Source organism: Aedes albopictus, chromosome 3 (genome assembly GCF_035046485.1).
Source record: "Aedes albopictus strain Foshan chromosome 3, AalbF5, whole genome shotgun sequence".
NCBI classification, from domain to species: Eukaryota; Metazoa; Arthropoda; class Insecta; order Diptera; family Culicidae; genus Aedes; species Aedes albopictus.
Genome location: NC_085138.1, coordinates 395,867,008 through 395,992,007, shown reverse-complemented (window position 1 = coordinate 395,992,007; position 125,000 = coordinate 395,867,008). Strand labels below are relative to the sequence as shown.

General features: G+C 40.1%; 1 protein-coding gene across 10 annotated transcripts; it reads left to right on the top strand.

Annotated features, from left to right (window-relative positions):
• Window positions 1–3,704: 3,704 nt before the first annotated feature.
• On the top strand, window positions 3,705–110,827 carry LOC109417172 (long-chain-fatty-acid--CoA ligase 6). 10 transcript variants are annotated; one of them, XM_029875432.2, is made up of 9 exons: window positions 3,705–3,824; window positions 22,687–23,284; window positions 49,280–49,434; window positions 97,142–97,315; window positions 97,380–97,666; window positions 107,438–108,334; window positions 108,463–108,691; window positions 108,757–108,930; window positions 108,996–110,827. In XM_029875432.2, the coding sequence occupies exons 2-9, from the start codon at window positions 23,203–23,205 to the stop codon at window positions 109,131–109,133; spliced, it is 2,136 nt and encodes a 711-aa protein (XP_029731292.1). In that variant the 5' UTR covers window positions 3,705–3,824; window positions 22,687–23,202; the 3' UTR covers window positions 109,134–110,827. The 10 variants fall into 10 exon arrangements, with proteins under 10 accessions (XP_029731292.1, XP_029731290.1, XP_062712023.1 ...); XM_029875430.2 differs by having other exon boundaries at window positions 3,713–3,851; XM_062856039.1 differs by lacking the exon at window positions 3,705–3,824 and adding an exon at window positions 16,052–16,068.
• Window positions 110,828–125,000: the final 14,173 nt, after the last annotated feature.

Below are 125,000 nucleotides of genomic sequence, written 5' to 3'. Positions count from 1 at the left end.
CCAAATAAATACGTTGATAAATCCGATTACCTATACTCAAGGAAGATCTTGGAGATCCTCAAACTGACAACGAACTTACTACTTGAAAACACATAGCAACATGAGGCTGTTAAAGCATGAATTTCATTCATAATGCTCCAATAGATCACTGATTGCGCTTGTTGATCAGATGGCCTAAACTCCAGGTAGTTCTCGGATACTCTTAAACTTTTAACCCTTGAACACTCCGTAAACGTTCAGTTTTTTTTTTTTTTTTCGTAAACCAACTTTATCTGTAATCTTGAGTACTCCAACTGCAAAATGGAATGTGTGTACTAAAGTTTAAATCTGGTAGAAAATGCCACAGTTGATGCTCCATAAAATTCCATAAAAGACACACAGAGAAAAATTTCTACCCAGTCACTGAGTTGGTATTTTATGTACTGAAAGTTCGTTAGCCCTTGCCTTGTGTTTTACTACTCAGTTTTATCTCAAAGTGGGACAACTCATTGCCAATGAGTTGTACCACTTTTATCGAATACAGAGTATGAAAACAAAAGATTTTTTGATTTCTGAGTAGGACCAACTCATGCCGTTTTTCTTTTTGAACCTGGGTTGGAACTGGATTGGCGGAAAATGTGTAAACAAACAAACGTCAACCAAACTCAAACAAACTTTAGTGCAAGCGAAACCGAAGTCGGGTTGGGGTTGAAACTGTGATCTCATCCAGTTTCAACCCAGGTTGGAACTGGATCAAAAAGAAAAACGGCATCAGTGGATTAGTAGAAAACCTATGTCGAATTCGTTTTTGAACCTGGGTTGGAACTGGATTGGCGGAAAATGTGTGAACAAACAAACGTCAAACAAACTCAAACAAACTTTAGTACAAGCGAAACCGAAGTCGGGTTGGGGTTGAAACTGTGATCTCATCCAGTTCCAACCCAGGTTGGAACTGAATCAAAAACGAATTCGACACTAGAAAACGTGGAGTGTGGGTTCATGTCTCAACTTAGTAACGACCGTGTGTTAGATCATATACACAGAGAAAATGTTCTACTAAGTACTAAGTTGGTCCTAACTCAGAAAACGTGAAATCTTTTCTTTCTTACTAAGTTTTCGTTAAAACTGGTACAACTTCTTGGTAATGAGTTGTCCCACTTCTATTCTCTTCATGAAAAAATAAATGATAATGAGTAGTAAAGGTAAGAGAATCAACGTGATTATATCAATGTAAGAATCCATTACACTCATATGGCACCCGTGCCCAAAGTATCTAAATACCAAGGTATTGCCCGTTGCGAAGATTTATAGATTCCGACGCAAATAAATGATTAGGCTCATTTTCAGCGTAGATGCATTATAAATGTTTGTTTACAATGCAAAACTATCACCAACTGTGTACTTCACAACGCAGCGTAAAATATTCACCAGGATGCGGTCTGTTTTTATATCTGTGGGCCCACGCAAGAAAAAAACACGCAATTAATTTTCGCGCAGGAGTCTAAACAGGTGGAATCTCCGCAATAAGAGATTCCCTCTAATATTCATGGATTTGTGAGAAAAGAAAAAAAGCAAAAAATAGTTATGAAGTTTGCGCTGATTTGTATGGGCACATCACTATTTAGCAAACTTTTTTTTAAGAAATTAAGCACTCCCATCTTAGAAGCAATTATTTAATTGCATCTCACTGGATTAAAAGTGACCTCCATGCAATAAAACAGGAAATATCGCCATTTGAAAATCGGTGACAAAATATTTTTTATTGGTTCTAAACATATTTTTTCAGCATTTAGAAACATCCAAACTAATAAAACTTCACAAACTTTGCTGAAATAATGACATTTTAGTGTAAAACACCAACTTTTCATAACTAACGCAGATGTGTTGGTGAGTCTCCATTTTGACATTTGCGGGAATCTCTTACCTTGGTATTTAGATACTTTGACCCGTGCCTACCAAATTAACGAATAAGTTAAGGACAAGGTTGCTAAAATCGAAAAACGGTGACGACGATTGCAATTCATCAATTTATCTACCCAGCCAAAAAGACTAAAAATGCTACTTGATGCTTGCTTACAGGCAATGCACATTCATTAATGTTTTCAGCAGACTTTGTTTGACGGATCTGCAAATTTGTGCTTACAAAAACGTAAGCCAAATGCATTAGAAAATGGACTCAAGACACGTTCTCCTCAATAAAAGAATCAAAGCGAGAAAAAAATCTGTGCGTAGAGCAACTCAGTTTGAATCTCTGAGTAGAAATCTTTGAGAGTGCACAATTTTTAGTACAAATGGGAGATTCTCTCCCAATTCCAGAGACTGCATTCACATCTCTCAGTAGGATTCCACCAACGGCGTCATGGTTGCGATTTTTTCCGCAGTCAAGTTCGCAGATTGTGAACAATCCTCGGGTACTCACTTTACGTAATTTATGTTTAGTCCCTTACTGTTAGAGCTGTCAGATCAGTGTAACACGCTAAATATAATTTACATAAAAGGCAATTTACACGGAAAAAAATTCACGGTTTTGCAATATTATTGGGTACCGGACTGGACACACAAAATTTGATCGTTTTCTTTGGTACATCGAGGTCTTGAAATTAGTCTATGATTCCACCCTCGTGCTCGAAATTATCTTGCTCTTCAAATCGGGGAAGTCCATAATGCACAGCACCATCATCTTGGGACCATCCTATACGATACAAATGCCAAACCGTTGCAGTTTAAAATGCAAAAAGAAAAACCCACGCTTGGGTGAATCACCGCATTAAATCCGCTTCAGGTTCAAGGCTATAAAAACAATAGGACGCCGTCCACAAATTACCCAACGAATCAAGGGAAAGGAGGGGATTAGGCCAGTGTTAATTTTCATCGAAAATGTTGAATATTTGATTAAAATTGCGTGATAGAAGACAGCTTTGAATACCCTTAAGCGACGCGTAATAAATGGACACCACCTGGTCCATGCTATTTCAGGCCAAACATTTCAATAGATCCTATCTGCATTTGAGAGACTCTCTTTGTTCACTTTCTCTTTCAATTATTGCAAAGTAATGGTACACTTTTCAACAATTTATGCAGTAAAAATCAAAAGACGATTGTTTTGACCATCGTTCAATGCAAGGAGACAATCATAATACATATAAGCAGCTGAGATATTAGCGAAAGAGAAGAAAACCAAAGAGAGCCTCTCTTCTGCAGATAGGACCTTTAGACATGTTTGGCCTGAATTTTTATCCCGTCGTTCGGTTGGGCTCTACCGAAAGCATGAATTAGCATCTAAAAGACTGGAATTATTCCTATTTCGAGTTCTTCCCAGTATCTTTTACCGCCAATTTCCCCTCAAAGTGGTACGTTCACGTCCAGCCAATTGTATTGAACTCAGAACCGAACATGCTCAGTGGAAGTACACCATATTCATATGTTTGGTGCTGCTTGGAACGTCACTCACCAAAACATGACCTGCCACGTGACGTCATACATCACCAGACCGCGGCAACTCTGTTATCCTTTGCTATTGCGCATGAGTCTGTGTGAGTGTGATGGAGGATAAGGACATACGCATACGTTGGCGTATGGCGTGAATGGTGATATGCTCCCGTTCCCATCAGCATGTTTTGCGTATAACAGTTTACGTTTCTCTTTTCGTACGGCGGCTCGATGTGTGTTTTCCGGCTTCCCTACGGCCACGGCAAAAGAACTGCGCTCGTTCGATGAAGATTTTCATTCGAGTCGTGAGGTAAACAGATGTCGGAACGGTTTCGCGAACACGCCACCGGAAAGTTTACGGTCAATTACAGTGAAAGTGCTTGAAGTTACTAATCTGAAGTTGTGAAAGTGTAAATGTAAGAGCTGACGGCAAGAAGTGCTTGGTAACCGATGTGATCACTTATTACTGCTTCTGAGAATGGTGACAAATCAATGCAACACTCAATGAATAATTCACGTAGGAAGTAACATCTGAATCATTAAGAGATTCTGACGTCACATGTGTCGTTTGTTCTGCATCACCTGCGTCAAGTGAAAAGAATGGTGTCAACCGCATAGAGTCGCAAAAATTTCGGTAGCATATTCCCAGCAGTGTTTACACCTTCCTACCGTACATCTCCGACAAGCACAGATCAACCGGCTGACGTAAAGAACAGGGGCAAAAAACTCTCAAATTGTTTACTTCTGCGTGCCGCCTCTAGAATGTATAGATGGCCCGCTGCTGGCGAACCAGCAGACTCGTCCGATTGTACCGTACGATATTCGCTCGTTGGCAAACATGCGCGGTTTGGTTCCATTTGAAAATTTCAAGCACGCTAAAGAGTTTTACCCGAATTGAATCATAGAAGTGATAGATTTTCTTGAAGGTAAAACGCACGGTAATGCCTGGTTTACATTGTTCAACTGAAACGAGCATTCCACTTGCTAACTTCTCAAAGATGTTCAATCCAATGGAATGATGTGTTTAGACTGAGCGAATGACTTGAGTGTTCACTTGAATGCTCTTGAAAGCATCTCAGTTTAAGCAAGGGTTTACATTGTTCAACTCGTGCGGAGCGTAAGCAAACTGAATTGAATTCATCTCACTGACAGATGACTTGAAATCAGCTCACATGAATCGCGAGTTTAGACGGGGCAAGTGAGACGGTTTCGTTTGACTTGAATGGAAAAGTTCAACATGTTCAACTTTCGTTCAAGTCAAGTGAGTTGCTCATGTGAGATGAATGGTGGTGTTTACACGTTCAATTCGCATTCAATTGGGCATTTTCCATTGACTTGAATCCAGTCACTTGCACTGTCTAAACCAGGCATAAGGTTCTGTTACAAGGCTTTCCTGTACAGGATGTACAGGATTATCCTGTACATTTCATATATGCAGCCTCAGAAACATACAGTTTGTAATTTACAGGATTAGGGGCGATACACAAATTATGTCACGCAAAAATCGACATTTTTCAACCCCCCCTCCTCCCTATGTCACACTTTTTGAATGGGACCTCAATATTTTTTGTATGGGTGGCTGGTCACGCTCTACAAAACCTCCCTTCCCCTGATAGCGTGACGTAATTTGTGTACCCCTTAGCTTCTATTTTAAGTTCAATTAAAGTGAGAAAATCAATCATATCATGTGTACAATTTGTTTAGTGTGCCCTCCTAATTAAAAGAGTAAATCTTGTGAGAGTGAGAGAACCTCCTGGTCATGTAAAATCAGATCAATGTAAGTGCTATTTGAAGAAGCACTACAACCAGCTCATTGATGGATCATCGACGGATTTGTGTGGGAGCAACCACGTTGGTGGTTATTATCAAACGTGAACTGTTTACACAATATAGGTCTAGTTTATTGTTTTATGATTGACCATGCGAGTAAGTGGATAATGACTGGTTTTGCTCAAAACAGTGCTAATCTGAGTGTTTTCTGGTTGGTTTGCTTGATTTTACAAGACGTAATCGTGCATGTAGGAGTTGAACGGACCAAAACAGGCACAGATAAATCTTTTAAAACTAATGGAACAAAAAAATTGGAGGTTAAAATGATACTTAGAAATGTTAAGTCAATTGGTGAAAGGTTTCCTTTTGCCTTTCTCGTACAGTCGGGTTTCCTATAAGACGCTGCCATCCATTTACGCTCACCACGCGAAGTTTTGAAAAAGATTTCAAAATAACTTGGAAATGTATCTTTCATCAAAACATTGTTTCATTCAAAAATTATATTTGTTTATGATTAGGTTAACCCGCTGTTTTATCTTACCTCATCTAGGGTTTTAGACCTCATTCCCAGCACTACAGGCAGACGCGCCAACTTGGTCAAATTATTGGGGGGGCAAGGCCTGTTTTTTCTGACTTTTTGTATGGGAAAATTAGAAAATCGTCAATTATTGGGGGGCAAACCTATGCTTGCCCCCCCTAAGTTGGCGCCTATGACTACAGGTAAACAAAATGAGCCATTTTACGAGACGTTTCGGATCAGCTGATCGCTCATTTCATGAATGAAAATTTGACAGGAGGTTGCGCCCAAGCCCGTGAGTGTTAATATCAATATCAACACTGTTGTCGTTTCGTAAAATAGACTATTGTCCTAAATTCACAACGAAACGACCGTTTTCGTCCACTTCCTCCATCTGATTCAGATATTGTGTGAAGTTGTTTTTTTTATTCTTCAATCACTTAACCCTCTAATACCCAAATTTTTGATTTTGATCTAAATATCATTTTTCGTCATCTAAAATCGATTTAAACATGTTTTGGAAGATGATTCTTTTTAATTCTCGATTTCGTGAATTTCAGTTTTTGATTTTTCTAATTTTTATTTTTGAACATCCCCACACTTTTATATTTTTCCTGGAAGCCAATTTGGGGAACGGATTTTTAGAGATGAAAACATTTTGAGATTTTATGATTATTGTTGAAATATTATTATTTTAAATTTTTTTCACAGAAAATTTTATTTTCCGTGTAATTTTAAGAAAAATAATTTTAGAGTGTATTCGATTCCCTTAAACTATTAAACAAGGATAGAATGATTTGGGAAAAATTTAAAATATGTTAATTGTAGCGATTCAATACAAAATAAACAATGATTTCTAAAAGGTGACTAAAACATCAATTTTTCAATGATTTTTAAAAAATGTAAATACGTTTCAAAATACACCAAAAATCATTTTGAGATATACCGAACAGTCCTAAATATCATCCAAAAATATAAAAAAAATGATTTTCCACGAAACAAAAATTACAAAAATGCTCAAACTATACCCCGTCTAAAGGCGGTATATTGGGTATTAGAGGGTTAACTTAATTTACAGCCCTTTTGTCCACTAGGGTACCGCGTGAGCGATTCCAATTAGCAGCTGTACATACACTTTGTACAGCGCCTAACTGTATTCTATTCTAATTCTACTATATCGAACTGGTGCCTTTGCGCTGCTGTCACTTTTCTTCCCTGTCGTCCATGGTAGAATGGTACACACTTAAAAATTCTGAAATTTGCACGAGACAGAAACATCAAAGAACGTAAACATTTTCAAGAATTAATCACAAATTGGACTCAATTTTACGTGCGTCATGTAAATCCTGGTTGGTTGCGTTAGATGTCAACAAATCTACTTCACCAGAAACGTAGAATCAGTATCATCTGCATCTGCCACCTTCTAACTCGGTGCAATAGTCGAGAGGTAAAAGATGTGGCTCACATTCAGCAGATTCTGAGTTCGAATCCAGGCATGTCAATATTTTACTTTTATATGTTTTATCTATCAGATCGGTTCTAGCGATTGCTAGATGCTAAGAAAGTATATGTCTTGGAAGACGTATATTTACATGTTTTGACCTGTAAAATTGGGTCTTTGAAGACGCTCGTATATGTCAGGTTCAGGACACCTAAAATTACATGATTATTTGTGTAGGCACGAAGATGTTGATGTGTGGCTCTTGTTTCTTTTCCAGTCCGATTGTGGGTCCATTATGAGTTGCCGTTAGCCGATATCCAAGTTTCTGGGTCCGTTAGAGCATATGCTCAGAAGAGGGTCAGGTGTTAGCCGCTCTCGAGGGGAAGAGCAACTGACGAAAAGTTGCAAGTGCCGGGGCTGGGATCGAACCCATGACCATCAATTTATGAAGATTGTTGTGAAGATTTTCTGCCGGAAAGTTGAATTTGAACGAGTTTTCTGCATCTAGTCCATCGCTGATTCTCGGCACCAGTGCCGAACTTCCAGCAAAATCAAATGAGAAATCACTTCGGCAACTATCTGTGTGCTGATGAAGTGCACTCATCTGCGTGTAATGTTTGGATTGAGTACTTATGTTGCTTCCGAGTGAACCTGTAGCTTGTATGTTGCGGGAGATGATAACCCACGGAAGTGCGTTTGGAAAATATCCATCAAGTGATATTTTAATTTGTTTTGCTATTATGTGCCGGGAATTAACACGAGTATGCAAATAGTTCGAAACCCTATTTCAACTTGTGCCGATATAGCTTTTCTTAGCTTTTACTTGGAAGTAATACTTTTCAGCATCAGTTGCGGTTCTGAAAAGAATGCTCAGGTCGTAGGGAACAGGGTTCTCCTCCCAAGATTTTTGGCAGAGATAGCTGTGCAACCATTATTATTTTCACCGTGATCTACTTTGAAAACAACTTCCACACAACCAAAATTCCTTTCAAAATTCACTTCCTTTCTTTACCGCTACATTTCCCCACAAACTACTATGACGTTTAGTTAATAACCTGAATATATGAAAATCTTGCATCATTCTACGTCAACGAAGGAGAAAAGACTACTTCAGACCTAACCCTATACCGTGCCCATTGCCGCAAAGCCTATCGTATCTCAGGGATCATCAGAAGTTATTGGAGATGAACCGGTGCAGTTCGCACCCTCGAGGTTAACTGTCCAGTCTTGCAGCTACGGACTTCGCGACTCACTCTTTTAGGAGGGCACCCGCTGAACACTGCACCGACAATACCGAGAACTGATACTCAGTGTACCGCAACTTGACCTTCTATAGCAAGGTTCTCATTACCAGATTAAACAGCAGAAGAATGTGCAATATGGTGCCTCTGTCTACCCCAGAACTTTCCAGAGATCCATGACAAGAGCTTTCAACCTATTAGGCCGTCGACACGACAGGGATACACGTGGTCAACTGTCCGATAGACATAGCAGATCTGGACATCTCGGAATCCTCTGCATAAGCTAATTTTAAGGGCAGGTTTGGAACTCCGTTTGGACCAGGTGCCTTACCAACGCAATCCCCGCAAGTTCCTCATCGGTGACTCTTCCCCCATCGCCTGCTAAAGTACGCTACACTCATGTGAGAGGAGGCCAATGGCTCGGGTCATGCCGCGAAAAGCACCACTTGATAGTCGTCTCCAGTATCTTTGGAGAGTACTCGGTAGGAGTCATTACCTCATGGCATAGCCATCATGACCCTACAGACATCACCCTTGACACTCTTATACAATCCCTCATAGCCGGTCTTTTTGCTTGTCTCGATCCTCCACTCAATTTTGCCAGCCGCAAATGCCACCTTTCAATCATCCAGTTTCTTATCAGCACGTGCTCGCTGCAACCATCATCTAGCAAGCCCATAGACAGATAAGGCACAGATTCCTAAGGTGGACTTTCCTAGCCATGGTGGCTTTGCATAAAACCGATGAGGTTCCTCCATGACGAATCGCCCCTATAAATACTTCTTCGATGAAGTATGTTGTCTTCCGAGGGATTGACGTGGTCGTCTCTTCCCCTTTAGTCGATACTCTGCTGAACCGCCAGATGGTTGCTGCGAGTGAGGGCATCATTTATCCTCCGGTTCGAACTACTTGTTAGGTCATTGACTTCACTCCGTTTCGATATTTTTTTTTGTATCGACATCAGCCAGATATATGTACATCTAGCATGGCCAGTGCCTCTGGTAGGATCTGTTATAGCCTTCCATATTCCACGGCCCAACCATTGAAGTTATCTGTTATTAGCACCGACCGTCATTCAGTCGAGCAGCTGCGACCACCGAGAAGACACAAAGGAGCTACAGAAGCAGAAGAAGACTTCGTTGACTTTGGCGACCACAAAGGCCTCGTCAGATGTTGACACCAATTCCTGGACCACTACCTGGTTGTCCATATCGCCGCTATTTTGGTTCCGTTGCTCATTACCGGCGGGTATTCTGTATGGGTCTGGTATGATGGTGATATCCGTCCCCCACTAAGCGACCGCCTGACAACATTTGCTGGGCAACGTCACAGTGGTTCAGGTTCAGCTGCATTACCTGCATTGTGACTTTGTTAGCTGTGACTCTCTGAAGACCGGGCAACTTGGGCCTCCTGTCGGGTGCTTGCTGTTTGCTGATTTACAGGAACAAATTAATTTGGGAGGATTCGTGCATATGGCCTTATGGCCTTTACCTCCACAACGCCTATAATTCGACTTGCTCCTGTCAAGGCCTTGCATTTCCATGTTTTGCTTCCTGGTTCCAGGCACCTGAAGCACGTCTCCGGTGGCTCGTGTATGGTCAGTGGACATACCGATTAGCCCTTCTTGAGGTTCCCTGTTTTAGCGTCCGCCACAGGTAGGTATACCAAAGCCACCTGTATCCCTGCCGAGCCTGCACCTCTCACTGTTGTCGCAGTGCCGTGACAAGCTGTTCCACGACAGTGATCTCGTCTAGGTTTGTCACCTTCAGAGTCGCCACCGCTGTAAGAGTCCTTACCTTGAAACCTGCGCCAAGGACCTCTTCATCGGCCGACTAGTATCTACTAGTCGGGCTAAACCCACGGATACGACGGCCCCAGTCTGGGTAGACTTCGGAACCTTTGACTTCACGAGTTCTGCCGCTGCCACAGTTTTCATGGGTTTCTCGTGGTTTTGTTTGGCCATCATTGACTGTCGAAGTATCAGCAGGGCTGGTGTTGGACTTCGAGGACGCAAAGTTAATGATGCAGTTAAGCTGCTGCGCAGCCACCTCCACCGCATAGAGTCCCTCTCTATTTTGTTGATGGGCCGCTCCATCCCTGCATTAACGCGGTAAGGGACAAATTACTATGGGCGGTCTCAGCCTGTTGAACAGGACACGCTAGATTATTTTGGACGCTGAATATGAAAGTATAATATCTCTGTAATTGGCACAATCTTGTGTGTGCTTACTTACCTTACCGATCAGGCTAAGGCCGGGGTGGCCTCTGCTGTACATAGTAGCCGCCTCCATGCCACTCGGTCCATGGCTGTTTGTCTCCAGTTCCGCACTCTGCGTAGGGTCCGCAGATCGTCCTCCACTTGGTCGACTCACCTAGCTCGCTGCGCTCCACGTCTTCTTGTACCGGTCGGATGACTCTCGAGAACCATTTTAGTCGGGTTGCTATCCGACATCCTGATGACGTGACCCGCCCACCGTAGCCTCCCGATTTTCGCGGTATGGACGATGGTTGGTTCTCTCAGCAGCTGATGCAGCTCGTGGTTCATTCGCCTTCTACAAGTCCCGTCTTCCATCTGCACTCCGCCGTAGATGGTACGCAACACCTTCCGTTCGAAAACTCCAAGGGCGCGTTGGTCCTCTGCACATAGGGTCCGTGTTTCGTGCCCATAGAGGACGACCGGTCTAATCAGCGTTTTGTAGATGGTTAACTTCGTGTTACGCGTTACGGCGAACTTTATTCGATCGTAGAGTTCTGCGGAGTCCAAAGTAAGAACGATTTCCTGCCACAATGCGCCTCTGAATTTCTCTGCTGGTGTCGTTGTCGGCGGTCACCAGTGAGCCCAAGTACACGAATTCTTTAACCGCCTCGATTTCATCACCGTCGATATGAATTCGGGGTTGTGGGCGCGGTGATTCCTCCCTGGAGCCCTTTGCCATCATATACTTTGTCTTCGACACATTAATGACTAATCCGATTCGCCTGGCTTCACTCTTTAGTCGGATGTACGTTTCCGCCATCGTCTCAAATTTACGAGCAATAATATCAATATCATCGGCGAAACCAAGCAGCTGAACGGACTGTGTGAAAATCGTCTCACTCGTGTTTATCCCCGCTCTCCTTATTACACCCTCTATCTAAAGCAATGTTGAACAGCAAGCACGAAATACCATCACCTTGCCATAACCCTCTGCGAGATTCGAAGGGACTCGAGAGTGTCCCTGATACTCGAACTACGCACATCACTCGATCCATCGTCGCCTTGATCAATCGTATCAGTTTATCCGGGAATCCGTATTCGTGCATAATCTGCCATAGCTGTTCTCGATCGATTGTATCATACGCCGATTTGAAATAGATGAACAAGTGATGTGTGGGCACGTTGTATTCGCGGCATTTCTGCAACACCTGGCGGATGGCGAACATATGGCCCGTTAAAGCGCGTTCATCCATAAATCCAGCCTGATATTGCCCCACGAACTTTCTTGCAATCGGTGATAGACGGCGGCATAAAATTTGAGAGAGTATCTTATAGGCAGCGCTGTGGCAGTACACTGAACGAAAACCCCATCCCGAAATCGACTGATTTGTCCGACCATCCAGTCCAAATTATCAAAATCGTGTTTTCGAATGACGAATCAGTCATACGGCAATCATCCCAAAAAGCGGATGACGATCATCCTATTCGCGTATGAGTCGACGCACGCTATGTGAATGAATATTAGTTGCAGAGCGAAGGCCACACAGATGCATCGAATTTATTCATCGATAGCGTAACAAGTTCCTTAATCGTGACACCCGGGACATTGACGATTTTGCTTCGCATGTCCTATCCTGGACATGTCATAATTTTTGAAGAGGGTGCCCGCAAGGGTACCCTGGCCACTAAGCACATATTTTTTGAAAACGATAGCGGTGACATTATTGTTATCAATCGCTAAAAAACAAAGTTGCTCGACCATATGGTCGACATTCTATTTCCATATCGTTGTCATCCGATTTTAAGATGACATCATTCGGTCGGTGGACCATACGGTTTCCGACCGAGTGTCGTTAAGGGGCGTGATCGTATCGCCTCTCAGTCGGTCTTGGGCGGGGGGTTTCGTTCAGTGTAGTGTGATCGCGCGGTAGTTCCCGCAATCAATGATGCAAATTATCACCTAACGAGTGCTCAAACAACATATCAACTGTACACGGAGAGATTGGAAAATACTAAAATGCATAAAATCTTTACTAAAACCATATTCGATCTGCCCACCCTTTGGAATGCATATTTTTTACTCTATTTAATCAGTGCATTTCAAGCGTTTATGTATTGGAATGCGTATGCCGATTATAACCTTCAAAATGCATATTTGGTTTTGTTTTTGTTTTTTTTTATTAATTTTCATCAATAATAGAAGCTAATAGAAACTTTGAATGATTAGAAACAGAAATTCGTCATTTTATTCCAATCTATTTGAAAACATAAGTACAGTTCACTTAACAATAAAACAATAAATCACTGATAAGCAGGATCCAACGCATATCGGTATACAGAACCCATCTATGTGATGCGATGTGATGCTCTGGAAGTTTCACTCAAAGCTCCTCCTTATAGGTAGTTGTTCTATCTTTTCCGCATCGATTGAGGAGCAGGAACAGGTATACTGGAACCAGAATTCAGGGAATGACTTCCGTCGTGCTTTCCGTTGATGACGAAAACTGTTGAATAATTATGAAAGTTTTCAATTCTAAACCTGTCAGAAAAGAACATGCAGCATACCTCGCAGCATACTTACTCAAGCTGGAATTGTCGAGGGAACAATCGCGGCCGGTGATCTCCATGACTTCTTGTAGGAATGAGGTAAAATATTCCACTAAAACTTCTACAAAATAATATAAATTCTACAGTTTGCAGTGGAACTCGCGAGCAATGGCGGTTGAGTGGCGGTTGGAAAGTCTTTAACATTTTGTTAAGTCCCAAGAGTAACATAAATGCCTAGATATCCACGGAAGCTAATAAATATCATGTATGCATTGGAGTGCATAATGAAAAATAACGTTATGCATACTTTTTATACACATCAAGGAGTAAAACTTTAAAATGAAAAAATATTATTAAGGAATATGCTAACAAGCATATCCATTTTTCTCCGTGTTTTTACTTATCGCGTGCGATTAAACTGTGCACTGATCAGTGATGAGCAGTGGCAAAGAGATGGCAAAACAAACATGATGTAACTCACAAACGATTTTGCACACATCTGATAGAACCGTCACACGCTCGCCCGAACAGCCGAACCATACCGAATGGGTTGGTTTTAGAACCTACGGCACGAACGCTCGACACACACACAGAAGCAACATTCGCATGTACCGATACCATACCAATAAAGTTTCCAGCCAACGATGCTTCGCGATAAGATATCGAAACGCATCGAATGCGATGAAAAGAAAGGCTTGGCTGGAACGCAACGGCTAAACGGCGAAAAGGTACAGTCAACAATGCTGATCAGCATCGAGTCTGCTCGTGTGCTATTCGTATAGGAGGTTAATTGGACAAAGCGAAGAAGGGTGATAACATATTCGTTGTCGAAAGCAGATCGCAGCATTTCGCGAATGTTTTCACCAAATAGAAAGCTTGCCCGCAATCCAACTTGTCGCCCTTTTTGTAGATGGGACACACGATACCTTCCATCCATTCCTCCGGTAATACTTCCTCCTCCCAAATCTTGGTAATGACCCAGTGTAGTGCTCTCACCAGTGCTTCCCCACCGTATTTTAGAAGCTCGCTTGGTAGTTGATCTGCTCCTGCGGCTTTGTTGTTTTTCAACCGGCCAACCTCCTCCTCAATCTCTTGGAACCTAACACCTTGTATAAGTCATAAATGGTCAAAATTTCATTGTATTCGAAATCTTGAATCCGAAGATATAACAGCGCAAATTTGACTATCGTATAATTACACTTTTTTCTAGAATCTTGATAATTTCGTGCAGAATAGCCAGATCTTTTTCAAATTTTGGCCACTGATACACAACTAGTTGATCGACTTACAGTGAAAATTTTATGCACTTTTCGAAAAGTTACAGCTAGTTGACCATTTTTTGGAAAGTGAAAATTTTGCCTGCCCCGATCATTTTGTCTATCCTCTATATCAGTTGGGCATACTTTTGGCTAAGTTTCCCCATACTAACTTCAAGCTCGATGAGCGGCCGCCTATGTTGCTTAAATTGGGGTGTGTCATTTCACCTCACCTGCAGAAATTAAAACGATTACCCCTACATTTTACACTACCTTCCCCTATGTAGAAGCATATTTTGCACTGTTCTTTTTATGTACATGTTCAGCAAGTCTTGTTCAGACAGACAGACGGTCGCACATTGCGCGGTGGTGTAAAGAGAAGTCAAAGAACTACTCACAACACAATGTGCGCCGTGGCACTGCTTGATCGTATCCGATGTTTTCTGTGTGCCTCTATCTAACGTGCAGTACCCGGCACTCCACAATTATCATCGGCTGGCTACCTTTACCTTACCACCACCCGAGCTTCGAGGTAGATGTGCTGCGCCAGCAGCATTGCTGTGGCAACTTTATGGTCGGTAGTTTTCAACTACATACTATTACCCAATCGTTCGCCGACTATGGGAGAAGTGCTTTTCCACCTTGTGAGAGTTCTTCTTCGTTCTTCGCTCCTCCGTTCAGTGTGTTGTGATCTTCAAGGTAGAGTGGTTGATCCGCGTGCGTAATCGATTCGGTGGCGTCTTCGAGTTATCCAACTGGATAACGGTGTTCGGATACGGACTGCGGTTTTAACCCTCTAATACCCAACCCCGCCTTGAGACGGGGTATAGTTTGAGCATTTTTGTAATTTTTGTTTCGTGGGAAATTAAAAATTTTATATTTTTGGCTGATATTTAGGACTGTTCTGTATATCTCAAAATGGTTTTTGGTGTATTTTAAAGCGTATTTACATTTTTTAAAAATCATTGAAAAATTGATGTTTTAGTCATCTTTTAGAAGTTATTGTTTATTTTGTATGGGGCTGTTCATAAACCACGTAGACCAAAATTTGACCATCTCAGACCCCCCCCCCTCCCCCCTCGTAGACTTTTGTCCATACAAAAATTTTGAAATTTGTATGGATCGTAGAATTTGGCCAGACCCCCCCTCCCCCCAAAAAGTCTACGTGGTTTATGAACAGCCCCTATTGAATCGCTACAATTAACATATTTTAAATTTTTCCCAATCATTCTACCCTAGTTTAATAGTTTAAGGGAATCGAATACACTCTAAAATTATTTTCCTTAAAATTACACGGAAAATAAAATATTCTATGAAAAAATATAAAAATAAAAATATTTCAACAATAATCATAAAATCTCAAAATGTTTTCATCTCAAAAAATCCTTACCCCAAATAAGCTTCCAGGAAAAATATAAGAGTGTGGGGATGTTCAAAAATAAAAATTAGAAAAATCAAAAACTGAAATTCACGAAATCGAGAATTAAAAAGAATCATCTTCCAAAACATGTTTAAATCGATTTTAGATGACGAAAAATGATATTTAGATCAAAATCAAAAATTTGGGTATTAGAGGGTTAATCAACGTGAAAATATCATGCGGCATTTTTGACAGTTGTTTGCTCCTCCAACCTTTCTTTCTCCTTCTCCGCTCTGGCGCCGGTGCAGTGGTGGAGATTTATTGGCTTCACGTGAGTTTGTGTGAGTGTATTGGTGGATACCGGTGCAGCACAGCAGCTGAGAGCGAGAGTAAAACTGAGATGCACTTCTGCTGCATGTTTCGTTTTTGACATGTTAGCATGTGGCAGAAGCGGTCTTGGAGCGGCTGTATGGAGAGAGCGCGATTGAATGTATCGCACTCGTTTCATCACCCTGCTGTCTGGGTGAAAACTGTTATACTCACTGCTGCAATCGGACGTTGAGTAGGTGAACCTCGTGATAGAAATTTTCTGGGTTGTTAAAATGTGTTAAAAGTGTCGGAATTCGTTCGTTTACAGCAGCCGCTGTTGGAATTGATCGGGTAGTGATCGTAGAAGCTGAGATCACAACGGATTGAGTGTTATTTTATCGGATAAATTCAATTTTAACCGAGCGAGAAGAATATCGATTTTCATGGGTGCTGCGACAGTGGTATACATCCAGGCTGATTCCCGTTCTCGCTGTTCTATGTGTGGTTGCTAGCATGTGTTGGTGATCAAAGTGAAGCAATTATAATTCTTTACCCTGTTGTGATAGGATAACAGCTCAGGTGTCAACTACGACTTCAGTGGAGATTGTGGATCATTTGTTCATGTTGAGTGTGACCTTTGTGCCACTTAAGGTTACCTGAAGCATATTCATAGAATCAACAGAAAAACTGTATAAAGTCCATAACTTTAATCCAATTAGGCTCATCAATGACCAAAACAGTATAAGTTACGTAAGTGACCAAAGTTGTACCGTTTTTTGTTTCCATCAGTGATAATCAACCGAGCACATTCCCATTCACAAGCATCTACTACGCTAAGAAGTGTAGTAACATGTAGCAGACCTGAACTGACAACAATACTACACAGATAGATACCGAAGAAAACGCGTACGAAGCGGGTGTTACAAGCAGAGAAAAAATCAATATCAACACATTTTTTCTCTTCCTGCCGCGCAGTAAAACATGGGCCGGACGGCAAAGTAATTGAATACAGCACAGCACTCAAAGTAGGTTACTCCCATTCAGCCAAAGGATAAACCTAAACGGCGAGAGTCACTTTACATTCAAATCGCAAAGATCACAGATCACACAGCTAACCGAGAAAGAGACAATTTACCCACTGGTGGTGGATGGTCAGTAAATGGCCAACGTGGCGAAGAATGTATCGACTACCGAATCAAACACAAACCAAGTGGTTTCTGATACACTTACCGACCGTCACAAAATACTAAACTTCTATTCTCTGGTTCTCCCTTTTCGGAGGACCAATGGACGGAGTGTAATTTTTAGGTTTAAAAATAACCCGCACGAATGTTATTTGCGTGCAAAATTAACGAATATCAACCAACGACAATCGCTGCTTCGCTACGTGTAACACGTACATATGAAGCTAATTGTTGATCCCCCTAGCTAGGTGTATGGCTCGACGTCATCGTTGGTGGTATTGGAAGCCGGCAGTAGGAAATGCGAGGTCCGGACGGTTGTTAATTGGAGTGGTGTCACACGATAGTAGGAATATTGATGAATTTGTTATGTTTCAAACTGGTTCCCTAATGTATGAGCTTGGAATTGAGGGAGTGAAGTTCACTTGCCAATTACTGTTTGAATTGAACAACGGCAGTTGAAACTAATAATTATGAAGACCGGGAAGTAACTTGAATGCGAAAGTTTAGAATAGGCTAGTGTAGCGATGAATTTTGAGTACATTCACCAGGAATTCCTCCAGGAATTCAACCAGGAATTTCACCAGGAATTCCATCAGAAATTTCACCAGGAATTTTACCAGGAATTCCACCAGGAATTTCTCCAAGAATTTCACCAGGAATTCCACCTGGGATTCCTCCAGGAATTTTACCAGGAATTCCTCCAGGAATTCCTCCAGGAATTCCACCAGGAATTCCTCCATGAATTCCATCAGGAATTCCTCCAGGAATTCCACCAGGAATTCCTCCAGGAATTCCACCAGAAATACCTCCAGGAATTCCACCAAGAATTTCTCCAGCGATTCCACTAGGAAATCCCACTAGGAATTCCTCCAGGAATTCCACTAGGAATTTCTCCAGGAATTGCACCCGTAATTTCACCAGGAATTGCACTAGTAATTTCACCACCAGGTGGAATTCCACCAGGCATTCCTTCAGGAATTCCACCAGGAATTCCTTCGAGAATCACTTCAGGAATCCCTCCGAGAATTTCATCAGGATTTCATCCGAAAATTCCATCAAGAATTCCATCAGGAATTCCTCCGAGAATTCCACCAGGAATTCCTCCATAGAAATTCCACCAGAAATTCCTATAGGAATTCCACCTAGAATTCCTCCAGCAAATCCTTCAGAAATTCCTCCAGGAATTCCTACAGGAATTCCTCCAGGATTTCCACCACGAATTCTTCAATGAATTCCTCCGGAAATTCTTCCAGGGATTCCTCCGGAAATTCCTTCAGGAACTCTTCCAGAATTTTTTCCAGCAATTCCTCCGGAAATTCCTCCAGGAATTCCTCCGGAAATTCCTCAAAGAATTCTTCCGGAAATTCCTCCAGGAATTCCTCCGGAAATTCCTCCAGGAATTCCTCCGGAAATTCCTCCAGGAATTCCTCCGGAAATTCCTCCAGGAATTCCTCCAGGAATTCCTCTGGAAATTCCTCCAGGAATTCCTCTGGAAATTCCTCCAAACATTCCTCCGGAAATTTCTCCACGAATTCCTCCGGAAATTCCTCCAGAAATTCCTCCAGAAATTCCTCCGGAAATTCCTCCAGGAATTCCTCCGGAAATTCCTCCAGGAATTCCTCCGGAAATTCCTCCAGGAATTCCTCCGGAAATTCCTCCAGGAATTCCTCCGGAAATTCCTCCAGGAATTCCTCCGGAAATTCCTCCAGGAATTCCTCCGGAAATTCCTCCAGGAATTCCTCCGGTAATTCCTCCAGGAATTCCTCCGGTAATTCCTCCAGGAATTCCTCCGGAAATTCCTCCAGGAATTCCTCCGGAAATTCCTCCAGGAATTCCTCCGGAAATTCCTCCAGGAATTCCTCCGGAAATTCCTCCAGGAATTCCTCCGGAAATTCCTCCAGGAATTCCTCCGGAAATTCCTCCAGGAATTCCTCCGGAAATTCCTCCAGGAATTCCTCCGGAAATTCCTCCAGGAATTCCTCCGGAAATTCCTCCAGGAATTCCTCCGGAAATTCCTCCAGGAATTCCTCCGGAAATTCCTCCAGGAATTCCTCCGGAAATTCCTCCAGGAATTCCTCCGGAAATTCCTCCAGGAATTCCTCCGGAAATTCCTCCAGGAATTCCTCCGGAAATTCCTCCAGGAATTCCTCCGGAAATTCCTCCAGGAATTCCTCCGGAAATTCCTCCAGGAATTCCTCCGGAAATTCCTCCAGGAATTCCTCCGGAAATTCCTCCAGGAATTCCTCCGGAAATTCCTCCAGGAATTCCTCCGGAAATTCCTCCAGGAATTCCTCCGGAAATTCCTCCAGGAATTCCTCCGGAAATTCCTCCAGGAATTCCTCCGGAAATTCCTCCAGGAATTCCTCCGGAAATTCCTCCAGGAATTCCTCCGGAAATTCCTCCAGGAATTCCTCCGGAAATTCCTCCAGGAATTCCTCCGGAAATTCCTCCAGGAATTCCTCCGGAAATTCCTCCAGGAATTCCTCCGGAAATTCCTCCAGGAATTCCTCCGGAAATTCCTCCAGGAATTCCTCCGGAAATTCCTCCAGGAATTCCTCCGGAAATTCCTCCAGGAATTCCTCCGGAAATTCCTCCAGGAATTCCTCCGGAAATTCCTCCAGGAATTCCTCCGGAAATTCCTCCAGGAATTCCTCCGGAAATTCCTCCAGGAATTCCTCCGGAAATTCCTCCAGGAATTCCTCCGGAAATTCCTCCAGGAATTCCTCCGGAAATTCCTCCAGGAATTCCTCCGGAAATTCCTCCAGGAATTCCTCCGGAAATTCCTCCAGGAATTCCTCCGGAAATTCCTCCAGGAATTCCTCCGGAAATTCCTCCAGGAATTCCTCCGGAAATTCCTCCAGGAATTCCTCCGGAAATTCCTCCAGGAATTCCTCCGGAAATTCCTCCAGGAATTCCTCCGGAAATTCCTCCAGGAATTCCTCCGGAAATTCCTCCAGGAATTCCTCCGGAAATTCCTCCAGGAATTTCTCCGGAAATTCCTCCAGGAATTCCTCCGGAAATTCCTCCAGGAATTCCTCCGGAAATTCCTCCAGGAATTCCTCCGGAAATTCCTCCAGGAATTCCTCCGGAAATTCCTCCAGGAATTCCTCCGGAAATTCCTCCAGGAATTCCTCCGGAAATTCCTCCAGGAATTCCTCCGGAAATTCCTCCAGGAATTCCTCCGGAAATTCCTCCAGGAATTCCTCCGGAAATTCCTCCAGGAATTCCTCCGGAAATTCCTCCAGGAATTCCTCCGGAAATTCCTCCAGGAATTCCTCCGGAAATTCCTCCAGGAATTCCTCCGGAAATTCCTCCAGGAATTCCTCCGGAAATTCCTCCAGGAATTCCTCCGGAAATTCCTCCAGGAATTCCTCCGGAAATTCCTCCAGGAATTCCTCCGGAAATTCCTCCAGGAATTCCTCCGGAAATTCCTCCAGGAATTCCTCCGGAAATTCCTCCAGGAATTCCTCCGGAAATTCCTCCAGGAATTCCTCCGGAAATTCCTCCAGGAATTCCTCCGGAAATTCCTCCAGGAATTCCTCCGGAAATTCCTCCAGGAATTCCTCCGGAAATTCCTCCAGGAATTCCTCCGGAAATTCCTCCAGGAATTCCTCCGGAAATTCCTCCAGGAATTCCTCCGGAAATTCCTCCAGGAATTCCTCCGGAAATTCCTCCAGGTATTCCTTCGGAAATTCCTCCAGGTATTCCTTCGGAAATTCCTCCAGGTATTCCTTCGGAAATTCCTCCATGATTTCCTCCAGGAATTCCTCCAGGAATTCCTTCGGAAATTCCGCCAGGAATTCCTCCGTAAATTTCTCCAGGGATTCTTCCGGAAATTCCTCCAGGTATTCCTTCGGAAATTCCTCCAGGTATTCCTCCGGAAATTCCTCCAGGAATTTCTCCGGAAATTTCTCCAGGAATTCTTGCGGGAATTTCTCTAAGAATTCCACCGGGAGTTCCTCCGGTAATTTCACTGTGAACTGCATCGGGAATTTTATCACAGTCTTCACAGGTTTTCTGATCTTCCATGGAAACTCGTTGATCTCGGTCATAGTTGACTGATGTCGTCAGCACCTTGTGATTAGTACTCATCGTTCCATTGGATACGCATCATACCGCTGATGGAAGGTATCATCGCTTTGTTCGGTTTCTTTCGAGCCACTTTCTCATACCGAGAAGTAGGAAAAGCCAGTGATTACAGTGGATTTATGGTCAATCACGCGATTTTCCAAGGTGGCTTGAACCGACTCAAACGGCGTCGCTTGTCTTCCGAGGAGAACCTTCACATCCGATGCTGAATAACCCATAGGTCATTTTTCGTTGCCGTCATCAGCTGCTACGGGTGTACACATACAGGAATAACAGTTTTCATAGAATTCATAGTTTGCTTAAGCGGCCAATTAAGGCTGAGAATTGGAACGCCTCTGGACAGGTGTTCACCATCATCGGGTGGGATGAATAAATAAGCGACTGTGAAGTGGAGAGACAATATCGAGGTACCTAGCAAAAAAGAGGTGGAAACAGCGCATTGCGAATTGCCAGTAATTGACAATCATGTAATGACGTAGTTTCGCGGAGTAACCTTGAATTCTTTTGGGCTCCATCGGCTCTTTAGGATTGTTTGATGACTTTCCGAAATGGGCGTTTGAAGAGGCTGGTTGAATTTCAATCTTGAACAAAATACTCAGTTTAAGGGAGAGATTCGATAAGGTATTGTTGAGTAGTTGTGTGGGATGTCAAGATATTTGTTTGTGACTAGTGGAAGTGCTTGATGATTCTAACGACAGGTGAAGCGTGAGATGAATTTTGCGAATTCCAAACTGCAATAATTTTGATATATTATCTTGGCGCAGTGCTTCTCAATCTGACCACCGCAGTTTTCAACTATTGTGATGTTGTAGTCGTCAGCAATAGAATCAGCAGAACCTCTGTGATCCAGCTAGTTTGCAATTCAAATGCGGAATCGATATTGGCGATGCAACTGGTTAATTGCTTATATTGAGACGTTAGGCGCCTGGTGATAAAAGTAAACACGTGCCGCAACAAATCGGTTTTATGACGGCTCGAAACTAAGCGCTCTTCACGTCTCCTTCAAAGAGAGACCATTGCTCTCCATTCACTCGATAGTGCTGCTCAATTGGAAACAAAGCATCATTGCGATATAGGACTAATTGTGCGTGCAATTCTCTTCGGCATCTAGCAGTCAGTTATTCAGCTTCTCCCGTCGAGAAACGCTACTCTTTGTGTCGCGGTGCTGCGCGATCAGCCTTCAATGCGACAAAGTAGGCCTTCGAACTCTTTATTGCAGTTCCTGATTCAGTCGACGACGCTGGCTGCACAGTTGTAACAGTCAGCTTACCTACTCCGATGCAGCGTGGTGAACCTAGGACTGTGGACTACGCCCTACCATCAGATCACACTCTTCAACGTTTCCATCTCGTTTGTTCTTTTATCAGCTGAACCGAGCCGAGTCGAGTGTCAACATCAACTGCTGGCAGTAGTGTGCGCAATCAAAATAGAAACGGGAATGTTGTGCTAAAAATGAGGTGAAAAAAGATTAATCAATTCTCCGTGCAAAAAAGGCGATAGAAAGTGCATCTACTGAAACGTTATCACTTCGCAGGGCGGATTGTCGAGTGAAGCGAAGTGACACAGAAAAAAAGAAGAAATCGCAAACCATCCGACGGAATGCTTAAATCCGTGCTAATTCTGGAAGATTAACCGTCATTGTCGTCGTCATCGAGCTGCGCAAGAGGGAAATAAGTGCAATAAATGTGATAAAGGGAACTAAATACGCTCGCGGCACCGAAGAATTCCCAAAGTGAATGATAAGTGCTCAAGAAAAGTTTCGCGTCGTGAAAATTGGCGAGCTCAGTTCTGATCGTGCGGTAACCGTGACAACAACACCCCGGACAAGCGCTGCTTCCGAGCTTGGCAGCGGAACTTCTTCAATTGTGTGGTGCATGCGGTGAATGAGCTACGGCTTTGCAACGGATTTTCTCAGCTGGATAAGGACTGCGCAGCGAGCCATCATGTCGAATGCAACGGCTTTGAGTGAGTACCAACTTATTGTGTATATGTACAGAAATGAATCATTAATGTTGATGTAGGTAGGGATCTTTTTTTCCGTCTGATGTGACGTGAATTAGCGCATATGACAAAGCAGATTTCTACCCTTCATATTTTTGAAGGCATATATTGCTAAAACTTTTGTCTTGTAGTATTAAGAATATTTTTTGGAGCCTCTTGCGACTCCAATACTCTGTTCGATATTTAGTTTTTACCTAATTTTTAATTTGCTTTATCTCAGCCATGCCTCAACCGATTTTCAAGATATTTCACTAATACAGTTAGTACCCGATTTTGTCAGCCTTTTTTCACGACAAACTTTTTGCTCTCGTTCTTTTGTGGTGAAGCTTTAACCAATAGATTTATGTATATCGCCAAACTACAGCTTGAATGCAGAAGAAAGAGAGAGGGATAAAAAGTTTGAAATACTGTTCAGATTTTTAAGCAGAGCTAAAAATGTGTTCTGAAAAGGGGCTGACAAAATCGGGTCTCTAATGTATGTTCTTCAACCATTCAATTTTCACACTATTGAATAAACACATTCTCGAAGTGTTAAGGTTTCTTAAGTACATAACAGTTTAATCGATACCATTTTTTCGGCCCCATTTTATCCATTGCAACAGTTCTGAAAACTCAAAAGAATTGATTTTTTGCTATTTGAAATGTTTCATAAAATTGCGAATGAAATAACACAAGTTTACAAAATAAAACGAAAGTCGTGAACTTCTGTCAACGACCAAAATTTTTGAAGCACAATTTAGTGCTGATTTCGAAACCGACCTCCACAAAATTTAAAGTAGAACGGTTTTTGAGTTTTAGCACAACATCGAGTTTTGTAACTTTTCAAAATATGTAATTTACTAAAATTCAAATATATTGCGTTTTGTTCAACCAATTTTAAATCTTTTTCCATAAATTAAAAGCTGAATACAATACCATTCGATCATCTGAATGCAGGTTTAGCGTCAGATTGATGAAATTCAAGATATTGGCAAGTCTTAGGGACGACCTTCTTAAATTTTAGCAAAATTCCCAACATTTTTTGAAGACATGTATTTTTTCAATAAGAAAAAAAAACAACTTAAAAATTCTTTCTCGACGTTTATTTGACATAGCATATGCAGTCGAGTTACAGTAAAAATTTCAGCTAAATCGGAGCATTGATTACGGAGAATGAGATGTTTGAAGTGAGCGACTTTGCTTAAATATAGAACAAAAATTGATTTCAAATCATCAACCTTGTATGGAAAGTCGAAAAAAATTCCGCTCTACTGTATTTTTTTTCCTTCGCGTTTTCGAACTCAGGGCATGATTCTACACCAAAAATGATCATCAGCTTACCGAGTTCAAAAATGCTGTAAACTAGTGTAATCAAAGATTGCCTTGGTGATCGCGACGTTTTAATCTAATCTAATCTAATCTAATCTAATACAAACGCAGCCAGTACGAGAAAGCATCCTGGAAAGTAATCGGGTTAGATCATGCCCGATTACTTTTCTTGTCAATATTGAGGCTTGCACCATATCAAAGATATGACACAAGCGTCAAAGCGGCCAGGCCTACTGCGTTGTATTTGCCGCAAAGATGATTCTTTGAAGTACCTCGAGTTTTGAATGATTATTCTTTCGTCGAAGTAATTCTTGAATCCACAGGGGAGGAAGGATGCGTGGACATACCGTACCAAACGCTCCAGGTTGTATATGGTTAATATTGTTGAAATATATGTAAATGTGTCATATTGAATGTTATATAATATAAATTGGAAAGGTCTCACCCATTTAGCTACTCGTTGTAGTTCAACGTCGATCCAACAATTCGTTAAATCAGGAATCCGCTGCGACACTGCTATCACTATAGAAACATTCAAACACTTACAGCAACTCACACAATTTGTCATCGCCAGACCATATGCCGGGTGCGTACACTTTCAAACTTAAACTTTCAACCATTTCACCAGAGGAAACCAAACTCAAACGTTTTTTTTTTATTTTTTAAACGTTCTTGCACACTAAAACTTCTCGGCTGCACACGGGTAATGACGACGCACAACAAACCGACGGTAGCGCGATCAAACCGACACGAAAAAGGGGGCCTCCAGCTACTGACTGGCATCATCATCGTCACTGGAAATCACACTCCAATCACTTTGCAAGCGCTTCTCAATGGAAAACTATCCGGAAGGCATAGCGCCACTACGATTCGGCCGACTAATTAATAACAACGCGAAGACGAAAAAACCCTTGGTGATCGCGACGTTTTATCAGAATAATTTTAAATAAGCGGTTGACGGTCCCGAGACCATGAAAACGTGAAAAAAACAACTAATAAATTTGCATATTTTTAACACAAAAACATAATTTGGTCCATTCGTATTTTTCCTGAAAACTTGCATTCAATAGCTTTCAAACAAAAAAAAAGTTTAACTGATTCAAAAGTTATGACTTTTTGAAAAATTTTAGTTCTTGGAAACTTTTAAGACCACCCTATCTGAAAATTGGTCACCCTAGTGACGAAATAAAAAAAAAATAAGGGTCTGATTATAGTTCATTTTACGAGCCGATTTTATGAATGAAATTTTGACAGGAGGTTGCGTCCTATCCCGTGAAAATAAATATCATCATCCACATTGTTGTCGGAACTACGAACCTTCAAAGTTTTACGACAATCGGAGTTGCATTATATCCTTTTTCTATGGAATGGCTGTATTAGGGTGTCCCAAAATTGCACATGGTCAGAAAATTTGGAGGATTACCCAGCAAATGATAACTAAGGGTGTTTGAAACAACCTTTTGTATGACGGCAACTTTCAGGAATGACCTTTAGAGGTCGCCCCGGCGAGATTTTTGAAAATTGGCAATTTTTCGTAATAAATATCATACACATTTTTTTACCGTTCAAAAATTGGCGATACCCACTATTTTTATATTGTTTACAGCTTGATATAGATCTAAACTACTTGTAAAAAATTATAAACGACATGTTTTGCAGGTAACTTTTTGATGCTGAATTTTTGAATTTACTAAAATTTGTCATTTCTTGATATACTATGAATTTTACCCATCATAAAAAGTATTTCAATTCAATGCTAATTTAAGACGCTTAAAGGGGATTCGAAGATTTTTATGGGGGCTTCAGTGACTTTTCGGAGAGCTTTAGAGAAGCTTCAGAATGATTCCTAAGCTTTTCAAGATATTCCTATGGGGTTTCAGGTGGGCTTCAGAGGCTTTTATGGGCTTCGTGGCCGTGCGGTTAGTGACGGCAGTCGTTTAGGCGTATCGTAAACCTCAAAGTGTGGGTTCGATTCCCACTCCAGACGGTGGAAACTTTTTCAGAGGTTTTTAGGGGCCGCAGTTGAGTTTAAGGGAAGATTACGGGAGTCTCATGCGGGTTTTTAGAAGAAGATTTAAGGCGATGTTGCAAAAACAGTCTTATTATATTTGTTCACCGAAAAATATTAACAAAAAATGAGTTCAAGTCTGTGGAGTAGGGTGGCCCACACTTATATGAAAAACATAAAATTCGAAGATGTCAAGTCTTGCCTCCTACATCAGTTGTTTTGAATTCCCAGAACTACGTTCAAAATTTGAGTGAGATCGATAAACTCTAAGAAGCGCTCAACGAGCATGAAGCTCTTACGGAAAAAAACTTGTCCAAACGTATTCAGAAATCTTATTTTTTTTCAATTTTTGTTAATAGGGAGCGCTGCAAGCGTACAAACAATAATACCTTTGGAATTCTCGTAGGTGACTATATTCCAAACAAGTTTGTTTTCCAGTACATGTTTTTTTCTTTGTTGTTTTTCCAGTACATGTAAAGGAATAATACCAATAAAAAATCTCAAAGCTTCTGAAAACTTCTAATGCTAATAAAAAATCTTCAAAAAAAATCTAATAGAACTTTATCGGTTTTCCATATAACGACAGAATAATAAATCACTCTATTAGGGCATTGGGAAGGAACAAGTTCACTTTTCGTAACGGACTAGTGTTTGTTGATACCCTGGACTTAGTGAATCACTGATTTTGACATAATGTGTATGAATTCATGCAATGGACATTAATTACGTTAAGGACAAACGTCTTGAAATTCCGCTTCCACAGTACATCAGAATTTCAGGCGCACAAATCTCAATAGATTGCCGGTGCCCGTGGCGTAGTAGCTACACGTTCACTTCATAAGTGGATGGTCATGGGTTCGATCCCAGCCCCGGCACTTGCTATTTTTCGTCAGTTGCTCTTCCCTCCGAGAGCGGCTGACATCCGATCCTCTTCTGACCATATGCTCTAACGGACCTGGAAACTTGGATATCGGCTAACGGCAACTCATCCACCAATCGGACTGGAAAAGATACAAGAACCATACATCAACATCCTCGTGCTCATCATTTCACCATGGACAGGGTAGAAAAGTGACAGCAGCGCAAAGGCATCCCGTTCGATAGAAGAATTAGAATATTATACCACAGGCAAACAGACGTATCACTTGGAACAAAGTGCGATTAAAATCATCGTCACAAAAGTATAATCGCCCAATCCTAATATGCAGTGCTTCGCAAACCCGCATTGTAGATGGCAGCAGTGAGCAAATGTCAAACAGGAGCAAAAACGATGCGAGCGCCATGAGCGAGAGTTTTACGAACTTCAGAAAATTTGAATAGTCCGTTAAAAAGGGAAACGATGGGAAGCGGGTAGAGTAAGATGTCTGTTTGTCTGTGATAATACATTTCAGCGTTATACAAAGTGTAAGTGCAGCTGCCAATTGGAATCGCTCACGCATTGCCCTAGTGGACAAAAGAGCTGTAAATTAGGTATAGCAGAAGGCTATCAAAGTTTTAGCGTGCAATCGTTCGAAATTATACAACAACGCAGAGATAACAAATATATCAGTAAGAAATGGTGTAATGCATCAATTTTCAGCGCAAACAACTACGAACTTGTTTTTGTTGTGAGCTACGGGAATTTTGCCTTTCGCTTGCCCCTTGAGAAAACCTGTGTTTAGTTTATGGGAAGCAAACTAGCAGGCACCCAAAAATCCGCTTGCGGACAAATTCATGCAAAGGAGTTGAAACGTATATCAGCAAAACCATGATTTACGATGGCAATGACATTTCTTATCGTCTTTAGCAAGCTTCATGCGATACATACTGCAAAGCACTGAAAATTACTCGTGTTGCAGTTAGTTAGAGGTTTTTCGTTTCAACATACCATATACCGCAGAATTGAAACAATGCGCTCGTGAAAAGTCAATAAATCTCCCAATGTTGGCAACGGTTTATATAGCACTGTGCCATAACCGTTGGTTGATTCTGCCTTATATTTAGGCCGCTGGATTCCCATGAGATATACATTATACATTGCACCATTGAAGTACTTACATAGCACACAATCTTTGGAAAAAACTTATCATCAAAATTGCGATATTTTTCAGTTGATAAGTTGAAATAACTCTCGTAAAGGATAGAAAAAAGGATAGAATATCACCAAAATAGTTTTGGTAGAATATCATCAACATATTTTTTTTCTGGATATCCTAGGTCATCCAAACTGTTCTTGAGTTTAGATCCTAAAACCTACGGGTGTAACGGTAACTTCTTTCATTATACATAACTACGATTTGTAGTCTATCATGTTCAGTAAGTCTTCTAAAAGTTCAATAGATAGTATAAGATCAGTTGGGATATCCTAGGTCATGCAAACTGTTCTTGAATATAGATCCTAAACTCTACGGTTGTATCGGTAACTTTTTTCATTATGCAAAGCTAGTATTTGTAATCTATCATGTCCAGTGAGTCTTCTGAAAATTCAATACACAGTATCAGAGCTGTTGGGATATCCTAGGTCTTCCAAACTATTCTTGAGTTTAGATCCAAAAGTCTACGGGTGTAACGGTAACTTCTTTCATTATGCAAAGCTACTATTTGTAATCTATTATGTCCAGCGAGTCTAATGAAAATTCCATAGACAGTATCAGATCAGTCGGGATACCCTAGGCCATCCAAACTGTTCTTGAGTATAGATCCCAAAGTCTACAGGTGTAACGGTAACTCATTATACAAAGCTACGATTTGTTATCTATCATGTCCAGTAAGTCTTCTGTAAATTCAATAGACAGTATCGGATCTGTTGGGATATCTTAGCCAATCCAAACCATTCTTGAGATTACACGCTAAAGTCTACGGGTGTAACGGTAGTTTTCTCCTGGGGTGGTAGTTTGTTCAATGGACATCATAAGATCAGCCGGGGCCATCCAAACTATTATGATGTTCAATATCTAGCATCTACAGCAATTGAAGCTTCTGTTTAGTCTATATAGAGTTATGTTGCATAATCTATTTTACTTACTGGAGCTCACAGAATACAACCAGAGACTACGACATTTTTTTAACTGTATTAACGAGATTTTTAGCCCTAGGCTAGTTCATCTCGGGACCCACGTTTTACTTCCCTTCCGAAGGAAGAACTCACATTTTGTGAGTTTGTCGGGAGTGGGATTCGATCCCAGGTCCTCGACGTGATAGTCAAGTATTCTAACCATCACACAGGTCCGCTCCACACTACGACACAGCTGAATTATCAAAACATTATTGTGTAACATTACTATCTGAAAAGAAATCGCGTCATGTCACAGTGATAATTTTTTTATCAACTAAGCTTCATAACAGTAAGAAAGCCCATAATATCCCAACAATTATAACAACGCTTATTGTTCCTCCAACTGCTTTGGTAAGTACAGTGGATTATGTAACACTACTTAAAGTAGTGGCAAAAGCTATTATCACAAATGTCCTGGAATATCTCAAAACTATCTTGAAATGACTCATGATATGGCAGGGCGATTACAGATTACAGTTTAAAGTTTATTGTGAGAATAACTACAGTATTATTTTGGTTTTATCACGCCCCTTTTCAAAAATACTTCTAAATATTCTACAAAATCTATACGCAATTTCAATATTTTCAACGTTGCAAAATGCACCTCGAACATTCATCTTGAAGAAGAGGGGAAACACTTGCTCTCAAATATAACAGCAAATTAATGAAAAATGAAGGACTGACGCGAGAAGGGCGTGATAAAATCGGAACATTACTGTACTGTTCCTATCAAGAGCTGAACTTCAGGACAGTTTCGACGACTCTCAATGTCTCAAAGGTTCATAATAATATATTGGGATCGAATCCCACTCCCGACAAACTCACAAAATGTGCGTTCTTCCTTCGGAAGGGAAGTAAAACGTGGGTCTCGAGATGAACTAGCCTAGGGCTAAAAAACTCGGTAATACATATAGAAAAAAAAATAATAATATATAGTAGACTTCAGGTTGATCCACTCACCGCGCTTGATCATGAAACGTTATTCAGTATGTCAGATATAGCTGATGTTACGAGTATATACCTGAAGTTCTAAACTCCAAGATAGTTTGGTGGACCTGGAACATTCCCACAGTGTCTCTAAATGACATTTGAGATTTCAAGAGCTTCATGGTTCTCAGCAGATTATGCTATGCTATTTTTATGGTAAAAACACATAAGGTTTTTCCTGTGGATTTGAAGGACTTCATCATAAAACAGTTAGGACGAACCTGAATGTCCCAAAGGTTTATAATAAACAAGTAGACTTTAGATTGGTCCAGTAACCACGGAAAAATAAATATGCAATGTTACTTAGTATAGCAGATACGGCTGTTGTTACGAGTGTAGAACTGAAGTCCTGAACTCTACGGTAGTTTGGCTGACCTGGAATATCTAGTGTCTCAAAATGGCATTTGAGTTTTCAAGAGCTTCGCAAATCCCAGCAGATTATGCAAAACTATTATTTATGGCGAAAACACATAAAGTTGTTCTTATAGATTTGAAGGACTTTACTATAAGACAGTTTGGATCACCTAGAACATCCCAGAATATAAAACACCTTTTGATATTCTTGGTAAAGGTTAAATGAATACATATAAACTAATCCACATGCAAGTTCAATTTGCAGCAACTCAGTACTCTGTTTATCGAATGGGTGAGTTTATACAGCCGTTTCTATGTTGGGGTCATATATGACCCCTCCGGCTCCAAAGAGTTAGGAGGTTTTAAATTTTATGAATTGATACGCTTCTAATTCACACGCAAAAATTCCGTACCAATATTCATGATTTTTTGTTGATACCACCTAAACAAACAAATACCATCAACATAACCAAGTTTGACCTCTTGACGCAGGTTCATCGATGCTCGCCAAAACTAAAATAAAAAAAAAAGCGCGTGCGACGTTTTTTTTATCTCGTGTGATCCGGAGATGCCGGAGAGAAGCCGAGGAGGTTGTTTTTATTTTTACTGTCGCGACGGTTTCGTGTTTGGATCGTTTGATGATGCGTACACCTTTGGTGGACAGCACTTGAAAACGCTTTGTTATATGGTGATTACGTGTGTGGGTTTGTTAGGATTAAGTACCTCAAGTAGTTGTCCCGAGGTGAAACCTCTTCAAAGACTATTTCTGATATCAAAGTTCAATTTGTTGAGTTATTTTCTGGATTCTTTCATAACATAACAACCACAGGGCAACAGTTTGCAAAGTTCGAACCGCTTGATTAACATCACATTCAAGGCTTTTGCAGCGCTTTACAGCTCGGTATCGGCAGTTTATCGTTCTGATATCACTTTGATGGTTTTCTTATCTACCGGTGTTGACCTGGCAATAAATCGGGTTGAAATGAATGAAACTGATATATCCATTCTCTCCACCTTATATAATGTAATCGTACGACTTACTGATAACATTCGGAAGCAGCATTTTGACGTACCTTCCACAATAAAATGAATATCAAAAAAACAAGAGCTCAACCTTGTGCGGTGTCGTAGGTAATTAGCGTTGTCAAGCGATTTGAACTTATTTCGTTGGCAGCGTGACTGGCAGCTTGGTTTATGTTTCGGAGTGAGATAAACACTACACCCAATAGTCGGGAACGATTAGATAAAACTACAGAAAAAATCATCAAAAGCAGGAACAAGTTTCAGATTTGTTATCATCGCCGTTATTTTTGACGCAGCGCAAATTACCAGAGCAGTATTGCACGCACTTGAAAACGTCTAGCGCGCGGCTCAAACATGCCTCCGTTTCATATGTTCATACAAACACTCATTTCATATCGCTGCTGTGGCCTGTGAGCCCTACGCAACGATTACCGCCATGCTCACTGACCACAACCCGCCTCCCAAATTCACGCGAATGGTCAAGTTTGTTGTCACACACCCCATGCCGGCTCGTCCATCAAGCAAGAGTAGCTCAGTACTGCGTACTGCGGGGTCGGGTTAAGTCGCATCTATCCGCGTTATCTAGCTCTTGTAGTAGTTCTAAACAACACTAGGGTAATTTGCCAATTGTTGCACGGCTAAAAACTCGCCTATTGTTGCACACTCCATGCTTTTCTTATGGGGTGTGCAATAATTGGCGAATTTTTAGCCGTGCAACAATTGGCAAATTACCCTACCTACAAACACAGCACGTGAAGTTCAAAAGCGAAAAAGTGATTGACCGACGCGTCTCGTCTTTTCACCGTGCGGGAGATCTCGTGAAAAGTGAGAGTGAGAAAATTTCAGCAGAGTGTTTGAGTCGTCCGTCGCACGGTAACTTGGCAAAAGATCGGTGCGTTTCTCTCTTGGATTGAGATTTTCAAATAGCTTCTCGCGCCACGAGATGAAGGATTTGCGAAAAACCATAGGTAATCTTTTTGTTTACGGGTGATTACATGGAGTCTGGAGGTGGCAGAAGTACCAAGCGCCTCTCTGGTTTTTGTGTTGTACATAGATGTAAGAGCTTGCGTAATTCTAATTTCGCGAAGTGCATGTGCCGATTTAGTACGGCATGCCTGCTGTTCGAACAAAAGAAAATGCCGGACAAGCATAGTCACTGGCGCTAGGTTGTGCATCTACAGGCCTGGTAGCGAGTCACTATTTAGTGACTTGGTCACTATTTTCGTGTAAGTCACTATAAAGTCACTATTTTCAGAACTTTTCAACTAAAGTCACTTTTTCTGTTGAAAAGTCACTATTTTCAACTATTTTCAATGTCCCCAGTGAGTAAAACAAGAGTTGATATTGAAAATAGTGAAAATCGAGCTGGAGACAATAAAATGTCTAGTACGTATATGTAGGTCTGTTGGCAAATTCATTAATCACTTTTGTACCAAGACTGACTTTGGTTATTAATGTTGTCTTTTTTGCTGAATCATATGTGACTTTACTTTTAACAGAAATGTGTGACGACATCTTGGGCGAGTTCGTGCTGAAATTTTCAGTCAGCGTTATAAAAACCTTGTGTTGCTGCAATATATATGTACTTATTTCTGAATTTCTGCAAGATCTTTCGTATGATATTCTGGAGCAGCACCTGGAAGAAATTTTGGCAGCGAGAGTCTGATTCTTTGGGGAATGTCTGACAAATGCAATCCTGAAAAACAGCCGTTCAAATTTTTTAGAATACCTGAAATATTTTTTTACAATACTTCAAAAATGTTTTCTTTAAAAATACTTAATTATAATAATATAATTATAAATAATAATACTTATTCTTTGTATAACTCTGCTTTCGGAAAATATTCGTTGGTCTTTCAGTATGCTTTTGTAGAAGTCCTGAATGATAACAAAACTCCTTGAGAAATTTTCGAGTAGATGATATTTCCCAAAAATCATGACTGTTTTTCACAGACAAATTTAAACAACAGAAACTGTTTCCGATGTTTTAATTTCATTCTGACAGATCATACATTTATGAAGGTTATTGAAAACGATTGCTAATAATACTAGTTCCCTAAAAAAGAGGAAGGCAAATACATCGAAAAGCCTGATGAAGGAGAAAATATAACTATTCATATCAACCTGAGACTACCCAACCTGAACTTTCCAGATTTCCAGATAATCTAATCATCAAAAAACTCAAATACTTCTCCGTTATGCCACAAAGAATCCGCCAGCAAGTGAATGAACAAGCCTGTAAATATTTTGAGAATTTCATCATAGACTCTTTAAATATGAGAAATTTAAAAGAAATTTAGAATTCTGTTACAAGTTCATCTAACATTGCCTTTGATATTCAAATAGGTCGTTGTTTTTTTTCCTGTATTTTTTCAGACATTTTCGAAGGAGGTACGCCGTACTTCAAGAACTCATCCAACAAGTTTTCTTGAGAAATTCCACCTTCGCTTAGGGCACACTGCCACGAACTACGAAAATTGTAATATTTTTTATTTTATTTCTTGGAAATTTTAGCAAATATCTCGTCAAGATGTTTCTCTGAAATAAGTTCACAAGTATGAAGAAAATACCCGCAATTATTATTATTGTTATTATAAATTAAAGACACTTTACCACTTAAGTGGCATTCGTAAAATAATTTATGTTTATGTTCAAAATTATTTTCATAGAAATTTATTCAGAAACTCGTTAAATAAACCTCTGAGCGTTTCTTCTCAAATTCCTCTGATGAAATCGCCAAGAATGTATTAACCTATCAAGGTTTGGCCAAAAAATCACTCAATGACATCCGTTTTAACTTCTTCTGAAAACTTCATCAAGAATTTTCTAACAAATTCCATCAATGTGTCCCAAAGGATTTTTTTGCCAGTACCGACTTAAGAGTTAATGTGGTCAACACATCTACTTACGTTCATCAGCCTCTTGCCTATCTGGATCAATCTAGTTCTACATAGTATATGCTAGAAAATTGAATATACATGCGATTTTGTACATTTTTTTGGAATAAGCGTGAAAGTTTTCTTAAAATAAATGTTCATTATTTGTAACTCCAGGATTTTCTGAATAAAGTTCGTCCAATAATGCTTAGTCACTAATATTTTTTTGTGCTAAAAGTCACTATTTAGACACTTTTTTGATATCTGTAAGTCACTATTAGGTCACTATTTTCGAGAAATTGGTCACTAAATTAACTATTTCGAGCATCATGTTTTGCTACCAGCCCTGCATCTAGCTGAAGTACTTACTACACGTGGTTGTGAAACGAGACTGATGCGCGTATGACGCTCCAAACTCTTCTCGCCTTGGCGCGTGGGGTTGCGTTCGTGGAGACGCGTTTTCCGTCGTCAAATTTTGATTTATTTAGCCGGGTGCGACGTAGCCTGAGTTCTGTACGTACAAGTGTATTTTTAACACTTTATAATGCTAGATGCAAAAGGAGCCAAAGAGAAATACCCCTAGAGTGATCAGCTGTTGCGCCGGTAGCTATCACAACGTGACAATTGATCCCATTCAACCTTTTCCCGAAGCGATGAAGATTGAAGCTGGTTTGATTATTGAGCGTGCACTACCGGCAAATGCTGGGCTGGTACATACGTAATAAATTGTCGAGTTGTCTTGTTCAATTGAGGTGCATCTGTTGCATGTAAAAACTTCACATGGTCACGAACAGTGTGCATCAGTTGCTAAATTGATTCACATCTGTGAAATGAATCAAAGTCAAACTCATTAGAAACACGCAAAGGATGCAGTTGAAATTAAGTGTTTGATGAAAGTCATAAATTCATCAAAACGGGAAAAATTAAGTGAATTCGACACAAGCGTGTAATATTTGTTGCTGTACGCCAGTAAAACATGGTGTGTATCATTTCTGAACAACCTGGTCACTGCCAACCCAGGTTGGATAACCGTGGATTTGTGGGATGTGCGGACGACATGAATGTTATCGTGAGAATTATTATTATTATTTATTAAAGAGGTTTTAACTTAGGTCATTCGCCTCTATCGCGAAAATATTTGGAATGTTGACAGATCTATACACGCACCTGAAACGCGAAGCAGCAAAGGTCGAACTGATGGTGAATGCGTCCAAAACAAAGTTAGGAGTGCCGAGCATGGATCCGTCTAGGATGTAATTTCACGTTACCTTTGAGGTGAGGGAGGTATTTTGGTATTTTCTGCAAACAACTTTTACCTGGTCAAACTTAGTTTGCAATGTAATTATTAGTAAGAATTCCTTCGTACAGGTGGCACCGGGGTTACAAAAAAGCTAGTCACAAGTGTATAAGAGCAAATAAATCACCGTTCTAGATGGCACTGATAAAATTTATATTAAGGACTACCTGCTACGGCAATTTTTTGCAGCACCGCATTGTATATAAGTTGTGATAAATTTCTTCCCAGCACATCAAAATATCAATATTTTCTCATTTTTTCAACTTTTTATCAGATTTTTGTAACCTTTTCGGCTTATAAACACAGCCCCCACAAATACAGATAACTGAACCGTGCATAAATTATGCAGATCGGTTCATCCATTCTTGTCTCAAAGAGAATTCAAACTCGATTTTTATGTATAGAGATATTTTGGCCTACATACAAGACTTCCTGCAGGCATTGATCTATGCAAATATTCAACATTACCTCCCAATAATTCTTTATGGATTTCTGCTAGGATTTCTATCAGATTTCTCGCAGTTTCTACCAAATATCCTGTAGGGATTATGTAAAACAATTTTCCAGGATTTTCACCCAGTGCCCCACTCAGGATTCTTCTCGGGATTCTTCCAGAGTCCCACCTGGTATTCTCAAAGGAATTTCTCCCGAGTTTCGTGCAGAGATTCTAACCGTGCGTATTTCGGGGATTTCTCCCGAGTTTACTTCCGTGCGTCTCCCAGAAATGCCACCCAGGATTTCTGCATTGATTTCTCATGGGCTTTCTTCAGGGATTTTCCCGAAAACTCTTTGACAACTTCTTCTAGGTTTTTTTCCAAGAATTCCTTCCGGAATTTCATCACGGATTTCTTGCGGAATTTCTACCGATTTGTTTAAACATATTTTTCCAGAAATTGCAGCAATGACTCCTCCAAGGCGATTCCTGTTTTTTTCGGAATTTTTTTTAAAGATTCCCAGAATTTGTCCCAGAATTCCTTCCATGAATTCTCCGAAAAACGAAATTTTTGCTCTTGAGACAATAAAATATTGCGCTGTGTGATGCATCAGGAACTCCTTCAGGACTATTCCTGGTTTTTTTCCCGAGTTTCCTTCAGGGACTTCTCCAGGGCTTTCTTCAGTAATATTTCATCCTTTGAACTTTTCTCTTGAAATTCTTTCAGGGATTTTTTCAAGGATTTCTTCCGAGATGCCTTCAGCAAATCTTTTCAGGAATTCTGCATTGAGTCCTCCCAATATCCCTTTAAAGATTCATTCTTTTAAGTATTTCTTCTTTGATTTCTCCGCGGATTTCTTCTGGAATTCCTACCGTGTTTCTTTTTGTGATTGTTTTTATGAATTCTCCTGGATTATGTTAGAGATTTCTTCAGAGATTTTTCCCACGAATCATTAATTGATTCTTTCTGGTTTTTCTTTAAGGGCTTCTACCACGGTTCAGATATTTTTTTTCGTGACTTTTTTAGTGAACCCTTCCGAGATCCTTTAAAAAGCCCGTCCATAAACTACGTAGATTTGAAGGAGGGAGAGGGGTTTCTGGCAACGGTCCATACAAATTTTTAAAATGTTGTATGGATGAAAGTCTACGAGGTGGAGGGTTCTGAGATGACCAAAAAAAATCTAGTTTATGGACAGCGCCTAATGATTACTCCAGGAATCCTTACGGGGTTCCTTCAGGTATTCTTCTTGGGATTCCTTCCCAAATTTCTCCTGAAACTCCTTCAGGGATCCGGGGTTTTGTCAGACATTTTTTCATAATTCTCTCAGAGACTACACTTGACTTTCTTATAAGGATCACTCTAGGTTTGCTTTTTGATGGATTGCATACGGAGTTCCTTCTGAAAATGCTGGCGGAATTCTTCTTTGATTTTTTCGGGGATAACTTCCTTGGATTGTCGGGATTCCTGCGAGCGTTATTCTTCAAGGAGGGAGCAGGGGACTCTTCAATAGTGTAACGAGCCATGTTTTATGGCCCATGTATTGATTTTGGAAAAATATGCTACAAGGTGCAGCAAAATGTCATATACTTTAAAAGTGCTACGTGCCTAATAGGTTCTCCCTTACGTAAAGATCCTGAGCCGACCACAAATCGAACACAGACGCGAGAACGGTTAGCGCAGCTGGCGCTCTGAAAGAAATTATAAAGAAATAATCCAAGAAGCTACAGGATGAAACCCTACAGGAGTTCCTGAAGCATCCCGTAAATAATTTCTTTAGATAGCTTTAGAGGAGCTCCCAAATAAATCCCTAAAATTCTGAAAAAAATATTAGAGAAATTCCCATTTAAACCTCTGAAAAAAAATCATGTATGAACTTCTTGGTGTAATTCCTGTGGGAACCTCTGAAGAAATGGCTTCAAACTTCTAACATGAACTCCAGGAGATTTTTCAATAAATTCACAATATTAATCCATCCAATCCAAAGAAGCCCTCTAAGAAAATCTATAGAGACATTGTGGAGAAATCACCTGAGGAATACCTGTTTGAATAATTTCTGGAGAAATAACTAAAGGATGTTTTTTCTCCAGAGAAATTCATGAAGAAATCACCGGCAGAATTTCAGGAGGAATTCTAAAAGTAAATTCTAAAATAATCCCTACAGATATTTCTGGAGGAATCCCAACCTTATCAGTACGGAGATGAACCAGCCCCTGGCTGAAAATCTCGATAATAAAGATAATAAAAACCTTTTCAGTAGGTCGTCTGCAGAGGCACGTCCTCCTCCATTTTGGAAATTTGTGCCATCGCCATGAACACGAGCCTATTCATCATTTACCTGAGGGAGAAGGAAAGGAAGAAAGGATGGGACAGGGGAAAGGACAGGTAAGGGAATAGGATCGTCATACACGCATAAGCGTACCACAATGGGTTCACATAGCATCCTGAAAAGAGCACTGTGATAACGCATAAAGCGTGAAGAGAGCCTATAGCTCTTTACCACAGTGGGTTAAGAACAACAGAATATCCTGAATGTTAAGGTCTCTGAAGTCAGTTTCACTTAACCCTCTACTTCCCATGGTTGCTCTAGAGCACCACTCGTTTTCGACGAACTCGAGACAAACGAAGTTAGATAGATATGATGCAATAGTTTTTAGAAAATGATTGTAACCTTATTAGGTCAACCCAAATGCTAACTAATTGTTTCAATAGTTGAACTATTGATAAACAATTAAAAAACTATTGATTTACAACTAAATTTTTTTATGTTGATTTCGAAAAATTTAGCGGATTTGCAATAACTTTTGTTCAAGCATTTTTTTCGGAAACGCTTTTTTGGCATAGAAATTGTCGTTCAAAGTCGTGGGAAGGAAAGGGTTAATAAGTGTTTACCGAATACTTGGAAATGCAGTTGCTCAAAAACTGGACAGTTACATATCAAATGATACGAAGTTCCATAATCGGATTCACAGCTATCACATGCAAATGAATCAGCTTGCTGAATATTCGCCATGTGATAGCTGAGTTGGCAGTGCACACTGGGCCAGAAACAGAGATTAGCAAGACAAAACCTCTAGCACATTGGGGTTACGTGCTATCAAGTTGGTGTCTTCGGCAAAGTTGTTGGGTTTTATCTGCGCCTCAAATTGCGCTTGGAATTTAGTTCGTGAAACCGCCGCATAGGTGGCGCTGCGGTGCTAACTTTTTTATTTCACGTCCTAGAGCTTTGGCGTCTTCGGCAAAGTTGTAGAACAGGCAAAAATATGAATAGTTGTCGAAGATACCAAAACGGTAGCTCTTAAAATAACAAAGTTACATTGAATTTTATAAACGAACGACTTAAATTTTCGGTTTTATGTCATTATCTTGTTTTTCAGCCTACATGTTTCCACGGCAACAGAAAACAAAAATCGCAGTAGTCGAACAGGTTCGTACATTTGAAATTGTATTTCACTTTTGCAACAATCATGCGTTTTGAGGAATAATATATACATTTGTATTACTAGTAGAAATTCCTGTATTAGTGTATATGAATGTTATATCGCTAGCTGTCGATGTGCACCTTCCTGATTTTGCCCGAATGAAACGCATTTTTCGTAGGTGAATTCACTTCTAGTATCTTTTATACTTTTGTTTCATGCATTTTAAAATCAAATCAGAAACAATATCAACAGCAAAACTGAAGAATTTATCAGATAAAAGTTAACAAATTATCCATTGTGAAGATAGCGGACAAAAGGTATATTAATTCACTTAGGGTCTGTCCATAAACTACGTAGACTCTTAGGGGGGGACGGGGGGGTCTGGCCAAAGTCTACGCTCCATACAAATTTCGAAAATTTTGTATGAACAAAAGTCTACGAAGGGGGGGGGGGGGGGGGGTTCTGAGATTGCCCAAAATGAGTCTACGTAGTTTATGGACAGCGCCTTATATATTTATTATATTAAGTATGATTGAAGTAAAGCAGCATTAGCATGCGGAATATTGCGGGATTTTTCTAGAAAATAAAACTGTCGATGAAGTAGGTGGAATCTTAAACTGCCTATGATCGCATATCAGTCCCATATATGCTGGGTTTCCTATTCATATGCGATCATGGGCAGTATATGAAAATTAAAATCAATCGCCCCGGGTGAAATGTTTTAAAAGATGCTCGTCAACTCATTACGCTTGATATAATAATTAGGGTGTAAGTGTCATAAGTAATCTCACGCTCCCAAATTCATCCTATTTGTAAACAAGCGATTACGGCACCGTTCGATTCCGTTCTTTTTGTTTTTTTTTGTTCTCACTTCTAACAAAATTACAAAAATAAGAAACAAAACAAACAGCGCTTCAATCCCGTGTTCTTCGTAGGATGAAAAGGGTACGAATACTCTTTTAGTGAAATAAAAAAATCTACCTCTAGCCATTCTGCTATTTTGTAATCGCACTAAAACTGTAAAATGAATAATTCGAAAACTTTTATCTGACAAATCTTTCAGATTTTCTGTTGCAGTTGATATTGTTTCAGTTTTGACGTGAAAACGGATAAAACAAAGGTAAAGTTGGGACTCAAAAGACGCTGTCATCCATTTTACGCCAACCACAATATATATCATACAAGATCAGCTAACTTATATCCGATCCAGTTTATTTTTTGAATTCGTTTGGGCTCAGATTAGGCTCCTCTTTAGACTTGTCTAATACTGAAAATAAACTTATTTGGATGTACGACAATCTGGAATTTGCGGTGGGCGTGAAGTGAGTGGAAGCGTCTTGTTGCGGTCTCGAATGTTTAAAAAGATTCAAGAAGAGAATTTACTAACCTACATGCGCTTCACTGCCGTGTGCAGCATAGTTGTCCCATGTTGATAGGGATTCCCACAGAACATGGGACAACTATGCTGCTCACGGCAGTTCATTCAGGCAAAATCAGGAAGGTGCAGATTACGCTATATCACTCATATACACTAAAACAGGAATTTCTACTAGTAATACCCAGACAAATGTATGTATTATTCCTCAAAACGCATGATTGTTGCAAGAGTGAAATACAATTTCAAATGTACGATCTTGTTCGACTACTGCGATTGTTGTTTTCTGTTGCCATGGCAACATGTAGGCTGAGAAACAAGATAATGACATAAAACCGAAAATTGAGGTCGTTCGTTTATAAAATTCAATGTAACTTTGTTATTAAAAGAGCTACAGTTTTAGTGTCTTCGACAACTATTCATATTTTTGCCTGTTCTACAACTTTGCCGAAGACGCCAAAGCTCTAGGATGTGAAATAAAAAAGTTAGTACCGCAGCGCCACCTATGCGGCGGTTTTACGAACTAAATTCCAAGCGCAATTTGAGGCGCAGATAAAACCCAACAACTTTGCCGAAGACACCAACTTGATAAGACGTAACCACAATGTGCTAGAGGTTTTGTCTTGCTAATCTCTGTTCCTGGCCCAGTGTGCAGTGGGCAGTCAGTGCTTTGACCAGAATGCTGCAATTCTGCTTTGACAGATTTGTAAGATACTTCGCCACCCTTGACTGCCACCCAAAACTGTTCCAGTATTGTCTGTGTTGAGTGGCAGCCCAGGTGTGAATCTGAAGCTTTACCCAACACTTCGATATGAGAATAGCTGGCTCAGGGCCAATTAAGTCATATAATGCTCCAGTGCGAGCTAACTCATCGCCATTTCATTTCCAGCGATGGAAGAATGGTCAGGTACCCACTACCCTTACAAGGTGAACAGCGTTTTCTGAATTCAGATCCTCGATTTGAGTTCGACAAGCGATAACTATCTTCGACCTGGAGTTGGCCGAAGCAAGTGCTTTAATAGCAGCCTGGCTATCTAAACAGAAGTATATTACATACTTTTCCCATTACGTGCTGCTGAAGTGTCGATTGCACTCCGCACATAAGGGCTACGATATCGGCCTGGAAAACGGTGCAGTGTCTACCAAGTGAATAAGACTGATACATACAAGCCTTAGCTCACGAGAATAAACACCAGCATCTGCTCGACCTTCGAGAAGGGAGCCATCAGTGTAAGGGTGCCGTTATAGTTACGCGTGAGAGTGAGAGTGCGCGTGTGCGAAGCCGCAAAAAAGAATATCAACAACAGCAAATCCACGAAAATCCTTTGGACGCGCACTCCCACTCTCACTTTGAAGCGGCACTATGTCGGCGCCGTAACATACGATGCCGTCTGAAATACTTCTTTCCAGATATCCAGATGTTCACTCTTCCCGGGAAGGGAATTTCGTGGAAAATGTTCTATATGGGAAATTACAAGCAAATGTAAGATCACTTGGAGCAAGGACAACTTTGTCCCAATTCACCAAAAGTGAAAACAACGAGGTGTGTGTTTCACAGGAGTTTCCCCTAGTAGACCGAGTACCCGTAGCCGATAAGTGCAAGAAAGTGCTTCTTGTTTGAGATGAATGTATAGTGGGGCAACGTCAAAACGCTGAACGAAGAAAACGCTCCAGACATCGCCATTAGGCAAATCCTTTGGAGATGACCTAACTTTGATTGGACCGTTCTCATTTCACCCTTTTGCCACCACACAAGACATCCATAGGCCAATATTGGCCAAACCACAGTTGTGTAAATCCATTTGATATAGGGTGCGGGCACCGGTTTTGGCCAGTCTAAGGGAAATCATTTTTATTAAAATAACCAATAATCCAAAGAAAACTACCAATGTGTTAAATGAAAGGTTTCGATTTATACTTTATTAGAAAAAATGCATAAATCAAGCTAATACTTCATTTTTGTATTAAAAGTGGCACTGGCCAAAATAGAAGCCTTGCCGCAGTTTTGGCCATATTCTCAGCTTTGGTTTCTATTTTGGCCAATCACGTGTATTTCTTATGGGAGTGGCCAAATTAGAAGCACCCTGGCCAAAATAGATATATGGGAGCTGATTTTTTAACGAAAATTATTTTTTTCTTCCAGTTTTAAATTAAAATGTATGGTTTTAACAGCTGCAATTATATAATTATATTAGAATCTACTAGTAAAAAATAAATTTATGCCAATTCAGTTTGTTATAGGCTGAATACCGCACTATGGCCAAAACTCCGGGCTGGCCAAAACTGAAGCTTCTACCCTACTTGGGTTTTAGACCCCAAGTGGTACCGAATGCTCGCCGGCATTGCCCGAAGGCCATACAAGCTTTCTTGATTCTGAACTCAATGTGAGGTGTCCAGAAAAGCTTGGAATGAAGAATGACTCCAACGTACTTTACCTGTTCAGTCACATCGATTTCAGAATCAAAGAGACGCAAAGGTCGAACGCGATTACGGTTTCGCCTTTCCGTGAAAAGAACAATAGATGTTTTACTCGGATTAACCGAAAGGCCATATTGGCGACACCAACCCTCAACTACCTGAAGGGTGCTTTGCATCAGGTCGAAAAGGATGGTTGTACACATACCAACTAACAATGCTAGGTAGTCGTCAGCAAAACCATAAGTAGGAAAACCGCTATTATTGAGTTGCCTTAATAGCGTATCTGCTACGAGATTCCACAAAAGCGGTGACAAGACTCCCCCTTGTGGGCATCCAAAAACACTTAATTTCCTAATCCCTGCTAGACGCAATGTCGAGAAGAGATATCGGTCCTTGAGCATTTCATGAATCCAATTGGAAATCATTGGAGATATACCATGACTTCGTGCGGCTTCCAATATGGCATCGAAATGCACATGATCAAAGGCACTCTCGATATCTAATAAAACACCCAAACAAGATTGCTTTTGAGCGAATGCTTTCTCCATAAATATCGTAATATCCTTGTGTAGAAGAGTCACAGTGGATTTACCAGATTGGTAGGCATGTTGGTTCACATGAAGAGGCACGTTGGCCAGATGAACATCACGGATGTGATGATCCACAATACGTTCTAAGCATTTCAGAAGAAAAGATGTCAAACTGATGAGTCTGATACGACGCACGACCCAGTTTCGGAATGAACTTCACAGTAATATTCTGCCAAGATTAGGGAATATAACCTGTAGCAAAACTACAAACAAGTATTTTTTTCAAAACATGTTTGAAATTATTAAAATCCCTTCTGAAACAAAATAAGATGAATCCCATCTGCCCCAGGAGATTTGAAAGGAGCAAAACTATTAAGTGCCCACTCAATCGATTCTATAGTTACAATACTCGGAGCCGAAGCCAGGGAATCGTAACTACAAGAAAAGACATCAGGTTCATCCGAAGATGCTATATCCACACATCCAGGGAAGTGTGTGCTGAATAAGCATTCCAAAACTTCCTCATCAAAGTAAGTCAGATCGCCATTTGGCAATCGAAGCTCGTTCACTCGGAAATCTTTAGATTTCGCAAGGATTTTATTTATCCGACTGACTTTACTCAAACTGGAAACATTTGTACAAAGGTTTCTCCAGCCAGATCGTTCAGCAGACCGGAGAGCTTTCCTGTAGGCCTTGCGAGCCGACCTGCAAGCCTCCTAACCAGACGAACGTTGTCTGTTCTAACACTTTCTACATTGTTTCCTGAGTTTCGCCAGATCAGAGTTCCACCAAGGGGTTTCTCTTGAGATCTTCACAGACCTTAGAGGGCATGTTTTTTCAAATGCTTCCATGATGAAGGTCGTTCGAGTATCAACGGCATCATCTAAATCACTTGGAGTGTCAATAGATGGTGAGTATCCATGAAATTTGGCCGCAACCAAAACAGTAAAAAGATCTCAATTTGTTGATCGAGGATTCCTGAAACGTAATGTTTACGAAGTAACATTAAAATGTTCAAAAAATATGCAGCGATGGTCAGATAAAGATTCTTCATCTGACACATGCCAATTGGTCAGTTCGTGACTAATTCTACTAGAGCAAAGCGTTATGTCTAACACTTCCTCTCTAGCAGATACCATGATGGTTGGGCGGTTGCCTATGTTAAGTAATGCAAGATCTGCACTACATAAGTACTCCGTCAAATTGGAGCCTCTCAAGTTAATGTCTGAGCTGCCCCAGATTATATGGTGAGCATTAGCACTGCCAACAATTAGCGGAAGGCCTTTTGAAGTGCAGTAGTATGCAATGACTTGTTTGGAAGCATTCGTAGGGGAAGGTTCATCATGGGGTAAATACACCGAACAATAGACGTATTCCCTGTTGAGGTTTCCAGCAGATACATCAATTGTGATAGCACATACATCTCTGGTGGTTAGTTCAGAGATGAGTGTAGCAACTATTGCGTTGTTGACAAGCACACAGACTCGAGGCATGTCACGCGAGTTTGCCATTTCATGTTTACTGAAAGTAGCAAACACCGGGTTCACAAGGTTTCCTAGATAGAAATTCCCCTTACTAAAGTAAGGTTCTTGGGCCAAGGCCACTTGGGCTGTACCATTTTGCATAAGTCTGCAAAGTTTGATCGTTACTGTCTATTTTCCGACTTATATAGTTTGGCTCAACCTTAAACCATCAAATGTCATTGTTTTTTTTTTGTTGCGTTTAAAACAAATAACACATTTTAAATATTTCCCCAAGAATTCTATTAAAGTAAAAGAGTTTGGGGGAGTTGAAAATATTCGAAAATAATTTTCCTTAAAATAACACGAAAAACAAAATTTTACATGAAAAAAAAATAAAATAAAAATATTTCTACAATAATCATTAAATCTCAGAATATTTTCATCAAAAAAATGGGTGGAAAATAATAACACCGCTAGCCATCATGGTTTCCCATAGCGGAAATCATCATGGTTACGGGTCGCAAGCCCCGGTAAAGTGTGGAACGTTTTGATGGCTGTGATCCCTGACCATCATGTAATCAAAATCCCAGGGATACTCAAGTGACCATACTGTTGGGCTGTGGGGGTTGCGTGTATGGGGTGCATATATTGACAAGCATTGCTATGGATCGTTAGGGCTGAGTAGGAGCGGGGAATGGATCTACGATTGCTTGCGATTATACCTACTGGTATAGTCGTGGTTCAACAGTGGTGGCGCCGATTTTCGCTTATGTTCGGCCTAGGTGGTTTGTTTAGGTGGTGTGGGCAGGTCTGTATGTACTTCGTACGTGCAGTGCGTACGGCTTCAGCATTGTGGTTACTTGAGTAGTGTGTGTGTGTGTGTGTATTCCTTCTAACCCCCACTGTCCGGCAGTGGTATTATGGAAGTAAGTTGTCTGCAATGCCGATTTGTTGCTATTTGCAAACAGCTTAAGTCCGGGAGTTAGAGGACGATAGCTCTATTGCAGTTCCAGTGACCCATTTCAGAATGGCTGGAGAGACACGTCCATTCAGAAGCCACTTTCACTTACAATAAGCCCCGCATGTCTGTATTACTGTTATCAATTGGATAATCGTAATACACACATACTTCCTGGTTTAAAGCCATATCCTTTAAACCTGGCGCGTATTTAGTTCATTGCGTTTATTTATTTGTTTGTAGTAGTAATTGCTTCGATCTCACCATTTTTTCGCGTAATCCATAGCCGGTATTCTGTCATCCTTCCGTTTGTCCATTTTTCCTATCCTTTCGTTTGTTTCTGCTTTGTTCTTTTCATTTTCTGTCTCCATTGTTTCGTAATTGCCTATAAGTTTAGAGTAGAGAGAAAGAGGGACATCCTGTGAGTAGATATACTGTTGATTTCTAGTTATTATAATAACCGGACAAAACACTTAATATATATAAAATAAAATACATTATTTTTTGGAGTTTTTCATTTAATTACGGTTAATATGTGTCTAAGGATATGTTTAGTTCTTTTGGTTAAATTACATTTATTTTTCTAGAATGTAATACACATTTTTATTTTGTTTTCGGCGTATCCTGCATTGTGTATGTCGTGAATCACGAATTCCTGGTGGGTTAACTTGGGGCCGGAGTATGGTTGTCAAATCGGGTTCAAAAGTATCCTGTCTCCTGTCCATTGATGCTTTTGGAGTAGGCGTGCCGTATCAGACGGTGTTGCACATATTGCGCGTTGTTTGTGGTTACTTGAGTAGTGTAGGATAATTGGGTTTGGGACTGAGGGGGTCGTCATTGATTCTGCCGACACCATTGAGTGCTTGATTGAGTGCTCATTGTTGGCGGTTGTGTTGGTGACGATTTCTTCAGCTTTATAATCTCATTTATACCACGCACAAACTTTGGGAAGAGGGACTGCTTTGTAATGCAAGAGAGGGATTTAAACTCTGCGTTACGGGTTTGGTGAGGTCATGCAGATATAAGCAACCCAGGTGACCGTGCGGCTCGGACAGTGATACATGAATGAGTGCGGTGTGGGTGAGGTGCGCTGCCCTGTGGGTGCAGGTCAGTCCGGGTTGGAGTGGAAAGAGACCCTTCCTCTACTCTAGGTCGGTTTCGGTTGTACGGGCGGGGTAGTGTTTGTCTTATTTGTGACGTGTTGTGCGTGATTTGCGGCCCGAGCTGCGTGGTTACTTGGGAAGTATTGTGCTCTGCAATCTAGATTTTGGTTTTAAGGTGAAGGTATGGCTGGGCTGTGCCTCGGATTTGTTGGGCGCAGGTCGGGAGAGCTGGAGGCGGATTGTGCTGGAGGGTTTGCTCGATTGGTTATTCACTGGTGGGGGCCAGTCGATCGACTGTTCGCGCAGCCTGTCATTTGGTTCTTGGGATTTGTGCTCTCGAGGTTCGGGGCGTTGCTTCATTGTATCTGCGCTTTAATACTAATATTCCTTGTTTGATTAACTGACTATTATGTACAGGCGCTTAACTCATTCTATTTCATAGATTGCCAGATTTAAGGGTAATGGTTCAATAGGGTGTTAGCAATCAGAGTGGATTAGAACGAGTTGACGCCTACAATACACCAACACTAACACACATACACCAATACTTACACGCACACATGCACCTACAACTAGCTGTAAAAGACCAGTGCGCGGGACAATGGTGCCTACCCAACAGTTGTAGGTGGGGTGTTTGGCTTAGCTACATGACTTGGTCCGGCAAGCCCATAAACATCAATTGGTAGACGTATTGCCTAGTGAAAAGACAACGCAGATGGGCGAAAGCCAGGGGATGCGTTGATAAAAGCAGAATAGCAGAATAGCAGAAAAAAATGGGTGGAAAATAATAAAAGGATTTTCAAAAATAAAAAAAAATAACCAAAATAGAAAAAAAATTGGATTAAAAAATCATCTTCAAAAACATCGATTTTAGATGATGAAAAATGATATTTAGATCAAAAAAAAATGGGCATTAGAGGGTTAACTCTTTTTGTATAAAAATATACATTTGAATCGGAATTCGGGAAACAATTTTTGCTTTGATATAACGTAAAGAAAATAAAAATTATAGTTCGAGGTATCACTGTATGTAGTATGATTGAGGAGGTTCACAAATAGTAAGTGTGTTCACGTCTTTATTCTTTCCAGAGCAACCCTAGCTGGCGTCAAGTTTTTCGAAAGCTCCTATGTGTATGTCCTACGTCTAGTCTAACTGTAGGCTAATTGCCAACCAATAAACCGTTTTCGATAAGACGTTTCATCATCTGTCGGAAAAGCATAAAGCTGCTTGCTGCTATGTTTTTCACACCCACTTAACCAACAACTCAAGGGGACACTAATCGGCAACAGCAACAACCACTAATCGTTCGCATATAGGTACCCAACTCATGCTTTCTTTCTTCACCCCTCTTCTCTTCCATCCTCCTACCAGTTGACGAACTCGACGGGTGTCTACAATATGTCGGCGGCACGGGCGGTGCCTTGGCGCTGACGGGGGTGGCTGCTGCGACTGCATACTACTACGCTACCAGACCAATACCGGAGAAACCACTAGTGCCTCTAGATAATCAGTGTCCCATAGAAGATGTAAGTACCTAGGTATATGTAGTATTTTCGGGTTTCTTTTCGGCATGCTTGTGGGGAGATTTCAGCTATAGGATCAACCATGTGGTCGGTGTTGACGTCGTCGTCGCCATACACTACAATCACATGATGAAAAGGGGTGGCATTTCCACATGTTTTTCTTTTCGCTTGTTGTCACAATACAAGGTAACCGCTGTGCAAAGCATGTGAATGTGAGATGCAGAGATGTCAGTTAATTTTTTAAGTCTTTACAAAAAAAAATAATCGGGGTCTTTTTGACATCAAGCATGCTTTAACCCTAGTATCATGCACTACGCCATCGTGGAGTGTGTAGCAAAACATCTTAAGAGGGTTAAATCATTTTGATTCTGAAACTGAAAATTCCAAACTTTGTTAAAAGTTATGATACGCTTCGACATAACAAAATTTCCTCACATTCGGCATCACTGCTACGATGGCTAATTTTCTTCAGTGACGTATGAAGCGTGGCGTCACTCTGCTCACGAGCTGCTTTCACGTTAATATACGAGGCATTTCAATGATCGTCCTGTTGACAATTCGTGACTAAGAAGCAACTTATTTGTGTAAAAATGACGATATTGCGTCATGTGATGGTATTCTTACTTTGCATACTCTAACTGAACCATGTCTTGTGAAATGCGCGATTAGTAGCGAGAGCAGTACGAATAGCTGTTGACAACACAATCAAATGAAGCTGTGATGAGAAACCATCAATCGTCATTAATGAAAAGAAAAACACGTGGTAATTTCATGCTTCAATTTTCGATCATTTCCGAAGCTTCGTGAGAATGTGACACTTTTAATCGTTGTTAGCAACCCATCCATGTCGTCGAATCTGTATTACGGATCAGTTCTGTCTGCCCTATACAATTGCATTATCCGTAGGTACATTGAATGACGGCGCGACCGTGGAAACTCCCAAATTGTCTCCGCTGTGGGACGTCGACCAGAGAGCGGAGGCTGATCCGCTGTTTGGTAGATTATAATTAATGTTTTATCTGCGGAATCGTTTCGCACTGGCAACGATGAGGTGGATGATGATCGCATTTTGTTTCCCACATCGTTGTCATTGACGCACACCTGTTTGGGTGATCTATCAGACGACTGTTGGCTGGTAGTGTGCGGAGCGGCTAGCATTCTGTACTAATGGTGGAAGCTACACATCTGGGAAATTTATTTCACACCCGATAGGTAATTTTGGAACCGAAAATGGTCCATTTCCCGCGATTTACTGCCCCGAATCGGATGCAGATGTGCAATCTCTGCGGTAGTGCCCCGAGCTTAATCGGGTACGATTGAGAAGTGTTGTTTAGTAAACCAACTCCAGCTGAGAGACTGTTTACTAGATCTAAGTGTGGGGGAGTGGGGAGCGGTGAAGAGGTATAATCAAAACAACCAACAACGGTTTGGGAAAATGTTATCGTATTCAAAGGAGTGAAACTATTATTGCAGAATAAACAATAACATCATCCCGCCCGGCGATTGCAAAAACAATCAACATTTCTTTGAAGCCAGACTGCGTGAGGCGATTTTGATCGGTTAGTCTGGAGATATTTTCGTTGCAAATCACCGTAGTTTAGAAAACCTTCTAATAATGTTGATTGGTTCGAAACGTCTTTATTTAAGGTGTTGTCAATCTATCACCGCTTTATTTGTTCAACATTACATTTATGCTTATAACATGTAATCAACCATTTTACGCCACAATAGTTGCTGCAGCCGCTATCCTTCCTCACGGCATTTTTGGCAGCTCAAAAAACTATTCGATACAGGTGAAAGACGACGGAAGATAGTCGCCTTCCTTACGAATTACCTGTTTTTAACGTTCCACGTTCTGCCGAGTTCCATGCTGCAGCATTACTGCCCACACAACGATCTTTTCCTCCAAAATCGCTTTGCCCTTCTCGTTCAATCCTTCGTCCCGCCGACCACGTTCTACGTACCCGATGGTGATATCAGCTTCGTTGTTGATGTCTGCTTTGTATTGATTTCAGTACAGGGGTACATAGAGCACAGCCTCATCTGGCAACGCTGCCACTAGACTCTGCGCATATGCTCAAGCCACACAGCCGGTTGCAGCAGTTGCTGCAGGTTACATCGTGTCCGTTCGCCGATACCGTACATTGTTGATGACGGAGAGCGTCAGAGTCAGGTCAGGTCTTGACGTCTAAAGTGTCGGAGAAGTGGCTTCTATCGATCAGAATATGGTCGATTCCGTCTGCAGTGGGGGTCTTCAGGTGTAACGATAAGACAGGGTGTGTTAGAAGGTGGTGTCATCACGTTCTTATAGGCGTCAAAATCGTCGAATAAATTTCTCCTCCTGGCCTACCTGATGGTGTTGACGTTGCGGCACTATGTGTAAAATGCGTTCTTGTCATGATCAGTACTTACTGAGTATGGGTTGAGTACGTTAGTTATGATGAACTTGAATAATTGGTTGCTTATCAACAACAGCATTCTTTCGTTGATCAAGCATCAACTAATCACGCGCTTCTGCATATCACTTTCATATGCCTGTTCCTAGCTCGCGTGTGTTGTCACCGCTCTAGTAGATGATGTGATTACCTTCAAACGAATGCATCATGGATCCTGTCCAACATATTTCCTGCAGCGTAGCGATACTGAATCTGCTGGTCTTTCAGTACATCGGTGAGAATGCGGATGCTCCCGATGAAAAGTGAGTGATCTGCAGTACCACGTACCGAGTTTCTAAGCGTAAGTTGTTGCCGTTCGAGCTGGTTCGTATTCTTGTCCAGTGGCGATTCCCTAACCTCAATTCTACCTGTTCAACGAAAGTAAATTCTTGAATTTTGTCAACAAATTGGCTTGTAATTTGTGGAAAATGACGAGAATAGCCGCTTGCTTTCATTTGCAATTTGGTTCTGATCCTGAATCCTCCGTAATTGCAAGTTTTAGGGTCGTTGAACAGGTAAAAAGTGAGGTTACGAGACGCCACTGTTCTTGTCTTGTTTTCTTTCCCTGCATGTTAGTTTACTGCTGGCTCTCAGGGCCTGAAACTAAACCTCAAACTTTCCGCAGGAACAGGTTGAACAACTGAGCTAGGACGTTGACCAGCCGCCCAGAAATATGATAAACAGATGCTGTTTTGAGCAGCTCTGGAGAACAGACGCTCAGGCTTACAGTCATTGTCAATTTATCTCCACTGGAGTTGTTTACCCGATTTTCCCTAAGGTTACTCGCAGCCAGGGATGCCAGATGATTTTTTTTGAAAAATCTGTATCACTTCTGAGCGATTCCAAGCAACAGCATCTAAATTAAGGAAATTTTTTAATTCATGATTTTCTATTGAACTGAAACTTTGCACAGTTTTTTCAGTTCTATCTAAATCGCCATTTTTCGATATCAAATTTTTATTTTGAATCACGACTAACTTTTCAAAAGGGTGTATGAGAAAATGGTTCAAAAATATTCAAAAATCTGCACAGCAAAAACGGTTCGTTCGATTGTTATGAATTTTTCAGCAAAGTTAGATAACTAAATGGGGATTCCTAAGAAAATATATACTGTAAAAAAAAACCTTTTTTAACATGAAAAAATATAATTTTTGTCACAAAAACTCAAATAACTCAAAACCCTATCTTTTACCAACGTATTTTTTTAGGGAAGACGGTCCATTGTATTAGCAATCTACCATAAAAATTTAGTGATGGTAAACTAATAAACAAAAAAGTTATAACATTTAAAACATTTCACAATTTTCACATTTAGTAAAAAAAAAATTTTCTGTGTAAATTATTTCGGCCGGAAATCGCAGTTTGATGCTGATTTTATTGTAAATGGCCTTGCGCGAGTTGAACAATTTGTTTTTATTATGTATTACATATTTATATTATAGTACAGTAATGTTTCGATTTTATCACGCCATCCGCGCATCAGTCGTTTATTCATTAATTTGCTGTTATGTTTGAGGACAAGTTTTTTCCCTCTTCTTTAAGATGAATGTTGAAAGCGTTTTTTGCAACGTTAAAAATATTAAAAATGCGTATACATTTTGAAGAATATTTCAAAGCATTTTTGAAAAGGTGTGTGATGTCGCAGATGGTACGGTGGCATGACTCTCTGCACTTGGCACTTCTGGCAATTTCTCAGTTGTTGTCATTTTCGAACTTCTTGCGCCCTGCTTTACCGATGGTATACAGATTGCTCGTTTGTCAAAGTTTAGACGACAGGACGTGCAAATGCGTAACTCTTTTGAACATTTTTTTTTTCATCAAACGGCCTAGAAGAGAGCGTTGAGTTGTAGACCGTTGAGAAAGCGACTACTCATGTTGTTCGTTAGATTATAATGAACAAAATCACTTATAAGTTTTACCTGACTAGTTTGGTGTCCTTTGCTTGGCTGAAGAAAAATTTTACTATAAAATCTATATCCATAGCGGTAGTATTTTATTTTTGCTTTTTCGTGAGCATTGTCATGGTATGTACACAGACAAACAAACGTAACACTGGCGAAATTTTCATTGACCATGCCTTTAACGATCATTTTAAATCTTGGTTGTGGCTTTCATAACCAGAAGCGCGCACATCGTTTTTCTTTGACGTTTCACACTAGCACCTTCTGTTGATGATATTGCACAACGCAGTGTTTCGTGAAACATTTCCACCTGGTGGTGGTAGTGTGAACTGGACGATGGATTTTCACGAAAATTGTTCTAGGTGTTCTTATTACCAACATGTTTTCAACACTATTCAGATATTTTTTCACAAGTCACGTACAATAAAAAGTATGACACTATCAATATTTTTGATCACAACACTGGATCGCGTCTAAGTTTCTAATGAATACTAGAGTAATTATGAGTAATCAAATAAAAATATCATGAAAACAACTTGTTTAATTCAGGCGGCACCCTTTACAATAAAATCAGCATCAAACTATAATTCTCAAAATTATTTACACAGAAAATAATTCTTTTTGTTACTAAATGTAAAAATGGTGAAAGGGTTGAAATGTCATAACTTTTTTGTTTATTAGTTTACCATAACAAACTTTTTATGGTAGATAGCTAATATAATGACCGTTTCCCCTAAAAAAATTACGTTGGTAAAAAGATAGGGTTTTGAGATATTTGAGTTTTTGTGACAAAAATCATATTTTTTTAATATAAAAAAAGATTTTTTTACAGTGTATATTTTCTTGGGAACCACCATTTAGTTATCTAACTTTGCTGAAAAATTCATAACAATCCGTTTTTGCTGTACAGCATTAAGACTATTTTTGAACCATTTTCTCATACACCCTTTTGAAAAGTTAGTCGTGACTGAATATGAAGATTTGATATCGAAAAATGGCGATTTAAATAATATTGAAAAAATTTTGAAATGGTCGCTCAGGATCGACTTACATGACTCCGTGGAATTCCTCTTCTTCAAAAATCTGTATCCTATACAAAATTTGGGAAAAACTGTATCCCATGCAAAAATAAAATGGCCCTTTTAGCTCAAAAATCTATATTTCATATTAACTGTATGGAAGCTCAAAAATCTGTATAAACGGATAAATCTGTATGCATGGCATCCCTGCTTGCAGCCCGGTCGATGCCAAGAGGAGGTAGGGATAGGAGTTGTGGAAAGAGTCTGATGGCCTCCATGGAGGCTGTGTTACTCGTAACCCAGTATTTTCCGTGTTCTCTGGAAATTACACTTATTGTATCGGGAGATTTTCCTTGTCCAACTTTTCCTGGAGATCACCTAGAAAGTTCTGCAAAGATTCATCCAAGAGTTGGAGCGAAATGTCATCACAAATTTCTTCAGTGATAGGAATAGGGAGCTTTTGGAGCCTTATTGCAGGATTATCAAGGGATCTTTTCTTCAAAAATTCTCTGAAGATCTCATAAAATTAAGAATTTCTCCGATTTTTTACTAAGAAGTTCCCTCGTCAAGTACTCTTATATTTTTTCATGTTTTATGTAGTTTCATCGGGTGCCTTCGTGACGTTTTACATTGGTTCCTACATAAACGTATTAAAAAATTTTAATGGTATTCCATTGGTGTTTTTTCCAGTGATGCATATGAATTCTCTCTCTGAAACAAGTCAGAAACCTTAAAAAATGTTGGAGAAAAAAGGTTACTTGAGTTACTCAGAGATTTCCACCACAGAAATTTGTTGGGAGCTTTTTCAATGAGTTTATTAGGAATTCCTCAAGCTGGTGATCAAACATTTCTCAAAGATTTCTATCTTCGCGAATTTCGCAAACAGATATCTATAAATTGTCAAATTCCGGAAGAAATTCAGAGTTCCTGAACATACGGAGGAATTTGTGAAAGCATATCTGCAAACAATCCATGAGACATTCATGTTTTAATTATTAGAGACATTTCTTAGCTTAATTCTGGGGGAATTTTCGGAAAAAGTCTTGAAACATTTCATGTAGTAACTTTCGTAGCAACTTGTTGAAGAGCTTCTGAAGCAGTTACTGAAGAAACTTTTTCAGGGACTCCCGAATGAACTTCTGAAATAACTTTTGGGAAGAATTACTAAAAAAAACTCCTAGAGGGATTCCTGTAAGAACTTCTAAAAGGATTCCTGAAGCAGCTTTAGGAGGAATTCCTTAAGGAAGTTCTCAAGAGATTCCAAGGTTACATACCTTGGGTGCCCGAAATAGTAAATCATTATTGCCTTTAAACATGTTTCATTGATTATTGTGTTGATATGGGGCGTATACTATATAATATAGAGAAACTATCAAAGAACTTATTTCAACGTTTTATTATACATACATTTTCGATCAAAAAATTGAGGCCACCCCCTAGGAAACACATTATTTTTCAAGCCCTTATCTCTGTCAATTTGCATAAGATTTAAAAAATCTAGGTCTCATAAAAAAATAATAAGGCAAAGAAAGTTTGAGCATAATTCAGGCAAAACTTTTCGTAACGGTTAAAATTATTGCAACACTGTTAATTTTCTTTGAAATCTAGTGTATTTATCGAAAAAAAAACAGAATTGCAGGGCAGTTTTATACATATATTACCCCATGGTGGGCCAAAATACATGCCCCGGGCGAAATAACGTCCACCAAGGTTGCAACCATTCATTTGCGAAGATTTACATTCATTTGCTATTATTTCAGTTCAGAAGCATGCTATCGAAAAACAATGTATGGATGAATATAACCTTGTAGTTTTATCTGAAAGTTTGCCGAATAACATTGGGGTCGCACACGCATTCCAAAGTCGTGAGCGAGCTGTGAAGGCAAGTTTCCACAGCGTGAATGAAATTTACTTTCACCGCGTGGAGAGTTGCCTTCATAGCTCGCTCACGACTTTGGTATACGTTTGCGACCTCAATGTTGTTCGGCAAACTTTCAGATAAAACTACAAGGTTAAATTCATCCATACATTGTTTTTCGAAAGCATGCTTCTGAACTGAGATAATAGCAAATGAATGTAAATCTTTGCAAATGAATGGTCGCAACCTTGACGTCCACTACCCTATTGGATCTGTTATTGCAGGTTGTATGGTGAAATTTGCATGAGCATGAGCATGAGATGACCGTACAATTCGTAGTTGCAGGTTGTATGGTGAAATTCGCAGCACTTTCGCGTAACACTATCCATAAGAGCTTAAGGCAACTTTTTTATATTCTCTGTTTTTTTTTTCTTTTCCGCGCTTTACAATAATACAAAAACATTCTTAAAAGATTATAATTTCTAGAGTCAACTAGTTTGATCGGTTAGCTCTTGATGTCTTGCCAACTTTGCCAAAGATGAAACTCTTCTATATGGTCCGTTTTTCGAGATAGGACAGTTTAAACTTTCTAAAACTTAGTAGCGCCGCCTAGTGGATGAACCTAGAATCGACTTGTTCGTTATCCTGTAGCTCTTGGTGTCCTGCTTATCTTTGCCGAAGACAAAATACTTCGGTGTGATCCGATTTTCTAGACAGCAGTTCAAAATTTTTAAGACTTGATAGTCCCACCAAGCGAATAAAACCTACAATCAACTAGTCCATTATCTCATAGCTCTTGATACCCTGATCAACTAATCCGAAGCCAAAGTCTTCTGTGTAGACTTATTCTCGAGATACATCTGATGAGAATTTCTAAGATTCACTAGCGTCATTTAGCTGATATATTTATAATCAACTAGTTTGCCATCGGACAGCTCTTGATGTACTGATCAACTATGTTGAAGAGGATGAAATTCTTCTATGTGGCTTGATTCTCGAGATACATCTGTTTAGACTTTCAAAGGCTCACTGGCGCCACCTAGCGGATATACCAAGAATAAACTTATCTACTATCGAAAAGCTCTTGATGTGCTGATCAACCTTGCCGAAAACGAAATTCTTCTAAGTGGTCTGTATCTTGAGATACAACAGCTTACATTTTCCTAGACTCACTAGCGCCACCTAGCGGATGAATCTAGAATCAACTGGTTCACTATGGATTTTTTTTATCTGTATTAACGAGATTTTTAGCTCTAGGCTAGTTCATCTCGGCCATTGGAAGGTCTCAATCCATGGATCGAAACGCCGTCAATTTCAAAAGTTCTGTGCCGAAGACCTGTCAAGATAAGGACACCGTTCAAATAGTAATCTGACGCTCCCTATTCGAAAACAAAGTTATGGCATCGATTGATTACGTTATTTTTGTTAACATTCCTTTATTATAATAAGATGCCACTTCACGAATACATTAAAAAAATACGTGCATAATTATTCGGGCTTTTCAGACCTTGTCACGCTTTTTAGTGTACTCAATAAATGGAGTGTTACACTTTTACAGACCCCTCCGCCTTTAGCGATAGTCGTCATATTTCATTGACCGCAAACATGGATAACACAGACTTACAAAAATCAACAACCTTGCGCATCCATGTATTGTTCAATCTCCTTGGAAACACTTGGCTGATAATAAAATCACGAGAAAACCTAAGTTTCAAGCAAGAAAAACCAGAAGTTGTCAATTTTCTTTGGGTAATCAAACGATTTTTCGTAGGTTTGCCTGCTTGGCTTCCAGAAGATTGTTGACACCATTCACTTTTAGTAATAATCAAATCACATTCATGAATGATTTTATGAGTAGGACCATTTAGCTCCACCTTGGCATTATTTATTTACATAGTAAATGATGTGAAAAATATGTGTTGATATTACTAGTTCTGCCTCTTCTTTTTCTTGGCGAAACGTTCCCACATGCGCAAAGTCTGTTTCTCAGTTATTAACTGAGAGCTCCTTCTACCAATGACCATTTTTGCATGTGTGTATCGAGTTGCAGGTACAAAGATTATTATTATTATTTCTTTATTATAGAGATTTTCAGCCCTAGGCTGGTTCATCTCTTAGGTACAAAGATATTCTCTATTCAAAAAAATTGAAGAAAATTTCCTCCACGAAATGTTCCTGGTCTTGCTGAACACCACGCTGCGGACATATGCGCCCTACTTTGGTTTGGACTATATAGTTTTGAAAGTAGACGTACATATGATGCTGCAAATCACAGCTTAATACTTCACCTATCAAGTAGGATCAGGTTGGCGTTTGATTGTACCATGTACCACTCCTCCTTCTCTCCTTGGCGTAACGTCCTCACTGGGACAAAGCCTGCTTCTCAGCTTAGTCTTCTATGAGCACTTCCACAGTTATTAACTGAGAGTTTCCTCTGCCAATGACCATTTTGCATGTGTATATCGTGTGGCAGGCACGAAGATACTCTATGCCCAAGGAAGTCAAGGAAATTTCCTTTACGAAAAGATCCTGGACCGACCGGGAATCGAACCCGTCACCCTCAGCATGGTCATGCTGAATACCCGTGCGTTTACCGCCTCGGCTATATGGGCCCTACCATGTACCACATCTTGCACATAAACCCGTCGGGGTATGCATTACATTTTTTAATCCAAAAACGCGCATCACGCATTAGTGACCTACTGAGTCACTAACCACAACAGCTTCTAACAAACCGCCGGGGAGCGACGAGCGCGGTGCTATCCACTTAGTTACTAACCCAAGCAAATGCGAACAAATGATCCATTATAATCATCGGAAAACGGGCGGCGGCGCAATGAACATCATCATGATGCTTCACGAAAATGATCTCAAAAACAAACAACCAAACTCATCATCGCTGCTGATGGATGGGGCAAGCTTCTTCGATGACGATGTGCCGAACTTTCGGACCACCTTTCGCGCAGGATCATTACGACTAGCTAGACGTGCGCGCAGCCAAACCACAGATATCGCATTCTTCACCCGGGACGACGCACCGAACGCGATCGGCCAATCGACACCCCTTGCGAACGATGAAGGAAGATCAGTCAGTGAACCGACCGAAGTCTTTCGAAGCGGACGCGTGGTAGTTTTTTCGATTGTGTCGTTGCTCCGTGAGTGCACCATCACTGTGCTGTGCTGTGGGATCATTTGGGGTGTGAAGTGGTTGTGTGTGGTTGGTTGTTGCAAAAATTTCAATCACGGGACCGTTCTCGCGCTTGCAATTCAGCCACAAGGCAAGAAAATTTGTGGATACACGGTGGACAACCGAAGGGAATTAAAATCGTTGTTTTTGTGTTTGTTGTGACTGGCGACAGCCAGAGAGCGCTCGTCCTCCCTGGCTCTCTAGCGAAGGAGCACTTGCTGAATTGGTCGACTGACTGAGTGACTGACTGACTGGCTGCTGATGGTTGATGAGAATAAAAATAATAAATTTTCTAAAAATCAGTAACTATTTTTAGATTACGAGTGTTTTCTTTTTCGACTTGCAAAAAAACGGGTTAATTACCATTCGCCAGTCAGTCATTATTGGAAAGCTTCTCGAGAAGGTTCGGATGTACTTCTAACCGCCGCCGCGCGTGAATCGTAGTCCGTTTGTATCAGTTTTCGATCGAAACCTGATCGTAAAAGTGTGGAAAGAAGATTCGGAAATTTATGATAATGGATCGAAGCTGTTAAATGATCAACCCGACATGGAAGATTTTCCCTCAAAATATCAGTGTTAGAGTTAACTCGTTCGTTGGATACCATGAGTGATAATAATGACCGGGATTGTTGAGCTTCGTCTAGTTGAGTAATCCACGCAGGCGTGAACTGGGGCGCATTTTGAATGAAAAATAACAAAGTGCTTTTTCTCAGGCTCTTATTCTGTATTCTTGCCAAAAGTGATCAAATGAAGAATGCGTAAATATTTGAAAATTTGAATGTTCTGGTTTGATTGTTTTAACACAGTAACGGCAAAAAGTGAAAGGTTAAGCTATAAGTGAAGTTGTGTTTTAACGAATTAATAGGATATAAGTTCCCGTTCGCTAATTAAAGCATAGAAGAACAGAGGTGAATCACCGCAGTCAATAGTGGAAAAATGTCATGCTGTGGAACGACGGATCCAATCCGTCCACCAATCAATCCTGGTTTCCAGAGTGATGTTCTTAAGGTAATATGGTAATGAAACGGATGATAACGTCAAAGTAACCGACAGAGTTAAAATGTTTTCACTAAGAATGTCTCGACCAGTCGCGTCTTTACCATTTTATGATATTTTCATTCAGTTGGAGTGAACTGAGTTCAGTGTATTCAGAAATAAATGTAATTATATTACTGAATTCAAATAATTTGCATGGTTGCTTTATCTTTAATAGTTAATGAGAACGTGAGTGCAGAAAAGCTTAAAATAATGATATGTATCTGTGGTTTACTAGTAATAGACAGAATTTCGAAGGTAATTTCTACTAAACTAAATTTTTGGTGAACTTCAGCCAAATGGCAGACTATAATTATCACGAAAATAAACGAAAATTATCACGAAAATGAATAAAAATGAAAGGTTTGTATCAAGGAATAACATTTCTATTGTCTTGCAAACTTAAACAATAGAAATGTTATTCCTTGATATAAACCTTTAATTTTCATTCATTTTCGTGATAATTTTCGTTCATTTCCGTGATAATTACATTTTGTCATTTGGCTGAAGTTCACCAAAAATTTAGTGTTGAAGAAATTACCTTCGAAATTCAGTATATTATTGAAAACATTGATAAAGTGATCAAACAAGATTTTTTTTTACATTTTTTATGTAGTGGCCCACTGTGTCTTTTGTTTACATTTAACAGTTTAGGTATTTCCGGAATAAATGTCAAAAATAGCAGAATGAACATCCTTGCAGAAGATTTTTTTTTATTTTTGAGGGCCCTAGAGAAAATTCCAAACAGGGATCAAGTCTGAAACAGGTTTTTTTTCTGTTCGGGTGAGCCACTGCGACCAGTATTTAGATCTTTTGTGACATTACCCGTATCCTTAGTTTTAAGTGCATGTCGTACTACTCCAATGTCATTGAGAGGCAATGAAGCATCGATTTCTGTACAGTTCCCGTTTTGTTATCCCAGAGGTGCAAGAAATCGATTGCGATGAAAAGGTCCCGTTGTCATAGAGATTTAAATCCCAGTGAAAGAGCGCCCCTAATCAAACACAATCTATTTAAATTCTGAGAAAAACAAAACGGTGATACTGATATTTATCCATGCATCGGAACTCTAGCCCCATCCATGTCTTGCTTCTAGTTTAGTCCCAGGACAACAAAGAAAAACCCGGGACTTTCAGCTAGTTGCAAAACTCTGTCAAGTTAGAGAATGTCAAATAAACGTTGAGAAAGAATTTTCAAAATGTTTTTTTTTCTAATTGAAAAAATACATTTCTTCATATATTTTTGGAAAATTTTTCTAAAAATTAAGGAGAACGTCCCCAAATCTCCCCAATATCTTGAATTTCATCAATCTGACGCAAAACCTGCATTCAGATGATCAAATGACTTTTAATTTATGGAAAAAGATTTATTATTGGTTGAAAAAAAAAAACGTAAGATATTTGAATTTTATTAAATTCTATATTTTAAAATGTTGTAAAACTCGATATTGAGCTAAAACTCAAAAACTGTTCTACTTTAAATTTATTGAAGCACGGTTTCGAAGTCAGCGCTGCTTCAAAAATTTTGGTCGTTGACAGAAGTTCACGACTTTCGTTTTATTTTGTAAACTAGTATTATCTGTTACCAACGGCCACTAATTTGCTGTGTCTTACCTCCTATATCATCGAGAGCATGGAGAAACGCGTTCAAACCGATGTCATTTACACCGACCTGACTGCAGCATTCGATAAATTGAACCATCGTATTGCTGTAGCTAAACTCGATCGGCTGGGGATACATGGAACCCTCCTGCAATGGTTTCAATCTTATCTTACAGGTCGCCGCCTGTCTGTCGTCATAGGTGACTGTCAGTCCGTTTCATTTGCCGCAACGTCTGGTATCCCACAAGGTAGCCACTTGGGTCCACTGATCTTTTTGATATATTTTAATGACGTGAACTTGGTGATCAAATGCCCACGGTTATCCTACGCGGATGATCTCAAACTGTATCTTCGTGTTCGATCGATTGAAGGCTGCTACTTCCTCCAACGTCAGCTGAATGCGTTTGCTGAATGGTGTACTCTAAACCGAATGGAAGTTAACCCGTCCAAGTGCTCGGTGATTTCCTTTACGAACAAAAAACGGTCAATACTATTTGATTACAGTTTGTCAGGCACCCAAATTGAACGCGTCAGACAAGTCAAAGACCTTGGTGTAGTTTTGGATGAAAAGCTCTCTTTTAAACAACATATCAACTACGCCGTCGGAAAAGCCTCTAGCATTCTCGGCTTCATATTCAGAATAGCAAGAGAGTTCACGGATATCTTCTGCCTTAAGTCCTTGTACTGTGCCCTATCCCGATCCATACTTGAGTACTGTTCGGTTGTCTGGAACCCATACTACAACAATGGAGTTGAAAGGATTGAGTCTGTTCAACGGCGGTTTTTAAGATTTGCTCTTCGACGTTTGCCTTGGTCCAATCCGTATAATTTGCCAAGTTATGAAAGCCGTTGCCAGCTGATACATCTGGAACCTTTATCGACCCGTAGGGACACAGCCAGGGCTTTACTGGTCTCGGACACTCTGCAAGGACGCCTTGATTGCCCCGCCATTCTGGGTCAACTAAATATTAATGTTCAACCTCGTGCTCTTCGCAACAACTACATGCTGCGGCCACCCTTAAACCGGACGAACTACAGTATGTTTGGGGGTGTTAATGGCTTGCAACGTAACTTCAATAGAGTTTGTTCATTATTCGATTTTAATGTGTCTCGTCAAATACTTCGTCGGAGGTTTAGTTTGTTTTTTTCAAGGCGTAATTAGTTTGTAGTTTTGTATTTTTTTTTGTTTGTTAATTTGACTATTAATTGGATTGTGTTAACTGTTTTTCTTGTGCTTATGTTTAAGTTTTATTTTTGACTGCGATATGTTACTTTTTCATGTTAGACTTTAGATTTAAGTAAAATCATTGGGGCTTATATAGAGCCTGTTGATTAGATAAATAAAATTACAAATTACCAGCTAGGATAAAGAGTAATCGCCGCATATCCACTTATCCGCGAGCGGTAATGGCGGCGGCGGGCACAAATAACCGATTCGACGTTTGACGTTTCTTGGGGATCGCAATCGGTTGGCGCCACCAAACGGTAGGTGAAGGGGTGAGGAGAAGAATGAAACTGTTTTGACTTTCCCCCAAGAAACGTCAAAATCCGAACCGGTTGGAAATGCCCGCCGGCGCCATTACCGCTCGAGGATAAGTGGATAATGGTAGAATGCTGAGCACGAGGATGTTGATGTGCGGCTGTTGGTTATTCCTTTTTGCAGTCCGATTGATGGTCCATTATGAGTTGCCGTTCGCCGATGTCCAAGTATCCGAGTCCGTTTGAGCCATGGGCTCAGAAAAGAGTAGTGTCAGCTGCTCTCAGGGAAAAAGAGCAACTGACGAAAGTGCCGGTGCTGGCATTAAACCCATGACCATATGCATATGAAGCAAACGTGTGACCACTTGCGCCACGGAACGGGCCCCGGCTAACTGCCTAGGCTTGCCTTTGCTGCTTTACGTTTCAAGTGGGTGTATAGTTCTGCCACCGTTGTAAAGGCTCTAGCAATAACGTCCAAGTCATCTGCAAAACAGAAAATTAGCCGGATTCCGTGAAAATCGTGCCCCGGCTGTTGAGCCTGGCTCGTTGCATAACACCTACTAGGGCGATATGGAACAGCAGGCATCACAGTCCATTACCTTGTCGTAGTACCCGGAGAGATTCGAACGAATTAGAATGTTCGTCCGAAAACCTTACGCAGTTTTTTACACCGTCCATCGTCGCTTTGATCAGTCTAGTGAGCTTCCCCGAGGAGGTGCATTTAAATCTGGTATTCGCGTCTTTATTAGCCAGCATCCTTAATTTCCTTAGCTCCCTGTGAACGGCTTAGCAGTTCCATTTGTTCACACTCCTCTTCTTCCAGGTGCCGCCTTTTCTCCTGGAAGAGGTGGGTCTGCTGTTGCCGCGTTCTTTATATCGTTCGACGTTCTGTCGAGCCCCGTGCTGCAGCATTGACCACCCTTGCTACGTACTTCTCTTCCAAAATCTCTCTACATTATTCGTCGAACTAATCGATCCTACGGCTCAGTTCTACGCTGCCTCGAGATCCTGCGCGTATTGTAGTAGCTCTGGAACATGGCATGATTACCTCTGAAAATTCGCACCGTTGATCTTGACATACACACCTCCTGCAGCGCTACAATACCGAGCCGACGAGGGCTCCACTACGGGTATGCGGGTGCTCCCGATGAAATGGATGCGAGTGCTCCCGATTAAATTGGGTGATCAGCAATTCCACGTACCGAGCTTCCAATCACAAGTACTTTTTTTGTTTATTGGGGTCGTTTTCTTTGGTCTCTGTTTGTATTCTCTTCTAGATTATTTCTAACTGCTTCACGCAGGATTCCATTCTTCTGAAAATAATCTTAGAGGTTTTCATGAATGTTCCAGCAGTTGGTCCCGGGTTTTCTCCAGTAGGTAGAACTTCTGGGATGTCTCCCAAATATTAACGCAGAGTTTCAACAGAAGATTCTCTTCGATTTCTGTAAGAGTTTTTTTGCGAAATTTCTTCCACAGGTCCCCCATTGATATGTCTTGAACTTTTTTCCAAGATCTTCGCCAGATTATCACCCGGGATTTTCCCCAGAGTTCCTCCTGGAATGTTTACGGGACCTACATATGGTATTTTTTTCAATATTTCTTCGTATGATTTTTTCAAACTTTCTCGCTTGTTTCCATCCGGGATGCTACCTGCAACAGTTTGTCTTTGATTTTTCTTCTGTAATTTTTCTCATCATTCCTCAGCCTTGGGATACGCAAAGCCTTTAATTAATCACAAGAAAGTCAGGAAACAATCCAAAGAGAATATTAAGCAGAAATGATGAGAATGAACTCCAAAATGGACAAGAGAGTTCAAGGCCATGCGGTTAGCGGTGTTGGTCTTTTAGGAATTTTGTAGTTCTTAAAAATGTTCGCCAATTCTAAGGACATTTGACGGACCTAATATGAGCAAGAACAGATCCGCAACGTGATCGGCAAAGAAACAGGGTATTTTATTTACACTAGGTATTTCACTAACACGGTTTACATTATCAAAGATGTGCCACCTCTGGTTGCAGACGGTGAGAATTGCCATTTTTTTTTTCAAGAAACCCCAGGAGAAACTATGACAAAACCCCAATGAGAAATCCCGGGAGGAACTTCATAACAAATTCTGGATGAACTTCTTGGAGAATTACCAGAAAAAAAAAACAAAAATTCCCAAACGAACTTCGGAAGAAATCTTGGGAGTAGAACTGAGTTGTATAACAGAACGTCGAAAGGATAAAATCTCGTATCGTGAAAGAATGGATTTCCTGTAAAAGAATAAATTACTCGTTTGCGACTTTTTGTCCTTTCGGCGCTCTGTCCTTAATTTATTGTAATGTTCCGATGACCCTGGAGGGATCGGTTCTGCTTGGGCCTCTCACTGAGCAGAAACATAACTATTTAAACAATAAATAGAAAAAAAATCTCTTTTGATTGTTGGCTTTCAAAAATTAAATTTTAACCAAGTAAACAACCAATGCCATGGGTCCATCGCCAGCTTTTCAGGCGAATCCTTGACCTACATAATACACCTCCAAACCACCCACTCCGTAGTACTTATGGGTAAGGGTATGCGGTATGGGATTTTTTCAAGGCGAAACGAAACGAAACGAAAAACAAAATTTCTGATACGATGCAGAACGAAACGGAATTCAAAAATGTTTCGTGAGATCGATACGAAATCCGAATTCACTCGGTATTTTTCGAAACGAAACGAAATTTTCGTAAAAGTTTCGCGTAATTTTGCAGTTACATCATTTTTTTTGCGAAATTTTTCTGCGTGTTTGCCGTAACGCGTATTGAGTTTCCATACATACTCTCATCCCATAGTTTTATTTGCTACAGTACCGTAATCTGGGGGGAAGTTGATCACTTTTCCTCTATTCTATTCAATAAAATCAGGTATATTGCATATGATTCCAAACAAATATATTTGAAACATGTACTGAGTGGACCTGTATCAGGTACCGTAAACGAAATTCTTACAAGAAATTGCTACATTTAGTAAAACATGTTCAAATGGTCAAATTTGAAAACTTTCAATCCGGGGTGAAGTTGATCAACCAATTACATAACATTCTAAGAATGGAAAATTATTAAACAAACTAAATTTGATTATGCTGAATCTAAATAAGTTTTCAAAATTCTTACAACTACCGTCGTTGGGGGTGAGAATGGGTCAAAAGGATACTCAAAGATTGTTTGTTAAATAACAAATGCAGTTGAAGTCGGAATAACTTTTTATTTGGTATGTATACTCTTCTATGTGGTAATGATAGTTTAGCAAGAAAGTATCACGTTATATGAATTGCTTACTAAACTACAAATGATTGAAAATTGACCCAATCTCACCCCTTAGAGGGGGTGAGGATGGATCAAAGTATTCGAAATCGCCTATCTGAGAATATAAGTTAATTTTATTGATCATATCTAGTAAACCTACTTAAAACACAATGTTATCATAACGAATAAATATTTAGGTAATTTTAAAAGATGATTAATCCACCCAAAAGGCCTAATACAACCGAAAAAATTGTTGAAATTTGATAAAATAACGTTTGTATGCTGTATCGCCATTTTTAGCCATCATAATCATCCTTATTTAGAGTTTCAACCTTCATGAGAGGAGGGGGATAACAATGAGGGAGGGCGCATTGAAAGATTGATTGTACATAAAAACAAAACATGATAGTTTTAGTATACTGCATAAGAAATGTTTAACCAAACCCTCCGTTATAAACTCTTATGTACATGATCATTGGCCTCTATATTGCTAAAGCAAATCACTCCATCTCGAGATAGAGGAACGCTATAAAGTCTATTTTGTGAGCTTACGATATTGCAGTACTCTGAAGATTAGCTGATGATTAGAGGAGCTGTCCAAATGCATGAGTGTATTGTTATAAATGATTTTTGGCACTAAACGTATTAACACAGTCGTTTGACACTTCTCGACATATTTTCGAAAGAAAGCGTGTTTTTATGAAGATTCGGTAAACATGGCACCACTCTAACGTCAAATGGGGTTTGGATAACAAGTTGAATGTTTAGTAAAGTTATGTGCACTCGATAACTTGCTTGACCCAATCTCACCCCCATTCTTAATATTTAGACATACGGTCAAAAATATTGAATTTTTAAATAATAAGAGCAATGACATCCCGCTTTTTTCATTTCATCAACCAGGTAATACCTACAGCTAATCACTTATAAGAAAATTTATGGTTAGGTACTTGTGTTAAACATTACGAAGGAGAAATTTTTTCAGAGTGATTTACTAGGAGTTTCATCGTATAAGTTTAGCCACAAATTTAACAAAAAACGATTATTGCTAAACATCTTATCCTGCATCATGACGTTTAAAAACATCTCCTCTTTAAAATAATATAAAGTTTTCAATATAAATTAGCGATAGTTGATGAGCTATTTCAAATTTTATGTTTCTCCGTTTTGACCCAATCTCACCCCCCAGACCCATTGTCACCCCCATCGACGGTAGTGTATTTTGTGTGCTAAATGTAAAATAAAGTTTAGTTAGTTACAGAATGACCCACATCATACGCCTAAAGGTAGGCACTATCTTGAAAAATTGTCTTACTTTCGCAAACATATTCTATTTTCTAATAAACTTTATATGTTAACATCAATTTTTCCTCAAATCTATGTTCAATAAGCTTACCATGAATGAATAAAAGTGATTTGTGAGTCATTTGAGGGACAAGGAGTTGATGGGAGGCGTTTTTCTAAAGACAATCTTTTCATCGTGTTTTAATGCACATCCAAAAAAGTCGATATTTTTTTGTAAAATCTGACACAATTGGCATAAAACCTTCAAAAATCCTTCAAATATATTCTCATGACTGATTTACGTCAAAAGTTCTTCCACTGAAATAGTATTTTAGCGTCCTCAGCCATTGAAAGACGTAGATCCCATAGTGATCAACTTTACCCCGCTGATCAACTACCCCCCAGATTACGGTACCATTTATATTTTTACAATTTTTCGCAACGTGTATTTAAAATTTCAATAATTCCACCAGCAAACTGATAAGATTGCTTCAATGACTCAATGAGAGCACACCAATAATGCGTGCTCTGATGGCGTTTGTTTATCAGAAACCTGAAGCAATGATTTGAAAACATCAGCCAGATGTTTACCAATCAAGCTTTGTTGGATAGCGTAACTTCTGGAGAAAGCCTAAAATCCAAACCTAAAATTGATAGATGATTGAATTTATCGAAAAATACAAGTAAAACTCACATAGAAATTGAAAATAATACTTAACAAATGTGTGCGGCACTAATTAGATATAAAGACATCCGCAAACTATTTCGAAAAATATAACACAATCATCTCCAGGTATTAGGCCAAAACTTCTACCAGATATATCTGGACTCGAACCTGGTGTGATGGTTAAAGTGCATGCCAGTTTCAGCGCAGGTGCCGAGGACCTAGGGTCAAATACCACTGCCAAAAGACTTTGGGTCTTTCGATTCGAGCCTGTGGGTCCCGAAATAAACTAGCCTAGGGCTCAACATATTGTTACAACAGTTTCAAAAAAATTTCAGAATTTAATGTATTTGAAAAAAAAAAAATATCTCACATAATATCACCAACCGAGAGTTTGTTGGCGAATAATCTGATGAAATCCAGCTAACAAACGTCTTTTTCACCGAAATTTAGTATAAAAGTTGGCTGTGCAGTGTGCACATAACGTTGATAGAGTCATGCTCATCTAACCTTTTGACATTTTAAAATCACTGCTGAAATAAATAAATAGTTTGAAACATCGTGTATATGCTTCGTGATAATGATTTGATAGAAAAACTCTTTCAAGAGTTCAACTGGAAATTTCCTTGAAAAGAATTTCTCCAGAAAGTTTTCCATGTATTATACCTTCTACCAAATTTGTCTGAATCGATTTCTCCTGGGATTTCCATTTTTTTAGAGATATATCCTGGGAGAGTTTCCATATTTTCTTAGAACTTTTGCTAGTGTATCCCACCCTAACCAACCTAATATTCTCCGTTACTCTGCTATGAATTCCCATTGGGAATCTTAACTGAAGACAGGAACTTAACTTGTTTTTTTTTTGCATTTGGATCCATCGTAAAATTCAACCAAATTATGTATGGTCCTGCATACAGCAAATGCTAAAAACATTCCTATTGAGCTAGATCTTGATGGTAGGTCCAAGATAAGAAGCATGTTCGATATTTTTTCTGTCTTTATTATACAAACCTGGGAGTGGTTTGTCTTTTGTTTTTTAAGATGTTTTTGCCTTTCTCGTTCACCTAAGTGAACTGAAAGGCTATATGTTCACTCAAAAAAAAAAAATTTCGATAGGAGGCTCGGAGGGTCAAGTCACATATACCAATCAACTCAGTTCGACGAATTGAGATGATGTCTGTATGTGTGTATGTATGTGTGTCTGTGAACAAAATAAGTTCACTCACTTTTAAGGCACTTCCCATTGGCCGATTTTTCGGATTATAGCTCGAATCGAACCGGAATTTTACCGCATTGTTTGCTATTGAAAATGATTCGGATCGGTCAAGGCGTTTCGGAATTATGGCCAGTTTAGTGATTCGGACCAGCATTTTCACCCGAGCGACAAGTGTAACAGCCTGCTTAAGTTGGTGCGCGACGACCGCGACGACGGACGCCGCAGCCCGCAGCACACCACGAGAACGAAAGTAAGAGAGAATGTCAGAGAAAACGACGACGACGAAAGAGCGGCGCTAACGTGCTAAGCAAAAAAAGCCTAGAGTTGTCACCCATCACTAACGAACCACGTATGAGTGTGATGATGGCAACATATCCTGATAGGCCCGTCCCAAATTCTCAAAAATCGTGTTTTGGGACCGTTCATAAACCACGTAGACTGGGGGGAAGGGTGTGGGTCTGGCCAAAGTCTACGCTCTATACGAATTTCAAGATTTTTGAACAAAAGTCTACGAGGGGGGGGGGTTTGAAATGGCCAAATTTTAGTATACGTGATTTATGAACAGCCCCTTCGGAATGACGAATCAGTCGTACGAGCGATTGCCACCCTCCCCCTAAAGTAATACGTCATCGAACTGGGCAACTGGCATGTTTACCCAGCGCTTCGACGCCGACCCAAACCCACCCGAGTGCATGGGCTGGGTGGAGGAGCCTGACCAAGCAAGCAGCACCCAACCTCACTGCCATTCATGGTTCGATAGCGATGGCGATGCTAAGTGATGGACGGGAGGCAGCCGAAGGTTTTCGTTCATTCGGTGGGCAAACACTGAGCGAAAAATTCACCTAAATTCTACTGGAAATCTTAAGTAGATTTTTTCCATCTAACTTCACATTTGAAGCTTAAATGATAAGTGAAAATATTCTACTAAAAAAATCCAAAAAAATTAAATTCACTGCCAAATCATATAAATTTAAAATATTTTTTAGTATTATTTTAAAGTTTTTGCTCTTATTATTATTTTATATTAAGGTAAATACAAAAATTTGGTTCACCTCCGTGCCATCGGAGACCACCAAATGGTTCCCTTGTTAAAGAGGAAACATCTGAATTCGCAGAACATTTTGCCATCATCACACTCATGCATGGTTCGTTAGTGATGGCTGACAGCAGACTACATGAGCAGTTCTACCACGTCGGAAGTTTAGCCACATGCCTGCAACAGCTTGTATAAATCAGTTTGTAAAACCAAACCTGTAAAAGATACCTATATCCGTATGCATCTAGGTGACATTGGAAATTCTCGATACTTAACCTAATTTCAGGCATTTCTCGGAATTTTTAAGGTGTCAGAACTTTTGAATTGTCGCGAATATTCAAAGAAATTTAAAGGAAATTGAAGCTCAGTAATTTAAGGAAATTAATATTCAAAATTACATTTTATTTAAACTACGTGGCAAATGCGATTCTACTAAAAATTTAGAGTCAAATTTAGATAAAATTTAGATAAAAAATAAAAATTTCTTGTATTCCTTTGTCACACAGTGACCAACAAACACCGATGAATCACCTTAATATGTTGTACACTATCTATGAATCACCATGTTTGATCAAATGAGTGATCGATAAACTGTGGTCATTTTTGCCGAATCGGGGCACTGTACTAGGATAGTCTTGAATGGCATACTGATATTAATTGAATGGACCACATTATATATATGATTCATCTATTGATCCGGTTCTAGCGATGGCTAGACCCACATTCAACGGCGGCGGCTGATTTGCTGCGTTAAGATCTAATTCGTGCATCACTCTTACGAGTCGACTTCATGTGCACAGAGAAAATTTTCTACTCAGTGACTGAGTTGGTCTTACTCAGAAATCGAAAAATCCTTTGTTTTCTTACTCAGTTTCCGTTAAAAGTGGGACAACCCATTGGCAATGGGTTGTCCCACTTTTAGCTGAAACTGAGTAAGAATACAAAGGAATTTTCGATTTCTGAGTAAGACCAACTCAGTCACTGAGTAGAAAATTTTCTCTGTGTGCAGCAAACGGCTCAAACATCCGTCATCATTTTTTGGATACGTGATATCACAAGGGAACGTCCATAAATTTCGTCACGCGAAAATTGCCGATTTTCAAACCCCGTTCCCCCTATATCACACTTTTTGTATGAGAACTCTAAAAAAATGCTCACACTTTCACACTTTGCTGAAGCCCCCTCCCCAACAACGCGTGATGTATACGCTCAAGAATTTTTTGCCATGTTCCCAAACGTGTATCTGGCGAACAGGATGCTGTTTAATCATCAAAACAGTCATCATGAAGCATCCATTACGTACGTCACGCTAAAATTGGGAATGTACATCCCCACCCCCTCTCGCACGGGTTTTTCTGTGCGTTTTTACGTGTCAAACTATCCCAAACCCCCCTCCCACTCCACACCGAGAAAAATTTCTACTCAATGACTGAGTTGGTCTTACTCAGAAATCGAAAAATCCTTTGTTTTCTTACTCAGTTTCGGCTAAAAGTGGGACAACCCATTGGCAATGGGTTGTCCCACTTTTAACGGAAACTGAGTAAGAAAACAAAGGATTTTTCGATTTCTGAGTAAGACCAACTCAGCCCCTGAGTAGAAAATTTTCTCTGTGCAATCGTTACGTTTTTATGGGTATTCACTTATATAATTTTTCTTATAAGAGAAATAAATGTTCTTATTGGCCGTTGGGTTTTAAGATGTTTTAAGAGAAAAAATTCTACTCAGTTACTGAGATGCACCGAGAAAAATTTCTACTCAATGACTGAGTTGGCCTTACTCAGAAATCGAAAAATCCTTTGTTTTCTTACTCAGTTTCGGCTAAAAGTGGGACAACCCATTGGCAATGGGTTGTCCCACTTTTAACGGAAACTGAGTAAGAAAACAAAGGATTTTTCGATTTCTGAGTAAGACCAACTCAGTCATTGAGTAGAAATTTTTCCCTGTGTGGATTTATTCCAAATTATTTTTTTTCCTGCTCAGTTTCAGTTAGAAGTGAGGCAACTCATTGAGTTGTCTCAGTTTTAACGTAACGGAAACTAAGTAAGGAAATAGAAGTCTTTTCTTTTTCTGAGTAGGACCAACTCAGTGACTGAGTAGAAATTTACCTCGGTGCACAGGGAAAAATTTCTACTCAGTGGCTGAGTTGGTCTTACTCAGAAATCGGAAAATCCTTTGTTTTCTTACTCAGTTTCCGTTAAAAGTGGGACAACCCATTGGCATTGGGTTGTCCCACTTTTAGCCGAAACTGAGTAAAAAAACAAAGGATTTTTTGATTTCTGAGTAAGGCCAACTCAGTCATTGAGTAGATTTTTTTCTCGGTGTGTATGAATGTAGTAAGGCAATGGCACGTCAGGTAACGGTAAGTGATAACGCTAAGTTGCATACATCTGGGCGTTAAATTGGATATTAAGTAAGACCAACTCATTGGCCAAGTGGGAGTATTTCTGCATAAGTGCACGTTTTTATTTTCAATGAGCCATTTTACGAAACGTTTCGGATCAGCTGATCGCTCATTTCATGAATGAAAATTTGACAGGAGGTTGCACCCAAGCCCGTGAATGTTAATATCAATGAGCCATTTTACGAAGTGACAACAATGTTGATGATGATATTGGTTTTCACGGGTTATTGGACACTACCTCCTGTCAAAATTCATTCATAAAATCGGCTCGTAAAATAGACTATAGTCCTGTTCAACGACGTAGGTTGAACTTACTCGAACTTGCTCCATCCCGCTCTTTCCCGTTTGTTGACAAATGGGTAAGAGTAGGATGCAGCAACTTCGAGCAAGCTCAACCTACGTCCACAGACAAACAGACGTAACACCTTGAACGATTTTCATGGAAATCCATCGCCCAGTTCACACTACCATCACCTGGTGGAGAAGTTGCACGAAACACTGTGTTGTGCCATATCGTCAACAGAAGGCGCTAGTGTGAAATGTCAAACACATAGAAAAACAATGCGCGCGCCTCTGGTTGTGAAAGCCTCAACTATGAAAATTTAAAATGATCGTTAAAAGCGTGGTCGATGGAAATTCCGCAAGTGTTACGTCTGTTTGTCTGTGCTACGTCGTTGAACAGGACTAATATCAACACTGTTGTCGTTTCGTAAAATAGACCAAAGGCACAAGCCCATTGTTCTCTATTCCACAGGTTCGGACCATCAGACAAAGTGGTATTTGTGATGTGATATTTTTAAAGCCTTTAAAAGTGGCGCGAGGAGTTGCTAGGACATATCCTATGGACTTATCCACGGATGAACCGAATTCATCGCGGTCCGAGAATAGACGAGTGCACCGATGAACTGAATTCATCGCGGTCCGAGAACTTTACAGGGAAAAATTTCTACTCAGTGACTGAGTTGGTCTTACTCAGAAATCGAAAAATCCTTTGTTTTCTTACTCAGTTTCCGTTAAAAGTGGGACAACCCATTGCCAATGGGTTGTCCCACTTTTAGCCGAAACTGAGTAAGAAAACAAAGGATTTTTCGATTTCTGAGTAAGGCCAACTCAGTCATTGAGTAGAAATTTTTCTCGGTGCATCTCAGTAACTGAGTAGAATTTTTTCTCTTAAAACATCTTAAAACCCAACGGCCAATAAGAACATTTATTTCTCTTATAAGAAAAATTATATAAGTGAATACCCATAAAAACGTTACGATTGGAGTGGGAGGGGGGTTTGGGATAGTTTGACACGTAAAAACGCACAGAAAAACCCGTGCGAGAGGGGGTGGGGATGTACATTCCCAATTTTAGCGTGACGTACGTAATGGATGCTTCATGATGACTGTTTTGATGATTAAACAGCATCCTGTTCGCCAGATACACGTTTGGGAACATGGCAAAAAATTCTTGAGCGTATACATCACGCGTTGTTGGGGAGGGGGCTTCAGCAAAGTGTGAAAGTGTGAGCATTTTTTTAGAGTTCTCATACAAAAAGTGTGATATAGGGGGAACGGGGTTTGAAAATCGGCAATTTTCGCGTGACGAAATTTATGGACGTTCCCTTGTGATATCACGTATCCAAAAAATGATGACGGATGTTTGAGCCGTTTGCTGCACACAGAGAAAATTTTCTACTCAGTGACTGAGTTGGTCTTACTCAGAAATCGAAAATTCCTTTGTATTCTTACTCAGTTTCAGCTAAAAGTGGGACAACCCATTGCCAATGGGTTGTCCCACTTTTAACGGAAACTGAGTAAGAAAACAAAGGATTTTTCGATTTCTGAGTAAGACCAACTCAGTCACTGAGTAGAAAATTTTCTCTGTGTAGTGTCAAAATTCTCGGACCGCGATGAATTCAGTTCATCGGTGCACTCGTATATTTTGACACTAGAGCGGGGCCGTTCCAATCAGAATTTAACGATTCTGATTGGGTATGGCCCCGCTCTAGTGTCAAAATTCTCGGACAGCGATGAATTCGGTTCATCGGTGGATAAGTCCATAGGTATACCCACAAAAAAATGCTGGGTTGGACAGTCCATATGTCCTACCCACACTCTTAGGGTCTGTGTCAATTGGGTTCTTTAGGGGTATCCGGATTATTTCATAATCGGATTCTCCGCCCAAAAATTAGTCGAAATCCAAAATTTCATAATTTTTGGAGTCCGGGAACTATTTTTAAAATGGATTTAAAGTTTGTATGGGGAAAATTTTTTGTTCGGGTCGAACTGTCACTTTAACGATTGAACTGTCATTCTATCCACGAAAATCAAAACTGTTTTGTTAATTTAACCATCAAAACAAAGGCGTTGGAATCCAATAAAATCACGTTATACTCAGAAAAATGAGCTCTTTCGATTAGGCTGTAGAAAATAGCAATATTTTATTCACTAAACAACCCAATTGGCGAATTAAAATTAATTTTTACTTAAATTTGACAGTTCAACACTTAAACTTGACAGTTTTCCTAAGGAAATAATTATCGAACTGTCAAGTTTAAGTGAAAATTAATTTTATGCAATTCAGTATCATAATTTAAATTTTATATAACTCATTTTGGTATAATAATGGCCAATTTTTCCGAACTGGTTGTATAATGTTGTATAATGTTCATAATGCAACTCATTTGAGTTGCATTATGAATATTATGCAACTCAAATGGGTTGCAATATGAAAAAATCATTGCATAAAATTTTGTATGGAACTCGTTGCAAAACTCGATTTTTTCAGCACTCATCGTATTTATCCAACTCGGCAAGCAATGTACGACTCGTGCTGAAAAAATCAACTTTTTGCAACTCATTACATAAATAACTATTAATTCGCCAATTGACACAGACCCTTAGAAAAAATCATGTAAATTAAAGCTCACTTGGATGCACATAAAAGGAGCGGCCCGTTTGAGACAAATTAACGTCTTCTATCACAAATAAAGTCGAGCAAGCAATCGCTAGAGCCGAATCGAGAGATAAAACATACGTATGTAAAAAAAACAAACCGGACTTGAAATCTGATCTGCTGATAGAGAAGCACGTGCTATTCTTCATTACACCAACGCACCTAACCTCAAAATGACTGACAAATCTCAGGTCATTTTGACAGATGTAACATGTGCATGAAAAGGACAACAACAAGATCGATAAAGTAGAATATGTTATCCGTCTTTTTCGTGCATGTGTGTGATATGTCAAAATGACCTGTGAATTGTCAAACATTTTCATGGCTAGCTTTGTTGGTGTAATGAAGAATACCTCTCGACTGTATCTCCGAGTTGTGAAACAAACAATAAATGTAAAACTGTTTCTACCTATCTGGTCAGATAGAATTGTTGACATCTTGTGCAACCAACTCGAACTTACATGATGGATGTAAAATTGAGTCAAATTTGCCATTCAGTCATGAAATATTTACGTATGTTGATGGTTTACGTCATGTGTAAATTCCTAATTTTTTAAGAGTGCAGATTTGTGTACTACAAGAGCAGCCTCACCGCTTTGTCAAATGTACATACACAGTTACTTTTCCGGCTCTGGCGCTGTTATGAGAACAAAATTAACAATTATTATTGCACTGATCGATTCCTGATAATGCATGTCATCGTTCAGAGAGAAACTTATTTAATATTGCGACATTTGCACCCATTTAGACTCGGCCCGAATTCATTATTATCACAGTTGAATTTCGCACACGACTTCGCAGCGGCTCACGTTCACAACTTTGCTCGAGTTCGTGAGAGGGTCATCGGTTGCACAACTGGTAATCAAATTAAGTTTGATTGATGCAAAATATCGCTTGGAAATAAAAATACAGTGGATTTTCAAATTATCACAGAAGTCTAAACAATAATGAGAAACCCAATAATTATGATCTTTGCTCTCATACCATGGACTTAATTTGTCACTTGTGTTTTGTTGAAAGAATATTTTATGGCACGAGAAAGGCACCATCACCGCTAGGTGGATTAATAAGGGTTTTTATTAACATTTTTTTAGTAATTTGAGAGTATGCAAGATTTTCGATAGATGATATGGACATTTACACTATGTATTTGTTTTCGAAATTTATTAGACATTCCGCGGAATTCCGTTTGATTTCGTCAAAATCTATTTTTTTGAGAAGAAATTTTTAGAATTTGGCGAAACGAAACGAGATTCAAAATCATAAATTTCGCTTAACTGAATTCCGTGGAATTCCGCGGAATTTCGTTTCGAGTAGTATTTGGCGAAACTTTTCGGTATACCGCATACCCTTACTTATGGGAGTGTCACTGATTCGGAGGCCTCTTAAATTAGTGCTTCATCAACATTTCCTTCCCCTATGGGCGTGACCGGGAATAATGACATTACTGGAGCAACATTTGAAAAGAGCCCAAGAGGTCTTGTGTCTTTTTTTCGAAAACGCTCCGTAGGGCATAACAGCAGCCCGCCCACGCAAATGAACACCGTTATACGAAAGATCGATGTTTGCTCTATCTGATAACGGTCTTAGTTTTTGTGAATAAGCTGATGGGGGCTCAGGAGCGACGTGTAAAGTCATTGTTTACCAATGCTTGTATGCCCTTTTCAAATGTTGCTCCAGATTTGTGCTTTTGGTATTCTTGCACAAGATTGGAGCAAAGTTAACTCCCCGGCCTCGTTCCGGAAAGCAATCCGAGCAAGATTAGCAAAAGGTACATGAATGTTGTTAGTATCCAATCTACGAAGTAAACCGTAACTATGCAAACGCTAACGCTAACGACGCTCTTCCCCTAATTCCTACTGTATAAATGCCAGTAGTAGTTAAATCATAGTGAAATCTCAGAAAAAAAAAATCTGAAACAAATCTTGAAAGGAACTCTTGGATAAATTCCAAGAGAAACAAAGTCACTAGAGCAGTGGTGCTCAGGTTGATGAATACCGCGGGCCGATTTGAGATTTTACGTCTGAGCCGCGGGACGCAGGATACAAAAATCGTGAATATTATATTAAAAGTGTTCTAAATTTGTTACTAAGAAAATTTTAGTATTGGAAAATCACAGATTTTTAGATAATTAAGACAAGTATCTCTTGGACTTCGAAAGTATCAAAGATCTCAGTTTGACCATTGAAAACATATTGAACAACGGAAATTCTATTAATTTTGATTCATTTGTTATAGCGAATCATTTACTTATACTTATGACTGGATTATCCACACACCATTTTTCAAATCTTGCATCAAAATATAGAAGAAGCTGTAACAGTAATGCTCACATAAAATGTTTTCATCACTTTGAACGATCAGTAACTTTTTTCCAAAGTACTCCGCGAGCCGCATTCAAGAGCTTTAAGGGCCACATGCGGCCCGCGGGCCGCAGTTTGAGCACCACTGCCCTAGAGGAACTTTTAAAGAACTCCTGAAGAACCTCTGGGAAAAATTCTGAGGTTATCTCCTGGAGAAATCACGATTCTCTTCAAGGCGTAATATTGCAATAAGTTTTGGGATGAACTTGGTCAATTCTATAAGAATCTGGGAGATACTTTGCAAGGAGGCATGTGAAGGAATATGTAAAGAAATTTTGGAAGAAAACTCATAAGAAATCTTATGAGAAAGTCTATAAAGAATTCCGATTGAAATTTTTAATGAAATTTCAAAAAAAATGCCTGATTTTATAAGAGTTTCTGGATGATCTTCCAACATTTAGATTCAGCAGCTTTGACCTGAAGTTCGCAGTTCTTCACGGATTTTTCAAAGTTTATTTCCGGCATTCATAGCATACCGGAAACATCTGCTTCATTGAAAGCTGCTTAATACCTCTTATACTAAAAATATGTTTCCAATACAACCGGGAAGATCATATCTGTCAGAACCAATTGTAACAGTTGTATTCTATCTAGTTTATCAACCGTATGAGATTTATGTTTGTAATATTTATGGTTTTATCGGTCATTGTGAGTAGCATCTACGGGTGGTCAATCAAACTCCAGCTCTCATTATGTATGGCTTCATCGATCATTGTCTACTCAAAGGAATAGTAGAGAGAGTAGAATGTGTTAAAGTAGGATGAAATGAAAGATTTGATAGTATTCGCTAGTGCTGAAGTTTGTATTTAAAAGGTGAAAGTTAGACATGAAGACCATACGTATATGAAGGATTCATCGGATGCGTAAATCCTGTACCAAGAGGAAATGGCTTGGTTGATGGATATCATAACCTCGCAGTTGTCGTTATCTTCACTATGACCATGTATAAACAGTGACAACCATTTTTAAAGATATTGAAGTTCAGTTTCGAACAGCGTTCATTACAAATTTACCACTTCTTGTAATCCCAATTCTTTGAGAAATTCAAAATTTGGTAGGGAGTGATTTAACCGAGACATTACTAAATTATATTATATAAAAGAACCACTAGATTGGCTCGATGATCTTTGGCAATGGCAAGTTCATATCAGCATTACCTTCATGTCTTCATGAGAATCCATTGTAATCGAGTCCTGCTTAGGTGAAAGCAATGGTGTCAAGAATGGGACATGTTATGGAATTTCATGGAAAAAAATGTCTTGACATTTTTTATTTTCTATCATTTTCGGTGCAAATTTTCGTACGTGAGCAGTACCATATTTAGATTGCAGATTTGTTTGCAAAAATTAATCATGTCGCTGATAAACATTTTTCACTAGGAAGAGCTCAGTTTATATCGCACCGTTTATCTCCGATTGTTTCCAAACCGGCACGGCGATAGCTTCCATTCTTTCGCCCATAGTAGCCGTATCGCTTTCAAGGCCCGGCTTCCCTCGACAGACGTGTGTCATACACATTTGCCAGACGTGTGACGGATGATGAAGGCGACGCGAGGCTGTTCTAATTTTGTAAGTGCCAATAACGTTCCAACGGGTTGTAAGTGCTATTTTAGTACACTCCAACACCACCCACAAAATGCTACTCCTAAGGAGCACACCCTTCCGTCAGACAAGTATGTGTGTTGTTCATATGTGACGAGTTGAGCTAATTTGAAAATAATTTTCCGAAATCTATACCGCCGTGGATAACTATTTAGTCGTGTCACACAGTAGTGCACTGTGGAGATGAGGCATGTATTCACATGTGAAGGGATACGGCGGTGTGGTGGAAACAAGCGAACAATTTTTCACGGTCTGTCAACTTTTCAACGTTCGACCATGACGTATCATGCCAACGTTTAACCGAATTTACGGAGTGTTTATTTCTGTCGCTCAAGTGTGTTGTTAAGCCGGAAAGATCATCTCCATAAAATCGAAGAACTAGTACCAGTGCAACTTTGTAGTTTAGTATCCTCAGGTGATCAACTGGCGTGGCTGCTTACACCCCCACTCGACGCTAATTCATCCTCTGATGTGTGAGATGAGCCATGCATGCATGGATGCATTCCCAAAAGGATGTTTAACGCCTAGGGCTAAAAATCTCGTTAATACAGATAAAAAAAAAGGATGTTTAAGGAGAGTACATCATCAAGCGAATAAATAATCGCCAACTTAATTCGACCTTATAATTCAAACGTCTCGTGCAACCGCTTCCGGATTGTATCTCCCATCACTGAGTAATGCACTGCTTTTACTACATTGGCAATCGGCATCCGCCCAGATATTGGTGGATTTTTGAGCATGTCAGTATTCTCGAGTGTTCTTGAATCGTGAATTCGTTCGAGCAGGCAGCTCTGTCCCTATGCGTTGGAAATTTTTTTTTGGCTTTGCACGAGACTCTGAAATCACCCGGTAAAAAATCTTGACATTTGTCAGTCGACCTTGTTCGTACGCGAACTTACTCGAATGTGAAATGACCAATTACTGGCAGCGTAGGGATGTGAACACTGTACATACAGGGATTGGAGAGTTTTTGAGGATTATACTTAGGTGTTAGGCCCGTTGAAAATTTTATTAATTCAAACATTCTGAGTTAGAATTTTACGAAGAACATTTTAGGTTTGTCAAGAATTTTGTTTCAATGCGCATTTTTGGCTTTACCCTCAATTGTGCACGGGCTTGATTTTCGTTGAACAAGGCTTTGGATTGCCAATCCGAAGACGGCGTGTTTCATTCCCGTTCCGGTCGGTAACTTTTCTGGATTTTCCCTGGGTATAGTGTATAGTTGCCTCGCAATATACAAATTCAGGCTACGGCAGGCAAAGAAAGCAGTAGTGTCATCGAGTAACCAGCACTTGAAGTAAAAAACATTTGTTTTTCAACTCCCAGTATGGGCCCTCTCCCAAATACAGGGTGTTAGGTTTGTAAGCGCAAACTTTTTAAAGGGTGATAGAGGACCATAAATGATGAAAAAAAATTTTCTACGCATATGGTCAAATCTCAACCGTTACGTAGTTATTGAACTTTACATGTTTTTGATTATTATTGCTTTAACTGACTATAACTTCAAAATTCTTTAAACTTATCGCAGTTTTTACCCTTATTTGAAAGATTATTGAATTGTTTATCAAATGGCTTCTTTGAATCGATTGGTTTAGCTAAATAACTAAGTTTTCTAGACCAAATTAGCTCAAAATAGTGTTTTAATTTGTTTTTGTCAATTATCTTTGAAACATGCGTAATAAATTAAAATTCTTTCCTTGGCAAAGTTGTGGCCCCTGTTCTACAATTCGTTCTTTGATATCAAACTTCTAGCTCTTATCGTTTTCTTGAAATTTTGATTTCCCAAAACCCCTTCCTTGGGTACGAGCTTCAATCCATCGAAGATTCATTCGTAAGTGTTTCTTAGGGATTTACTTAGATTCTTAGATTTTTCACTCGTTACTCTTATGAAATATATCTAAAGTTAATTTCAGAAATACTTGCATGGATTGCTTTAGAAGTTATTCCATTAATTTCTTCTGAAATCCGTTAGTGATTTCTTTAAAAACCTTCCTCCATAGTTTTCTAAAGATTTTCTTAGAAATGATTTGGGGAACTTTTTGTATAAAAACATCCCTGTATTCCTATCGATATTGCTCCATAGAGTTCTTCAAAAAATCCTCCAGAAATTTCTTTCGGAAAGAATTTCTTTTAAAATTTTCGCTATATCTAAAAATTACTCTAGAGAAGCTATCATGGGTTTCCGTATAAATTTCTCAATAGATTTTTTGCAGGAATTCGTACAATATTTCTTTCAGGAAAACACCCATGGATCCCTTCAGAAATGCATTCAGCGATTATTTAAGAAAATCAGAAATTCATCCAGAAATTTCTTAAAGGATAACTTTTGAAACTCTACCCAGACGCCTTCAGAAATTCTGACAAATATTGCTTTAGAGATTCTTTAAGAAATTCTTTCAGAAATTTTCGTGGAGGAAAGCTTTTATAGGGATCTTCGAAAATAAATCCATGGATTCCTTCTGAAATTGCTCGTGGAATTCGGTCGTAACATCTACCAAGGCTTCTTTTAGGGCAGGGGTTCTCAAACTTTTTCAGCTTTCGACCCACTTTTGTTTTTCATAGAATTTGGCGACCCACCAGCACGTATTTACATAAAAAAACCTCATTTTTTGCAAATTTGGACTGCCATATAGAAAAAAAATACAATTTCTCACTTTCATAGCTTTCGATAAACTTACGTTACGTAACATTCAAGTTATTTATAGTACTCTTTTTCGTTTTTAGGAAAGTTTTTAAGTAAGGTTAAGGTGCCCCAGTGTTCAGTACTCTTAGTCTAAAAAATTTGAGATGTTCAGTTTCTAAATAAATGAAAAATTTAAGTTACACTAAGTCTTTGAATATACGGTGGTAATTTTAAGCTTCTGTACAACTTTGAAATGAGAAATCGGATTGTAAATGTCTTAATTATTTACAGCGAGTGGGTCAATATCAAGTAGAGTTTTTAGAATTACGGTACTGCTGGATAGTCAGATGAATCCTCTTGATTTTTTTTGTCATATCCTCCATACACACTTCTTTCATTTCTATTTTTATTGAGATCACTTTTCAGTTGTTCTGATTTCCGTAAAAATAAAGATTATCGACATACAGCAAAAGTTTAACGAAGTTTAGCTTTACTGAAGTTCGGTAAAGGTAAGGTTTCTTATCGAAGTTTGATAGATTGTTGCTGATTATTAGTATTTTTATTTTTTTCACTACTGAACTTGACGTCTCAATCTAACTGAAAATGCAAACTCAAAGCATCAACTTGAACTCATTTTTTACAGAACACAATAAAAATTAAATTTCACCCTAATCTTAAACCTTCTGATTGAAAACTCATAGTTTCGGAAACGATTTCAGAACGCAAACAGTAGTTTCAATATTCAATATAGATACTTGAGACTTAAACTTATAATACAAAATTTTGAAAGGAACTGTTAAGAAACTGAATTTATAGAAATAACTCTGCCGATTCTCCAAGGGAGTATTTGTATTTAGAAAATGGCTGGGAAGATCATTTGACATAAGTTAATTATGAGTTTTATTACAATATCGCCCAAGCCTTCGCGCCCCACAAGAAATCAGCCCGCGACCCATAGTTTGAGAAACGCTGTTTTAGGGTGTCCCTAATAAATTTCTCTAGCGCTTGCTTCAGATATTCCCCCATGATTCCATATGATTTTTTTATTCAAGATTTCATTTAGGTAGATTACTTCTGAAACTAAACTAGTAATTGCTTACAACATTTTTATAAGGATTTTTGTAAGGATTCGTTAAAACAAAATCATTAGAAATTTCTCCAGGGATTGCTTAAGAATTTTCTACGGGAAATTCTTTGAATACTTTTTCAAAGAATCTTGCATTAATTCTTCCAGTGGGTTTTACAGAAAACAATAACGGGTATGTTTTTAAGAAATTCGTTAAGGTATTTCTTCAGGAAGACCAGCAGAGATTTGTTCAGGAATTACTCTAGGGATTCCATTGCAAATTCCCGCATTAAAGTGTCCAGGAACTTCTTCAAAGATTCAACCAGAAAATCCTGAAAGAATTTCTGCGGAGATTCCTGAGAGTTCATTCAAAGATTCATTAAGAATTTCTTCAGATATTCCTCCCTGTACTACCACAGGAATTCATCCAGAATTTTTTTTAAGGATATCTCAATCCGTGAAAGAGTTTTTGGAGTTATCCTTAGAAGAAATTCCTTCCACCCCTGTAGATTCTAGAATTGTTTCGACACAAAATGTAATAAAATGTAGAAATCGAGGCATTTCCAAGAATCATCTTTGCGGTAAATACTGCGCAGTAGGCCTGGCCGCTTTGAAGCTTGTGTCATATTCTCAATATGCCACAAGCTTAAATATTGACAAGAAAAATAATCGGGCGTAATCTAACCTGATTATTTTCCAGGATGCTTTCTTGTACTGGCTGCGTATGTATTAGATTAGATTAGATTAGATTAGATCCCTAGAAGAAATTCTGGACAAATTCCTGTAGTAGCACAGGGAAGAATAACTAGAGAAATTCTTAATGGCTCTTAGAACTCTTCTTTAAAAAAAAATATTCAAAGCTATTTCCTAGGAATTTCCATAAAAAAAATTTAAAAATCAACAATATTTTTAATTTTTGCAGACGCTTATATATGCGTTTCACCAGGTATTCCAACAGATTTTTTTCAAAAAATTCGTTCGCTGATTTCTCCGGACTACTTTTATAAAATCCTCTAAAAGTTCTATTAAAGAATGTCTTTCGGAATTATCGTAAAAAATCTTATTTTTTTCTGGGAACTCCAAGAAAGTTTTCCCGAGATTTTTCTCCAGGTATTTTTTTTTGCTGAAGATTTTTCCAGTAATTCCTTCAGGGGTTCCTTCAGAAATACTCGTTGGGATTCCTTCTGAAATTCGTTTGAGGAAATATTTTTATCTCCAGATACTTCTTTAGGATTTGAAGCATTTCTTCAAGAATTTCAGCAAGGAATTTTTTCAACAGTTCTTCCATGGAGTTTTTCATGAATTATTTCAAAAAGGATTGCTTGGGAAATTATTCCTAGGGTCTTTTCAGGAGTTTGTTGCGAAATTTTTAGAAATTGCTGTTCCATCAAAAACATCTCCTAGAATGTCTTAGGAGATTGCCTCAGAATTTGTTTAGATGTCCCTCGAGCGTTTTCTCTGAAGTTCTTCAAGATAGTGCACAAAAAAATACTGAATGATTGTTTATGGAATCCCGCAGAAGGAATTTTCTTCATAAACCTCCGGAGATACATTTACTCCTAAAAAAAAATTATGGAACTTTTTTGATGTGATTCAAAAAAAAAAGGATTGAAGCAATTTTTGATGTTATTGCTGAACCAATTACTGAAAGAATGCCTGTGATAATATCCACGAAAATCTATGGGTACTTTAAGATAGCTCCTCAGCTCATAAAAAAAACTTATAAATGAGCATTGCAAGTAATTCCAAGGAAAAAATGATTGATAAATATCTAGAGGAATCCTTGAAAAAAATCCATAGAGAAATTTCTGAAAGAATCTTTTGAAACATGCCCACAGAAATCGCAAACAAAGGCACTGGTTGGGTTAAGTTTGTGAAGGATCCCAGTAGGATTCTCTGAAAGAATCCTTGGAAAAATCCTGAAGGAATTCTCAGAAAAATTTTCCATGCAACTTCTGAAGGGATTTGAGGAAGCGAAGCAAAGGAATAGATTCTGGAGTATTTCCTGCAGGACTTGTGAAGAGAATTTTTGGTAAACATTTTAAATAATTCTCAAAGAGAGTTCTGAGTAAACCCGGTTTAATACCGGGAGGAATACCTGAAAGAACTATTAGAAAAACCTCTGGAGGAACTTCAAAAATTTAATAAAAAAAAAAGAAAAAATCTGGAAAAAACTTCCAGAAGAATCTGTTGAGAATTTTCTAGAGGAGTTTTCAAATATATACCAGAAACGGGGCAATATCTTAAGGAACCTCTAGATAAATTCAAGCAATAATTTCTGAAAAACTCTATTGATAAACTTCTGAATTAAAAAGGAAAAACCCTAGAGAAATTTCTGATAGATTTTCCGATTCTGTGAAAAAAAAAATCCCCTGCAGTTGCACCTTTTTAAGATTTTTTTTTTCAATTACTGGGGAAACTCCTAGAATAAGTTCTTGAGAAATTTGTTTTTTTTTTCTGGAGAAATTCTGGTTATATTTGTTAATGATTTTCTTCAGAAATGTAAAAAAAACATGAAATAATACAAACATAAATTCATGTAGCACTCCTTTAAAGAATATCCATTGTAATTTTTTGAAGAAACCCAGGAAAAACGGAAGGATTTTTTGAGGAAACTTGTGGATCAGTTTCAAGATGAACAAGTTCTGAACAACTCCTGAAAGAATCCGTGGAGAGGAATTCCTGAAGATACTTAAAGGAATCTTTATATGAATTCTTGCTAAACTTATTCTAAAAAAATAAGCGATAATCTTCTTTTCTTCATTTATTTTTTTTTTTTTTTTGATAAATCCTGAAGGAATTTCTGGTGGAGCCCACGGAAGCAAGAAATTTTAGGAAGATTGTTTTTTCTAAGAAGAAGAACAAGTTTATGGGGGGGTCATTTCGACGCAGCTCTCACTAGTTTGACTTCGTTTTGAAACATTATTGGTTTGACGGCAATGTGATCCGAATGGATTTCTGGAAAGCCATTTCGTGAATTCAAGTAAAGTTCTTTCATTGATTCCTGCAGAAAAATAGTAATAGGGTAAATGTTCCAATTATGGTTATAGTACCAATCATTCGCCATACTTAATTTTCACCCTTTAACGGTGTAAACCAACAAGAAAAAAAAATTGTGAACAACAGATCACGTTCACAAAAGATTTTTTTTTTAATTTAAACTCCACATTTTGCTCAAATTATGGTAGAAATAAATCATTTTCCTTAACATTTCGGCTTCCTTGCACCCTTTTTCTCCATAGTGTGCCAGTTATGGCTAATCCTATAAGGAATGCTTGCAAATAGTGCGAAAAGGAATTGAAGTTATGAAATGTAACCATAATTGGTACAGGGTTCCTATCATTGGCACACGTTGTGATAAAAACTAAAAGTAGTTTTGGCTTGGTTTCTATATTTTTCCTGTAAAGTGTGGAAACTTAGCTATCTTTTAACATATTAATGACATTCGTTGGTCTTCTCGTTATTTTTGTATAAATAGTTTTCCTTAGTAGTGCCATAATTGGTACATCCACCCTACTTCTGGCGACAGCGAGATGCTAAAAAGGATGTAATGATCTTTGCCTGATTTCTGCGAATATTCATTGCAAAAACAATACAGCATTCTTGGTGAATGTTCTGTTGTGTGTGTATTATGCTGAAGCTAATGACTCACAAATTTCACAAGTTCGGCTAATTTTGCGTCCAGAAAAAGATTCCGACAAACTGCGGAATGTAATGCAATACTGAATGTATCGGTCCTGACGACTCATTTGCGTTTGAAAACCAGACTTCTGTGGTGGTTTCTGCCGTTTACGAGAATGCCCAAAACGATTCGAAATAAATGCGGAGGTGTTGACAAAAAAACTGATGACGTTAATTTGCTCTTCCTAGCTGGCTAAACTCTGTGCCGAATATCGCCTCGCCGTCAGTCGGTTCCTCTATCATCGCTCACCATCAGAGGACGCTTGTTTTCGTAACCATCATCAGTGAGCGAAAAACCGTTGCCGTGGAAAACGTTTTGTTCTGTGCAGCGCATGGTGTTTACTTTCTTTTTGTTGTATTTCTGTTTTCTTTCGAGCAGTCATTTCCCGGCGGGTGGTGGGGATACTCTGAGATGCTTTGAAATGTAGTTCACGATCAATGCCAAATCACACAACACGGTGGCGATAGAAACGACGCCACCTCTCGACGACGGTAGGTACCCGACAATGACGAGAATGATGGTGTTGTGTCCATTCGCGCAGGGTGATTTGTAGAAATTCAATCTGCACTCTTCAACTGCCATCGCCGCGCCGACCGCCCTCTTAGTGGGATGAGTTTAGGAAATTTACGGCCCTGTCACCACCTCTTGGTGGTCGATCGCGATCCATTGTAGCGCAGTGGGGACACGGACAGAGGGACTGCATTTGTTTGGTTTGGCAAATGGCATTTCGAGGACGGACGGCGGCGGTTAGCTTTGAAATGGGGGACTGATTGCTGAGTAAACATCAACGTGAATAAAAACGGTCCTTATTTTCCGTTTGACAGCAGTACAAGATGTGTTCGAACCAATTTCAAATTACGAAGTAAAAGTTTCTAGTGCGCTTGATTATTTCAGATGAGGCAATTTGGCAGAAAGATCGTACACACAATTAGGAAACAAAAATCTACCTGGTGTTGCTGCCAAGCAGCACATTCCTCGCATCAAACGCTCTTTCTTTCTAGTGTGCGCCATCAAGTAAAATGTCATGATCACATAACCTGTAGAATACATCCACGCTACCATTCTGCCAGTGGTTTTCAACCGAGATATAATCGGAGCCTTGACTGAGGTTTCTGTACGTTTTCATTCTTCGGAGGCTGTTCTGTCTCCTACAAAGTTGGAGATTCGCTGCTAATATCGATAAGACGTTATCTAGGTTCTACATTAAACTGCATCACGAAAGAAAACGCTGTAAATAATTACCCATTTGATTGAATGTGTGTATTGTTTACACTGCATTTTTACCTTCATCAGATTATCAAAAAAGATTCTGATACTGTACATACAGATGCAGACGAAGCCTCATTGTCTCATCAGGACGAACTTCCGGCAGCACAGGGCGATGTTACAACACCGTTTGCGCCGGGCTTGTTAACGGGGAGATCTACCTCAACGGCTGTCTGTTGAAGCAACACCAGGGCTCTAAGATCTTCTGACCAAACTTTTTTTTATGCTTGTTCTGATATTTTTTTATAATTTACTTTTCTTTTTATTAAAACAAATACTGGTACTGGTTTACAGAAATTCTTTCGGCAATGTTTGAATTACCACTGATGTTATGCGCAAAAGTTATTTTAAAGTGATCAATTCGACTCCGGATTACGGCACTTAAAGAACAACATACAAATAACGGCATCGTTACAAATTATTGTTCGAATTTCTCCAGTGGTTTCTTCAGGTATTACTCAATATAACCTAGGATTCTCTCAGATATTTATTTAGAAACGCCTCTGCAATGTTCTTAAGAGATTCTTCTATCTTTCTTCTTTATGAGTTTTTCTAGAAGTTCCTCCAGGGATTGTTTAGGATCCATTAAAGCCTTTCTTCAGGGTTTCTTTCACAGTGATGCTTGAGAAACTTCTTCAAAAATTCTCACAGTAATTCCTGAAAAAGTTACTCTATTCTTTCATCAATATCTGCAAAGGTTTCTCCAGTTCTTCCGAGAATTCTTTCAAAGATTCATCAAAAATGTCATTTTGTGAAGGTTCTTCAAAACAAAGATTCCTTCAGAAATTACTCCAGGGATCCTTCAGAACTTCATCAGTGTCTTTGTCTGCAATTTGTGCAGACGATTTTCTGAGTTTGCTCGAAATTGCTGCAGGAATTTTGTCCCGGAATCCACCCACCGTTAAAGAATTTGTTCTGGGAATCTCTGAAAAGTATTTTAAGATATTCTCCCCTTTCCTTTAGAGGTTCTTCCAAGGATTCCTCCAATTTGCCTCCAATTGTTTTTAAATGACTTTGTATGAATATCTGGAACAATTCTCGCAGGAATCTCCGAAGGAATCCCAGGATATATTTTTGATGGAACCACATAATCTAAGAAGTGCGGTTCCTCCAGAGTTTCCTCCAGCAATTCCTCCAGAAACTACTCCGGAAATGCCATCAGGATTCATCCAGAAATACCTCCAAGACATCTGTCTAGTATTCTTCCAAGAATCCCTCCAGGAGTTCCAAAAATTCCTGCTGCACCTTCCCCAAGAATTTTACCAGAGAACCCTCTAAGATATCTGCCAATAATCCCTTCAGGAATTTCGCTAGAAATTCCTCCAGGGATTTTTCAAGAAATTCCTTTAAACATTCATTTAAAAAAATCCTCCAGAAATTCCTTTATTAATACCTCCTAGATTCTTCCGGAAACCTCCAGATATTTCTCAAGAAAATACTCCAGGATTCCACCGAAAATTCATTCAAGGATTTTTTTCAGAAATTCTTTCAAGAAGTCCAACATGAACTCTAATAAGAATCTCTCCAAGACCTGCTCCAATATTTATGTCAAAATTCCTCCAAGAATCCGTCCTGGAATTTGGCCAGAAATTCCTTTATAAATTTCTCGAGGGAATCCTTCAGGATTTTTCAATAAATTACTTCAGAAATTCACCCAAAAATGCATACTGGAATATCCCCGGGAGTTCTTCCAAGAATTTCTCCAGGTAATCCTCCAAGAATCTCTAGGATTTTCTCCAGGAGTTCCTCCAAGAATTCCTACAAGAATACTTCCGAGAATTTCTTCAAGAATTTCTTGAAGAAATTTCTGGAGAATACCCTGGAGGAATTCCTGGAGTACTTTCTGCAAGAAATCATGTAGTAATTTGTGAAGAATTTTTTAAAGAATTTCCCAGGAAAATTCTAAGAGGAATTTCTTGAACTGCGAGGAAATTTAGAATTTATTTTTTTCTATTTTTTATTTTCTGGAGGATTTGTTGAACTATTTCCGGTAAGATTTCATGGAGTAATTCATGCGCGTAATTCCGAATTCAAGTGAGGTATTTCCCGCAAGAACTGGAATTGAAGGAATTTCTGGAGAAATTCCTGTAGTGATTCCTACAGCAATTCCTGTTGAAACTCCTGCAGTTATTCCTGGAGGAATTCCTAGAATATTTCTTGAAGGAATTCCTGCGGTGTTTCCCGGAACAATTCCTAGACAATTTCCTGTAGTAATTCCAGAAGGAATTCATAAAGTCCTTCCTGGAGAAATTCCTGGAGTAATTCCTGAGAGAACTCCTGGAATATTTGCTGAAGGAATTTCTGGAATATATCCTGGACTATATCCAGGAAGAATTCCTGGAGGAATGACTGATGAAATAATTTAAGGAGGAATCCCTGTGAGGAATTCCGGGAAGAACCCCTGTTGGAATTGCTGGAGGAATTCCTGGAGATATTCCTGGAGGAACTCCAGGAAGAATTTCCGGAGGACACCGTGGAGGAATTTCTGATGGAATCCCTTGATGAATTCATTCATAAATTAGCAGTTATTCATGAAGAAATTCCTGGAGGAATTTCTGGGGAAATTACCCGGGAAGATTAGCCGGAGAAATTCTCTGGAGGAATTTCTGGAGTATTCCCTGGAAGAATTCCTGGAGGAAACTCTGGAGGAATCCCTGGAAGAATTTCTGGAAAAATCCCTTGAATCCTGAAGAAATCCCTGGATAAGTTGTTGGAGGAAATCTTGGGATGAATTCCTGAAGGAGTTCTGGAGAAATTCCTGGAGGAATACCTGACTGAATTCCTTGATGAGTCCATGGAGGAATTCGCGAAGGAATCCCTGGGGGTATTCCTGAAAGAATCCCTGAAGGAATCCCTGGAAGAATTTCTAGAGAAATCGCTGGAGGAATCCCTGGAGAAATTCTTAAGAAAATTGCTGGAGGAATCCCTGGAAAACTTCTTGGAGGAATCCCAGGAGAAATTTCTGGATGAACTCTTGAGAAAATTTCCTTGAGGAGTTTTAAGGGAATGCCTGAAGAAATCTTTGGAGGACTCCCGTGGAATCCTCGAGGAATTTCTGGAGGAATTCCCGAGGAACTCCAGCAGGATTTTTCGAAAAGTTCTTGAAGTAATTCCTGAGGAACTCCTAAAGGAATTCCAGAATAGCTCCTGAATAAACTTTTGAGAAACTGCTGGGAAACTCCTGAAGAATTTAACGGGAAGTCCTGAGGCATTCCCTAGGAACTCGTAGATGTTCTCGGAGAACATCACGATGAATTTCTGAGGGACTCCTGGAGGAATTTCCGAGGAACGCCTTGAGGAATGCTTGGGTAATTTCCGACACTTTCAAATACCATAAAGATCATTTGTATGTCAGTGGATGCACAAGCAACACAAAGAAATACTCAAAACATTACGAGATACAACAGAGGTAAACGTGGAAAAATAAAGTTAAGAGATACAAGAGTGTAAAGCTTGAAGGTCTTAATTCCAGAATAGTTTGGATGACCTAGATCACCAAGTGAATGTCGCTAAGTTATCAGAATTGCACTCTGAGGTTCTAAGAGTAGCGTAGTTGATATTCCGCGAGCATTCGCTACAATAAAAATATCCTAAGATTTAAAGATATTGCGACCCGTACTTCAAAATACATTGGGTCCATTTGTATGCCAGTGGACACCCAAATAGCAACAAATACAGATACTCGTAATATAATGAGGTGCAACAGACACAATCGTGAAAGAATTATGCCAATAGTGTGAAGAAAAACAAGAGTAGAGCCTGTAGACCTTGAAGTTCCTAATTCCAGAATAATTTGGAAAGCCTGGAATATCCCATGAATGTACCAAAAGCTTTATAGATGTGCACTGAGGTTCCATCAGCACTATAGACTACATTCCACGAAAATTTTTCACAACTAAAGCATGAGACAGTATGTAGATATCGTAAGCCAAACTTCAAAGTGTTTTGGAGGCCATTTGTATTTCACGGAATGTCCAGTCCAACTACCACAATATCAAGTTTCTCATAGCATTGTGAGGTGTAATGGACATTAACGTAACTAAATTTCTTGAACAGAGTGAACACAAACGATGATAGATGTTTCAGATCTTAAGAAAATGAATTCCAGAGTAGTTTGGATGACCTAGATCACCCAATTCATGTACCATGAATTTTCTAGGGGTGCTTTGAGGCTTTTTGAGTACCGTAGACAATGTTCTGTAATCATTCATCGTGTATAAAATTTGGTTGAGAGTGTTAGATTTGATCACGATCGATCAAAACGATCAAATCTGACTATACATGTCAATGGTTGCTACTCCGTGATTGATCTGAGCTGGTACCAATTGCACTGAGATCCAAATGAATAAGGGCTGGGACACTCCACTTATTCTCAAAGTGCAATTCTAGCAGCTCATACATTTGGATCAATAACGGCGCCGGCCACGTCCTTATAGTCAGTTGGGAAGGGAAAGGAATGTTAGAGTGTGCTGCTTGTTGCTACTAAAGACCGAGATCACCTCTGCATCCCCACAACCAGCACGGACTGGGGTATTCGTTAGACTGAAAGGATGGGAGATCTGGGAGTCACCGTTGGGTCGGTGATGCGATCCATGGATAGGGTTATTTATAGTGTTCGTAAGGTGATAGATTGTGTGGTGAATGAGGTGAATAAGGTCAAACGGCACAGCACGCTCTGGTTGCATAACTTGTAGGCGTTATATACACTGTGCTGTGAGTGGAAATTGGAAGGGAGGGAAACGAATTTTTCCAAATCGTTTCTGGTTCTAGCGATGGCTATGAACATATGAATATATATGAGTTGTATATATAGAGAAGAGAGAGAGAGGAAGTGGATAGAAAGATACAAAGTAGGATGAAAGGGACGGGCCAGGGATTGAACCCATGACCTTCTGCATATGAATCAGAAGCGGTAGCCACTAGACCACCAAGCCCGTCAGGTTGAGAGTGTTAGATTTGTATCACAAACTTCGGAGTACTTTGGAGGCCTTAGAATAGCTCTGGGATCAAAACTTCAAAAGACTATGATTAGTAGTAATACATTGCATGTCTAGGATCAGTGATAACTATTGATGTATAGCAAAACGATGAAATTTCAGCAAAAACATGTAGAATTTATAGAAAATACAAAAAAAAGCCACGTATTTTCGCCTCCCGGCAAAAGGGGGGAGGGTGCAAAGGGGGGAGGTACCATGCATTTCTTAGCACAACTATTCCCCTTGACTATAAAAAAATCCGGGGTAAAATCTTTTAAAACAAAGAAGATATTGCATTTCTGCCAAAAGTAGATCGTCCCGGGTGTTTGCGGGTTAAATACAATAAGACATACAAGTCACAATGATTGGGACAGGTAAAATTTTCACTTTTCAAAAATTGTTCAACTAGCTGTAACTTTTCGAAAAGGGCATCAAATATTCTCAAATTTTTACTGTAAGTTAATCAACTAGTTGTGTAGCAGTGGTTCAAATTTGGAAAATATCGGGCTATTCTACACGAAGTGAAAATGATTACAGAAAAGGTATAATTATTCGATAGCCAACTTTGAGCTGTTATATCTCCGGATTCAACAAACCCAATGCAATGAAATTTTGATCATTTATGACTTATATAATGTGCTATTGAAAACCAATTTAGATCACTGATACACAATTAGTTGATGAATTAACAGTAAAACTATGAGAATATTAATGCCCTTTTCGAAAAGTTACAGCTTGTTGAATATTTTTTGACAAGGGAAAATTTCACCTTTCCCAATTATTTTGACTATCCCCTGTACCTTACATAGATGCGCAATGCAAAGAAAGTTAGAAACCACTGATACACACAGACACAAAATAAACCAACAATCTTTAGCGTCCTGCGTTGTGTCATGTATGTAGACAGTCACTCATTTCGACACCATCGTCTGTTTCGCCTAACAAAAGTCATTGCGAAAGCATTCGTTAGAAATAGTAACACCTGTTACCGTGATGCTCCTCTCGGCCCACCGTAGCTCCTGAGGCAAAACTGCGACTTCTGACTGATGCGTGTGAATATAATTGAATCTACAGCAGTAGAAAAGAGCAACACGCGTGTGACTCACCTTTGGGATGTGACGGACGCGGCGTGGCGTTCTAGTGGAGACGCATGGTTGATGGATATCATTGTTTGACCCCGTAGAAAATTGACCAAACACCTTTGTCCGCAGCGCATTTGCATGGCCATGGTCATTCAGACCGCAAACTCAACCGGCTTTCAAGCGCTCATTCATCAGCATTGAGATCAATTCGCAGAGTTTGGGATTTTTTTACGACTAGGTAGGTAGCAGAGCAGGAGCGATATTTATTGCTATTTTTATTGGTTGCACGTTGAAAAACAAATTGGGGAAAATTTACGATCGGGCAGGGAAAATATTTTGTTTCGCTTCTATACCGTGGGAAGTACCCAGCCCAGCAGGAGCACGCATTGGAAGGAACTCGACGTGGGAATGGATATTCAAGAAGATTTCCAGATGATGATGAACGTTTACTCGGATGGTCATTAAGAAAAGTGGTTTCGTGTGGAGGTGCTGAAAACCTCAATTAGCTTCCCACTTTGAAGGGTTTATAATGTTTATAATGAGCTATCGGTCAAAATAAATATCAGGTGTTACGGCTACCAGCTGGGAAGCGAACGGGACTTTCATTTTCATATGTGATGTTGATGTCATTAGGTGATGAGATAAAGTTCTAGAATACCTATATGAGTTAAGTATATGTAGATAATTGGTACGACGTAGGAGTTGGATCCAGGACCTCCTGCGGCCATTAGACCACCAAGCATGTTTTGCTTGTATACCAAACTTTATTGTTGATAGTTATATTGTTGTCACTCTTTGCGTGGAAAACAGACAGATGTTTGCTACTCTTTAAAAGTTACCTCATCTGCATACCGTTTTATACGCGTGCTCCGAAATCTTCATTCTTTCGTACGGTCATCTGCAAAACCTTATACATATACGGATAAGTGATTTATCTCAACACTTAAGCCAACCGCAAATATTTCTTTTTCGCTGTAATCTAATCGTAGTGATGACGCCAATCGCTAATTTATAGCTTTCGTATCTTCACAAATTGACCAAACATTTTCAATAGGTTAAAACATTGGCCGAGATTTTATAATCCAAAAACATCCGCCAAATTCCCTGTACCGTTGTTCAACTTAAAACCGGAACGATCATCCTCTTGCAGTTTACGATCGCTGCTCTCGTGAACAGCAGAAAAATAATGCGAAATTGCGAACCCATGTGGGTGGGTTTTTCTTTTTCTCGAACAGACTAGACCAGAAAAACAAACGCATTTTCTTCTGGCGAAACAATTTTGCTTCCAAATACTTGGATACTACATCAAAAGACGGGGAAGTGAGGTGGGCGCATTCAGTGCCAAACATTTGTTCACACAGTCCCGGTTGCTGTGAATATTTAGAAGTTTGGAATTTCAACAGGTAAACACAGTCACGAGAATAATACCAAACTGCAACATTATTGAATGGAAACGTCTGTTTCAATTTTTAGCACTTGGTGGTTGTCCGAGCGATCGTATAAATTCGCTAACGACCAGATGCGGTATTTGGAACAGTTGTCAGCCTGTGTGTCTCTGTTGATGAGAGACATCAAGTGTTCTTGTTTGAAAGTGTATCGGTAGGCAAATGACTGAAAATGGATCCCATATAACGGATAATTCGGGGCAATATAAATATTTTTTTTGGGGCCTGCTCAAGAAATCCAGATTACTAACGATCGTTTCTTTTTATTCTCGCCTTCCAGGGTCCTGAGCAAATACACGTGTCCAAATTCTACAAAGAAGCCAAGGATGGAAAGTACATCAGCTGCCTGGCAGATGACGCCCGGACACTTTACCAGACCTTTCGCAAAGGAGTTATCGCGTCCAATAATGGACCCTGCTTGGGCTGGCGAGACAATCTTCAGTCGCCTTACCAGGTAAATATTCTCAAATATTCCCCTAAAATCCCCTAAATTTTAACATCGCTCCAACTCATTTCAGTGGATGAACTTCAACGAGGCCCTGCTGCGAGCGAAGAACTTCGGTTCCGGCTTGATTGCCCTCGGGCTACGACCTGGTCCATCCACTTTCGTCGGTATCTACTCCCAAAATCGGCCCGAGTGGATCCTGTTCGAGCAGGGTTGTTATTGTTACTCGTTGGTTGTTGTTCCTCTGTACGATACGCTCGGACCGGATGCGTGTGCGTTCATCATCGACCAGACGGAAATCTCCGTCGTGGTGGTCGAAGACGACAAGAAGGCCAATTTGCTGCTCGATAAGGCACCCAAGTAAGATTTATTTACACTTATGTTTATGTTCTCAGCTGTTTATGTTCAACAAAATTTGAAATTGACCGCAGAATCCTTCCTTATGGAACTGAAATCACATAACGCTTCAAGTCTATCGTGATATTATTATTCCGTTGTACGCATAAGTCATTTTTGCTATATCTTATACGATGTTACATTCACGATTAACAGTGCGTACAATACGGTCATGACCTTCATTATACGTGTAAAAGATTGTCTGGGAAATTTAGCAAATTTTGCATCCGAAATCAGCAAAAAGGGGGTTAAGTGGACCAACTTTATTTTGAAAAACTTCAACTTGAAAAAGCTCTGGTGCTACCTTCTGGATTTATTCCTTTTGAGTTGCATTATGAGCATTATACAATTATTTTTCATTATGCAACTCATTTAAGTTGCACAATGAACCAGTTCGGAAAAACTGGCCATTATGATACCAAAATGAGTTAGATAAAATATAAATTATGATACTGAATTGCATAAAAGCATTTTTTTTTTCTGTAAGGTATGACGGAATAAAAACAAATGGGTCATTTTTTGAGGTTATGATTCTTTACAAACTTTCACTAAAATCTGAGCAGCCTGTCTTCTAATAATAATACAATACAAGGAAGAAGACCATGTAACATTATTTTATGCAATTCAGTATCTTCTTCTTTTTCTTCTTCATGGCTCGACGTTCGCATTGGAACTTGCCTGCCTCTTTTCAACTTTGTGTCCTTAGAACACTTTCACAGTTATTAATTGAAGGGCTTTCTTTGCCTGCCATTGAATAAATTTTTACATTGTGTGGCAAGGCAAGTACAATGATACACCATGCCCAGGGAGTCGAGAAATTTTCCTGACCGGAACGGGAATCGAACCCGCGGTCTCCGGATTGGCAATCCATAGCCTGAACCACTAGGCTAACTGGAGACCCCTTGAGTATCATAACCTTGAGTAATCATAATGGGGATCATTTTTTCGGAGATTCCATTCTATTTTTTATTGGATTCTAACGTGATTCTTTCAGGGGTTCTTCCTAAGTTTTCTCCAGAGATTTTTTGAAGCATTTTTCCCGAGCTTCCTCCATCAATTTCTCCCGGTATTTGATTTTTTTCCTCCAAGGTTTCCTTTAGAGATTCTTCCCGATATTCATTCAGGCATTCATTCAAGGAATTGTTCTCGGGATTCCTTCTGAGATTGCTTACCGGGATTTTTTTTACTCTTTTAGTATTTCTTCCAATTATTATTCTGAAGTTCCTTTATGGATTACTTTTATGATTTCTTTGGAGGTTTCTCCCGGGATTTCTTAAGAGATTTCTCGTGAATTTCCGGCCACGATTCCATCCGGGATTTCTCCCTGAATTTCTTCAGAGACGGCTTCCGCGATTTCTTTCAGTACTCCTTCTAGGATTTCTCCTCGGATTCCTCTCGAGATTTCTCCAGTGATTCCTTCCGGAATTTCTCCATGAGTTTCTGCCAGGATTTCTATATTGCCAAGCAGCACACCTTGTTCCAACTTAATCACGATTATTTCTATGCGACAAATACAAAAGTCGATTCTAAATTATTGCAACATCGTTTCCCGCAGCTGTGTAACCGAAAAAGCATCGTAGGTGAAGCCTTTGTGCAACATGTTGCTCGTAGCATAAGAGATTAGATGGTGACCAGTAGTTTGTTTACACTGCAATAGAAAAGTAAACTATTATAAGCGAAATAATTTTTCGGCAATAGCAGTCTGAGTGGTAAGCAAACACAGTTTTTACTCCTACGTCCGACGTTTCGGTTCTTTATTGAACCTTCTTCAGGGGATAGGAGTTTGTATTTTTTGTAAACATATGTAGTGGCCTACATTTGGTTGTCTGTATTGTGTCTGTAGATGGTTTGTAATGGCGTCTTTGGTGCTGCACCAAATTCCGTAATTTCTTCAGGATGCTCTCAGAGACTCCTCTTGAAATGTTTTAAGGGATTACTTCAGGATTCTTTCATAGATTACTCCCAGGATTCCTTCCAGGATTTCTGCTGGGATTATTGCAGGATTATTCCTGTGATTATCTCCGGCATTTATACTGGAATTTCTCCCGGGGTTTCTTGTAGAATTGCTTCTCGGATCCGGGGTTTTTCCTGATACTGGATTCCTTTTGATATTTACGGGAATCCTGTGAGGACAACTCCGTGGGGGGGGGGGGGGGAGGTGCGGCAAGGGGTGATGGTAAATTGGTATTATTCGAAAGTGTAACGACTAACGAACCATGGATCTATCGAAAATTCTGCAACAAGGGGCAGGAAAATGCTATGAATTTTACCCTTCAAAAAGAGGTTGGACCAACCGCGAATCAAATTCAGAACCTCCCAGCATGGCCTAACTCTTACAAAAAAGTTTGGATAAGATCAAATAAGACTCAGATAAGACCATATCAGTACTGTTGATATAGAAAATAATAAAAAAAAATATCAGATGTTGAGGACATATATTGAAGTTTTGTACCTACACCAAAGACTTGCATTTTACTTTATCTGAACTTTGACTGTTGGGCTGTTTCAGCCTACGAAAGGAGAATAGCAATCGAAAGTAGATGGCGAACGACAAAAAATCTGGACGAGCCCCAAGAGGAAATTCAGGGAGCACGAATAGAGGAATCCATGGATGAACTGTGGAAGAAATCTCAGGAAAATTTCTAAAGAAATTTGTGTATGTTAACTTAATAATTAAACGATACTCAGGAAGAATTTCTAAAAACAATGTGAAATAATTCCCAAAGTTTTCCAGAAAAAGTCTTTAGGGAAATTTAGTAAAAAAATAATGGATATATCTGTGCAGAAAATCCGGTAAAAACTAGATAGAACTCCAGGAGAAAAGCTCAAATGAATTAAAAAAATTCTGACAGATTTCGAGAACGAAAACTTGAATTGCTTCCCGCTAAAAACCGTGAAAGAAATGAGGAAGCAATTTCTAAAGTTCAATCCACAAAAAAATTATTGCGAAATTCCCGAAGGTATTATTAAAAAAAAATTTAAAGAATCGCGAGAGAAGTAAAAAATTCAGGGGAAACTTCTGGAAAACACCAGATGATCCGTGAAGAATCTCTGGTGAACTTCGGAGAAATTCCTGAAAAAATAAGATCTGATCAAATTCGAAACATGTCATTGAAAATAAATCGAGATAAATCCGGAAAATGGTAGAAATCTCTGGAATAATTTCGAAATTAATCCTTGTTACGTTTGTAAATTATTGTGAACATTTTGTCAGTCTATTTTGCATGTTATGCTAAGGTTTGTACGTCTATCCCTGAATTTTAATGTGCATTTGTAGTGCTCCAAACATTTTAGGAGTGATCCAGTGCAAAACACAAGCCGTCCCCTAACACGGACATCAAATTGTAGACGGTCTTGTGTTGTTGCCCAAATCAGGATGCCCCCTTAGGATTAGAAATTCCTAGACCAAAACAAGCTATGTAAGCAAGTAACGCTGCAAACAAAAGGCAATCCGCCAGAAGAAATACGATTACAGGATTGACTGATGGACCAAGAACAAAAATGAAACCTCGTCATCCTGGGTTCGGACTTAGTTATCTATTTGGATAACTGGGCACAATTTATGTTATGTGTTGTATGTTTGTGTTTTGTACATTTGTAACGTTCCATTTTGTTTTTCGTATCTAAGTTCCCAGACGTGGGGTCCGATACGGAAAATAAAATGAGCATTTGTAAGACTCTGATGTATTCGTTACATTGGCGCCCAACGTGGGGCGTTGCCCAAGTAACACAGAAAACATCTTTAGTAATAAAAAAATCCAAAAAATGTTTTATAAACGTATTATAAGAGGATTGCAGAACAACAAGTGTTATATTTAGGCTTAATTTATGTTAGCTGCTGACTTCTGGCAAATTAATATCTTTGGCTGTAAAGCTTGAAAAAATATGTGAAATATACATATATGCAACACCAATCACCATCATATTGAAAGTAACCAATGTTTACGTTTTAATTCGCAGTTTCTTGATGAGCTATGCTGCTGTCATACTGCAGTTACTCTGCCTGCAGAGAATAATGAATCCTGAGTAATAATTAATCAATTAACCAAATTAACTAATGCAGCAAGATATAAAAAAAACTGATCCCAAGCCGAACCGGGTATCAATCAAGCTTCAATGAGATCAACAACTCGCTAAACAGCTGAGCTCCCAGGAAAAGCTAGCATCCACCTCACCAAGTTGTTCTGAAAGCAGTCAGTGGCCGTGATTGCCATCCCTGTCCAAACAGGATTCACATACACAAATCTGGGAAGCATCCGGCCAGAGCGCTAGGCGTTTCAGTCCACGAGCAATGCCAAACAGCAGCCAGAACCCAATCGTAAAACATCCGCCAACTATGTTCACCAAATTTCCGTCCCGATCTGATATGCTGTGTTTCCGGGCTGCTGGTCAATTCTCCAAGCTCACGGGCTGTTCCAAATATGGGCTAGTCGGCTGCGTTATCGTGAATACACATAACATTTTACAGAATTCAAAACAACTATGAGCATCCAGTAATGGCTCGTCATTTGTATTATTTTATTTTGAGACAGAATGACAGATCAACCAAATAGCTGTAATATAGTTGTATTGGAGTTGTAATGATTATCACAAAACAAACAAACAAGTGAGAATGTTGAAAATACGTTATTTAAACGTATTTTTAATGTAATAACAAGCTCTTGTTGTAGAGTGGCTCGCCAGATGTTATTTTGAAGGAATTTGAGCTTGTTCTAAATCAAAACAAAAGATTTGCGTGTACTGCTCCTCTTCATTTTAATAGAAAAATGATTCAAATTACAGTACTGAATAAAAATATGAGTACATTAACAACAATATGAAACGAAATGACACTTTTGTTTTCCTTGATGTTCATTCATCGCTGAACAAAACCGCTTTAAAGTTTAATAAATCTTGACTATGACCCATTTTAAATCTATTCCGGTTCAAGGGTTCAGTTTTATTTATGATTGAAATTTCCAATAGCATTAACAGTATTTTTGAACAGCACTGTTAACTTCATGAACAATCTGCCATATTGCTTTTTTTGGCCTGGATTTAAAAAAAATCAACAAAACAGAACCGTATGGCTAATTAATGTTACGTTTTTCAATTCAATACAATGGCGCATGAATTATGAGTGAGTGTAATTATAAGTTTCACCATAAATCTTGAAGCGCAAGTAAAGTAGCGCTTATACTACTGAGTCTATCCAATTTGTTTAATTTATTATCCAAAAATTCAGACATCATCGACTCCATCTCTCGAGAAGCAGTTCATGTTGAAGAAACTTATTGAATTCATTCAGAAAAAAATAATTGTATTTATTTGTTTTTTTTTTGTTCGCGCTTTCGCGCTTTGCAAACAGTCAGATTTCCTATGAGACTGGAAATATGGTACATATATGACACTTTCAAGTTAGATAACTTTCAAATAGCTTAATTACAACAATTGAAATAATACGCACGATAACAGCTTTTTCTAGATTTGTATTACTTGAAAATATCTTAATTTCAACTCTTACATGAAATCGTGTTATATGTGTTATATGCAAGGTCTATAACTGCCAAATAACTCATTTTCACCTAATCAATATTAGAGAGTTGGTTCGAATGTATCCTTGGAGTTTTATTAGTGTATTAGGATACATCTTATATAACCCGTAAGATGTTTTATAAGCCGCCATTTTTTGCGCTGTTTTGCTTATATAAGTGTTCAATAATGAGTTCATAATACAAGAAATGAACTACCGACTATGTATGAAACGTGAATTTTAAACTTTTATAATACTAGTTGTGTTACTTGGGTGTGCATTTATAAGGTTCCAATGTACTATTCGTTACATCCTTCGAAGAATTTCCTTGTTGAATTTCGGTTAAAATTTTGTAAAAATCTTTAAGGGCGATTCTTTTAAAAAAATCTGAAATTTATTTTGGCATAATACTAAAAATCTTAAGGTGAAGGTTGTCATCGTTTACTTCCCAAACTGTGCATTTTGTCTCGCATTTTCTGGAGCACAAAAGCACAAATTAGAAGACCCGGCAAGCGCATTGGTCTGAAATTGCTAACCGGTGTTCAATGCGAGTAAGCAAGCAACGAGTTGCATTTTCCGAACGATTTGTTCGATGGATCTCCAGATTTGTGCTCTAGAAAAATCGAGCGGAACGAAAGGTGGTCATTGTGGTGGCCATATTTGTACTCTAGCAACCTCGTCCTTAATAAATTCGAAGAAGATTTTTGGGAGGAATTTTCAAAGGAAATGCAAGAGAAATACTATTGAAAGAAATGTGGAAGAAATCCTTGAAGAATCTCTGAAAATTTTCCGAGAAGAATTCTTGGAAAAATCGTCGAGTCGAGTCAAGTACAAGATACTGAAGACGACCTTACAGTTGAGGTCGAAATACGTATCTGTCAAAGGATGCAAATTCTTAGTGGAATTCAAAGGAACCGTACTTAACCCGATTTTCTTTTTATTTACAGATATTCCCCTAACAAGCCCAGGTTAATCATCATTGGAAAAATCGTTTTAAGGATTCTGGGAGAATATCTTGGAATATCTTGCATTTCCGGAAGAAATTATTGAAATTTTAGCGAGGAACATCTGAACTATATTTGCAGGGTGGCCACCCAACCGGGAATACCGGGAAAACCGGGAATCGCAAACAACCGGGAAAAACCGGGAATTTGCTTAGAACATGAACTTCCCTTGGTAATGAAAGTCCAGGATAATCATTATTATTGCATCTATATAAGAATTATTCTGATTTTTCTAGAACAGGATCTATCAATACTAGATCCTAGATACTAGATACGGAGATCGAAACCTAACCCTTGAATAATCGCACAACACGTTGAAAACATCGCATTTTGTATTCAGCATAAGCGTGGTGGCCAACTGCGTGACTGATGGAAGGTCAAGATTGATTGAAATGATTGACTTTCACTTTTAGAACGATAATGATTTTTAATCTAAAAGTTTTTATAAATATGTTGATTCCTTGATGTGCGAGGAGTAGTAAGGACAAGTAAATATATTGGGTAGGCGATCAGTGTACATATTGTTCTACCTCAGACATTGCAGAACAAATCTTGTCACTAAAAATAATATATTTGAACTCTTTACATTTCCAAATCTGTATGATACTAAAAATCTTCCAAATTCGATCGTTTTCAAGAATTTTTTAATGTTTTTTTTTCCCTGTAAACCTGAACATATTTCCCAGAAATAGAATAACATTGATTATTGCTGGTAGCCTAGAATCTCTCTTGGTGATTAACCAAGGCTTTCTTCGCAAATTTTTTAGAGATTTCTCAAGACATACATCGACTGATTTCCACAGGAATTGCTCGAAACATTCCTCAACTAACTTTTCCAACTACATTTCAACAAATTCAAGACAATCGAGCAATTTTACCAATAATTTCTAAAGACGTTCTTTAAAATTACATGCATTTAGGCCGGAACAAATCTCATTTTCTTCTTTTGTCACTTTGCTCGTTGACTCGTCAAGGGGGTGGATAATAAATAATAAATGTATTTGTTGAAAAATTACCCAAACCATTAGGCAAAATTGTAAAACTCATCGGATTTGTTAAGAAATTTTCTCGAAAACTCTAGAAAATGATTCAACATTCAACCAAGCATTCAACATGTCTTTTATATTTCAAAAGACATGATAGGATGAATCGCAAAGTATAATTTCGGTTAGTATTTGTTTTGTATAGTTTTTTCGGTTAACCTACCTAGACACCTCACCTTGTTGGCTACTAAGTAACTTTACTACAACGCCTAGCGTATAGTAGAGCACCATCTTCGTCGGTCTTGGGCAATGTTCCACAAGTTTCCCCGAACATGTAGGGATCGTAGATCTTCTTCAACCGCGTGCAGCCAGCAAGTTCGCGGCCGCCCACGAAGTCGCTTACCTCTACCGGGTTCTCTACTGAATATTGTTTTCGCTATTATTTCTTCCGACACTACGCTGTCCACTGAAGTCCACTACGTATCCAGCCCACTGAAGTCTGCCGTATTTTATTATTTTCACAATATTCACATCTTTGTACACTTGGTACAACTCGTGATTCACTTGGTACAACTATCACCTCTAGCGCTGTTGTTGTCACTGCTTCGTGGATAACTCCCCATAAGCTGTTGACATCTCAAGATCCGTTGGTCTCTCCTATCCTCTAGCTCCTCTCTTCGTCTAGCTTCTGATGGTACTGTGCAGCAACCCCTTCGGCTGGCAAGCGCTGGATATTGAAACGCATCGTCCTGTTGTTTCTTGAACTCGTGGCGCTGGATAATCGCGCCCGAATTTTTGCGGCTACAAGATAATGATCCGAGTAAATGTTCGGGCCTCTGTAGGACCTCACATCTATGACGTCCGAAAAATGTCGCCCGTCGACCAGCACCTGGTCTTTCGGGGAGCAAGTGTTACCACTCGGATGTCGCCAGGTGTGTTTCCGGATATTCTTACGTGCGAAGTAGGTATTGCTGATTGCCATCCCTCTAGCAGCAGCGAATGTCACAAGGCGCAGACCATTATCGTTGGTAACAGGATGAAGGCTTTCCGTTCCAATGACAGGCCGAAAAAAACTTTTCATTTGCATATCCGATGACTATTTTGACATCTTGTTTTGGGCACTTTCCGTAGGCCTTATCAAGGCTCTCATAGAACTCATCCTTCAATTCATCGGGTTTGTCGTTCGTTGGCGCATAGATGCTGATCAGGCTGTAGTTGAAGAATTTGCCCTTCATCCTCAACACACAGATTCGGTCGCTTATCGGCTTTCACCTCATAACTCGCTTCATCTGCTTCCCGATCATTATAAAGCCAACTCCGCGTTCTGCCATATCGCCGCCGCTGTAGTAGATGTGGTACTTGAAGTGTTGGCGATGGGATCCACTGCTCGGAAATTGCGTTCTCCAGTTTTGGGCCAGCATATCTCCTGGATAGCAGCCACATTAACGCCGACATTCTGCAGTTCACGAGCCAGGAGCCCAACACGTGCGGGTTCATTCAAAGTTCTCACGTTCAAAGATCCGACTTTCCTTTATTCGTTGCCGGGTCTGTTGCCGTTGAATCAATCCGTTTACTCTACTATTGCTTTTCTGGGTATTTAAAGGTTTCCAACAGGCTACCTTACCGGGGCCGCGCTTTGCGCATTGCGTTGAAGGGGCTGCCTTTTTAAGTATAGCTGACGCGACACAGCTTTTCATACTCAGCCGCTGAATGCCAGAACAGACGCTGTTTGAGCCTCACCTCCTTGGTGAACAGACGCTCGGGACGTACCTCCTCAATCTAGCTGAAGTCAGAAGGACAACAGTGCCCAGGCTGCACTACCAGCTAAGCACACAACTCTTAGATGGCGGTCTTTGTCAACGCTTGACCCGTGGAAGCATGAGGCAAAGGAACTTGTGAGGAACAGAGCTATGTTGGGCGCTCTCCTTATCGACTCACCGTTTTGCAGCCCAATTCAATGACCATTGGTAGGTTTGTTTAAGCCCGTACATAAACTACGTAGGGGGAATGGCACAAATGTCCCAAATGAAGGATAACGTGCCTCTGGAACCGGCCTTCTGATACTTGATAGGGGAAAGGAAGCAGGTCTGGGCCACCGCCACACACATTTTGAAAATTTTGTGTGGACAAAACTCTACGAACTTTCGATAAGAAAAAGGCAGAGATTCATCACTTGCATCTTCGAAAGTCAAACACACCCGATTTTGTCTAACAAACATTCACTTTTTCTTCGCAGGACGCTCCGGAAGTTTGTGGTGATCAAAGAGGTCCGGCCGGCCACTCTCCAGCGGGCCAAGAACCGCGGCATCGACATACACACGTTTGACGAGGTGGAAAAACTCGGTGCCTCTAAATCGTTCCCGGAAGTTGAACCGAAACCGTCGGATGTGTGCACGGTTTGCTACACATCGGGCACCACGGGTAACCCCAAGGGGGTGATGCTGTCGCACATGAATGTCGTTTCCGGTGTGGCCGGTGTCTTCATGCAGCTTGGGCCTCACAAACCTCGCGTAGGAGATATTATGATTTCGTTCCTGCCGCTGGCACACATGCTCGAACGGTGCTGCGAGAATGGTGTCTACTACAATGGTGGAGCCGTTGGGTTCTACTCCGGGGACATCAAGGAACTAACCAATGACCTGAAGGCTCTAAAGCCAACGCTAATGCCGGCCGTACCTAGACTGCTGAACCGAGTGTACGATAAGATTTACTCTGAAGTGGCGCGATCGTCGGTCAAGAAACTGCTTCTCAGGATGGCACTGAACGCAAAGGAAGCGGAAATCAAACGAGGCATAGTGCGACGGACTAGCATGTGGGACAAGTTGGTATTCCGGAAGATTCAGGAAGGATTTGGCGGCCGATTGCGACTGATGGTGGTGGGATCGGCCCCACTTTCTCCAACAGTGCTCACATTCTGTCGAGCGGCCCTTGGATGTCTTATTTGTGAAGGATACGGACAGACGGAGTGTACCGCTCCGATCACACTGACCGTGCAAGGTGATTTCGTCCCTGGACACGTCGGTCCACCGGTATCGTGCAATTCTATCAAGTTGGTTGATGTGCCGGAAATGGAGTATTATGCGTCGCAACAGCAGGGAGAGATCTGCGTCAAGGGAGCCAATGTGTTTATTGGGTAAGTAGATTAAGTTGGGAAACTTAAAATTTCTAGTTTAGGCTGAAGGTGAATATGAGTCATTTTCGCTTTATATCATATCATATGTTTTTTTCCTGAACTATGTTTTTATCATCTTTATATCCTAGCTACTACAAAGACCCCGTCCGAACGGCGGAAACGATCGACGAGGACGGCTGGCACCATACCGGTGACATCGGCCAGTGGCTGCCGAACGGAACGCTCAAGGTGATCGACCGCATGAAGCACATCTTCAAGCTGAGCCAGGGCGAGTACATCGTACCGGAAAAGATCGAAAATGCCTACATTCGCAGCCAGTACGTCGAGCAGGTGTTCGTTCACGGCGAGAGTCTTAAGGTTTGTAGAGTGATAGCGTTCAGAGAGAGATGTTACTAATGAGAGGAATTTTGGATCTTCCACAGAGTTGTGTAGTGGCGATCGTAGTGCCTGACGTGGAAGTGATCAAACACTGGGCCGTCGAGAACAACATTCCCGGAACGCTCAGCGTACTGTGCAGCAATCCCGACGTTAAGCAGCTCATCTTGAACGACATGCTCGCCTGGGGCAAGGAGTATGGACTTAAATCATTCGAACAGGTATGAGCTACATTAAAAGTGTACGATCTACAAGAAAACTGTGTAACTTCTTGGCGTTATTTCAGGTTAAGGACATTTACCTTCACCCGGATCCATTCTCGGTACAGAATGGGCTGCTGACTCCGACGTTCAAGAGCCGAAGGCCTCAAATTAAGAACTACTTTGCGCCACAATTGGAAGATATGTACAAACACCTGGACTGAACATGTTCCCTGTATTATCTGCCGTGTTACCGAACGAGTGCGAGTGCGTGAGAGGAATAGAGCGAGTATGTAGCAACATTTTATCTCAAATGGCCGCTAACTGGGACTTTCAATTTCCTTACGGTCCTCACCAGAATTTGATTGCCCCAGAATTTACGACGCGCGTAGTAGACGAATACTAAATGAAAGTGTGTTTACATGTGTTTTGTAGGCACTAATAAAACCAATAAAGCTGGAAACACCTAACAAAGACTAAATTAAGTCCAATGTTGCCAAGCGCCATTATTGTGCTTCGACTGCAACTCCGATAATTCAGTTATTTCGTTAAAGATCGCCGGAAATGTAGCCTTCGTAACTTTGACAAGAAGGGCAATCTTAACTGAAATTTTACTTACTAAAACACGACTTAAATCTTCATAAAACCAAAATCTACTTAGTTGTTACTTAATAAATTATGACAGTTCGAAGAGTTTTCGAAGCCAGTTACAAACTATAGGACAAGAAATAACTTAAAATGAGGCATGCTATACAGTAGTAGGGGACTTTATAATGGAATTTAAAGCGGTCAGATTCTTGAGTCAATTTTCAATTCTTATGACGTTAAGCTCCCGACAAAAAAAAGTATCACTTCTCGGGGTTATCAACTTTAAACCATCACAAATACTGACTTAAGGATATGGGAAGAGAGGAAAATCTATTGTAACTAGTGGAAAAGTTTTACTTAATGATTCCTATCTTTGAAAATCCAATTTCCAAGTGTTTTTATCAAACATTTACCAAATTTAGGTTGAATCTTAGCAATTTTAGGTGATGAGCTCTAGTCAAGTTTTTCTGTTCTTTTCAACTTTATTTTTCGTAAAACAATACGCACGATAAAATGATACTCTATCTTTTAAAGTTTGTATTGCGACAATATCACTTAGTAGCATATTAGAGAATGTTTTATGCATCAATTTTATATAAAAAGATCAAAAGGAAAACATGATACTGAGTTTTTACATAAAAAATTAAGCGTTGTCTTACTTAAAATTTGAAAACATATAGGTAATTATGCATTTCCAGATGTGAACCATTCAAATTACTTATTCCCAGAAATTCTTTGAATAACTACCGCATTACAGGCCACAAACATATGAGTTCTACTGTTACGGTGCTGCGTTTGCCCTTGTAGACTGCAAGTCAGATACGTTAATATAACTATGTTTTAAAAAGAATGTTTAAACCAAAAAGAAAAATCCAAACTTCGCATCGACTAAAATAGTTAAAAACACTCGAATCGACAGGTCAAACTAAACCGTTCAAATCACATTCACCTTAAGGTATGGTCACACAAATACAAACTACGAATGAATTCAAGCAGGATCGATTTAATTGCAGAACACAGTTACACACGATGAACACAATACACGAATAGACGCATAGGTTCAGAAATGAAATGAAAAGATACCATTTAGCGATATTGTAGGATATTGACAAACAAAAACATACTACACCATCAGCTGTTGATGAGCTGAGCTAAGAAGAACTTGAAATAATTAAAGATCGTAACCGAAGGGCAATGGTAAACATGATAAATGCAGTGAAACCTTGAAAACAACTAATGGAACACTTTTCACCGGGCGCCTATTTAATCGTAGAATAAATTGCAATACTATGTAGTTAGTTGAAACAGTGATGGTGAAAATCAAAACGACGGTATGTTTGCGTTTGCATTTCGTAGAAAATTTGAGAAAACCAAAATTAATTGTATGTCTGTAGGCTTTTCCATTTTTGTTCTTACGATCTTCGGAGATGCTAAGGAATTTTAGTTCGATCATTTTATCACTAGAAATGGAATATTCCTTTACAAGTCCACCACGGTTTTCTCGGAAACGACTTTTAGAACCAGGGATGTTTTCGATCACCTGGCAATCGTTTGACTCATTTGTCCATAATTCAGTTTAGAAACCTAATATTGAAATGTGATGTTTGGCAAAGTTGTAGATTAGTGTTTTTCCTACAGTTATCACCAAGGACGCCATACTCTAACTTCAATATATACAGCGCTAGAGTGCTAGTAGAGTTTAGCGCTAGAGTGCTAGAGATCGTTTAGTATGAGTAACTGGTACTAACACTTTTACGACGTAAATATAAGAGTTAGAATATGGTGTCCTTGGTGATAATTGTAGGAAAAACACTAATCTGCAACTTTGCCGAACAGAAAATTCCAATATAGGGCTTCTGAACTGAATTATGGACAAATGAGTCAAACGATTGCCAAGTGATCGAAAACATCTTTGTTTAGAACCCAAGTAACACACTTGTCACAGAAGAATCACAGCGGCGCAGGTTTTTGTTGCGCATGAGTCACTATGACTTACTTCTATCAAATAAATCCTTACTTGCTAGAAGTAAGTCACAGTGAATTCTGCGGAACAAAAACCTGCGCTACCGTGACAAGTGTGTTACTTGGGAAGAATATTTACCCCACCTTTTCGATGTATCCACCTACGCCAGCACAACTAAATCAGTATACAACCCTTTCACCTTTAGGTACAGAAGCTAAGCAAATAATACTTACACGAAGTCGCATATGATGTTGAATAGGATGCTAAAGTGGAGGCCATATGCGTACATGCTTCAATTTAACCCCATGTAAAGTGTACGCATGAAGCCTCCAGTTTAGCTATCTTATTCAATATCGTATGCAATCGCGTAATGCCTAGGTATGGTACGTAACACCTTCCGTTCGACAACTCCAAGGGGGCGTTGTTGGTTCTCTGCACGCATAATCCATGCTTCGTTCCTATAGAGGATCTATCTAATCAGCGTTTTGTAAATAGTTAATTTCGTGCGACTGCCAACTTTGTTCGATTGTAGAGTTCTGCGGAGTCCAAAGTAGGTTCGATTCCCTACGTCTCTGAATATCTCTGCTGGTGCCGTTGTCGGCAGTCACCAGTTAGCCCAAGTATGTATATGTATTAACATCATCAGCTGCTTGGTTTAGCTGAACGGACTTCGTGAAAATCGTTTCACTAGTGTTTATCGCAGCTCTCCTTATTATACCCTCCAATGCAATGTTGAACAGCAAGCACGAAACACCATCACCTTGTCGTAACCCTCTGCGAGATTCGAAGAGATTCTAGAGTGCCCCTGTTACTCGAACTACGCACATCACTCGATCCATCAATCGTATCAGTTTATCTGGGAATTCGTATTCGTACATAATCTGCCATAGCTGTTCTCGACCAATTGTATCATACGTCGATTTGAAATCGATGAACAAGTTATGTGTAGGCACGTTGTATTCGCGGCATTTTTGCAACACCTGGCGGATGGCGAACATCTGGTTCGTTGTAGCGCGTTCACCCATGAGTCCAATTACAGACGGTGGCATAAAATTTGAGAAAGTATCTTGTAGGCACCGCTCAGTAGTGTAATCGCGCGGTAGCTCCCGTAATCCAGCTTGTCGCCCTTTTTCTGGATGGGACACGTGATACCTTCCATCCATTCCTCCGGCAATACTTCTTTAAGTATAGTGCTCTCACACTCACTTCTCCACCATATTTTAGAAGCTCGCTTGGTAGTTGTTCTGCTTCCTCGGCTTTGTTGTTTTTCAACCGACCAACCTCTTCCTCAATCTCTTGGAGGTCGGAAGTCTTTCGTCCTACTCTTAGATCTGTTACCACAAACCACGCCACCTTCGGTGCTTGCAACGTCGTCCTTGAGGTGTTCATCGTAATTCTGCCACCACCTCACGCTCGCTCGTGAGACGATTCCCGTGATTGTCTCGGCACATGTCGGCGTGTGGCACAAAGCCTCTACGCGAGCGGTTCAACTTCTCATAGAACTTTCGTGTGTCCTCCTCACAGAGCTCTTCCATCGCTTCGCGATCTTGTTCTCCCCGCTGCTGCTTCGGAGTCGCGAAGCCTAGTACTACAGCCGAGATATTATTTATGGCGGATTGGATGTCTCTCCAGCCTTCTTCAAGTGTAGCTGCGCCAAGTAGCTCTTCTGTTGGTAGGGCCATTACTAGCTGCTACGCGTAGCCTTGAGCCACTTCTACGTTACGCAGCTGCTCGATGTTGAGCCGCGACGTTAGACTTCGACGCGTGGTGATAACTGTCGAAAGTTTTAAGCACATGCATACAACGACTAGGTGCGGACATTGATTATATCCGAGAAGAATTTACCAGCGATCAGAACGTGGTCGATTTGGTTTTCTCTTTGATGGTCGGGTGATCTCCAGGTGACTTTATGTCTTTGCGGGGAAAGAAAGTGTTTCGGACTACCATAGCACGGGGGAATGAAAAGTTTACGCATCGTTGGCCGTTATCATTCGATACGACGTGCAGGCTGTTTCGCCCGATTACCGGTCTGTATATTTCTTCGCTGGGCTGCAAAACGGTGAGTCGATAAGGAGAGCGTCCAATATAGCTCTGGTCCTCACAAGTTCCTACCTCATGCTTCCACGGGTCAAGCGATGACAAAGACCGCCAGCTAAGAGTTGTGTGCTTAGCTGGTAGTGCAGCCTGGGCACTGTTGTCCTTCTGACTTCAGCTAGATTGAGGAGGTACGATCCGAGTGTCTGTTCATCAAGGAGGTGCGGCTTAAACAGCGTCTGTTCTGGCATCCAGCGGCTGATTAAGAAACGCTGCACCACGCCCAGCTAGATCCAAGGTGGTAGCCCCATCACCGTGGTCGTCCCGGTGTTGGTTGGGACGTTAAACAGAACTGGCACGATGGCCCTCCGGCGAGACAGGAGTGTTGGCGTAGGCCCAATAAGCCACCCGTAAAAATCCCCATTGCGAATAACATAGGAGAAAATACGACTCGATACAATCGGCAAAGACCCACGCGACGAAATAAGGACTACGATTGGAAACTTGGAACATGGAATTGCAAGTCACTAGGTTTTGCAGGATGTGACAGGATAATCTACGACGAACTACATCCCCGCAACTTCGACATCGTGGCGTTGCAGGAACTTTGTTGGACTGGACAGAAAGTGTGGAAAAGCGGGCATCGAGCGGCTACCTTCTACCAAAGCTGTGGCACCACCAATGAACTGGGAACAGGATTTATAGTGTTGGGCAAGATGCGACAACGTGTGATCGGGTGGCAGCCGATCAACGCAAGGATGTGCATGTTGAGAGTTAAGGGCACGGTGTGTTGAAACTGGATTATTATCGCACTTTCATGAACCTAAAATATTTTTTCGTTATAAGTTAGCCTTAGCTGTATATATTAAGATTCTGGAGGTTAAAAAATCTTTCATCGGGGAAAATTAAAATAAATTCGATTTTAGTAGTTTACCACTTTTCCCATATGATATGGTATTACGCAAATCTGATGTACCTAAACTCCGGTAGAAAAAGTTCCCTTTCTAATAATACATTTGAAACCATTTAGTGAGAAACGAATGTAAAAGTCTTTACAACGAGTTTAAATTTGTTTGGCATTCGTTTCATGTGCCCAGCCCACTATAGTCTGCCGAAAGTCATAAATCTTAAAAGTCTACATTTCTTCCATTTGTCCGGCACATATATATATATATATATATATATATATATATATATATATATATATTTGCAATGGAGGTAAACAAATACTTCCCAATCCCATTTGTGCGACTCATACATTTGAGGAAGCGCCATACACTTGTGACTCGTAGCATTTGCAGCACATACTCTTCATGTGCTAATTTGCCTTAAATTGTGGGTTTTGGTTGCACATGAATATTTTGCATGCCAAACCATGTAACGATACACCTAAACGACGATCACACGGCCACGAAAGATGCTTCGATTGGAATATCATTGAACAAATATGGTGACCTAATCACGCGTATTTTTTAACATTCATGTTAACTGTACATTTACTTGTTTTGAGCTAGTTTAGCAGAAATACTGATAGTTCTTCGAATATAATAAGAACTTTTATGTATATTGTGCTCTGATTTTGCTGGGCTCGATGTTTTACTAACAAGTGAAAATTCATCCTATAAATACTTTTGTTTGCATGTAGGACACATAGGGCCGATTTCTTTACCCTGGCTTAAGCGTTAAACCAGGTTTAACTATATGGGTAAGCAAGGATGGGAACACTCACTTGCAAAGAGTTACAATCACTTGCAGTTTTCTCAGCTCAGAAGCGTGCAATCAAGAAACGATGTATGGACGACCCTTGCCTTGTGGTTTGGTCTAAAACTTTTCCGAATAGAGCAGGGGTCGCACACACATACCAAAGTCGTGAGGGAGCTGCGAAGGCAACTCTCCACGAGGTGAATGTAAAATACACTCACCTCGTGGAGAGTCGCCTTCACAGCCCCGTCACGACCTTGAGATGCGTATGCGACCCCTACTCTATTCGGCAAAGTTTTAGACCAAATTACAAAGCAAGCAAGTCGTTCATACATCGTTTCTTGATTGCACGCTTCTGAGCTGAGAAAACTGCAAGTGAGTGTAGCTCTTTGCAAGTGAGTGTTCCCATCCCTGTGGGTAAGCCTGGTTTACCGGTTAATCCGAGGTGAAGAAATCAGCCCTTAGAGAATAGCTTTTGATTACTCTTTCGGCACACGCCCTTGATATTTACACGTACTTTAAGGTAAGCATATGTTATCACTTTTTTTATTGTGAAATGAATCAATGTTTGATTGAAACACTTTTAGATTTGATGATGATGAACCTGGGCATGTTAGCGGAATACATGTACGTAAACAGAATATCGGATTATATACGAGACACTGAAGAAGACCTAACAGTTGAGGTCGAAATACGTATCTATCAAAGACTGCAAAATCGTAGTGCAATTATAAGGAACAGTCCTTAGCTTTATTTTCTTTTTTACTTTCTGGGAATGCCATAAAATATATTTAAAAAAGCAACAACAGTGATGTGTAAAGTGAGGCAAGATTGACGCAATTTGAGGTTTCAATACAACTTTCTAAGAACATTTATTAGTTATTTTATGCTTCATTTCGGAATCATTGGAGAAATTTTGATTGCTAAATAGTTATAACACATAGAATATGGTTGGAAGGTATCGAGTGTAGGGGTGACTTTTTAATCCGTTTTTATCACATTTCTCCCCATACTGAATCTGTTGTCAAACTTGGGAAAACGAAATTTTATTTTATGCAGTCATAACATTTAAACCATTAAAATGCATGAAGTTTTTATCAAGACCAAAGAATCTTATAAAATAAAACTACAGATAACCCAGACGAAGATAGAAAAAAAATCACTGCACGAGACTGCCATTATTGAAATTCATCAGATTACTTGCAAATAGATATGTTTCCAATATATTCTAGGCTTATACTTTAAGATGTCATTCACATTTTCATATATATTAGGCAAGCGTTGCATTCGGTAAATTCTTAATAAAAACGTGATGTTTGAAAAAGATTTCAATATAATTTCTATAATTATTTTTGACCAAATGATTGTTTAATTGAAAAAAATGTTATGACATTCAAATTGCTTATCATGACTGATAATATCACGTTAACCCGCTGTTTCTTCTTACCCCACTCGATTCAACTTGGCCCGGTGTGCCTTATTTTAAACCAAATGTTGAATAATCATTTTTGAATGCATTAACATAATATGACAACGCCAATCTTATGTATTTTGCGTCAACTTTTTGTTGTTTGAGACTCAACAGCTCATAGTTTTAATATTTTGTATGGACAAAAGTCTTCAACAGATCGGAGGCAGAACTTTTGCAAATGAGTCATGCACGCACAGTATAGTCGACTCATACTTTTTGGCAAATATCCATGTGGATGTCGTTTGGCATGCAAAATATGTGCGACCAATACCCACCATTTAAGGCAAATTAGCACATGAAGAGTATGTGCTGCAAATGCTACGAGTCACAGGTGTATGGCGCTTCCTCAAATCAATGAGTCGCACAAATGGGAAGTATTTGTTTACCTCAATTGCAAATATATATGTGCCGGAAAAATGGAAGAAATGTAGACTTTTATGATTTATGACTTTCGGCAGACTATAGTGGGCTGGGCACATGAAACGAATGCCAAACAAATTTAAACTCGTTGTAAAGACTTTTACATTCGTTTCTCACTAAATGGTTTCAAATGTATTATTAGAAAGGGAACTTTTTCTACCGGAGTTTAGGTACATCAGATTTGCGTAATACCATATCATATGGGAAAAGTGGTAAACTACTAAAATCGAATTTATTTTAATTTTCCCCGATGAAAGATTTTTTAACCTCCACAATCTTAATATATACAGCTAAGGCTAACTTATAACGAAAAAATATTTTAGGTTCATGAAAGTGCGATAATAATCCTGTTTCAACACACCGTGAAGGGCCGTTTCTTCAACTACAGCATCATCAACGTTCACTGCCCACACGAAGGGAAACCCGATGACGAGAAAGAAGCGTTCTACGCGCAGTTAGAGCAAACATACGATGGTTGCTCGCCGCGTGATGTGAAAATCGTTGTCGGCGACATGAACGCGCAGGTAGGAAGGGAGGAAATGTACAGACCGGTAATCGGGCGAAACAGCCTAAACGCCGAATCGAATGATAACGGCCAGCGATGCGTAAACCACAGACAAACAGGCGTAACACTTGCGAAATTTCCATCGACCACGCTTTTAACGATCATTTTAAATTTTCATAGTTGTGGCTTTCACAACCAGAGGCGCGCGCATCGTTTTTCTATGCGTTTGACGTTTCACACTAGCGCCTTCTGTTGACGATATTGTACAACACAGTGATTCCTGCAACTTTTCCACCAGGTGATGGTAGTGTTAACTGGGCGATGTATTTCCATGAAAATCGTTCAAGGTGTTGCGTCTGTTTGTCTGTGCGTAAACTTTGCAGCCTCCCGTGGTATGGTAGTCCGAAGCACCCCGCAAAGATATCCACAAAGCCACCTGGAGATCACCCGACCATCAAACAGAAAACCAAATAAACCACGTTCTAATCGACGGTAAATTCTTCTCATATATAACCAACGTTTGCACATACCGCAGTGCGAATATAGATTCGGATCACTACTTAGTAGCTGTATGCATGCGCTCAAAACTTTCGACAGTTATCACCACGCGTCGAAGTCGAACGCCGCGGCTCAACATCGAGCAACTTCGTAACGTAGAAGTGGCTCAAGACTACGCGCAGCAGTTAGCAGTGGCCTTACCCACGGAAGAGCAGCTTGGCGCAGCTACACTTGAAGATGGCTGGAGGGACATCCGATCCGCCATAGGTAGTACCTCGGCTACAGCACTAGGCTTCGCGACTCCGAATCACAGAAACGACTGGTACGACGGCGAATGTGAACAGTTGAAAAACGAGAAGAATGCAGCATGGGCGAGAATGCTGCAACACCGTACGAGAGCGAATGAGGCACGTTACAAACAGGCGCGGAACAGGCAGAACTCAGTCTTCCGGATGAAGAAGCGCCAGCAGGAAGAACGAGATCGCGAAGCGATGGAAGAGCTGTACCGCGCGAAGGACACACGAAAGTTCTACGAGAAGCTGAACCGCTCGCGCAGAGGCTTTGTGCCACAAGCCGACATGTGCCGAGATAATCACGGGAATACTCTCACGAGCGAGCGTGAGGTGGTCAAGAGGTGGCGGCAGCATTACGATGAGCACCTCAATGGCAACGTTGCAAGTACCGAAGGTGGCGTGGTAACAGATCTAGGAGTATGTGCACAGGACGAAAGACTTCCGTCCCCTGACCTTCAAGAGATTGAGAAGGAGGTTGGCCGGTTGAAAAACAACAAAGCCGCTGGAGCAGATCAACTACCAAGCGAGCTTCTAAAATACGGTGGAGAAGCACTGGTGAGAGCACTACACTAGGCCATTACCAAGATTTGGGAGGAGGAAGTATTACCGGAGGAATGGATGGAAGGTATCGTGTGTCCCATCTACAAAAAGGCGCTGCCTACAAGATACTCTCTCAAATTTTATGCCGCCGTCTATCACCGATTGCAAGAGAGTTCGTGGGGCAATATCAGGCTGGATTTATGGGTGAACGCGCTACAACGGACCAGATGTTCGCCATCCGCCAGGTGTTGCAGAAATGCCGCGAATACAACGTGCCCACACATCACTTGTTCATCGATTTCAAATCGGCGTATGATACAATCGATCGAGAACAGCTATGGCAGATTATGCACGAATACGGATTCCCGGATAAACTGATACGGTTGATCAAGGCGACGATGGATCGAGTGATGTGCGTAGTTCGAGTATCAGGGACACTCTCGAGTCCTTTCGAATCTCGCAGAGGGTTACGGCAAGGTGATGGCCTTTCGTGCTTGCTGTTCAACATTGCTTTGGAGGGTATAATAAGAAGAGCGGGGATAAACACGAGTGGGACGATTATCACGAAGTCCGTTCAGCTGCTTGGTTTCGCCGATGATATTGATATTATTGCTCGTAAATTTGAGACGATGGCGGAAACGTATATCCGACTAAAGAGTGAAGCCAGGCGAATCGGATTAGTCATTAATGTGTCGAAGACAAAGTACATGATGGCAAAGGGCTCCAGGGAGGAATCACCGCGCCCGCCACCCCGAAGTCATATCGACGGTGATGAAATCGAGGCGGTTGAAGAATTCGTGTACTTGGGCTCACTGGTGACCGCCGACAACGACACCAGCAGAGAAATTCAGAGGCGCATTGTGGCAGGCAATCGTGCCTACTTCGGACTCCGCAGAACTCTACGATCGAATAAAGTTCGCCGTAACACGAAGTTTACCATTTACAAAACGTTGATTAGACCGGTCGTCCTCTATGGGCACGAAACATGGACCCTACGTGCAGAGGACCAACGCGCCCTTGGAGTTTTCGAACGGAAGGTGTTGCGTACCATCTACGGCGGAGTGCAGATGGAAGACGGGACTTGGAGAAGGCGAATGAACCACGAGCTGCATCAGCTGCTGAGAGAACCAACCATCGTCCATACCGCGAAAATCGGGAGGCTACGGTGGGCGGGTCACGTCATCAGGATGTCGGATAGCAACCCGACTAAAATGGTTCTCGACAGTCATCCGACCGGTACAAGAAGACGTGGAGCGCAGCGAGCTAGGTGGGTCGACCAAGTGGAGGAAGATTTGCGGGCCCTACGCAGAGTGCGGAACTGGAGACAAACAGCCATGGACCGAGTGGAATGGAGGCGGCTACTATGTACAGCAGAGGCCACCCCGGCCTTAGCCTGACCGGTAAGTAATATTTCTTCGCTTCCTAACTGCGCGTTCATGTCGCCGACAACGATTTTCACGTCTCGCGGCGAGCAACCATCATATGTTTGCTCTAACTGCGCGTAGAACGCTTCCTTGTCGTCATCAGATCTCCCTTCGATGCCCGCTTTTCCACACTTTCTGTTCAGCCGAACAAAGTTCCTGCAACGCCTCGATGTCGAAGTTGCAGGAATGTAATTCGTCGTAAATCATCCTGTCACAACCTGCGAAACCAAGTGACTTGCAAATTCATGTTCCAAGTTTTCATCACGTGAGTCTTTGCCGATTGTGTCGGGTCATATTTTCTCCTGTGTTATTCGAAGTGAGGATTATCACGGATGGCTAATTGGGCCTACACCAACACTCCTGTCTCGCCGGAGGTCCATCGTGCCAGTTCGTACCACAGGTACGACCACGTTGATGGGGCTATTACCTTGGATCTAGCTGGATGGGGTGCAACATTTTTTACTCAGCCGCTAGATGCCAGAACAGACACTGATTTCGCCGCACCTTCTTGGTGAACAGACGCTCGGCTCGTATCTACTCGATCTAGCTGAAGTCAGAAGGACAACAGTACCCGGGTTGCACTACCAGCTAAGCACACAACTCTTAGCTGATGGTCTTTCTCATCGGTTGGCCCGTGGAAGCGTGGACGAAGGCTATGTTGCACGCTCTCCTTAAGGGCTCTACGTTTTGCAGCCCAGTTTTTCGAGAACTTTTTGTCTTAGGTAATATGCCCGTCGCTGCTTCGACTGTGGGTTAGCCATAACTTCATGGATTACTTGGGTCACGACTTCCAATATTGCTACGCTTTCTTTTATCTGTTTCTCTCTTTCCGTATCAGCCCGACTCACACTACCGGTAGGCTGCACTTGCAGCTTGTATTCACAGTGTCCGTATACTGCTTTTCCTCAGAACTTCAACAATGTCATCCTCCAAAGCTTCTGTCAATTCCTTTTCTGATTGTTTCACTTCATTACCAGCTACAATACCAGATTATGAGAACGGTGTATGTCTTTCTCTTCGACGTTGAAACCTTCTTGGAACAAGAATCTCGCCGATGTCCCACCGCTTGACACGGGAAGCAGTCTTTCAGCTCGTCATAAAATATGTTTCCCTTCCAACCAGCAATAACGATGAGAAGTAGACGCTTCACACGCTAGTTTGCAAGTGACCACGATCCGATTCCGGTGGAAATTGCTCCCTGGTTACGAGTTCTACCTACCTCCCATAATCTTCCAGTACCAGCGAAACATTTCCATCGCCTATCTCCGGAGAGAGATCGAATACGCGCACATATTTCATATCTATACCTCTCCCTTAGCTTGAGACTACGCAATCAGCTAAACGAAAAGGAAAGAAAAACGCGATTAGCACCAGAGATTTTGTCTGCGAATTTTCGTATGAAACAATTTCCGGATGGCGTAGCACCATCAGTCACAATTCACAATGAAAACAACGCGGAACAGAGAAAATGCATGACAGAACAAAATGGAAATTCAGCCACTTACGCGCTCAGCCAGTGCCACGCACGATCCGTTGATGATAGCGACAATTCAGGTAAAACATTCGAAATAACCCACATTTCCCCTTTTCATCCTGCTTAGAGGGTTCGAAAAGTCGGTACAAGACCACATTACCCTATCAACACTGTTCGGCAAACCGAAGGCAAACGCATCACCACCAGGTGGAGAGCCAAGTAAACCGTTTGCCGACAAACCAATTCCCTTTCGAAGCAAACCGTTTCAACGCGCAAGGTTGGTGCTCTGGATTTTTCTAACCAGAAAATTCGAAGCAATGGATCCGAACGACGTACAGAGTGCGCTTCATGTACCAATTTTCCGTGCAATTCTCCAACACGGCGGCAGGCTGGTTGTTTGTGTGAGTAATGTCAATATCTATGTACAACAAACGGGTTTAGATTAATATTATTAGGTATTTATAATAAACAGTTACTGAAGAAGTTCTTCGTTCAATTGGGTAGGGAAACAAAGCTCAAAATGCCAAAATGGGTAAAATGGCTTATCGCAAAATCATTCCTAAATGTGATTTAATCATTACGATAGGTGAATGGTGTCAAGATATGTTTGCATAAAACATTCTTCTAGAAGCTAAGCCTTTTGATTTCATTTTGATTGGCAACTTCCGATTTTTCGTGCTTAAATTAAGATTCTCTGGTGATTTAATTATCAGACATGTGATATACTGCCGTGAATCGCATTCCAGTCCCATCTTTGCTGGATTTCCTATGCAAATGGGACAGACATGCGATTCACGGCAGTATAACCACAGACAGATTGTCTGTGATATAACCAAGGAGATTGAGAAGCACATGGAGGCGCATGGTTGTTAATGTCAATGCTATCCATGTTAGGGGTCATTCAAATAATGACGTTGTTTTTTTCGGGGAGTGGTGACACGTCATGTTTTAATATACGAAAAAAAAGCGGGACAGAGTGGGGAAAGAAAGTGCCCGAAAAATGATGGACATAATTTTTGATGTTTTTATGAAGTGGCATCTTACCCTATGGCATATGGCCTTTTCGCATCACTTCCGATTTACGAATTAGGGTTTGAAATCGTTAAAAGTCGATAAAAATGCATTTGTTTAGTGAATATTTTTGCTGAATTCATTTATTTAGTTCGACATTAATTTCATGATAACACTGAATCAACAATTTTCCGCCATAATATTGTCGTCGCGGTTGAAACCCGAAGTTTCTCCACACGCGACAATCGAGTTTTCTCAAAATCCATACGTGAAATCTAACATCGCATGTAGTGCGCTGAGCAGCGGATCTGGCGCTCTGTTCAGCGCACTTTGCCCGACGTACGTCCGACGCACGGTTTTGAAGAAAAATCGATTTTCGCGTGTCGAAAATTCCGATTTTCAACTGCACGAACAATACTCGATTTGCAGCTGCAGCTCTCCAACGTCGGTCACGCACATCGCTCGCCAGATCACGCTCCACCTGGTCCGACCATCGTGCTTTCTGCGCTCCACGTCTTCTTGTACCAACCGGATGTTTAGCACACACCAACTTTGAAGGGTTGTTGTCCGGCTTCTTGCAACATGCCTTGCCTATCGTATCCGTCCAGCGTTAACCACTTTCAGGATGTTGGGTTCACCGTAGAGTGCAGCGCCACACACCGTTCTCCTGCACTTCTCCCCAACACACCGTTCTCCTGCACGCCGCCGAAGATCGTCCTTAGCATCGTCGCTTGAAAACTCCGAGTGCTTGCAGGTCTTCCTCGAGCATCGTCCATATCTCGTGTCCGAAGAGAACCACCGGCCTTATTAGCGTCTTGTAGGGAATCACGCCACTTGGGCGGTGGCTTCTATTTTCGTCTGTTTTCCGCTATAACTCAGTCAAATTTGAACCAATTGACACAATTTTTGGAATGCGGTGAGATATGTATATTATCAACCCATGTACAACATTTCAAGTGAATTGGTTCAAAATTGACTGAGTTATAGTGGAAAGCAGACGAATATAGAAGCCACCGCCCAAGTGGCGCGATACCCTACATGATACATTTGTGCGGGAATGAATCTTTTTTGACCACAGTTTCTTCTCGAGCCCATAGTAGCCCGTAGTGATCATGCGCTTTCGTATTTCACGGCTCACGTTATTGTCAGCCGTTGGCAAGGAACCGAGGTAGACGAATTCTTCTACCACCTCGAAAGTATCCCCGTCTATCGTAACATCAGTCCCGCCTACCAGCATGTACTTTGTCTTGGCCGCATTCACCACCAGTCCGACCTTTGCTGCTTCACGATTCAGGCGGGTGTACAGTTCTGCCAAATGTCCAAATGCAATAATATCCATATCATCCGCAAAACAGACAAATTGGCTGGATTTCGTGAAGATCGTACCCCGGCTGTTGAGCCCTGCTCGTCACATAACATCTTCCAGGGCGATGTTGAATAGTAGGCAGGAAAGTCCATCACTTTGTCGTAGTTCCCGTCGAGATTCGAATGAACTGGATAGTTCACTCGAAATTCTTACGCTGTTCTACACACCGTTCACTGCCGCTCTTATCAGTCTGGTAAGCTTCCCGGGAAAGCTGTTCTCGTTCATGATTTTCCATAGCTCTGCGCGGTCGATACTGTCGTATGCCTCCTTGAAGTCGATGAACAGGTGGTGCATTGGAACCTGGTATTCACGGCATTTCTGGATGATTTGACGTACGGTGAAGATCTGGTCCGTTGTCGAGCAGCCGTCGATGAAACTGGCTTGGTAAATAACTTCCCACGAACTCATTTACTTTAGGTGAAAGACGACGGAAAATGATCTGGGATTGCACTTTGTAGGCGGCATTTAAAATGGTGATCGCTCGAAAGTTCTCACACATTAACTTGTCGCCTTTCTTGAGGATGGGACAGATTATCCCTTCCTTCCATTCCTCCAGTAGCTGTTCGGTTCCCCAGATCTTGACTGGTGTAGACAGGTGTGGCCAACTTTTCCGGGCCCATCTTGATGAGTTCTGCTGCGATACCGTCCTTACCAGCCGCTTTGTTGTTTTTGAGCTGGTGGATGGCATCATTAACTTCCCTCAGCGTGGGACTTGGTTCGATGCTGTGCGTAATTGATCCTGTTTCAAAAATCAAGTCAATTGGTTCAGAATTGACTGAATTTTAGCAGCAAGTACCCAAAAT

Bases quoted from the DNA above. Each gene is read 5' to 3' on its own strand.
- LOC109417172 (XM_029875432.2), top strand. From the start codon at position 23,203: ATGAGCTACGGCTTTGCAACGGATTTTCTCAGCTGGATAAGGACTGCG. The intron at 97,316-97,379 runs GTAAATATTCTC...AACTCATTTCAG, and splicing joins ATCTTCAGTCGCCTTACCAG to TGGATGAACTTCAACGAGGC. The intron at 97,667-107,437 runs GTAAGATTTATT...TTTTCTTCGCAG, and splicing joins CTGCTCGATAAGGCACCCAA to GACGCTCCGGAAGTTTGTGG.